This window comes from Oncorhynchus clarkii, chromosome 6 (assembly GCF_045791955.1).
Source record: "Oncorhynchus clarkii lewisi isolate Uvic-CL-2024 chromosome 6, UVic_Ocla_1.0, whole genome shotgun sequence".
NCBI classification, from domain to species: domain Eukaryota; kingdom Metazoa; phylum Chordata; class Actinopteri; order Salmoniformes; family Salmonidae; genus Oncorhynchus; species Oncorhynchus clarkii.
Window position 1 is genome coordinate 23891986 of NC_092152.1, and position 144179 is coordinate 24036164.

General features: G+C 42.2%; 9 protein-coding genes and 1 pseudogene across 14 annotated transcripts in view; 4 read left to right on the forward strand and 6 right to left on the reverse strand.

The window, feature by feature from the left end:
* LOC139411987 (leucine-rich repeat-containing protein 75B-like) overlaps positions 1-3403 on the reverse strand; it is an 18220-nt gene extending 14817 nt beyond the window's left edge. Inside the window, exon 1 of one of the 2 annotated variants that reach the window (XM_071158756.1) lies at positions 2789-3403. In XM_071158756.1, the coding sequence (XP_071014857.1) occupies positions 2789-3073 (285 nt within the window). In that variant the 5' untranslated portion in view covers positions 3074-3403. The remainder of the gene's footprint in view (positions 1-2788) is intronic. The other variant, XM_071158755.1, reaches the window with a different exon arrangement.
* Positions 3404-13522: 10119 nt separating this feature from the next.
* LOC139411988 (glutathione hydrolase 1 proenzyme-like) lies at positions 13523-18147 on the forward strand. The gene is made up of 12 exons (XM_071158757.1): positions 13523-13695; positions 13880-14010; positions 14097-14186; positions 14540-14732; positions 15093-15253; positions 15389-15538; positions 16554-16690; positions 16848-17035; positions 17253-17380; positions 17530-17642; positions 17775-17888; positions 18001-18147. The coding sequence occupies exons 1-12, from the start codon at positions 13523-13525 to the stop codon at positions 18145-18147; spliced, it is 1725 nt and encodes a 574-aa protein (XP_071014858.1).
* Positions 18148-21956: 3809 nt separating this feature from the next.
* Positions 21957-23055, reverse strand: LOC139411989 (anaphase-promoting complex subunit 5-like). The gene is made up of 3 exons (XM_071158758.1): positions 22925-23055; positions 22581-22733; positions 21957-22360 (listed from the first exon to the last, which is right to left on the reverse strand). The coding sequence occupies exons 2-3, from the start codon at positions 22663-22665 to the stop codon at positions 22155-22157; spliced, it is 291 nt and encodes a 96-aa protein (XP_071014859.1). The 5' UTR covers positions 22666-22733; positions 22925-23055; the 3' UTR covers positions 21957-22154.
* On the reverse strand, positions 22931-27485 carry LOC139412335 (anaphase-promoting complex subunit 5-like; annotated as a pseudogene).
* A 2848-nt stretch (positions 27486-30333) lies between these two features.
* Positions 30334-58711, forward strand: LOC139410841 (E3 ubiquitin-protein ligase RNF34-like). Of its 3 annotated transcripts, none has more exons than XM_071156410.1 (8): positions 30334-30515; positions 34708-34926; positions 41051-41440; positions 44721-44783; positions 47259-47460; positions 47610-47639; positions 47914-47976; positions 57516-58711. In XM_071156410.1, the coding sequence occupies exons 1-8, from the start codon at positions 30510-30512 to the stop codon at positions 57701-57703; spliced, it is 1161 nt and encodes a 386-aa protein (XP_071012511.1). In that variant the 5' UTR covers positions 30334-30509; the 3' UTR covers positions 57704-58711. The 3 variants fall into 3 exon arrangements, with proteins under 3 accessions (XP_071012511.1, XP_071012512.1, XP_071012513.1); XM_071156411.1 differs by having other exon boundaries at positions 30335-30515; positions 47914-47958; XM_071156412.1 differs by lacking the exon at positions 47914-47976 and having other exon boundaries at positions 30337-30515.
* Positions 58712-62565: 3854 nt separating this feature from the next.
* Positions 62566-84197, reverse strand: LOC139410840 (lysine-specific demethylase 2B-like). Of its 3 annotated transcripts, none has more exons than XM_071156407.1 (10): positions 84003-84197; positions 69658-69882; positions 69019-69159; positions 68104-68190; positions 67128-67418; positions 66132-66940; positions 65637-65800; positions 65340-65501; positions 64865-65083; positions 62566-64380 (listed from the first exon to the last, which is right to left on the reverse strand). In XM_071156407.1, the coding sequence occupies exons 1-10, from the start codon at positions 84054-84056 to the stop codon at positions 64199-64201; spliced, it is 2334 nt and encodes a 777-aa protein (XP_071012508.1). In that variant the 5' UTR covers positions 84057-84197; the 3' UTR covers positions 62566-64198. The 3 variants fall into 3 exon arrangements, with proteins under 3 accessions (XP_071012508.1, XP_071012507.1, XP_071012510.1); XM_071156406.1 differs by having other exon boundaries at positions 67128-67425; positions 68102-68190; XM_071156409.1 differs by lacking the exons at positions 69019-69159; positions 69658-69882; positions 84003-84197 and adding an exon at positions 68427-68652 and having other exon boundaries at positions 67128-67425; positions 68102-68190.
* Positions 84198-86107: 1910 nt separating this feature from the next.
* Positions 86108-90115, forward strand: LOC139410842 (calcium release-activated calcium channel protein 1-like). Its single transcript, XM_071156413.1, has 2 exons — positions 86108-86417; positions 88057-90115. Exons 1-2 carry the CDS (start codon positions 86304-86306, stop codon positions 88609-88611), a joined length of 669 nt encoding a protein of 222 aa, XP_071012514.1. The 5' UTR covers positions 86108-86303; the 3' UTR covers positions 88612-90115.
* A 5566-nt stretch (positions 90116-95681) lies between these two features.
* Positions 95682-109683, forward strand: LOC139411990 (histone-lysine N-methyltransferase SETD1B-A-like). Its single transcript, XM_071158759.1, has 17 exons — positions 95682-95819; positions 95983-96087; positions 96192-96456; positions 96602-96714; positions 101244-102410; positions 102560-103303; positions 103440-103556; positions 103671-103764; positions 103880-104076; positions 104191-104317; positions 104438-104905; positions 105058-106137; positions 106337-106503; positions 106597-106722; positions 106826-106945; positions 107126-107263; positions 109510-109683. Exons 1-17 carry the CDS (start codon positions 95682-95684, stop codon positions 109681-109683), a joined length of 5340 nt encoding a protein of 1779 aa, XP_071014860.1.
* A 539-nt stretch (positions 109684-110222) lies between these two features.
* LOC139410843 (4-hydroxyphenylpyruvate dioxygenase-like) lies at positions 110223-116096 on the reverse strand. The gene is made up of 15 exons (XM_071156414.1): positions 115987-116096; positions 115596-115698; positions 115430-115456; positions 115079-115141; positions 114611-114715; positions 114463-114505; positions 114255-114337; positions 113964-114053; positions 113770-113873; positions 113563-113640; positions 112988-113150; positions 112736-112807; positions 112507-112629; positions 112210-112326; positions 110223-112028 (listed from the first exon to the last, which is right to left on the reverse strand). Exons 2-15 carry the CDS (start codon positions 115596-115598, stop codon positions 111918-111920), a joined length of 1182 nt encoding a protein of 393 aa, XP_071012515.1. The 5' UTR covers positions 115599-115698; positions 115987-116096; the 3' UTR covers positions 110223-111917.
* A 22624-nt stretch (positions 116097-138720) lies between these two features.
* On the reverse strand, positions 138721-140870 carry LOC139411991 (apelin receptor A-like). The gene has a single exon (XM_071158761.1). The coding sequence runs from the start codon at positions 140724-140726 to the stop codon at positions 139629-139631; it is 1098 nt and encodes a 365-aa protein (XP_071014862.1). The 5' UTR covers positions 140727-140870; the 3' UTR covers positions 138721-139628.
* Between the last annotated feature and the right edge of the window lie 3309 nt (positions 140871-144179).

Below are 144179 nucleotides of genomic sequence, written 5' to 3' on the forward strand. Positions count from 1 at the left end.
ACATTTTTTTGTTTTTGTTAAAAAATATGAATTTAAGGGGGCGAAGGCTTTCATCTGAAGAGAGCTCTACCTGAATACTGTAATGTGCTTAATGTGCCTTGCTCCAGGCAGAAGCATTTCTTTTGGGATATCCACCCACACCTCAGTGATTTGGAGTTGCAAAGAGCTTTAGCGTACCACAGTATTGCACACCCTGTATCTCTAACTTTAGCACTAACTGGTGTCCTTATGATAAATCCTGCAGTATATGAGAGTTCAATAAACATTCAATGATGGATGAGCATTTGCTTCTTCTTTTGATGTTTAATGAAGCCTTTTGTTTAGGCCTGCCATTGGGCAATACATTCTAAACATTAGTCTAAAAACAACTTATCCATGAATGGTGCAGGCAATTTTTTTTTAGGGTAGACTGACACGAAAGAGTTGCTACATGACAGGTAAAGTTAAAGGCATATGAGTGAGAATGCTGGTTACGACAAGCTACAAATCAGAGCCAACTGGATTAAAAGATGTGCATACACCTTTTAAGACGTGAATTAAGAATTAAGTAAGGAGAGAAGAAATGGAACAGAAAAGAACAATTTTCACAGGCTGAATAAGATAGCTGTCATGAGCCTCAGTTCTACAAAGGCCTAATTAGCCTGCGTATGTGAGGGGTAGAGATGGACGTGCACATTCAGCGAGATATGAGAGACAGGGAGGATGGACACACACACACACACGCACACAACAAAAGGCCTTGATTGCAAAGGACAGTTTGAGTGTGAAGCCGGCAGACTTCCCTTTTAACAAGAGCAACAGTAAACACAATCGAGACACAAAACGAGCGAGATTCTCCTTCTCTTTATTCGAGAAGACAGGTCTAAAAATAATTCCCTTCTGTTTTGTTTGTCCTTGTGGCCCACATCTGATCATCTCAGAGGCATTAAAGCATGATCAATACAGAAGTAACCACACCAGGTCTGAAGCAACGAGGAGTCTTTTTAAATGGGATGTTGTGAAGAATAGACTTTACCACTTTACTGCACATGCAACATGATGAACTCAGTTGCCTATAGACGTACATGTTCATTCAGTTGTTACAGTACCTCTAACCTATCCATAGCACGCCCGTTAACTCTACAGTGGATGATGGATCACCTCTTTTAATTAAGTTACAAACCAGAATGTAATTTTTGAGACCTGTCTCCATTTGCAACAGCCTGAATGCTGATAATGTGAGGCGTATTCAATCAAAACAGGGTCCCCTGTGATGTGGCTGTCATTCCGTTTTGGCCCCCTGGGTTATCTCTGTGCCTTGATTAAGGATCTTCTACGCTCTCCTCTGTCAAGTCCTCAGCGTAATTAACTACAGATTGGACAACGTCTGATAGAGAGAGGGGCTTACGCTTGAGCTTAAAAAAACAGGTCTATCACAGATACTGTTACAGCGCATCAACAGTCTTATTGTCATGCCCTCGGTATTGTTATAGAAATGACTATTTTCAGCTGATAACATGTTTTGAAATCTTGATCATTCCTTAGAAACATGATGCGTAGATTGCGAATAAATAGAGCAAAATCCAAACTTGACACAATGGTTTCTGCTTGGGAATTTTCAAGCCATCATGCATTCCTGTATCTTAGTGTGCTACTAACCATGACTAAGCATGTTGTGTAGCAATCATTACCAATTCGATAGTCCAATTAAATGTATACAAATACTATGTCAATGCTACCTTCTATATTTGAGCTATGTGAATTTACATATAAATATATCCTGTATAGCTGAGGCAGAACTTGGATTGATCCATATGTAAATGATGTGATTTTCTGTATTTCTGGAACCATAGACTGTTCATTCTCCTGCTATAACTGCCGGGGTCCATTACAGAGAATGGTCTGGCAGCAAGATGCAGTGGCAAATGAACTAACCTTATTATCAGACATTTAAGGACAAAACACAAACAAAATAGGATTTAATTCAATTGGTAAAAATCAGGTTTTCCTACAAATGTCAATACTAAGCATATTACATTATCATTACATGTGTGGAATGGCATAAGATAATGTAGAGAAATAGGGACATTTTGTTAATAAAAAAATAATTCTACAGACAGTAGACACAGTCCCATGTGATACCACTGCTGTTGCACTTAGCATTGCATATTCATGAGAATATATGCCAGATTCACTCTATATATGGCAGAGTCACTCTAAACTGGTATGGCATCCTGTTTCTGCTATTATTAGAAAATCTGAAAAAGGGCATGCACTCAGACAAATCTGTGCAATATGCTATGTATATCATATTGTGAATAGTAACTGTGATAGTTATTTGAAATAGCAGCAGCACCTGCATACTATGGTTTATAGTTGTGCCAAGGACATTACCAGATGCCAGAGTTGACAGTGAGAGTGGTGGGCGGGCCTAATAGTTTACAAACACCTCCTTCCATAACGGGTCAATAGGAGGAACACCTGTGGCACTCTGTTGGCAGGTACTTAAAATGGAGGTGAAATAATGTAGCGCGCCTACAAAATGTGTAATATTCTGACTCATCCACGACAGTCTAAATTATGCTCGCTACATATGGGGCAATGTATCTGTTTGAAATATTAAAATCAAAATTGTTAGGATGGGATTGACCAAACACATGATGATGATCAGCAGCGCACACTAGTGATGACAGCTATTTGTCATGACAGCAGATCGATGCAGGCGACGTCAGCCTACTGTGCGCAATCATGCTTGATTCGTGTGCAATATTCCAATTAAATTTATGTAGATACTGTAGTGTGTCCTTACCTTCCTCAATAGTTTGAGCACGTCGGTTGCCTGATCTATCCTGCGATCACGGAGCAGCTTTTGTATGTCTCGGATCCATGCCACTCGCCTCACGTAGGGACTGTGGTTGGACCTTCGCAGCATCCCCGGCAGTTTGTCTGATTTCAGAATCATTGTAAAAAGAAAGTCGCCGCTGCCTCGACTTCCACCTCTGTCGCTTTCTCCTGTGCTGTCAAGATGCTTGCGACCCCTTTTCGTAAAATTCTCATTGTCCAGACTACTCTGTCTGCTTAATCTAGAACCCATATTTCAGTATTTATATCAACAGTAGCCTATTTTACAATTGCATAATTGCACTACATTAATATCTAGAAATATAAATATTACTCAGTTCAATAGCCCATATATTATCTGTAGTCTGTATTGTCGTTGTCAGACGACAACCTCCAATACAGAGAGCAACAGAACAATATTCCTGATTTACCGGATATTTAATGACTGTCTGTTGCGCGCATGACACATTTACGAGGACAGACGAATGCTCTGTTTATGTTTTGATCTCTGATGGTCTACGTGTGCCAGCTTGGTCAGGCGGTGGATGCTCTTCTTGTCATTCCCTGCCTGTCCCTTTACGCTGTTGTTTAGGTTTGTGCTGTGTTGCACAGTAGACACCAGACTCGTGGCGCGCATAACCAATCAGAGCCCTCTTGTGGCATTGCACGCTGCACGAAGTTACGACACACCCTTCTCAATTTCAATTTAGAAAGGTTTACATCTGCAGGGCAGCAGAGTACACAGCATTTATTATTGCACACCTATTGTAAATGTGTCTATAACTTTACAACCTTAATTTACTGTGACACTGAACCGTATTTCCATACAACCTTTTACAGCAATCACATGGATGGTTGTTTGCGTTGGCTATTTTAGCATGTAAATCTTGGTTGGACAAACAAACACAAATTGTGGGATGCATGCCAGCAAAGCCACTACACAACACAACACTAAACAATGCATTAATTGAACTATAACGGTCAAAACGGTGCCCACAAACTGTTAGGGCCTACACAAAGCTGTCCCAACCTTAGAGTCCCAACACCTTACCACTGCTACGCCTGGCTTTCAGCGGAGCCTTATCTGGCAGCAAAACAGTTTATTCAGCCTCATTTACTGCTTTAAAAAAACATAGATGATATGGCTGACTTGCTTAAACAAATGTGGTTTCTACTGAAAATTGAGATACATATTATGGCGTAAGGGGACAACAAGCAGATAAGAGGCAATCCGTAATTTTGATTTAGACGTTATTGAGCGAGCTAGGACGGACTTGGTCAATATAAATATTTGTTCAGCACTTTTGATATGTAGAGTGACAAAATTCAGAAGATGGTCCGTTCTTACATTATTCTCCCTGTACACCAAGTCAGAACTGTAGGTTAAATACAAGGGGCATATAAGCAGACAATGAAAGCTCTTACAATATTTTATGATTACATTTCTCTAAAACAGGCTATAGGCTACATGTCCACCACCAAGTCAGAACAGTAGGCTAAGTTATGAGGGGGAAAGGGACCAAATTATTAGGATGAGGCACATGGCCTACTAACAACTTACTACACAGCATACACTTAGTGTTACTTTCTTAGCTACAGTATACATATCTCCCTGGTATATTACATCATTTATGCAGCAGCATACAGTACATTTTTGGACTCACCTTGTTGTGTTGTGTTCACTTAAACAGGAATTTGCGTGGCGGTTCTTCTTGTGGGCAAATTATGTAATCAAACTTTGTCATCAAAGTTTGACATTCTCTGGATATATAGTGCTTTCAAGACAACTGGGAACTCTGAAAAAAAAAACACGCTGAATAATGATCTTCAGGTCGGAGCTCTAGAAAGAGGTCAGAGTTCCCGACTTGGAATTCCAAGTTGGATGACCGTTCAAAACATGTTTTCCCAGTCGGAGCTCGTTTTTTTTGCAGAGTTCCCAGTTGTCTTGAACTCACTGAAGTCTAAGATTTCCCAGTTCCGAATTTCCAGTTGTTTTGAACGCGGCAAAAGTCATGCTGGATTGACAGCATGGCCAATGTAGTCAACCTTTTCTGGATCATGGTGTTGCATGTGAATGTTTATCATTTTAAGCTTGGAAAAGAGACCCTTCAACCCAGACTTGGACCACACACCCTCTCTACTGAATAGCAGGCTAGTGATTGCTTTGCAACGCTTGCAGATAGCCACTGATTTTTCCAAACCACTCATTGTTGAATTTGTGATTTCCAACTTGTTGTGTAATGTTTATGTCCAATGGCCAATGAGCACTGATATGTTTTATCTATAATTTCTCTTCATATGACAAGGATTGAAAATGATTTGCCAGTAGATTGTTGACTTGATTCATGATGATGATTGTTTGTATGTATGGTGTTGACGTAATCAGTCTAATCAAAGCTACAGTATGTGATTTGACATGATTTTATCTGTGGCCAATGACCTTGAGCCTCCTTGGATGGGCACGTCTAATGTAACTCTATGTGAGCACCCAAGCAGTTTTGAATTTTCGAGCTCTCTCCGTAGATCGTGTAGTGACATAGAGTCCCCATGAGTAACAGAACACTGAGCCAATCATTAGGCACCTAGAGTACATTACCAACCCTTACAGTTTTCAACTGGCTGCCCCACCACCACAGAAAGCACTGAGCAAAGCTGAAACACCTGCATTTTAGAGCTGCCTTACTCAAGAAAACAAAAAAGAGACCATGTTTGTATTCGGTTTTATTAACTCAATGTTGTTGTGTTTTTTTTTTTACATTGTTTGCAAACTGATATGTGATGTATTCATGCAAAAATGGCATGCAAAACAGGTGGGGCTCAAGACAGGTGGGGCTCTGCCCTGAATGACGGGTCACCACCGCTGAGCTCATAGAGCTCTGTCTTACTATCCAGGTCTGTGCCCAAACAATTTCAGCTTCTACTTTAAAAAATCCACCTTTCCAGAAACAAGTCTCACTGTTGCCGCTTGCTGTTGCCGCTCGCTTGCAATCTAAGCTTGATGCCCTCAATCTCACACAAATTATCAATGAACCTACCAGGTACATCCCCAAATCCGTAAACACGGGCACCCTCATAGATATCATCCTGACCAACTTGCCCTCCGAATACACCTCTGCTGTTTTCAACCAAGATCTCAGCGATCACTGCCTCATTGCCTGCATCCGTAATGGGTGCAAGCATATCCAGATAGCTGATGTTCTGAAAGAGCTGCAAAATCTGGACAACTACAAATCAGCCGGGCCAGACAATCTGGACCCTCTCTTTGTAAAATGATCTGCCGAAATTGTTGCAACCCCTATTACCAGCCTGTTCAACCTCTCTTTCGTATCTTCTGAGATTCCCAAAGATTGGAAAGCTGCCGCGATCATCCCCCTCTTCAAAGGGGGTGACGCTCTAGACTCAAACTGCTACAGACCTATATCTATCCTACCCTGCCTTTCTAAGGTCTTCGAAAGCCAAGTTAACAAACAGATTACTGACCATTTCGAATACCACCGTTTCTGATTTATTTTATTTCACCTTTATTTAACCAGGAAGGCTAGTTGAGAACAAGTTCTAATTTACAACTGCGACCTGGCCAAGATAAAGCAAAGCAGTGCGACACAAACAACAACACAAAGTTACACATGGAATAAACAAGCGTACAGTCAATAACACAATAGAAAAAAATTAAGTCTATATACAGTGTGTGCAAATAACGTGAAGAGCTAGGCAATAAATAGGCCATAGTAGCGAGGTAATTACAATTTAGCAGATTAACACCGTACCTTCTCCGCTGTGCATTCTGGTTTCAGAGCTGGTCATGGGTACACCTCAGCCACGCTCAAGGTCCTAAACGATATCATAACCGCCATCGATAAGAGACATTACTGTGCAGCCGTATTCATCAACCTGGCCAAGGCTTTTGACTCTGTCAATCACCACATTCTTATCAGCAGAATAAACAGCCTTGGTTTCTCTAATGACTGCCTCGCCTGGTTCACCAACTACTTTTCTGAAATAGAGTTCAGTGTGTCAAATCGGAGGGCCTGTTGTCTGGACCTCTGGCAGTCTCTATGGGGGTGCCACAGTGTTCAATTCTCGGGCCGACTATCGTCTCTGTATATATTAATGATGTCACTCTCGCTGCTGGTGATTCTCTGATCCCCCTCTACGCAGACGACACCTTTCTGTATACTTCTGGCCCTTCTTTGGAAACGGTGCTAACAAACCTCCAAACGAGCTTCAATGCCATACAACTCTCCTTCTGTGGCCTCCAACCGCTCTTAAATGCAAGTAAAACTAAATGCATGCTCTTCAACCGATCGCTGCCTGCACCTGCCTGCCCGTCCAGCATCACTACTGTGGACGGTTCTGACTTAGAATATGTGGACAACTACAAATACCTAGGTGTCTGGTTAGACTGTAAACTCGCCTTCCAGACTCACATTAAGCATCTCCAATCCAAAATTACATCTAGAATCGGCTTCCTATTTCGCAACAAAGCCTCCTTCACTCATGCTGCCAAACATACCCTCGTAAACATACCCCCATCCTACCGATGCTCGACTTCGGCGATGTCATTTACAAATAGCCTCCAACACTCTACTCAACAAAGTGGATGCAGTCTATCACAGTGCCATCCGTTTTGTCACCAAAGCCCCATATACTACCCACCATTGCGACCTGCACGCTCTCGTTGGCTGGTCCTCGCTTCATACTCGTCGCCAAACCCACTGGCTCCAGGTCATATACAAGTCTCTGCTAGGTAAAGCCCCGCCTTATCTCAGCTCACTGGTCACCATAGCAGCACGCGCTCCAGCAGCACGCGCTCTCACTAGTCACTCCCAAAGCCAATTCCTCCTTTGGCCGCCTTTCCTTCCAGTTCTCTGCTGCCAATGACTGGAACGAACTGCAAAAATCACTGAAGCTGGAGACTCATATCTCCCTCACTAGCTTTAAGCACCAGCTGTCAGAGCAGCTTACAGATCAATACACCTGCACCAGCTCACAGATCACTGCACGCCCATCTGTAAATAGCCCATCCAACTACCTCATCCCCATACTGTATATATATATTTATCTTGCTCCTTTGCACCCCAGTATCTCTACTTGTACATTCATCTTCTGCACATCAATCACTCCAGTGTTTAATTGGTATATTGTAATTACTTGCCACCATGGCCTATTTATTGCCTTACCTCCCTTATCTTACCTAATTTGCACACACTGTATATATACTTTTTCTACTGTATTATTGACTGTATGTTTGTTTATTCCATGTGTAACTCTGTGTTGTTGTATGTGTCGAACTGCTTTGCTTTATTCTTGGCGAGGTCGCAGTTGTAAATGAAAACTTGTTCTCAACTAGCTTACCTGGTGAAATAAAGGTGAAATAAAAAAAATGAAATAGAAACGGAATCAATATGCTGTGCATTAACTACGCCTAGGTTCTTGAAACGGGTCTTCTTTTGAGCGCACTATGAAAGTAAGTTTATCAACTATAAACTGTGTGATTTATGCTATCAAATTGTTTGATATTGAGATCAATTTTTAGGAATTGGAATTGTGTCAAGTGTTATGACATGGTTTGCAATGATGAAATAAGGTGCAATTCGTTGTTTAATGGGCCACTGTGTGATTCAATTCTAATCATTGTGGACTCCTTCAGAAATTCTATTATACATTCAATAAATTATTAAAAGTAGCTTTACACATTTAAAATTCAATGTGAAAAATATTTTTGTCGCAAAAACCTTTTAAGTACTATTTGTTAACTGCTTGTTAAATCATTATCTGGGGTTTAACCCTCTGTTCTGTCTAGTATAGGATGGCTACACCCATTCCCAGCCAGTCCTATCCAACTACCTTTTATGTCATCCTCCAGTGTTTGTCTGGACAAGTATGGTATGTCTGGCCAAATCAACATTACTGAACACTGAACATGTCATTTGATTGAGGCAATGTGCTGTTGCTGTGTGCCAAATCTGGTTCTGGCAATTTAATGTGGTTATAAAAATGATTACACATGCTGATTATGTTGATTACCGGTCAATTACCGTGAACAGAACATGTGGTTGAGGTCGAAAGTAAGTAGATAATCATATTCTTTGGAGTTTGTTTTATAAATCAGTTGTGCTGCTGGACACAGGACTAAATGTTACTGAGTAAATAACTCGTTGAAGTGTCTTTTTGTCTCTTCTGAACCCTGGATATAGGCTCATTATTGTTATTTTATTGTTACTTTATTTTTTACTTTAGTTTATTTAGTAAATATTTTCTTAACTCTTATTTCAATTAAAACTGCAATGTTGGTTAAGGGCTTGTAAGTAAGCATTTCTCCGTAAGGTCTACAACTGTTGTATTCGGCCCATGTGACAAATATAATTTGATTCAATTTTTCTTAACACACTTAAACCTGTGCGCCTGGCAGCTACTACCATACCCCGATCAAAGGCACTTAATACATCTTTTGTCTTTCCCATTCACCCTCTGACTGGTACACATACACAATCCATGTCTCAATTGTCTCAAAGCTTAAAAATCCTTCTTTATCCTGTCTCTTCTCCTTCATCTACACTGATTGAAGTGGATTTAACAGGTGACATCAATAAGGGATCATAGCTTTCATCTGGATTCACCTGGTCAGTCTGTCATGGAAAGACCAGGTGTTCCTAATGTTTTGTACACTCAGTAAATCTAAGTTGTTTTATAATGGTTGACTTTAATGGAGCTTGTCAAATAAAAATCACCTCTTCAGTACCAAAAAACAGTGAGTGACATGCACTAGACTCAAGGGACAGCCTCTGAAATCCACACGAAAGGTAGGATGAAGCCTACTCTTGTTCAACAGTTTAGATTTGACTCAAATATATGTGATAAAAAATACACAGCGTGCTCCATGGGGGACCTCTGCATTGGGATGACAGTGATGAGATTAGACACAATAGCTGGGGTGCTCTACGGGTTCCTTTGACAGTGGTCCATCAGGCAGACACACCAGTAGGACTGACTGCATTCTGGAATAGCTACTGAGGTTGAATTTAGAGGTGGTGGTGGTGGTGGTGGGGGGGGGGGGGGGGGTGTTGAGATACTTCTTTCACTTCTGCTGCCAGTTTATATCTCTGTGCTTTGTGACTACTCAGGCATCTCAATGGCACTAAGGACACAGGCAGAATAATCAAAACAGACCACATCACAAGCTGGCTGCTACTGTGGATACTTCTGTTACCCCTTGGTGCAACTGTACTTTTCACAGGCCTGTGAGGTGCATGGCAGAATATGTCTAAACAGACAGCAGGATCATACAGAAAAATGTGCATTAGGAGAAGTGTAACTCTTCAATGGCTGTGCGAAGTGGAACTGGAACTGGAACATGCTGCCATGGAAATACTGGGACATTTTCAGCTTCCAGGAATTATGTACAGATTCTCGCGACATGGTGCCGTGCATTATGCCTGCCCATATCATAACCCCACCGCCACCATGGAGCACTCATGTCACAATGTTGACATCAGCAAAACCCTTGCCCACACAACGCCATGGCTGGTACAGTTGTACCTGGGATTCATCCTTGAAGAGGTCATCGAAGGTGAGCATTTGCCCACAGTCGGTTACTACACCGAACTGCAGCCAGGTCAAGACACTACCTGTATTAACTGCACCTCATTACCTGTATTAACTGCACCTGTTTGAACTCGTTACCTGTACAAAAGACACCTGTCCACACACTCAATCAAACAGACTCCAACCTCTCCACAATGGCCAAGTCCAGAGAGCTGTGTAAGGACATCAGGGATAACATTGTAGACCTGCACAAGGCTGGGATGGGCTACAGGACAATAGGCAAGCAGCTTGGTGAGAAGGCAACAACTGTTGGCGCAATTATTAGAAAATGGAAGAAGTTCAAGATGACGGTCAATCACCCTCAGTCTGGGGCTCCATGCAAGATCTCACCTCGTGGGGCATCAATGATCATGAGGAAGGTGAGGGACCAGCCCAGAACTACACGGCAGGACCTGTTCAATGACCTGAAGAGAGCTGCGACCACAGTCTCAAAGAAAACCATTAGTACACACTACGCCGTCATGGATTAAAATCCTGCATGGCACGCAAGTTCCCCTACTCAAGTCAGCGCATGTCCAGGCCCATCTGAAGTTTGCCAATGACCATCTGGATGATCCAGAGGAGGAATGGGAGAAGGTCATGTGGTCTGATGAGAGAAAAATAGAGCTTTTTGGTCTAAACTCCACTCGCCATGTTTGGAGAAAGAAGAAGGATGAGTACAACCCCAAGAACACCATCCCAACCGTGAAGCATGGAGGTGGAAACATCATTCTTTGGGGATGCTTTTCTGCAAAGGGGACAGGACGACTGCACCATATTGAGGGGAGGATGGATGGGGCCATGTATCGCGAGATCTTGGCCAACAACCTCCTTCCCTCAGTAAGAGCATTGAAGATGGGTCGTGGCTGGGTCGTCTGAACACACCATCCCCACTGTCAAACATGGTGGTGGCAGCACCATGGTTTGGGCCTGCTTTTCTTCAGCAGGGACAGGGAAGATGGTTCAAATTGATGGGAAGATGGATGGAGCCAAATACAGGACCATTCTGGAAGAAAACCTGATGGAGTCTGCAAAAGACCTGAGACTGGGACGGAGATTTGTCTTCCAACAAGACAATGATCCAAAACATAAAGCAACATCTACAATGGAATGGTTCAAAAATAAACATATCCAGGTGTTAGAATGGCCAAGTCAAAGTCCAGACCTGAATCCAATCGAGAATCTGTGGAAAGAACTGAAAACTGCTGTTCACAAATGCTCTCCATCCAACCTCACTGAGCTCGAGCTGTTTTGCAAGGAGGAATGGGAAAAAATTTCAGTCTCTCGATGTGCAAAACTGATAGAGACATACCCCAAGCGACTTACAGCTGTAATCGTAGCAAAAGATGGCGCTACAAAGTATTAACTTAAGGGGGCTGAATAATTTTGCACGCCCAATTTTTCAGTTTTTGATTTGTTAAAAAAGTTTGAAATATCCAATAAATGTTGTTCCACTTCATGATTGTGTCCCACTTGTTGTTGATTCTTCACAAAAAAATACAGTTTTATATCTTTATGTTTGAAGCCTGAAATGTGGCAAAAGGTCGCAAAGTTCAAGGGGGCCGAATACTTTCGCAAGGCACTGTATATGTGGCATAGGGTGGTCTAGCGGTCTAGGCCGCTGCCTCCGGTGCATACAAAGACTTAATGTTTTTTATATACACAGTGCCCGTCATAAGTTTTGACACACCTATGAAAAAACACAAATGGACTCATGCAGTAACCAAAAAAACTGTTAAACAAATCAAAATATATTTTGTATTTGAGATTCTTCAAAGTAGCCAACCTTTGCCTTGATGACAGCTTTGCAAATTATTTGCATTCTCTCAACCAGCTTCACCTGGAATGCTTTTCCAACAGTCTTGAAGGAGATCCCACATATATTGAGCACTTGTTGGCTGCTTATCCTTCACTCTGCAGTCCAACTCATCCCAAACCATCTCAATTGGGTTGAGGTCGTGTGATTGTGGAGGCCAGGTCATCTGATGTAGCACCATCACTCTCCTTCTTGATCAAATAGCCCTTACACAGCCTGGAGGTGTGTTGTGGGTCATTGTCCTGTTGAAAAACAAATGATACTCCAACTGAGCACAAACCAGATGGCATGGCGTATTGCTGCAGAAAGCTGTGGTAGCCATGCTGGTAAGTGTTCCTTGATTTCTAAATAAATCACTGACAGTGTTACCAGCAAAGCACCCCCACACCATCACACCTCCTCCTCCGTGCTTCACCATGGGAACCACACATGTGGAGATCATCCGTTCACCTACTCTGTGTCTCACAAAGACACAGCGGTTGGAACCCAAAATCTCAAATTTGGACTCATCAGACCATAGGACAGATTTCCATTGGTCTACTGTCTATTGCTCATGTTTCTTGGCCAAAGCAAGTCTCTTCTTCTTATTGGTGTCCTTTAGTGGTTTCTTTGCAGCAATTCGACCATGACGGCCTGATTCACATAGTCTCCTTATATCTTGTCACAACACAACTAATTAGCTGAAACACAAGAAGAAGGAAAGAAATTCCACAAATGAACTTTTAGGCACACCTGTTAATTGTAATGCATTCTAGGTGACTTCCTCATGAAGCTGGTTGAGAGAATACCAAGAGTGTGCAAAGCTGTCATCAAGGTAAAGGGTGGCTACTTTGAAGAATCTATTTATATTTTGATTTGTTTAACACTTTTTTGGTTACTACATGATTCCATATGTGTTATTTCATAGTTTTGATGTCTTCACTATTATTCTACAATGTAGAAAATAGTAAAAAATAAAGAAAAACCCTTGAATGAGTAGGTGTGTTCAAACTTTTGAATGGTACTGTATATATATTGTTTTGTATCTATTTTTATTTTTAAGTCTTTGTTTGTTTATTTGATAGAGAGATTATGGTGAAATATAGAGTGCTGAAATAGCAGTTGGCTGGATTGGAACCTATGCTGCAGCAGTACATGTGCACCGGAGACATGTGCATCTAGCGGCTAAACTGCTAGATCACCCACCCGCAGCTTACTACTTTTAATGATCTAATAAATTCAATCAATCAAGAATAAATATACCTGTAAGGTTCCTGTCTAACTGTAAGATGTGTTGGTGTGTTGGTTCCCCTGGGCAGGAAAATGGTCAGAAAATCCCTGGTGGCTGGGCTGGTAGTTTTGCTGGTGGCTGCAGTGGGAGTGTTCGTGGGGGTGTTCATGGGGATGGGAAACAAGAGCCCCATCTCCCCCTCAGACCATTTCTACTCCAAAGCTGCCGTGGCTGCAGATGCTGGAACGTGCTCTGAGGTGGGGAGGTAAGTAACGTAACACGAGCCAACTAATTCCCTTTGATACAATGATTCATGGTACGCAATCAAATGACAGGACATGATTAAGCTCTACAAGGAGAATTACGTGTGTGTGTGTGTGTGTGTGTGTGTGTGTGTGTGTGTGTGTGTGTGTGTGTGTGCGTGTGTGTGTGTGTGTGTGTGTACCTAGGGACATTCTGAAGAGGAATGGCTCAGCGGTGGATGCATCTATCGCTGCCCTTCTGTGTGTTGGCCTCCTGAACGCTCACAGCATGGGCATTGGAGGGGGGCTCTTCTTCACGATCTATAACGCTTCCACAGGTGAGTCAGTGTGTCCTCAAGCCTCCACAAATGACAAAATGCTAATAAACACATCCATGTCTCCATTTTATATCACTGCTCGACAGGGAAGGTTGAAACCATTGACGCGAGGGAGACAGCACCCATGAACGCGACAGAAGACATGTTTGGCAATAACACCCAGCTTTCTCGGAAAGGTACCAGTTCTACTGTTCTAGAATGTACGTCAGGTACAGGATAGGTTAGGCAGGTTCTGTGGTTCAAGATAACAGCTGAACAGTTATACGGTAGCTGAAGTGTATCACAGTGAGATGGGGATAGAGAGATGACACTGCGAGAATAGTATGAACCTTCAGGCATCCTCTTCCCTGGTTTTCCATCATTCTAAGGAACATTAGGTCTAACTGTCTGCATCATATGCATGGGTACAACAAGGGGGCAACTGTTTCACCTGTCAAAATGAGGAAATATGCTGATATGTATTTCAAATCCTTTGTGAGCAGGGTTTCAACTTTGTGCAAATGGTGGTAAAGTCTTCTCTGCATAACAGGTGGATTGTCTATTGCCATTCCTGGGGAGATCCGTGGTTACGAAATGGCACACAGGAGACATGGCAGGCTGCCATGGAAGGATCTGTTTGAGCCAAGCATTGCTTTGGCACGCATCGGTTTCCCTATAGGCAAAGCCCTGGCCAAAGCCATCTCCAAGAACAAGGACGCTATTCAAGGAGATGCCAATATGTGGTGAGGACAGGACAAACACTGAAATGTTGTTGATTTTATCTGTAAATTCTATATTACTACTACAACCACTTCTACAAATGTACCTTTTAATATCAGCGTGAATGTAATGCTCTATGAAGTGCTGTAATAGGATTAGTTGATTTTATCACAGAGTACCACATATTTCAACCAATAAAATGTGATTACTTTGATGTCATTCATGGCTTCCTCTGTGATTTATTATGACCACTGATGATTTATTTGATTGGCCACTGTAAAACCTATGATGACAAAGCCATGGGAATTCTGGTCCTTTTATTCTATGGGTTTGCTTGAATAACTCCTGATAATAAGTTCTCTGTTCTTGATTTTGTACTCCAGTGAAGTGTTCTGTGACTCCCAGAAAAACATCCTGAAGGAAAATGACATCGTTAAATTTCCCAAATTAGCAGACACCTATGAGAGGATAGCAGAGGAGGGACCGAATGTTTTTTACAATGGGACAATGGCACAGACAATTGTGGATGACATCCAGGCAGCAGGTCTTTACATTTGTGCATTATAAAATCCTATTACATCTCATCATTCTTGTTGTGCACTATGAGGATGATCAAGCGATACAGATCTTATAGGCAGTGTGTCGATGTGCTTCTTGAGCAGTTATTTCCTCTTCTCAGGAGGGATTATAACCCTGGAGGACCTGCTGGAGTACCGGCCTGTGTTGAATGAGAACCCACTGAAGCTGACCGTGGGAGAGTACACCATGCACGTCCCAGACGCCCCCTCCAGCGGCCCAGTCCTGGCACTCATACTCAACATAGTGGACGGTGAGCAGCAGCCTAGCTAACTCTGAGTCTGAACTCAGCCATGCAGACCAGAGTATTTCAGGTTTCCTTCCCCTGTACTCTGCTTGGACACTGTTTCCGCCCCCTCCGTAACCACCACCAACCCTCTACACTAATTCAGCCACAGTTAATTCACCAGGGGCCTCATTTATAAACGTTGCATATGCACAAAATATGTCCCAAAACGTGCGTGCGCCAGTTTTCACTCAAAAGTTGACGTTTATAAAAACTGAAGTTGACCGAGAATGTGCTTATCCTCCCGCAAACTTTAGACCATGCGAAGCCACAGTTTGCAGTGGTTGAAGTATTGCATTGCAAGAAGGCAACAGTAGCATAGTAGACTTGTCCAAATGGGGAATAAATTCTGACTTATTCATGACAAAAAACAGGTAGCTAAATATAATAAAAAGATGCAATAATTTGCTGTTAGTGAGAAGAGCAAAAACTAAGTTCTTGACATTTTCCGGATTGATTGACCTTCATGTCTTAAAGTAACGTAATGGAGTAATGGACTATCATTTCCCTTTGCTTATTTGAGCTGTTCTTGACATAAAATGGACTTGATATTTTACCAAATACAGCTATCTTCTGTATACCAACACTACCTTGTCACAACACTCACTCACAACACTTGGTTCAAATGCGTTAAGAAGGATGAAATTCCACAAATGAACTTTTAACAAGGCACACCTGTTAATTGAAATGCATTCCAGGTGACTACCTCATGAAGCTGGTTGAGGGAATGCCAAGAGTGTGCAAAGCTGTCATCAAGGCAAAGGGTGGCTACTTTGAAGGATTTCAAATATAAAATATATTTTGATTTGCTTAACACTTTTTGGGCTACTGCCATATGAATGATTTCATGGTTTTGATGTCTTCACTATTATTCTACAATGTAGAAATAGTAAAAAAATAAAGAAAAACCTTGGAATGAATAGGTGTGTCCAAACTTTTGGCTGGTACTGTACATCAATATTTTTTGTGTTTTTTTCTTCAGGGTATAATTTTACTGGCACGAGTGTCTCTACGGCCGAGAAAAAGACTTTGACATATCACCGCATCGTGGAAGCATTCCGATTTGCTTATGCCAAGAGGAGCAGACTAGGGGACCCACGCTATCTCAATATCACTGATGTGAGAACCCTGATTCCCATTTTTCAAGTACACAGTTTCACTCACAAATATATATTTGACTTTGAAATAAAGATGGTTTGTAGTTGTTTAAAGAATAGGCTGTTCACCAACTGAATTCCTTTTTTTTTTTTTACTGATGATTTAATATTCTCTCCAGCTCATCCACAACATGACCTCAGACTACTTTGCTGATGGGATCAGGAGTAAGATCACAGATGACACCACTCATCCCGACAGCTACTATGAGCCAGATTATTTTGTCCCTGACAATCACGGAACAGCACACCTGTCCGTCATAGCAGAGGATGGAAGTGCTGTGGCTGCCACCAGCACAATCAATCTATAGTAAGAGTCCCACAAGGCAAGACCTCCTGAGACAATAGGACTAATGAATACATAATGCTACAGGGTAGATTATAGATATCCAGAGACAGATCATTAATATAGCAGACACTCTAAACACCCTTTGCTTGCCGATGGTCTAACTGAGGATTCTCTGTTTTCATTTAACCGTTAAATAACATTCATAGGATATGTAACTCCTATCATTTCCCATCTTCAGTTTTGGCTCCAAAGTCATGTCCCGATCAACTGGCATCATTTTCAATGATGAGATGGATGACTTCAGCTCTCCACACATCACCAATGGCTTTGGAATCCCTCCATCTCCTAACAACTTCATCCAGCCCGGTGAGATAGTATAGGAACTAAAATCTATATCCTTATTGCCGGTAAGCTACTGAAAGTTCTCAATTTACACATGGCCCCAATTTGAGCCTTGGCTGGTTTGTTTTCTGAGAATAACTTTGTCTGAATATTTAGCTGTCTCTCTGTTTTAGGTAAAAGGCCTCTATCTTCTATGTGCCCAACTATTATCTTGGACAAAGACAATAGAGTTAAAATGGTGGTGGGAGCCTCTGGTGGAACAAAGATCACCACAGCGACTGCCCTAGTAAGTCTTGAGCCGTACAAATAAATTGATAATCTAAAACAGATAAAGCCTACACATGACAGCCATCTATCCTTGCATTGTGATATCGTGATGAATCAGAGTATAAGTAGCTTCCTTTTCTCATTTACATAGGTGATTCTGAATTCCTTGTTCTTTGACTACGACCTCAAAAAAGCTGTGACACAACCTCGAATTCACAATCAACTTAACCCAAATATGACAGTAGTGGAGCATGGCTTTGAAAAGGTGGGTAATTTTGAACAATATTGCATAGAATATTGTTTGATGAAAAAATACAAATTCATTTGAAAAAGCTTTTGGGTAACTGAAATGTAATCTGTGCGTGTGTGTGTAATAGAGCGTATTAGATGGTCTGGCACAGAAGAACCATGTAACAGAGCTGCTGATGACTCCTGGATCAGTAGTTCAGGCGGTGGTGCGACAGGGGGAGCGGCTCTGTGCTGAGTCCGACCCCAGAAAAGGGGGTTATCCAGCGGGCTACTGAGTCTCCATAAAGAAACAGGGCCATTAAGAGACAGGGCCATAGAGAGGCCATGTATCTGCAATGAAACAATGGCTCCTCAAGGAGGCACAGACACTTTTTCTTCAGCCTAAATTCCTTTCAAGACATGGAAAATGACTTTATTCCACATCAATACCTCCTCTCTTCACACCAAATAATCGGCAACTTTTATTTGCTTTTATTTCAGCATTATTTATTTTTGTGTTTTGAAAAAGAAGTGCGATTGCAACTCTGAGAGTGGCATTTTTTAAATCCTTGCTGTATCAAGAGATCCTTGTCAATTATCCTAAAGAAAGAAGTTTATTTATGCAATGCAGTGGGGTAGCAGAACGCTGGACTGTAACTGTCATTTCCTGCTGGTTGTAAATACCAATGGGCCAGAACTGAAATGGACACCATGGATCACCTGATGTACATTCTGAAATAGTTTGCTTATGAAATATTAGCCAACATATTAGTCAATTTACTCTGTGATGATGAGCAATCATTCTGTTTGACAGAAAAATAGCCATTTATCTGAGATTTAAGAAAGGTCATGTTTTAGGGGATAATGTGAACACCAATATGAAAGGTTGTCAAAGTGGTTTGTCTCTGTCCATTGAACAAATCAAATATAGAGAAATGACTGTTTTGTCTCTCCATCAAGGAAAAATGGTCTGTATGTTTTAACCATGTAAAATACCACAGTTGGTCACTGAAAACTCCTCGACTTCCACCTCAGGTCTTAACAGGTCAGGTTGTCAGATCTGTTGGTGCTTTATGGGTTGGCTAAAGCACAAACAGATCTGTCAACCAGGCTACAGGTCTACCATCTGCCTTATGAAGATGTTGGTCACAGGTAGCTACATTTTTATTTTCATGAGAATTCTGATCTGTAACAGTGATTTCTGTTTTACTGATTTCATCTCAACTCTGCCCATTGCCCATGGGGGCCTGCTGTTAATAAGGGCTCAAATATGGCTGCCATTGACCTATTCAAATGGTATGTTTATATTTTTTTGTGATGAGGATTGTTAAGAAAGACACATTTTTAATGTTTAATATCGAGTAAGTGAATTTAGTGTATTTAAAAAAATACATGTGCAGATATATTTTTTTAAACTTGCATTGTTCTCATGCCATGCTTGTTGCCATGCTTGTTATTAAACATTTTAAACAAATACATATTTCACATTACTCTGCCTGTTCCCCATATTCTGAGGAACATCCTTCTCTGCTTTGATAACTGTAACCTAACTGCTGAACGAATGTTACTGTAGTATGAAATCAAATTATTGAAGCAAGGATGTAGCAGAATGTTTTACAGTACACAATATGTTAATAACAGCTACATTATGTCTAACCAACTGACTGAAGTACCATTTCATACAAAAACATTTGGCTCAACTTCCTTTAACAGTTTGAAGAACAAAATACCCAGCAGTTTCCTTCTGACAAATCTTGGCAAGATGTGGCATTTGGCACCAGCTGTGGCTTTTACAAAAACCTCCAATTGGATTAATCACTGAAGCCATTGAACTGCCTGTGCTTCCATAGACCAGTGAAGTATAGGAAGCTAAATAGACAATAAATCACACATAGGATTCACCCTAAATACTTCCTCTCTATCAAACCGCTCTTCTCTTTTATGAGGTTCTCAATAACTGAAAAGACAAGCATGCTAATAGACCTCACCACTAGGACTATAGGTGGCAGAGTTGGTGACTTGGCAGTTGAATAAAGAGTCAAACATTTAACAACATAGATGTGAAAATCTCCATGAGAATGATATACACTAAATTTACAAAACATTAGAAACACCTGCTCTTTCCACGACATGGACTGACCAGGTGAATCCAAGTGAAAGCTATGATCCTTTATTGATGTCACTTGTTAAATTCACTTCAAAATCAGTGTAGATGAAGGGGAGGAGACAGGTTAAAAGAATGTGGCCTGAGACACTATCTGTGTATACTCTACTCTCTTCTTCCTTGTGAGAGTGAAATTATTCCAATTCATTCAGACAGCATTCAGCCTGTGGGCAGATGGGGAAGGATGGCTAATGAAGCTGTAGATTATATACATAAATAGTAAAGCAAGTGTTTTTCAATCCTTTGACACAACTCATCTTAACTGTGCTAATGGAACATATCCCATTCCCCAACTACTGTGATCCTTATGACAGCACAGGCCTGAACAGAGTCTAGTGTCAACGTTAAGGCTCAGTGCTCACATACAGGGGAGGCCACTGGTGCAGAGAACATCTAGCGTCAATGATCACATAGCCCATCTAGAGTTGTCTGATGAAAAGACCAGCCATCCCACGGCTGTAGCTCCCTCCATCTCCAGAGATATAAACACGCACACACACACAAGAGCAGAGTGAATTATGCAGCGTGTGTATATTTACTGTGTGTATTTACACAGGCTCTGTCCCGTTTCTGTTCCACGAGGCCCACCATCTGTGTGTTTATAGAGTGAGGTAGCTAAACACGCCTGGGGCCTTACAGAGTGCTTCTTGTGCAAACATTCAGAAACACACAACTTAAATTGTCGAACTTTCAACACCTGGACTAAACCTGCATGTTAATGGTAAGAGTGATTGTGCAATTGAACAGAACAACATTCTTCCTGTCTAATGTAAACTGTTGAAATCAACCAAAAAAGTTCAAGTAATGATGACAATGCATTTTTCCTTGCGAGAGGGACATGAGGAATTTCTCAAAAACTAACCCACTCAAACATTAGTCAATTGCCTTTTACCTAAGTTGGTTCGAGTTTGTACCTCTGAAATGATTAAAGAGCCAGAATGAAATATTTGAAGGCTCAGGGCTGTTTCAGCATGTCACTGCTTCCTTTCAGTAATAAGACTTCTGTGTTTGCAAACCAACGTTAGGTAATGTTTTAAATGCTATTAGACTAAGCTTCTTCTGTATACAAACCAAAGGGCAATTAAGGATATTCAAAAGATTCAAATTGTTTCACAAGACCTTTTCTTAGATCAGTGTCATTATGAAGAGATAATGTGAACATAGTGGCGCTCATGACTGGCACATTAAAAAATGACCACTCTTAGAGGTTGCATAAATCTACACCAGACTAACCAAAACAATATGCAGTGTCATTGCTTAGCTCAGTTTCCCACTGAATGTGTTACGTTATGGCACACACACAGAGATCTAATTTCAGTTCAATCTCAGAACTATCCCATTAAAATTAGGGAATATTTTCACTTAATTTCAATAGTTGAAATTACATTGTTCACTGGTATGCTCCAACTGAAGAAAAATCACCTTGCTCTCTAAAACGTATTCATCTTCTGCCAGGCTCTGATATTACGGTCATTCATCATATCGTGGTGGGTAAAACTGACTCTACCTGACAGCTCGGTTAAGCCTTCCTCATTCTCTAAGCATAGATGATTAGATGCTCTATGCTAGACATCTCTGTCTTGACCTCTGATGAGATCCCACCACTGGGACTTTGAAAAATATGTTGATGATATCTATTCTATTGACATCCTTCAACAGAGGCAATGACAACCTCGAAAGGATTCTTTCCTGAATAAAGGTAAAACTCATTGTGGACTACTGGTATGTACCCTATGCTGAAATTCAAATACTATGTGGGTGTTATGTATGCAAATTAAAATACACAAAGGTTGTGGGGAGGCCCAGCCAGGCTGCACTTTTTCTCCAATAGCTGTGATCGCCATCTAGTGGTAGTGTAGTCAGAAACATTTTCAGGTGGAACAAATTATAGTGATTTTCAGGTTCGCAGTTTCACAAGAAAAAAGGACAACAAACTTAAGATTTAGAGACTTGAAGTTTGATCTTTATATTGTATAAAAATGATACACGTTTGCAATGTAAAATTGGGAGTGCCTAAACCAGTTGTTTCTCTACTAATGCAGCAATTTGAAACAAAAGATAGCATGAAATGTGAAGTTCATGACAAAGATAGAGTACACCAGTATATGTACCGGTCTGTGTTAGGGTGGTGATGACTGTTCAGAGTCGCATGGCGACGGCTGCCCCCTGCGCCTGCAGCTCCAGCAGGTGGAACAGCTTGGCACATTTGTTGCATTGGGGGGTTTGGCCCAGGGTGTGGTGCAGTCGGGCCTGCAGGTAGTGGATGTCCCACAGACGCCCCTTACAGTCCAGCATGGAGAAGTAGGCTACAGCCTCAACCAGAGTCTGCATAGCCAGGCCCAGACCTGGAGGGAGACAACAGGGAATCAGACGTCTGGGTTGTGTAAATATCCAAAATTGTAGTGTAATTCTCATTGCTGATACTGCTCATGTGACTCAAAAGAAAATACAATGCGGAAAGACTCCTATGTGTACTCAAATGATAAAGTCCTCCTAACCACCAACAAACATGTACATTTCTTTGAGAAAGTGATATGAAGCTTTGCTGTTGGGGATGTGTGGTACCTGCATGCCTCTGACCACTGGGCTGGGACCCAGCAGTGGCCACCTGACAGCGGGCTGGCAGCAGCAGAGCTCTGCCCTTATCCATGACTGCTCATGGGCCAGGATGGGATAATAAAGGACACACAGAGTCTGTTCCAGCACTCCCAGTATCAACTGGACAGGGAGACAGAAAGCAACACTAACTATTGATGGAGTTTTTAAATATAACCCAGTATGAATTTCCTTGTTTTGCCTACACGTGGGAGTATGCTTTGCATACAGTATACAGTTCCGTCTAAGGACAAGAGATTAAAGATTTGTATATCTGAGAATATGTGTGTATACACCAAGCATACCATGCTTACATATTGCGTGTGTTGGCCTGAGTGAAGGCCAGGTGCAGGATAGTCAGAGACCAGGGCATGTAGATGGTGCTGTCTGGCCAGGGCCTGCAGCAAGAGAGCAAGGGCTGTGGCAACACCTGACGACTCTCAATGCAACTCTGCAATGGCCAGCATCACCCTGCACAAGGCACACACACAAATATAAAAACAAATACTGCAGCTTTGACAAATTGATAAACACATATTCAAACAACATTCTAGGACTCCATCGACAGATGAGGTCTGGTGTTTTTATTTAGTGTCCTGGCCCACCTGATGCTCATCTCTGAGTACTTGGTCTTCTCACAGTACAGCTGCAGCCTCTGCAGGATACTGTACGCTTTAGTGGTCCGGTTCAGCGCCTTCGGCACTTGAGCTTTCCTGTTAACACAACACATACACAGGTAAACTGCCAAAATAAAGGAAACACCAACATAAAGTGTCTTAACAGGGTGTTGGGCCACCCCGATCAGCCAGCAGCTTCAATGCACCGTGGCATAGATTCTACAAGAGTCTGGAACTCTATTGAAGGGATGCGACACCATTCTTTGAAAATAAATTCCATCATTTGGTGTTTGTTGATGGTCGTGGAGAACTCGGGTGCCGCTCCAGAATCTCCTATAAGTGTTCAATTAGGTTGTGATGACAGACAGCCATGCATATGGTTTACATAGTTTTCATGCTCATCAAACCATTAATTGACCACTCGTGCCCTGTGGATGGGGGCATTGTCATCCTGGAAGAGACCACTCCAATCAGTATAGAAATGATTCACCATAGGTTAAAAAGTGATCACTCAGAATGGCTGTGAATGTATTGCCGTTTAACTTGCCCACCAAGGGGTTGAGTAGACCAAAACCATTCAAGAAAAATGTACCCCACACCATAACAGAGCCACCAGAACCCTAATTTACTCAAGTGTTTCCCTTATTTTGGCAGTACCTGTACATACAGTTAACTAGAACAGTGGTTCCCGAACTGTGGGACCGAGTCAGTACCAGTGCACATCTCCTGAGATGTAATCTGGATCACATCAATGCTTGTGAAACAGCCCTGAGGGAGATGGGACAGAAGACAGATAAGAGGTGGAGCCAGAGACAGAAGTGGAGCCAGAGACAGAGGTGGGAAGAGGTGTACTAACTACAGTATCTGTTCAGCATGCAGCTCAGCCAGGTGGCAGAGGGAATTGTGGTTCACATTGCTGCCAACTATGTGAGTGACAACCAGGTTTTGTTATTTTATATTCAATTCATTGCAGTTTGAATCTTTTATTTTTAGTGTGGACTCTTTATGTCAGGGAATGTCAGAATGAGTGAAGGAGACCCACCTCTTGCCATACATCATCCATATGGATGAAGTCTGAGCCAGGCTGATGTCTATGAGCTCTGACAGGCTGTGCTTCCAGCACTTTGCAGGATGTCTGTGTCCTTCAGAGCATCCATGAGCTCATGGGCTGTCTTGCCCTGGATCGCCCCCTGCTGGACCAGGGAATGAATGCCCAGATATGCCAAATACTGAGGAGAGAAAATCAAATGAAAGGAAAGCCCCTCTGAAAACTAGTTTATTTGTCACATGCTTCATAAACAACAGGTGTAGACTTAACAGTGAAATACTTATTTACGGATCCTTTTCCAACAATACAGAGTTTAAAAAATATATATTTATATATTTACAGAAAAATTGTGTTAAGAGGAATTATTAACAACAAATAACAATAATGAGTAAAAATAACATGGCAGGGGTACAAAATAATTGCGGTAGCTATGTAGAAATAGGTAGGGATAAAATGACTAGGCAACAGGATAGACAATAGGAAGTAGTAGCAGCGTATGTGGTGAGTGTAAAAGTTTGTGTGAGTTTAAAAAATATATATTATAATTTTAACTTTATTTAACTAGGCAAGTCAGTTAAGAACAAATTCTTATTTTCAATGATGGCCTAGGAACAGTGGGTTAACTGCCTGTTCAGGGGCAGAACGACAGATTTGTACCTTATCAGCTCGGGATTTGAACTTGCAACCTTTCGGCTGCTAGTCCAACGCTCTAACCACTAGGCTACCCTGCCGCCCCAGGTATCAGTATGCATGTGTGTGCATGTTGGCGTATGTAGCGTGTATTTGTGTGTTGGGATGTCAGTATAAGCATGTGTGAGTAGAGTCCAGTGTGTGTGGGTGCATAGAGTCAGTGCAAAAAAAGGGTCAATGCTGGTAATCCGGGTAGACATTTTATTAGCTATTTAGCAGTCTTATGGCATGGGGGTAGAAGCTGTTCAGGGTCTTGTTGGTTCCAGATTTGGTGCACTGGTAAGGAGGATGGTGGTAATGTGAGGGTTAGTAATCACCTGGATCTACTGAACCGCCATAGTCAGGAAACTGAGAGGCTATTGCATAAAACGGTAAGTAAACCTGGAGTGCTCCAGTCTCATCTGCAGGCATATGAAATTCTTACTAGTAGACAGAAGTGGATGTCCATTTTCACAGTATTCAGTTAGCGCAGAGCTGTCAGGTCCTTTCATCTGTTCCAGCGTGTAAAGCCAACTCTGAAAGAGACAAATACATTAATGGATGATTACACAGGTACAGTATTGGTGCTGAGAATGTGAAATAGACACTGACCAACCTTGACTACACATTATGTAAATACTGTATGTTGGGCATATAACACAAACATTAAATCTCCTACCAGGCAGTGCTGCAGGCACACGTGATCATTGGACTCCTGGGCGATGCGGATTGCCTCATGTAGAGCCAGGTCAGCCTGTTGACTGAGTCAAGAGTTGGAGTTGATTTTCATTTTGACATGAATCAATACTGCATACATAAATTGCAACTGATATCACACTGCCCTAACCCATCTGGACAAGAGGAATACCTATGTGAGAATGCTGTTCATCGACTACAGCTCAGCATTTAACACCATAGTGCCCTCCAAGCTCGTCATCAAGCTCGAGACCCTGGGTCTCGACCCCGCCCTGTGCAACTGGGTACTGGACTTCCTGACGGGCCGCCCCCAGGTGGTGAGGGTAGGCAACAAGATCTCCACCCCGCTGATCCTCAACACTGGGGCCCCACAAGGGTGCGTTCTGAGCCCTCTCCTGTACTCCCTGTTCACCCACGACTGTGTGGCCACGCACGCCTCCAACTCAATCATCAAGTTTGCGGACGACACAACAGTGGTAGGCTTGATTACCAACAACGACGAGACGGCCTACAGGGAGGAGGTGAGGGCCCTCGAAGTGTGGTGTCAGGAAAATAACCTCACACTCAACGTCAACAAAACTAAGGAGATGATTGTGGACTTCAGGAATCGATGGAACAGTCGTGGAGAGGGTAGTAAGTTTTAAGTTCCTCGGCGTACACATCACAGACAAACTGAATTGGTCCACCCACACAGACAGCATCGTGAAGAAGGCGCAGCAGCGCCTCTTCAACCTCCGGAGGCTGAAGAAATTTGGCTTGTCACCAAAAGCACTCACAAACTTCTACAGATGCACAATCGAGAGCATCCTGTCGGGCTGTATCACCGCCTGGTACGGCAACTGCTCCGCCCACAACCGTAAGGCTCTCCAGAGGGTAGTGAGGTCTGCACAACGCATCACCGGGGGCAAACTACCTGCCCTCCAGGACACCTACACCACCCGATGTCACAGGAAGGCCATAAAGATCATCAAGGACAACAACCACCCGAGCCACTGCCTGTTCACCCTGCTATCATCCAGAAGGCGAGGTCAGTACAGGTGCATCAAAGCTGGGACCGAGAGACTGAAAAACAGCTTCTATCTCAAGGCCATCAGACTGTTAAACAGCCACCACTAACATTGAGTGGCTGCTGCCAACACACTGACTCAACTCCAGCCACTTTAATAATGGGAATTGATGGGAAATGATGTAAAATATATCACTAGCCACTTTAAACAATGGTACCTAATATAATGTTTACATACCCTACATTATTAATCTCATATGTATACGTATATACTGTACTCTATATCATCTACTGCATCTTTATGTAATACATGTATCACTAGCTACTTTAACTATGCCACTTTGTTTACATACTCATCTCATATGTATATACTGTACTTAATACCATCTACTGTATCTTGCCTATGCCGCTCTGTACCATCACTCATTCATTTATCTTTATGTACATATTCTTTATCCCCTTACACTTGTGTCTATAAGGTAGTAGTTTTGGAATTGTTAGCTAGATTACTTGTTGGTTATTACTGCATTGTCGGAACTAGAAGCACAAGCATTTCGCTACACTCGCATTAACATCTGCTAACCATGTGTATGTGACAAATACAATTTGATTTGAAAACCTTTGATAAAGAAAAGCAGTGGAAAGTAGAAGCTGTAAAGGTGAACAATAAGATATTCCAACCTGTTGTAGAGGCAGGATGAGTTTGTTCAAGCGCCTTCTTTCCTGAAGAGCAATTGTTTTTGACGTGGTCATCTCGTACAGTAGGCCAGAACGGAGATGTACGGAGTCACCCAATCTTTGATGCCAAACACATTGGCATGGACCACCCCATTGGTCATCATTGGGTTGAAATACAAACTTTCATGTACGCTTGACATTGTTTAAATTGAAAAGGTAACTAGCTAAGTTGGCTTCTAAATATTATAAAGTTACTTTTCAACAACGTTGTATGAAGCCAAATAATCAAGAAAAACATGCAACAGTTCGCAAACCATGTTATCAAGCTACTGTAGCTAACTAACGTTAGCTAGCTAGACCGATTTCTTTGCTTGTTAGTTAACTACTTGAGAGACTGGCTAACTATCTTATACTGTAGTGAGCAATTTTAAAGTCTGCAACATATGGTATTATTGACAGTAGTACTTGTATGAATTTGAACAACATCTAGATGTTAACTTCTACGATGAGTTTGAACGGCGGTTGGCATCCAATAAATGTTCCATTGCTGCCACCTACTATATTGGACTATAACTCCCTTATATTATGCATTATTGATTTTTTTTTCCAACAACAACTAAAAAGTAATAAACAAAAAAATAACCATACTGATCTATCTAACGCAACAAACACCCTGCCCTTTTTCTGTCCCTACCTAGTGACGTGCTATATGGCCACGCCCCTAAATGTCAGTACATACTGTAGAGTCGATTACAGATTATTCAAATTAAATTGTATTGGTCACATGCTTCGTAAACAACAAGTGTCAAATAATAGTGAAACGCTTACTTACGGGTCCTTCCCAACAATGCAGAGAGAGAGAAAATAGAGAAATAATAGAAAATAAATAAGTATTTTAAGTATTTCTCTGGTAGTGGTAGAAGTTTTTTTTTTTTTTTTTACTTTAAGCCAAGCAGTTAAATATAGTCAAAGTTACATTTAGTAAAATAATTGGTCTGATTCGTTTGATAGACTACACTATCAACCGTATTACTTTGGATTGTGGGGCACTTAGATCACATCACAAATAACTACACTCAGACTAGCCTACCACACTTTTATAAACTATCCTACTAGAATACCACAGTATATGCACCTGTAATAATAGAGTACAGAAGATAAGTAGGCATTGTTGAAGTTTAAAATAAATTAAAAAACGTTAGAAGGTTCGCAGGTTCAGCAACGGCTGAAGAATTGGAACATTTACTGTACCTGGATCAAAAATCTAATAATATGTTTAGTAGAAATGTTTATCTTTAATTTACAATCTGTAGAAACTATGAGAAAGGAAGGTTCGGAACTTTTGTAAAACATCACAATATATGGCAAATAGAAATTAAAACTGGATGGTGTTTTATTAATGTCACTTTAATAATGTCACTTTAATAATGTTTACATATCTTGCATTACTCATTGTATTATTTATTTATTATTAATAATTTTAACTTTATTTAACTAGGCAAGTCAGCTAAGAACAAATTCTTAGTTACAATTACAGCCTACCAGGGAACAGTGGGTTAACTGCCTTGTTCAGGAGCAGAACGACAGATTTTTCCCTTGTCGGCTCAGGGATTCGATACAGCAACCTTTTCGTTACTGGTCCGACGCTCTAATACTGTATTCTAAACTATCTTCTGTATCTTAGTCTATGCCGCTCTGGCATTGCTCATCCATATATGTATATATTCTTAAGTCCATTCATTTACTTAGATTTGTGTGTATTAGGTATTTGTTGTGAAATTGTTCGATATTACTTGTTAGATATTGCTGCACTGTAGGAACTAGAAGCACATGAATTTCGCTACACACGCAATAACATCTGCTAAACACGTATATGTGACCAATAACATTTGATTTGATTTGTTCAGCGATATATGAATGGGAGGGGTTGAGTGGAGCTGAAGGATAGGACTAAAAACAAACAAAAGATAACTACTGTAAAACATATTGTCTGTAAAATGTATATAGTATGTATAAGCTGGAAGTAGAAGCGTGTCGTTGTCCATTAGTTTAAGTGTCGTTGTCCATTAGTTTACTCCAATTAGGGTCAAGTTAGGTGAAATAATAAAGGAAAATACATACATACATTTTAAAAGTATATATTTTATATAGATATATATACAAAAAGTATATATATATCATATATATATGCGGGTTTGGAAATGATGCAGACATTACATTGATAGAAGCCACAATTTATATGCAATATTAAAGCTGATCAACCCCCTAAAAATACAATTTAAGCCAAGTATAAGTTAATAAAAACGTTATCCTTTACTTCGAAAATACATGAATTTCTTAGTCAAACGATAAAGCTGTTAAAACAAAGTTATGACTGGATAGATAAATAAAGTAAGGATACAGGGGTGGAAGACCTAATGGATGGAGGGATTAATGTATGGTTGGATGAAACGAAGTGAGGGCAGGTGTTCGGCAGTTGGGAGCGAAGGACACTGTTCATGCTCGATGCCCACATGCAGAAACGCCCCTAATTGCGGGCTGCAGTTGTACACTATTGGACATGACGGGATATTTTTGTTGTGGTACAATTAGTTATGCAAGAAATTACGGTGGAAATATTTTGATTTGGTACATGAAAATGTAACAGCAAAATTACATTTGATGTAAACAAATCTCTGATGAGAAAATGTGCATATTGTTTTTATGCGGATTTGAGAATATGCGCATGAAAATCTGTCGACAATTGGATGTGAAGAAGACATACCTACACAAATCAAGTTTAAGACGGCTCTCTACTAAACGAGCACAAATTTTAGGTAGCCTAGCGGTTATGGTTCGAATCCCCGAGCCGAGTAGCTATCGATGTGCCCTTGAGCAAGGCACTTAACCTTAATCGCTACTGTATGTCGTCTGCTAAATTATTAAAACGTACAATGGTGGATAGCAGTGAACAGCAGCAGTAAAGTTAACGCCCTTAAAATTGTGATTGGACATTATGGATACTGCTGCACGAGACTTCGATTCAATTGGTGGAATTTATGTCCATCAAATTACTCTCGCTGTCTAGTTTAATGCTCTAAATGCTGGTGGAAAGAAGGAAGATGTACATGAAGTGACGATTCCTGAGTTTTTGCAATGGTCAGACTATCCATCTATTGCCACACATTCCACAACTCGGAGTTGCTATGAAGGTACAATTATTTCACAATTATTTGTAGTTGAAATGATACTTTCCTCAATAATCAATATTTGATTGCTGCCAAGCTAGTTGATTGTCAGCAAATGTGTTAGCTAGCTAGCTAGCTCTAGCTATCTACCCAGATAGATATAGCTAGCTAGCTATGTTGAATGATCTGAGCTCAATCATCTCTAGCTCTTGGCTAGCTAATGCAGTTAACGTTATTGCCAGCTACTGTACTGTCAGTATGTACAGTGCCTAAATAAAGTATCACATCACTTGTCCTTTTTACACATTTTATGTTACAGTCTGAATTAAAAATGTATTAAATTGAAATTTGTGTCACTGGCCAACACACAAAACCCAATAATGTCGAAGTGGAATTATGTTTTTCGATTATTTTTAATCAAAAATTAAAAGCTGAAATGTCTTGAGTCAGTAAGTATTCAAACTATTTGTTATGGCAAGCATAAATAAGTTAAGGAGTGAACATAGGTTAAACAAGTCACATAATAAGTTTCATGAACTCACTCTGTGTGCAATAATAGTGTTCAGCATGGTTTTTGAATGGCTACCTCATCTCTGTACCCTACACATACAGTTATCTGTAAAAGGTCCCTCAGTCGAGCAGTGAATTTCAAACACAGATTCAACCACAAAGACCAGGGATGTTTTCCAAAGCCTCGCAAAGTAGGGCACCTATTCCTTTGAGTATGTTGAAGTTATTATTTGCACTTTAGATGGCGTATTAATACACCCAGTCACTGCAAATATACAGGCGTCCTTCCTAACTCAGTTTCCGGCTCAGGGTTTCACAATGAGCCCAATGGTGAATTTAAAACAGAGTTTAATGGCTGTGATAGGAGAAAACTGAGGATGTATCAACAACATTGTAGTTACTCCAGAATACTAACCAAATGACAGAGTGAAAAGAAGGAAGCCTGTACAAAATACAAATATTCCAAAACATGCATCCTGTTTGCAATAAGGCACAAATGTGGCAAATAAATATACTTTATGTCCTGAATACAAAGTGTTATGTTTGTGGCAAATCCAACACATCACTGAGTACCACATGGTGACTGCATCATGCTATGGGTATGCTTGTCATCGGCAAGGACTAGGGAGTTTTTTGGGATAAAAAGAAAGTAGAGTAGAGCTAAGCACAGGCAAAATCCCAGATTAAAACTTGGTAACCTTTCTAACAGACACTGGGAGACAAATGCACCTTTCAGCAGGACAATAACCTAAACACAAGGCCAGATATTACTTACCATAATGAGATTTGCTTACCATGATGACATTGAATGTTTCTGAGTGGCCTAGTTACAGTTTTTAACTTGAAAATCTATGACAAACATGAAAATAGTTATATAGCAATAATCAACAACACATTTAACAGAGATTAAAGAATTTTGAAAAGAATAATGGTCAAGTGTTGCACAATCCAGATGTGGAAAGCTCTTAGAGACTTACCCAGAAAGACTCTCAGCTGTAATTGCTGCCAAAGGTGTTTCTATAAAGTATTGACTCAGTGGTGTGAATACTTATATTAATGAGATATTTCTGTATTTCATTTTCAATACATTTGCAAAAACGTGTACATTTTTTTATATTGTGTGAGGATGGATGGGTGAGATTTAAAAAATTGTTTTAAATTAATTTTGAATTCAAGCTGCAACACAACAAAATGTGGAATAAGTCAAGGGGTATGAATACTTTCAGAAGGCACTGTAGCTAGCTAAGTTACAATGATGCCGAAATAATTTTATTATTAATATTATTAGCTAGATTTTATTTTCTAACTGTAAGAGCTAGCTAGATTACACTATCTACTCATCTAGGAAATTCTCATTAACCAGCTTTAATTTGCAATATCAGTACTATTGAAGATTGCCCCCAAGACCAAGGGTAGCTTGATGTTTTGCATCTGTACCTACTGCTAGTTGTAGCCAGCTTTGTGAAAGCACAGCAGATTGATTGAAATCTTTCCTTGCTTGTGACTGATATTTGTGATTTGAATGGATACTTATAGCATAGTTCAAATCCTCCCTCCTAGGAAGCACGCTTCCTGTCAATGAATGATTCTATTTGTTTAATGTATGTTACCATTGTCTGTAGGCTGTTTGGTTGCACATCTGTAGAAATCATGAAGTTCATTCATTGGGCATAATTTTGACTTGATTTATTAGGATCCCCATTAGCTGACGCCAATGGCGACAGCTAGTCTTACTGGGGTCCGACACATGATGAAACAAACATTACAGACAAAAGACTTCACAATTTACATACATTTAAAAATGTTTAGCCAAGTTTATAGCGGGAGTTATAATGTTCAAAAACAATCATCACATTGTTGCCCACCTAATGCAATTTTGTAATTGTTGTATTATCTCTCTTCAATCAATATGTATTAGTAAAGATTATTGAACAAGTACTGTATTTCATTTCATCATAATACAATCTCAAACTGAGAGACAACTGAGGCATTTTGCTGATATGAATGAATGATTATTGGTAGAACTAGATCAGCAGGGAACTCAATGCAGATACAGGTCAATGTACCAGGAGAAACTGCATCTTCAAGAGAAACACCCTGGCAACACATCCATTAAAAAATAAGTTAATACAGACTCCCATTTAGACTAACAACTTGAGAGCAGAAAATGCAAAGTTATTAAAACAGTAGTAACAATCATAATATAGCAATTGACCTGAGTAACTACACTAATATATACAAAATCAAATTAGTGGATTTGGTTATTTCAGCCACATCCATTGCTGACAGGAGTATACAATCAAGCACACAGCCATGCAATCTCCATAGATAAATATTGGCAGTAGAATGGCCTTACTGAAGAGCTCTGTAACTTTCAACTTGGCACTGTCATAGGATGCCACCTTTCCAACAAGTCAGTTTGTAAAAATTCTGCCCTGCTAGAGCTGCCTCGGACAACTGTATGTGCTGTTATTGTGAAGTAGAAATGTCTATGAGCAACAATGGCTCAACCGTGAGGTGGTAGGCAACACAAGCACACAGAATGGGACCGCCGAGTGCTGAAGCTTGTAGCGTGTAAAAATCTTCGGTCCTCAGTTGCAACACTCACTACCGAGTTCCAAACTGCCTCTGGAAGCAGCGTCAACACAATAACTGTTAGTCTGGAGCTTCATGAAATGGATTTCCATGACCGAGCAGCCGCACAAGCCTAAGATCTCCATGCACAATGCCAAGCGTCGGCTGCTGTGGTGTAAAGCTTGCCGCCATTGGACTCTGGAGCAGTGGATGCGTATTCTCTGGCGTGATGAATCACGCTTCACCATCTGGCAGTTTGACGGACGAATCTGGGTTTGGCGGTTGCCAGAAGAACGCTACCTGCCCCAAAGCATAGTGCCAACTGTAAAGTTTGGTGGAGGAGCAATAATGATCTGGCGCTGTTTTTCATGTTTCGGGCTAGGCCTCTTAGTTTCAGTGAAGGGAAATCTTAAAGCTACTGCATACAATGACATTCTAGACGATTCTATGCTTCCAACTTTGTGGCAACAGTTTGGGAAGGCCCTTTCCTGTTTCAGCATGACAATGCTCCCGTGCACAAAGCGAGGTCTGAAATTGAGTATGTGGAATTATCTTCCCATGGTAATACAGGGGAATGCATTCTCTCGTGTTATATTTCCAGGGGACAGATATGGAGTTCGAATTTGCAGCCACTCATCGAGGTTAGTTTATCTGATACATTAATCATTTCTCCACTACATGCCTTTGCTTTCTCACAAATTTTCCCCTGCAGACAAAGTATCCAATTTAGGGAAAGAATGATAGGATGTGCTAGATGTAGGTCTATTAGGGCTGGTCTGCATGCGGTCCCTGGGCATGTCTATTCTGTTGTGCCATTCTCAACTTATGCTTTTAATTTCCTCAGCCATAACAACGTGATGCCCCCAGTTTCTCATGTGGCTGCATAATAGTATAATAGTCAGTGTTTCCATGACCACTCTATTTTTAGGAGATGTTATCAGACTTGCAGTAACCGTTGCAATACATTGCAGAACCTAGCCAATCCGTTTGTAGGTATCACTGTGAAAATGACTATAGGCTGTGTGGTGTTGCACAGATAGGTCTCAGCTAAAGGAGAGGAAGGGGAGACCCCTTCACACATCTGTGGAGCTCTGCAGTCTGAAAACTGCTGTCTGTGTTTTGTGTTCTCCAGGCAGGGGCCTCGTCCATGTGGGCTTCATGCTGTGGTCTGCTGAATGAAGTCATGGGCACAGGGGCAGTGAGAGGCCAGCAGCCCGGGTTCGGAGCCAGTGCTGGACCCTTCCGGTTTGCCCCCAGCGCAGGATACTCCACATACCCGCCCACAACCTCAGGGAGCCCCAGCCTTGTATGTAAGGCCTGTGGCCAGGCATTCTCGGTCTTCAGGAGGAAGGTAGGTGTTTGGTTTGGGGACTATTGGGGTAGCTAGTAGACTGACTGTGAATGTCCTATATGATTGTAGGCCAGTCCCAGATGGTTAGGGGTTGTTTGATGGGCTTTGGGGTGATGGTTAGGGGTTGTTTGATAGGCTTGGGGTGATCAAGAAGGAACCTGATAGGGTTTTTGATCCAAGGAATAGTTTATGAATTGGTATGGACTGAGAGACTATAACATTCAATACAGCAATATTATTAGAGATTTTATTTGAGTAGGCTTTTGAGTAGCCATCATGTTTATTTTGCCACTCATCCTCAAACAGACACACTCTACTACAGTACTGTTGTAAAGTGAGGGCCAGTATTGATTAGTTACGTCCTAATACATTAACTGTCCTTGCAGAGAGCCAAGATAAGAGACGCCAAAAGCAGCCAGTTACGTCATGAGACTGCACTTACTACAGGCCTGGGGCACATCAGTTGTAATTGCTACACTCCACCACCATGGGTATTTTGTGAAAACCACATGTTTTAATTAAGTGGGCTAAAAATAGACAATGACTTAGGCTATGTATTTAGTGTAGATTTACAGTGCATTCGGAAAGTATTCAGACCCCTTGACTTTTTCCACATTTTGTTACCTTATAGCCTTATTCTAAAATTGATTAAATTGTTTTTTCCCCCCTCATCATTCTACACACACTACCCCATAATGACAAAGCAAAAAACGTTACATTTTTATTTTTTGCACAGATCTGGGGAAGGGTACCAAAACATTTATTCAGTATTGAAGGTCCCCAAGAACACAGTGGCCTCTATCATTCTTAAATGGAAGACATTTGGAACCACCAAGATTCTTCCTAGAGCTGGCCGCCGGGAGGTGACCAAGAACCCTATGGTCACTCTGACAGAGCTCCAGAGTTCCTTTCTGGAGATGGGAGAACCTTCCAGAAGGACAACCATCTCTGCAGCACTCCACCAATCAGGCCTTTATGGTAGAGTGGCCAGACGGAAGCCACTCCTCAGTAAAAGGCACATGACAGCCCGCTTGAAGTTTGCCAAAAGGCACCTAAAGACTGATGAAACCAAGATTGAACTCTTTGGGCTAAATGCCATGTGTCACTTCTTGAAGAAACCTTACACAATCCCTACGGTGAAGTATGGTGGTGGCAGCATCATGCTGTGGGGATGTTTTTCAGGGAATGGGAGACTAGTCAGGATCGAGGGAAAGATGAATGGAGAAAAGTACATAGAGATCCTTGATGTCAACCTGTTCCAGAGCGCTCAGGACCTCAGACTGGGGTGAAGGTTCAACTCCAACAGGACAATAACCCTAAGCACACAGCCAATACAACACAGGAGTGGCTTTGGGACAAGTCTCTGAATGTCCTTGAGTGGCCCAGCCAGAGCCCGGACTTGAACCCGATCTAACATCTCTGGAGAGACCTGAAATTAGCTGTCCAGCGATGCTCCCCATCCAACCTGTCAGAGCTTGAGAGGATCTGAAGAGTAGAATGGGAGAAACTCCCTAAATACAGGTGTGCCAAGCTTGTAGCGTCATACCCAAGAAGACTCGCGGCTGTAATTTATTTTGAATACATTTGCAAAAATGTCTAAAACCTGTTTTTGCTTTGTCATCATGGGGTGTTGTGTGTAGATTGATGATGTTAGCAGTTGATGTTACTCTTCAATAGCACAGACCCCAACGCAAATCGGGGGAGGAAAATAGGTTTATTCAAATAGGACAAATCATGTGGGGAGGTAGATGTTCTTTCTCCCCTGTTCTCAGTGATTTTCTCCTGTGATTCTCTCTTCAGAACAAAGGGACAGGATGTAGTTTTATAACCCAGCCCTAGCCTGTGGTTGACCAATTAGAATTCCTTGCAATAAAACTGGGCCAAGTATCCTATTTCAGGTTCAATGTATAAACAATTTGGACCAATGAGAACTTGCCATGTAGTTATGAGTCCCAGACTGAAATTCCTCCCATGTCTCTGACCCATTAATCATTAATCCCCTATGACAGAAAAAAAACACTATTTCCATGGATCGTTAGTACTCTATTTACTTTTCTTCCTCTTGACCTTTAGTACTCTATTGACCTGTATTTATCTTGGAAATATTCTTACAATGAGGGAAAAAAATATTTTAATCCATTTTAGAATTGGGCCGTAAAGTAAAAAAATGTGGATAAAGTCAATGGGTCTGAATACTTTTCGAATGCACTTTTTAAAATTTATTTCACCTTTATTTAACCAGGTAGGCAAGTTGAGAACAAGTTTATATACAATGTGAGCAAGTGAGGTGAGATAAGGGAGGTAAAGGCAAAAAAGGCCATGGTGGCAAAGTAAATAGAATATAGCAAGTAAAACACTGGAATGTTTGATTTGCAGTGGAAGAATGTGCAAAGTAGAGATAGAAATAATGGGGTGCAAAGAAGCAAAATAAATACAGTAGAGAAAGAGGTAGTTGTTTGGCTAAATTATAGATGGGCTATGTACAGGTGCAGTAATCTGTGAGCTGTTCTGACAGCTGGTGCTTAAAGCTAGTGAGGGAGACAAGTGTTTCCAGTTTCAGAGATTTTTGTAGTTCGTTCCAGTCATTGGCAGCAAAGAACTGGAAGGAGAGGTGGCCAAAGAAAGAGTTGGTTATGGGGGTGACCAGAGAGATATACCTGCTGGAGGGCATGCTCCAGGTGGGTGCTGCTATGGTGACCAGCAAGCTGAGATAACAGGGGACTTTACCTAGCAGGGTCTTGTAGATGACCTGGAGCCAGTGGGTTTGGAGACGAGTATGAAGCGAGGGCCAGCCAACGAGAGCGTACAGGTCGCAGTGGTGGGTAGTATATAGGGCTTTGGTGACAAAACGGATGGCACTGTGATAGACTGCATCCAATTTATTGAGTAGGGTATTCAAGGCTATTTTGTAAATGACATCGCCGAAGTCGAGGATTGGTAGAATGGTCAGTTTTACAAGGGTATGTTTGGCAGTATGAGTGAAGGAGGCTTTGTTGCGAAATAGGAAGCCAATTCTAGATTTGACTTTGGATTGGAGATGTTTGATGTGAGTCTGGAAGGAGAGTTTACAGTCTAACCAGACACCTAGGTATTTGTAGTTGTCCACATATTCTAAGTCAGAGCCGTCCAGAGTAGTGATGTTGGACAGGCGGGCAGGTGCAGGCAGCGATCGGTTGAAGAGCATGCATTTAGTTTTACTTGTATTTAAGAGCAATTGGAGGCCACGGAAGGAGAGTTGTATGGCATTGAAGTTCGCTTAGAGGGTTCTTAACACAGTGTCCAAAGAAGGGCCAGAAGTATACAGAATGGTATCGTCTGCGTAGAGGTGGATCAGAGACTCACCAGCAGCAAGAGCGACATCATTGATGTATACAGAGAAGAGAGTCGGTCCAAGAATTGAACCCTGTGGCACCCCCATAGAGATTGCCAGAGGCCCGGACAACAGACCCTCCGATTTGACACACTGAACTCTATCAGAGAAGTAGTTGGTGAACCAGGCGAGGCAATCATTTGAGAAACCAAGGCTGTCGAGTCTGCCGATGAGGATGTGGTGATTGACAGTCGAAAGCCTTGGCCAGGTCAATGAATACGGCTGCACAGTATTGATATTGTTTAGGACCTTGAGCGTGGCTGAGGTGCACCCATGACCAGCTCTGAAACCAGATTGCATAGTGGAGAAGGTATGGTGGGAATAGAAATGGTCGGTAATCTGTTTGTTGACTTGGTTTTCAAAGACCTTAGAAAGGCAGGGTAGGATAGATATAAGTCTGTAGCAGTTTGGGTCAAGAGTGTCCCCCCCCTTTGAAGAGAGGGGTGACCGCAGCTGCTTTCCAATCTTTGGGAATCTCAGACGAAACGAAAGAGGGGTGGCAACAATTTTGGCAGAAAATTTTAGAAAGAAAGGGTCCAGATTGTCTAGCCCGGCTGATTTGTAGGGGTCCAGATTTTGCAGCTCTTTCAGAACATCAGCTGACTGGATTTGGGAGAAGGAGAAATGTGGAAGGCTTGGGCGAGTTGCTGTGGGGGGGTGCAGTGCTGTTGACCGGGGTAGGGGTAGCCAGGAGGAAAGCATGGCCAGCCGTAGAAAAATGCTTATTGAAATTCTCAATTATAGTGGATTTATCGGTGGTGACATTGTTTCCTATCTTCAGTGCATTGGGCAGCTGGGAGGAGGTGTTCTTATTCTCCATGGACTTTACAGTGTCCCAGAACTTTTTTGAGTTTGTGTTGCAGGAAGCAAATTTCTGCTTGAAAAAGCTAGCCTTGGCTTTTCTAACTGCCTGTGTATATTGGTTTCTAGCTTCCCTGAAAAGTTGCATATCACAGGGGCTGTTCGATGCTAATGCAGAACGCCATAGGATGTTTTTTTTTTTTTTTGGTTAAGGGCAGTAAGGTCTGGAGAGAACCAAGGGCTATGTCTGTTCCTGGTTCTACATTTCTTGAATGGGGCATGCTTATTTAAGATGGTGAGGAAGGCATTTAAAAAAAATAACCAGGCATCCTCTACTGACGGGATGAGATCAATATCCTTCCAGGATACCCCGGCCTGTTCGATTAGAAAGGCCTGCTCGCAGAAGTGTTTTAGGGAGCGTTTGACAGTGATGAGTGGAGGTCGTTTGACCGCTGACCCATTACGGATGCAGGCAATGAGGCAGTGATGCAACAATTTTTGAAAGAGAGGGTCCAGATTGTCTGGCCCGGCTGATTTGTAGGGGTCCAGGTTTTGCAGCTCTTTCAGAACATCAGCTATCTGGATTTGCCTGCACCCATTACGGATGCAGGCAATGATCGCTGAGATCTTGGTTGACAACAGCAGAGGTGTATTTAGAGGGCAAGTTGGTTAGGATGATGTCTATGAGGGTGCCCGTGTTTACCGCTTTGGGGTGGTACCTGGTAGGTTCATTGATAATTTGTGTGAGATTGAGGGCATCAAGCTTAGATTGTAGGATGGCTGGGGTGTTAAGCATGTTCCAGTTTAGGTCACCTAGCAGCACGAGCTCTGAAGATAGATGGGGGGGCAATCAGTTCACATATGGTGTCCAGAGCACAGCTGGGGGCAGAGGGTGGTTTATAGCAGGCGGCAACGGTGAGAGACTTGTTTTTAGGGAGGTGGATTTTTAAAAGTAGAAGTTCAAATTGTTTGGGTACAGACCTGGATAGTAGGACAGAACTCTGCAGGCTATCTTTGCAGTAGATTGCAACACCGCCCCCGTTCTATCTTGTCTGAAAATGTAGTTAGGGATGAACATTTTAGAACTTTTGGTGGGCTTCCATACCAGGATTCAGACACGGCTAGAACATCTGGAGAACATCCATCCATGCACTGTAGATCAGTCTGGGGTTTTGTTGAGGAGACACCCTAATGCTATGGTTTGATAAAGTTTGTTACAACAAAATGTAAAATTAAAAAGTAAGAATTGGCAGGTAATGAGTGTGAGACTGTGCCTCATCAAATTTCTAGCCAGAATGTAATAAAATGTGTGGTGGTCCCCTCCCACTGGTGAGACACACCTGTCTGTGATTTGGGGGGGGGGGTTGTTCTATTGTTATGACAGAGGGAGAGATTGGGTTGAATTCCATTACTTGTCTGGTTTGGTCCCTCTGATGCTCTGAGTCACCATGCCAATACAGCGTCTAATCCCGAGGCTTGCATGTTATTACTGTTTGATGTTTGTGACATGAAAGAAATTAACTGCCTGCCCGACTGTCCGACTGTCTAGAGAGGGAGTGGGAACAGATGCACAAGATTGAAAAAGATTGAAAGATTGAAAAATACAGTAACAGTATCAAGACATTGATATTCTGCTTCCTCATGCCTTGTTTGAGCTCCAATACCCCACATTCCTCTCATCTGTCCACTACAGCCGGTGAAGGTTCTATTGAATATTAAACATGAGTGTAGCTTTGTTAAGAACAAAGGACCGTTCAAGGTACTGTATATAGAGCCAGATGAGGGAGGTGATTGCTTATCTGAGATTTAATCATTTTGAATGAATATTGGGCAGGCTTTGCAGATCCTATTAAGGCACAGTGTGCCCTGGAGCCTACATTACTGTCAATGTCACTTCTCCTGTATCTTCTACTTGGTTAATGCCTACACGCTCTCTATCACTCTCTCCCCCAGTATATCTGCTGCGACTGTAAGAAGAGCTTCTGCACGCTGTGCTCCATGCTTCAGGAGAACTTGCGTATATGTGCCACATGTCACCTGCTGAAGGGGACAGCCTTCCAGAGACCACAGCTGATGCGGCTGAGGGTCAGAGACCTGCGGCAGTACCTGCTACTACGCAACGTCCCCACAGACACATGCAGGGAGAAGGAGGACCTGGTGGAACTGGTGCTGTGTCACCAGGGGACCGAAAGGGAGGGGGACCCCGACATGGCTAGCTTCAACTCCCGCTCCCTCTATACCCCGCCCCCTTCCACCACACGCTCCGCCTCCGAGCTGTCTACTCTCTCCGCCTCTCAGGGGGAAGCGCTCAGCAGGAGCGACAGCTCAGGGACTACCAACCAGGTACACATACTTCTTCTACACCCTCCCCAACTACCAACCAGGTACGTCATGCAGATAATGTGTAAAAAGTATTAGGTCTGCTCTGGAAGTGACTGAGGCAAAGACAGTACAGTATGAAGATAGGCAGAAACTGCTTCTCCAATAGAAATCCTGATCACACTTGTAGGCGATGTCTTGGCGACGTCCGCTTTCAAAGCTTATGTACAGAAACACGTAATCGTGTCTAACGGTCGTCTCACGCCGAACTGCGCATGTGCAGGCTGTCAGATCAAAGGCATTCCTTCAATATCTATATATATTTTTTTTTTACAAAAATGAGAACGGGTCAGTTTGACACGTTCAAGAGGTTTGAGTAATAACATGTTAAACTACTTAAGAAATTGGCTCGAATTGAATTGTGCCTTTAGAGTTCAAGAAAATTAACAACTAAGGAAGATCTTTTCACTTTTCTCATTGACTTCTCAAACGCTGACTGAGGTATACATTTCAGGGTTGTGATTCTTATGGATTAATCTGGAATGTCTGGTACTCAGACTAGCAAAGAGCATGTGAACACTGACTGTTGATGTTCTGTGTGTGAAAGTACATTCAAGACGTCTGAAATATGGAGCTTCACAGTTCGTTTCTACTTATGTCAGCTTTAGAAAGCATTTATTTTGCTTGTCCTTATCAGACTGTCAACCCCTGGTGACTAAAATCGATGGGAGTGATTTGGTAAATTCTGTTGATTTAATAGACCCATCATCTTCATTGTTGGACTCTTAGAAAGATGAGGCCTCCTGTTGGACTCTTCCCCTCCATAGAGAGATGAGGCCTCCTGTTGGAATCTTCCCCTCCATAGAGAGATGAGGCCTCCTGTTGGACTCTTCCCCTCCATAGAGAGATGAGGCCTCCTGTTGGACTCTTCCCCTCCATAGAGAGATGAGGACTCCTGTTGGACTCTTCCCCTCCATAGAGAGATGAGGACTCCTGTTGGACTCTTCCCCTCCATAGAGAGATGAGGCCTCCTGTTGGACTCTTCCCCTCCATAGAGAGATGAGGCCTCCTGTTGGACTCTTCCCCTCCATAGAGAGATGAGGCCTCCTGTTGGACTCTTCCCCTCCATAGAGAGATGAGGCCTCCTGTTGGACTCTTCCCCTCCATAGAGAGATGAGGCCTCCTGTTGGACTCTTCCCCTCCATAGAGAGATGAGGCCTCCTGTTGGACTCTTCCCCTCCATAGAGAGATGAGGCCTCCTGTTGGACTCTTCCCCTCCATAGAGAGATGAGGCCTCCTGTTGGACTCTTCCCCTCCATAGAGAGATGAGGCTTCCTGTTGGACTCCCCCCACCCCCAATAGAGATTTTATTTTATTATTATTTTATTTTTTTAAACCAGGTAGGCCAATTGAGAACAAGTTCTCATTTACAACTGCGACCTGGCCAAGATAAAGCAAAGCTGAGTGACAAAAATAAACACAGAGTTACACATGGGATAAACAAACATACAGTCAATAACACAATAGAAAAATCTGTATACAGTGTGCAAAGGAAGTAAGGAGGTAAGGCAATAAATAGGCCATAGTGGCGAAGTCATTACAATTTAGAAATTAACACTGGAGTGATAGATGTGCAGATGAGGATGTGCAAATAGAAGTACTGGTGTGCAAAAGAGCAGAAAAACAAATATGGGGATGAGGTAGGTAGTTGATTGGATGGGCTATTTACAGATGGGCTATGTACAGCTGCAGCGATTGGTAAGCTGCTCTGACAGCTGACGCTTAAAGTTAGTGAGGGAGATAGAAGTCTCCAACTTCAGTGATTTTTGCAATTCGTTCCAGTCATTGGCAGCAGAGAACTGGAAGGAAAGGAGGCCAAAGGTGATGTTGGCTTTGGGGATGACCAGTGAAATATACCTGCTGGAGCACCTGCTACGCGTGGGTGTTGCTATGGAGACCAGTGAGCTGAGATAAGGCGGGGCTTTACCTAGCAAAGACTTATAGATGACCTGGAGCCAGTGGTTTTGGCGACGAATATGTAGCGAGGACCAGCGAACAAGAGCATACTGGTCGCAGTGGTGGGTAGTATATGGGGCTTTGGTGACAAAACGGATGGCACTGTGATAGACTACATCCAGTTTGCTGAGTAGAGTGTTGGAGGCTGTTTTGTAAATGACATCGCCAAAGTCAAGGATCGGTAGGATAGTCCGTGTTACGATGGTATTTTTGGCAGCGAGAGTGAAGGAGGCTTTGTTGCGAAATAGGAAGCCGATTCTAGATACTCATTTTGGATTGGAGGTGCTTAATATAAGTCTGGAAGGAGAGTTTACAGTCTAGCCAGACACCTAGGTATTTATAGTTGTCCACATAAGTCAGAACCGTCCAGAGTAGTGATGCTGGACAGGCGGGCGGGTAGCGATCAGTTGAAGAGTGTGCATTTCGTTTTACTAGCATTTAAGACCAGTTGGAGGCCACGGAACCAGTGATGTATGGCATTGAAGCTCGTTTGGAGGTTTGTTAACACAGTGTCCAAAGAAGGGCCAGAAGTATACAGAATGGGGTCGTCTGCGTAGCGGTGGATCAAAGAATCACCCGCAGCAAGAGCGACATCATTGATATATACAGAGAAGAGAGTCGGCCTGAGAATTGAACACTGTGGCACCCTCATAGAGATGGCCAGAGGTCTGGACTATCTGAGAAGTAGTTAGTGAACCAGGCGAGGCAGTCATTAGAGAAACCAAGGCTGTTGAGTCTGCGGATAAGAATATGGTGATTGACAGAGTCAAAAGCCTTGGCCAGGTCGATGAAGACGGCTGCACAGTACGGTCTTTTTTCGATGGGTGTTATGATATCGTTTAGGTACATGGAATCCAGATTGCATAGCGCAGAAGGTATGGTGGGATTCGAAATGGTTGGTGATCTGTTTTTTCACTTGGCTTTCAAAGACTTTAGAAAGGCAGGGCAGGATGAATATAGGTCTGTAACAGTTTGGGCCTAGAGTGTCTCCCCCTTTGAAGAGATGAGGCATCTTGTTGGACTCTCCCCTAGCCTCCTCTCTCAAAGATGTAGGAAGTAGCCCTGCCCTGTTTTTCTATTCCTGTAAACAAAAAGCTCAGCTGGTGCAGACAGCAGTAGAAGCTTTACTATGAATGGAAGGTAAACATAGTAGTCCCCGAGGTATCTATGGACTAAGCAGCAGGTGACTAATCCTAATCCCTGCCTGGACTGTACAGTAAGTATTTATAGTTCTCTGTGGAGGTTTCCGTCTGAGTCATGTGTTTTTGTGTTTGTTTTGGCTGTATAGGATATAGGAGACGCTACATCTCTCTCCACCCTGAACCTGGAACCCAGTGAACACACACCAGAGGTAAATAAACATAATCCAGTAGGCTCTACCTCTCACAGCATCTGGAGCTTATTCAGAGGGGTGCAACTTTCTCTCCAATGCAGTATGTGTCATGTACAGTTGAAGTCGGAAGTTTACATACACTTAGGTTGGTGTCATTAAAACTTGTTTTTCAACCACTCCACACATTATATGTTCACAATCTATAGTTTTGGCAAGTTGGTTAGGAAGTAATTTTTCCACAATTGTTTACAGACAAATTATTTCACTTATAATTCATTTGTATCACAATTCCAGTGGCTCAGAAGTTTACATACACTAAGTTGACTGTGCCTTTAAACAGCTTGGAAAATTCCAGAAAATGATGACATGGCTTTAGCAGCTTCTGATAGGCTAATTGACATCATTTAAGTCAATTGGAGGTGTACCTGTGGATGTATTTCAAGGCCTACCTTCAAACTCAGTGCCTCTTTGCTTGACATCATGGGAAAATCAAAATAAATCAGCCAAGACCTCAGAAAAAAATTGTAGAACTCCATAAGTATAGTTCATCCTTGGGAGCAATTTCCAAATTCCTAAAGTTGTAACGACCGTTGGTGGAAGAAGGTGAGGACCAAGATGCAGGTTGGTAAGTGATCATCATTATTTCAATGAACTCAACACTAAATACAACAAGGAACAACCGAAACAGCTCGGTCAGGTGCAAAACACACTAAACAGAAAATAACTACCCACAACCCATACTGGGAAAACAGGCTGCCTAAGTATGGTTCTCAATCAGAGACAACAATTGACAGCTGCCTCTGATTGGGAATCATACCAGGCCAAAACCAGAAATACAATACATAGAACAAAAACATAGAATGCCCACCCCAACTCACGCCCTGACCAAACTAAAATAGAGACATAAAAAAGGAACTAAGGTCAGGACGTGACAAACGTTACCAAGTTCATTTGTATAAACAATAGTACGCAAGTATAAACACCATGAGACCACGTAGCCGTCATACCGCTCAGGAAGGAGACACGTTCTGTCTCCTAGAGATGAGTGTACTGTAATGAAACAGGCAGGGAGCAGGTCTCGTACCCTCGACCTTTTAGCCCGAAGTCCCGAGCACTATCGACTGTGCCCCAAAAGCATGCTCGAGTCGATATCCGCGCTTTTAAACCCAGGGTCGTTACACTACACCCTCCTTTCAAAGAGCGCGTCCTCGCACTAGCTTGCGACTCTACGTCTTACAGGAACACGCTCACAGGCCATGCACACGCACTGTCGTGGATGCAAGGTCCGATCCCACTTCTGACACCAATGTAGTGAAACAGGCAGGGAGCAGGTCTCGAACCCTCAACCTTCTAGCCTGAAGTCCAGCGCGCTATCGACTGTGCCCCAAAGGCATGCTTGAGCGGCAGAGTCGATATCCGCGCTTATAAACCCAGGGTCGTTACAGTACTTTGGTGCGAAAAGTGCAAATCAATCCCAGAACAACAGCAACGGACCTTGTGAAGATGCTGGAGGAAATGGGTACAAAAGTATCTATATCCACACTAAAACGAGTCCTAAAGCGACATAACCTGAAAGGCCACTTAGCATGGAAGAAGCCACTGCTTCAAAACCGCCATAAAAAAGCCAGACTACGGTTTGCAACTGCACATGGGGAAAAAGATCATACTTTTTGGAGAAATGTCCTCGGTTCTAAAGAAACAAAAATAGAACTGTTTGGCCATAATGACCATCGTTATGTTAGGAGGAAAAAGGGGGAGGCTTGCAAGCTGAAGAACACCATCCCAACCCATGAAGCACGGGGGTGGCGGCATCATGTTGTTTGGGTGCTTTGCTGCAGGAGGGACTGGTGCACTTCACAAAATAGATGGCTAAATGAGGAAGGAATATTATGTGGATATTTTGAAGCAACATCTCAAGACATCAGTCAGGAAGTTAAGGCTTGGTCGCAAATGTGTCTTCCAAATGGACAATGACCCCAAGCATACTTCCAAAGTTGTGGCAAAATGGCTTAAGGACAACAAAGTCAAGGTATTGGAGTGGCAATCACAAAGCCCTGACCCCAATCCCATAGAAAATGTGTGGACCTACAAACCTGACTCAGTTACACCAGTTCTGTCAGGAGGAATCGGACAATATTCACCCAACTTATTGTGGGAAGCTTGTGGAAGGCTACCCGACACGTTTGACCCAAGTTAAACAATTTAAAGGCAATGCTACCAAATACTAATTGAGTGTATGTAAACTTCTGACCCACTGGGGAATGTGATGAAATAAATAAAAGCTGAAATAAATCATTCTCTGCTATTATTCTGACATTATACATTCTTAAAATAAAGTGGTGATCCTAACTGACCCAAGACAGGGAATTTTTACTTGGATTAAATGTCAGGAATTGTGAAAAACTGAGTTTAAATGTATTTGGCTAAGGTGTATGTAAACTTCCGACTTCAACTGTATGTAATGGCTAATGGCTCCCCTCTCTCATCCTGTAGGTGATCCCTCAGACGTGGCAGCGAGCACGGGCCTCTCTCTCAGACATCTCTTGCCTGAGGGACATCGAGGGTCTGTCCGTCAGACAACTGAAGGAGATCCTGGCCAGGAATTTTGTCAACTATTCAGGCTGCTGCGAGAAGTGGGAGCTGGTAGAGCGCGTCAGCCGCTTGTACAGAGAGACAGAGGAGAACAGGAAGTCATGTGAGTAGCAGTGAGCCTGGTCCCAGATCTGTTTGAGCTGTCCCATCAACTCCTATGGTCATTACCACGCCATGTTTGCCAATTAAAATGGTGGACGATAGTTTTATTAGCTTGAGTACCTAAATGTTTTTTTTCTTACTTTCCTCTAGTGGAAAACGTGAACACAGCTGTAACTTCAGGTAAGAAATCACTGCTCTGTCTGTCTTTTGTGATGGTACATGATGATATGTAAAGTTTAGAACAGGAATTGAAAGTACAGCTACTTAACATGTAACCCTTCAGTCTCTGTCTCGTCAGTGATATTCTAGCTCAGGACGTGCAGTATGTTCATTACTGTAGCTGCCTTTAATATTGTACCTTCAGAGTTCCTTCAGAGTTGATTTCTGTAGTGTTTAAAAAAAACAAATTCAGAATCAGTATTTACTGACAGTTGCTTTACTCCTTCCTTTCAAGTGGTGGCCTTGCCCCTTCCTCCCATCTGCATTGGAGGGATTGGAGGTAAGGTATCTGAAAAAGGCAAGTGTTCCCCTGGTCACTCCTACTGTTGACCTGGTCACTCTTACCATCTCATGGCCCGGCCCCTCCGCATGCAACACAGGCATCCATCCTCATATACAGCCCTTAGTGATGCATGCAGGAGTTTCACCTTACTTACTGCATCTGGTTCCACCACCACCACTACTACTCCTGCTACACATCAACCATGGTGTTTTTGTATCTCATCCATACCAAGGGTACCTCCATGCATTCTGAGCATGTTTAGCTATTGGACGCCATCTTTGCCCCTTTCCATTGGTGTATAAGAACCGGTCACCCAAGTGCAATCCTTAAGTATATTACCTCTTGGAAAGCCCAATATAGTATTTAATAACTTCACACACATACAGTGCCTTCAGAAAGTATTAGGGCCCTATGATTTCCACGATGTGGAAAAGACGGATGGAATCCCTGAATTTGGTATTAAAAATGGAATCAACTGTAAAATGTGAAATATTGCAGAATTGTCCATAATTTTCCTGAAATGTATTTTAAAAAATAAAGTAGGCCTAATTATTGTAGTGACCTAAATTATTGAATAATTGTAAAATTACAGGTGAGTAGGCCTAGACAAATAATTTCATTTTCGATTGGGGTGTTTTGAGAGGGCGGTCGGTCGTGCGTGAGACCCTTACGTCACAACTTGGCTGTCATTTTGAGAAACATTTAGAAGAGGTCGTCTAAGACGTCCAAGTCGTAAAAAAAAAATGAAAGATTTGACCCTAACCCCTAAATTCAGAGCAGAGCAATGCCCAAAGGACTATTATGAGTCAGGTGATAAGCTGTTTTGCAAATTCTGTCAACATAGTATTGATTGGACCTGTAAAAATATGTGTGATGACCACTTAAAGTGTAAAGCTCATGTGAACAAGAACAAGGAAAAGCACCGTGTTAGCCAGAGCATGCCTCTTCAAACGACCTATTACTTGTGCAAGCGCATCAGCAGATTCAAGATGAGAATTTATTCAGGACTTTGTGGCTGTGTGCACTGAATCTGACATCCCCTTACACCGTACCCAAACTGGACGCGCGCGTGCCATCGTGTGCAAATTGATTTTGTCCCCCCACACCAAACGTGATCACGACACGCAGGTTGAAGTATCAAAACAAATTATATTAATTTGGGAACAGGTCGAAAAGCATTAAACATTTATGGCAATTTAGTTAGCTATCTAATTTTCCCTGGTATATAAATATTGAGTTGATATTTTACCTGAAATGCACAAGGTCCTCTACTCCGACAGTTAATCTACACATAAAACGGTCAACCGAATCGTTTCTAGTCATCTCCCCTTCCAGGCTTTTTCTTCTTTGGACTTTATATGGCGATTGGCATCTAATCTCATAGTATTACCACGACCGACCGACCTCAGTTCATCTTTTAATCACCCACTTGGGTATAACCAATGAGGAGATGGCACATGGGGATCTGCTTCTATAAACCAACGAGGAGATGTGAGAGGCAGGACTTGCACCGTGTTCAGCGTCACAAATAGAACTGACTTCTATTTTAGCACTTGGCAACCCAGACGCTCGTTGGCTTGCGCGACCAGTGTGGGTGCAATGATTGCATAACATGTAAACTCAGCAAAAAAAGAAACGTCCTCTCACTGTCAACTGCGTTTATTTTCCGCAAACTTAACATGTGTAAATATTTGTATGAACATAACAAGATTCATCAACTGATACATAAACTGAACAAGTTCCATAGACATGTGACTAACAGAAATGGAATGATGTGTCCCTGAACAAAGGGGGGTCAAAATCAAAAGTAACAGTCAATATCTGGTGTGGCCACCAGCTGCATTAAGTACTGCAGTGCATCTCCTCATGGACTGTACCAGATTTGCCAGTTCTTGCTGTGAGATGTTACCCCACTCTTCCACCAAGGAACCTGCAAATTCAAGGACATTTCTGGGGGGAATGGCCCTAGCCCTCACCGCTCCGATCCAACAGGTCCCAGGCGTGCTCAATGGGATTGAGATCCGCGCTCTTTGCTGGCCATGGCAGAACACTGGCATTCCTGTCTTGCAGGAAATCACGCACAGAACGAGCAGTATAGCTGGTAGCATTGTCATGCTGGAGGGTCATGTCAAGATGAGCCTGCTGGAAGGGTACCACATGAGAGAGGAGGATGTCTTCCCTGTAACGCACAGCATTGAGATTCCCTGCAATGACAACAATCTCAGTCCAATGATGCTGTGACACACCGCCCCAGACCATGATGGACCCTCCACCTCCAAACCCTCCACCTCCGATCCTGCTCCAGAGTACAGGCCTTGGTGTAACGCTCATTCCTTCGATGATAAACGCAAATCCGACCATCACCCCTTGGTGATACAAAACCGTGACTCGTCAAAGAAGAGCACTTTTTGCCAGTCCTGTCTGGTCCTGTGACGGTGGGTTTGTGCCCATAGGCGACGTTGTTGCTGGTGATGTCTGGTGAGGACTTGCCTTACACCAGGCCTACAAGCCCTCAGTCCAGCCTCTCTCAACCTATTGCGGACAGTCTTTACAACTGCGACCTGGCCAAGATAAAGCAAAGCAGTGCGACAAAAAACAGAGTTACACATGGGATAAACAAAAGTACAGTCAATGACACAATAGAGAAATGTATATACAGTGTGTGCAAATGGAGTAAGGAGGTAAGGTAATAAATAGGCCATAGTGGCAACGTAATTACAAATAAGCTAATTAACACTGGGAGAGATTGATGTGCAAGTAGAAATACTGGTGTGCAAAAAAGTAAAAAACAATATGGCGATGAGGTAGGTAGTTGGATGGGCTATTTCCGGATGGGCTATGTACAGCTGCAGTGATCGGTAAGCTGCTCAGATAACTGTTGCTTAAAGTTAGTGAGGGAGATAGAAGTCTCCAACTTCAGTGATTTGTGCAATTCGTTCCAGTCATTGGCAGCAGAGAACTTGAAGGAAAGGCGGCCAAAGAGGTGTTGGCTTTGGGGATGACCAGTGAGATATACCTGCTGGAGCGCGTGCTACGGGTGGGTGTTGTTATGGTGACCAGTGAGCTGAGATAAGGAGGAGCTTTACCTAGCAAAGACTTATAGATGACCTGGAGCCAGTGGGTCTGGCGACGAATATGTAGCAAGGGCCAGCCGACGAGAGCATACAGGTCGCAGTGGTGGGTAGTATATGGGGCTTTGGTGGCAAAACGGATGGCACTGTGATGGACTGCATCCAGTTGGCTGAGTAGAGTGTTGGAGGCTATTTTGTAAATGACATCGCCAAAGTCAAGGATCGGTAGGATAGTCAGTGTTACGATGGTATTTTTGGCAGCGTGAGTGAAGGAGGCTTTGTTGCGAAATAGGAAGCCAATTCTAGATTCAATTTTGGATTGGAGATGCTTAATATGAGTCTGGAAGGAGAGTTTACAGTCTAGCCAGACACCTAGGTATTTATATATTCTAAGTCAGAACCGTCCAGAGTAGTGATGCTAGTCGGGCGGGCGGGTGTGGGCAGCGATCGGTTGAAGAGCATGCATTTAGTTTTACTAGCATTTAAGAGCAGTTGGAGGCCACAGAAGGAGTGTTGTATGGCATTTAAGCTAATTTGGAGGTTTGTTAACACAGTGTCCAAAGAAGGGCCAGATGTATACAGAAGAGGTGCGTAGAGGTGGATCAAGGAATCACCCACAGCAAGAGCGACATCATTGATATATACAGAGAAGAGAGTCGGCCCGAGAATTGAATCCTGTTGTACCCTCATAGACTGCCAGAGGTCCGGACAACAAGCTCTCTGATTTGACACACGGAACTCTATCTGAGAAGTAGTTGGTGAATCAGGCGAGGCAGTCATTAGAGAAATTTGAAATGGTAGGTGATCTGTTTGTTAACTTGGCTTTCAAAGACTTTAGAAAGGCAGGGCAGGATGGATATAGGTCTATAACAGTTTGGGTCTAGAGTGTCACCCCCTTTGAAGAGGGGGATGACCACGGCAGCTTTCCAATCTTTAGGGATCTCGGACGATACGAAAGAGAGGTTGAACAGACTGGTAATAGAAGTTGCAACAATGGCTGCGGATAATGTTAGAGAGAGAGGGTCCAGATTGTCTAGCCCAGCTGATTTGTACGGGTCCATGTTTTGCAGCTCTTTCAGAACATCTGCTATCTGGATTTGGGAAGGAGAAGCTGAGGAAGTTTGGGCAAGTAGCTGAGGGGGGTGTGGAGCTGTTGGCCGTGGGAGAGAAATGCTTCTTGAAATTCTCGATTATCGTGGATTTATCGGGGGTGACAGTGTTTCCTAGCCTCAGTGCAGTGGGCAGCTGGTATGAGGTGCTCTTATTCTCCATGGACTTTAGTGTCCCAGTACTTTTTGGAGTTAGAGCTACAGGATGCAAATTTCTGTTTGAAAAACCTAGCCTTAGCTTTCCTAACTGACTGTGTGTATTGGTTCCTGACTTCCCTGAAAAGTTTCATTTCGCGGGTACTATTCGATGCTAGTGCAGTCCGTCACAGGATGTTTTTGTGCTGGTTCACTCCAGACCCGACTGCCCTCGACCAAGGGCTATATCTGTTCTTAGTTCTACATTTTATGAAAGGGTCATGCTTATTTAAGATGGTGAGGAAATGACCTGTCAAGAACAACCAGGCATCCTCTACTGACGGGATGAGGTCAATATCATTCCAGGATACCCAGGCCAGGTTGATTAGAAAGGCCTGCTCGCAGAAGTGTTTTAGGGAGCATTTCTGGTCGTTTGACCGCGGACCCATAACGGATACAGGCAATGAGGCAGTGATCGCTGAGATCCTGGTTGAAAACAGAGGTGTATTTAGTGAGCAAGTTGGTCAGGATAATATCTATGAGGGTGTCCATGTTTACGGATTTAGGGTTGTTCCTGGTGGGTTCCTTGATGATTTGTTTGAGATTGAGGGCATCTAGCTTAGATTGTAGGACGGCCGGGGTGTTAAGCATATCCCAGTTTAGGTCACCTAACAGAACGAACTCTGAAGATAGATAGGGGGCAATCAATTCATATACAGTGGGGAGAACAAGTATTTGATACACTGCCGATTTTGCAGGTTTTCCTACTTACAAAGCATGTAGAGGTCTGTAATTTTTATCATAAGTACACTTCAACTGTGAGACTGAATCTAAAACAAAAATCCAGAACATCACATTTTATCATTTTTAAGTAATTAATTAGCATTTTATTGCATGACATAAGTATTTGATACATGTGAAAAGCAGAACTTAATATTTGGTACAGAAACCTTTATTTGCAATTACAGAGATCATACGTTTCCTGTAGTTCTTGACCAGGTTTGCACACACTGCAGCAGGGATTTTGGCCCACTCCTCCATACAGACCTACTCCAGATCCTTCAGGTTTCGGACCGGTCGCTGGGCAATACGGACTTTCAGCTCCCTCCAAAGACTTTCTATTGGGTTCAGGTCTGGAGACTGGCTAGGCCACTCCAGGACCTTGAGATGCTTCTTACGGAGCCACTCCTTAGTTGCCTGTGTGTTTCAGGTCATTGTCATGCTGGAAGACCCAGCCACGACCCATCTTCAATGCTCTTACTTAGGGAAGGAGGTTGTTGGCCAAGATCTAGCGATACATGGCCCCGTCCATCCTCCCCTCAATACGGTGCAGTCGTCCTGTCCCCTTTGCAGAAAAGCATCCCCAAAGAATGATGTTTCCACCTCCATGCTTCACGGTTGGGATGGTGTTCTTGGGGTTGTACTCATCCTTCCTCCAAACACGGCAAGTGGAGTTTAGACCAAAAAGCTATTTTTGTCTCATCAGACCACATGACCTTCTCCCATTCCTTCTCTGGGTCATCCAGGTGATCATTGGCAAACTTCAGACAGGCCTGGACATGCGCTGGCTTGAGCAGGGGGACCTTGCGTGCGCTGCAGGATTTTAATCCATGACAGCGTAGTGTGTTACTAATGGTTTTCTTTGAGACTGTGGTCCCAGCTCTCTTCAAGTCATTGACCAGGTCCTGCCGTGTAGTTCTGGGCTGATCCCTCACCTTCCTCATGATTATGATCATTGATGTCTACAATTTTATCCCTGATGTCCTTACACAGCTCTCTGGTCTTGGCCATTGTGGAGAGGTTGGAGTCTGTTTGAGTGTGTGGACAGGTGTCTTTTATACAGGTAACGAGTTCAAACAGGTGCAGATAATACAGGTAATGAGTGGAGAACAGGAGGGCTTCTTAAAGAAAAACTAACAGGTCTGTGAGAGACGGAATTCTTACTGGTTGGTAGGTGATCAAATACTTATGTCATGCAATAAAATGCTAATTAATTACTTAAAAATCATACAATGTGATGTTCTGGATTTTTGTTTTAGATTCTGTCTCTCACAGTTGAAGTGAGTCTATGATGGAATCTATGATAAAAATGACAGACCTCTCTCTACATGTTTTGTAAGTAGGATAACCTGCAAAATTGGCAGTGTATCAAATACTTGTTCTCGCCACTGTATGTCCCGCAGGTTTGATGTTTGGATGTACCGATCCTGTGCAGGTGTTGTTACACATGGTCTGCCACTGCAAGGACGATCAGCTCTCCGTCCTGTCTCCCTGTAGCTCTGTCTCTGGCGTCTCACATTACTGACATTGCAATTTATTGCCCTGGCCACATCTGCAGTCCTCATGTCCCCTTGCAGCATGCCTAAGGCACGTTCACGTAGATGAGCAGGGACCCTGGGCATCTTTCTTTTGGTGTTTTTCAGAGTCAGTAGAAAGGCCTCTTTAGTGTCCTAAGTTTTCATAACTGTGACCTTAATTGCCTACTGTCTGTAAGCTGTCTTAACGACCATTTCACAGGTGCATGTTCATTAATTGTTTATGGGTCATTGAACATGCATGGGAAACAGTGTTTAAACGCTTTACAATAAAGATCTGTGAAGTTATTTGGATTTTTACGAATTATCTTTGAAAGACAGTGTCCTGAAAAAGGGACTTTTCTTTCTTTGCTAAGTTTGTGTAAATGTATTTTGCAACGCGAGCTGTGTGGTCCGCATGTTAGAAAAGCTAAGAAAGCTACAGCCCTTTCTAGTGAAGCATTTTAAACAGGGAGGAGCGTTGCCCGAAAATGAGAGCAGCCCCTGTCAAACTCACCTGCCTGTGTGTTCGACCAACATATGACTGCCGTTCTACAGAAGATCCGTGGCATGAAGTTTGCGGTGGTTGTTGACGAGACAACAGATGCAAGGGATTACAGCGTTCTAAACATCGTCATTGGTGAGTTAACTTAACAGCCTATTAATATACCATTGTAATACCCTACATTTACATTCTGCAATGTGAATTGTCCGCATGCAAATTGTGATATTCCAAACGACGAGCTATCGTGTTGAAATATAGTGATGCATAATGTCAGCAGCTGTCTGCCTCTCCATCTAGCTAACTATCGCTGTATCTATATTGTGTTTACACTTGGAATTTAAATAAGACCTTTATTTTGTCACAATATTATTTTAGGTTCAATCAAAGTTTTTTCTTATCTTTAATTACAGGTGTTGAAAACCAGTACTTTCTGATGGATGTCATTTTCATGGACAAATGCAACTACTCAACGTTTTCCCAATCATTACTAGCCTCCCTCCACAGCAACCATCTGAACCTGAATGATGCCTGGGCAGTGGTTACAGATAATGCCTCCTACTGACTGAAGGCATACAAGGAGGTTCTGAAAGGAGTGATGCCCAACAGTGTTCATGTAGCCTGTCTCTGTCATGTCATCAATCTGGTGGGTGAGACCTGGCAGCACAACAAATACTTCTCTGAAGTTACATCACTTGTGACATGGATGAGATCTGTCTTCTTCGAGAAGTCTGCCAGAAAGAGAAGATGGGTGAGCTTCCTCATTATGAAGTAGTTTGTGCAGGACAAGGCTCCTCCTGAAGCAGTGAGCTCCAGATGGAATAGCTGGTTTGAGGCAGTGAAGTACCATGCAGAGAATGTTCATCTGTACAGAGATTTATTAAATAAAATAAATAAAAAAATAGATAATGGAACATGGGACCAACACTTAACATGTTGCGTTTACATTTTTGCTCAGTGTATTTTGGAGCAGATTCAAAAGTGTAACTAGTTCACTCAAGAACATTTAATGTCGTCTTGGTAAGCAACTCCAGTGTATATTTGGCCTTGTGTTTTAGGGTATTGACCTGCTGAAAGGTGTATTTGTCTCCGTGTCTGCTAGGAAGCAGACTGAACCAGGTTTTCCTTTAGGATTTTGCCTGTGCTTAGCTCTATTCTGTTTCTGTTTATCCTAATAAAAAGAACTCCTTAGTCCTTGCCGATGATAAGCATACCCATAACATGATTCAGTCACCACCATGCTTGAAAATATGAAAAGTGGTACTCAGTGATGTGTTGGATTTGCCCCAAACATAATTATTTGTATTCAGGACATGAAGTTTATTTCTTTGCCACATTTTTGCCAGTTTTACTTTAGTGCCTTATTGCAAAAAGGATGCATGTTTTCTAATATTTGTATTTAGTTCTTTTCACTCTATCATTTAGGTTAGTATTGTGGAGTAACTACAATGTTGATACATCTTGAGTTTTCTCCTATCACAGCCGTTAAACTCTGTAACTGTTTTAAAGTCACCATTGGCCTCATGGTGAAATCTCTGAGCGGTATTCTTCCTCTGTGGTAACTGAGTTAGGAAGGACGCCTGTATCTTTGTAGTTACTGGGTGTATTGATACACCATCCAAAGTGTAGTTAATAACTTCACCATGCTCAAAGGGATATTCAATGTCTGCTTCTTTTTTTTTTTACCCATCTACAATAGGTGCCCTTCTTTGCAAGGCTTTGGAAAACCTCCCTGGTCTTTGCGGTTGAATCTTTGTTTGAAATTCACTGCTCGACTGAGGGACCTTACAGATAATTGTATGTGTGGGGTACAGAGATGAGGTAGTCATTTAAAAAATCATGTTATAACACTTGCCCACAGTGAATCCGCACAATTTATGTGACTTAGGTAATGCTTTATTCCTTAACTTATTTAGGCTCTCCATAACAAAGGGGTTGAATACTTACTGACTGAAGGCATTTCAGCTTTTCATTTTTAATAATAAAAAATAAAAAATCTATTAACATTCCGCTTTGATATTATGGGGCATTGTGTTTAGGCCAGTGACACAAAGTCTGAATTTATTTTCTGAAGGCACTGTTTCTATAAAGCTAAATATGTCCAGCTGCATGATGTCTGAATTCTAACATCCACTGATACACCGTCAGGATGAGGAAGAGGTCTCGTTGTCATGGAAACTCCTCGTATGGAAGCCTTTTTATCCAGCGCTGCTATTTCCAGGAGCCTGTATGGAGCTTGCCCTCTGCTTTGTACCAGCCAGGACCTTCCTATGATAAGGCACCCTAGATAAGAGAGAGGAGATATTGGGATCTCTCTTCAAGGCAGTGTCACTCTCTTCTACCACTTCAGGGCATGACATCATCATTGCTCTCCTCCACTCTCATCTGTATGTCATGTTGTTCTTTTACTTTTTTCTGATTCCTCCCCTCTGTCTTCCTCCAGATCGGGAGAAGGCCCAGCTGACCAACCTGGATGACAGCCTGTGTAGGATCTGCATGGATGCTGCGATTGACTGCGTCCTTCTGGAGTGTGGTCACATGGTCACCTGCACCAAGTGTGGTAAGCGGATGAGCGAGTGTCCCATCTGCAGGCAGTACGTTGTGAGAGCTGTGCACGTCTTCAAGTCCTAATGTCTCAACCCATCACCACCGTCTCAGAACATCTTCAACAAAACATTAACCTCCAGAGAAACGGAGATCTGTTCCGTCACAGTCCATACTGGGAGACTGCCTCCATGCTCTTACCACCAGTACTTCTTGTTGTGGGTGTTCATGTTTTCATCCCCTGAAACGCTTACATTATTTGCACACTTAAACGTGACTATTAAAAATGCAGTGTTCTCTTTTTACCTTGTATTATTTAGTCTGACTAATCAGTATTTGAAGGAAAAAAGGGCAGCAGTCTACCCTCGTATTATTTAGTCTGACTAATCAGTATTTGAAGGAAAAAAGGGCAGCAGTCTACCCTCGTATTATTTAGTCTGACTAATCAGTATTTGAAGGAAAAAAGGGCAGCAGTCTACCCTCGTATTATTTAGTCTGACTAATCAGTATTTGAAGGAAAAAAGGGCAGCAGTCTACCCTTGTATTATTTAGTCTGACTAATCAGTATTTGAAGGAAAAAAGGGCAGCAGTCTACCCTCGTATTATTCCATTACTAAACACATCCTTGACTTGTTCCTATCAAGAATGTGAGCTATTCAATCACATGTGCATTGTTGTCTAACATGACGAATCACTTTCGAATCTGCCTGCTATGAACTGTAGCATTTGCTGCAAATAACTGCATATCTTAGTAATTCTGAAGAAAATACTGTACTGTGCAACAGGATGGGGGATGAGCAAATTAGAGGTCTATTTGGATTCAAAACAGAAATACCTAATGTCATTTGCTCTTTTGTCATGTCTTAGCACTGAGTGTTAAGATGGAAAAGAAAAACAGGTGCTAAATACATTCAAATGTTTTTCCAACTTAAAAATTGTGGATTTTCTTTCATTCATATTTTCCATTTTCTTTTGAAAGTGGAAGGAATAGTTTGTTTTTAATTGATAAATGATTGTAGTTAACACAGAACTAACTAATCAAAGAGAGCTGCAACTTAATTGACACTGGAATATAAAGTGTGTCTATATATATATATATATATATATATATATATATATATATTAGTACCATTGTAGAATAATAGGGAAGACATCAACACTAGGAAATAACACATGGAATCATGTAAAAATAAATAATGTTAAATCAATATATTTTACATGTGATATTCTTCAAAGTAGCCACACTTTGCCTTGCACACTCTTGGAACCTTTTTTACTATTTTCTACATTGTAGAATAATAATGAAGACATCAAAACTATGAAATAACACATACCAAGAGTGTGCAAAGGTTGGCTGCTTTGAAGAATCTCAAATCTATTTTGATTTAACACTTTTTTTTGTTACTACACTATATGTGTTATTTCATAGTTTTGATGTCTTCACTTATTCTACAATGTAGAAAATAGTAAAAAAAATAAAGAAACCCTTGAATGAGTAGGTGTGTCCAAACAGAGTGCAAGTGAGAGAGAGGTGACTTGCAGTACATTTGCATATGTTTCATATCACTATGAGATGTTCATATCTATATTTTTTTCCATTTGATTTGAACGTGTAATATTGAATTATTTAAGATGTCCCTCAGATTAGGCTAGTTTATAATGAAAGAGTTGTTTCACTGTCAGGTGGATTGAAATGTGTTGTTACTGCATTGGTTTGCTTGAGTTGTGTTCCCAAATGAGAAGCAGAGTATAAAGACATGCACAGGTGCGTCTGAAATGGCACCCTATTCCTTATCAAGTGCACTACTTTTGACAAGAACCTATGGGGCTTTGGTCAAAAGTAGTGCACTTATAGGCCAGGGAATAGGGTGCCATTTCTTACATAGGGTTAGATATGTTATTTGCATACTGATCTGTTTGTTTTCTACCCTTTTAAAATACTAAGCACTGTACTGTATCACACAAAGTCAACGTTGCTGCTATTTCAGAAAATGTCACATGCAAGCACCTAGAGTAGCTGAGCAGGTTGTACTTCACTTTGGAAGGGTATGCTTAAACAGTGTGTAAGGTCTGGTCTTTGGGAATGTTGAACTTTTTATTTTGGTAATTAAATATTTTTATTAAAATACATGACTGTTTACTTGTCTAGTATGCTGTGATGCGCATTTTGGCACCCTTTGAAAAATGTAATGAACATAATTTGATTAATGGGGAAATGCTTTAAGAAAATTAAAGCAATCCTGTAGGGCAGTGGTTCCCAAACATTTTATAGTCCCGTACCCCTTCAAACATTCAACCTCCAGCTGTGGTACGCTGACCCCTAGCACCAGGGTCAGCACAATCTCAAATGTTGTTTTTGCCATCATTGTAAGCCTGCCACACACACACACTATAAGATACATTTATTAAACATAAGAATGAGTGTGAGTTTGTCACTTCCCCCTAGCCGGGTTGTGACAAATAACTCTTATAGGATCAGGGTACAAAATATAATACATTTTTCTCTTTACATAGCCATCTTACATATAAAACCTTATTTGTGCATCAACAATTGTGAATAACTCACCACAGGTTAATGAGAAAGGTGTGCTTGAAAGGATACACATAACTCTGGGCTGTATTGGAGAGAGTGTCTTTTTCGACACAGTCTGTGCCTGTATTTCGTTGTCATGCTAGTGAGGGCCGAGAATCCACTCTCACATAGGTACGTGGTTGCAAAGGGCATCAGTGTCTTAACAGTGTGATTTGCAAAGGCAGGATACTCTGAGCGCAGCCCAATCCAGAAATCTGCCAGTGGCTTCTGATTAAATAAAATTTTCACAGAACCACTTGTTGCAATTTTGATGAGGCTCTCTTGTTGAGATATCGGTAAGTGGACTGGAGGCAGGCTGACGAATCCAGTTGTTTGTGTCATCCGTTTCGGGAAAGTACCTGTGTAATTGCACACCCAACTCACTCAGGTGCTTCGTTATATCACATTTGACATTGTCCGGTAAGCTTGAGTTCATTTGCACACAAAAAATTATACACTGATGGAAAGACCTGTGTGTTGTCCTTTAAGCTTGTCTCTCAATTTAAAAAAACGTGTCACTACTTTGCACCAAGATAACCAGCGTTCTTCTTCTGTATGTTGTAAAAGCGTTAAATTGTCGCTGCCCATATCATTGCATAGTGCAGAAAATACATGAGAGTTCAGGGGCCTTGCTTTAACAAAGTTAACCATTTTCACTGTAGTGTCCAAAACATCTTTCAAGTTGTCAGGCATTCCCTTGGCAGTGAGAGCCTCTTGGTGGATGCTGCAGTGTACCCAAGTGGCGTCGGGAGCAACTGCTTGCATGCGCATTACCACTCCACTATGTCTCACTGTCATGGCTTTTGCACCATCAGTACAGATACCAACACATCTTGACCATCAAAGTCCATTTGATGTCACAAAGTTGTCCAGTACTTTAAAAATATCCTCTCCTGTTGTCCTGGTTTCCAGTGGTTTGCAGAAGATGATGTCTTCCTTAATCGACCCCCCATAAACGCAACGGACATATACCAGGAGCTGTGCCAGGCCCGCCATGTCTGTTGACTCCAGCTGTAGGGCACAGAATTCACTGGCTTGTATGTGAAGCAGTGATTGTTTCAAAACATGTCACTGATGCGTCGTGAAACAGTGTTGTTTGATGGCATTGTCTGTATAGATTTTTGGGAATTTTCCCCCAGCAGTGTCACTGCCATAGCCATGGCATCAGGAAGAATTAAGTCCTCCACAATAGTATGGCGCTTGCCTGTCCTAGCCACTCAGTAGCTCACCATATAAGACGCTTCTAGCCCCTTCTTATTAATGGTATCTGTTGCTTTTATACACTTCTTACTACTCGAAAGTAGTCTTAATTCTCACTCAAATTGGCATGTTTTGTTTCTAAATGTCTGCGCAAGAGTGAAGGTTTCATCGAGTTGTGAGTTATGTGCAAAAGTACTATAACACACAGTGGCTAAGGAAAGGCACTACTTCCAATACAAGTGAACCCCAAATCAATGTAGTTCTCATCATATTTGAGCCTCTTCGATGGTCCAACGTCTCTGTCTGTTGTTTGGTGCTTTCCCGGGTAAGGGGGCTACTGTCAGTGTCCATGCTAGCTGGGCTAACAACAAATGTAAAACAAAACTGGTGCTAGCATTGGATGTGCTCGTGGAAGCAGAACAACTTGTGTCGTCGACAGATGCAGTACTGCTACTACCAGCAGTACTACCAGTAGAGCTGGTATGTGTCTCTATGGATGAGGGCCTTACTTTTTTTTTTTTACCATTTATCAATTTTTCGAGCAAACTGAATGAGCAGCAGCTACATTTGGCTACATATGGACCTTTAGCGGAATTCCCGCGAGAAAGTAACGGTTAATGTGATTGGATTTTAATTATTTGACTAGGCTACCTGTATTTGACATTGTTGTTATTTCGCTGAACACTAGATGGTTTAATTTTATTTTTGGCAGTGAAACGAGGCTACTCAGTTGAGAAAAAAACCAAAATGTATAGCCCCGTTGGAATATATAAATGGACTGTTTGAAAATGTGAAGATTTTTTTTTTTTTAACAACATTTTTATGTGAATCACATTTTTATTTGGCGTACTCCCGACGGCATTGCGCCTACCCCAGTTTGGGAATACCTGCTGTAGGTTGAACTAGTGTTTAGAGTGCCAGATTAGGCCTTTGTCTAGGAGAGGACAGCTGCAGACAGCAGCTTCCATGTGACAGACGTTTGAATGTAAAACTAAAAAACATGGTTAATACATGACCCGAGTTGAGTGAGAAGGTTCCATATACCAATGTCCTTTCCTGCTCATTGAAAGCTAAGCCACCCGAGGTCACCAGTTAGGAAATTCTCTGCTGTGCCCTATCAAAAGGCCACACAACGGAGGGTAAAAAAAAATGTTATAGTATATGAAAATACATTTCATACATAGAAATATACTTTTAATGACAATCATAGCACTAGATTTTAGATTTACAAATATAAACAACTACATCATGTGCATCTGTATTCAAGGTGGCCAATATCATTCACTTGTGACATTGTAGGTCACGGTCAACAGAAAATGGCAAATTATAATTACATCACAATTATGGATGATAACTAATATAAATAAATACAAAATGAATAGATAGTCGATCTTGAATTAAAAATAGGATGATCAAATGCTCTTTCAAAGAAACTCATTACATGCCAAGTCTGTGGAGGCCACTGTGACTGTATGCACCTGTGGAAACAGTGAAGGGGCAGTCTGCAGTTGCTACACTCATTTTTGGATTAGAAATTAATGATATATACTCATTGATTCTTGAATATACCTTACAAATGCCTCATGAGATTAGTTCAACTATCGTATCCCATCAGAACTCAAAATATAAGCTTGTATTCCTCCAATGTTTGTAAACAAACTGTATTGCCTCAAAACATGGTTAAAACTATAATTATGATATCATGGATGGTCAGTCTTTGCATTCTTGTAAGTCTTCGATTAGAGAGGGATTACATTTCTCCAGGCCCAGCCCTCAGCCTTTTACCAAAACAGAGGCGGGGAATGCTTTGTTATTGTTTTAAATGTGGATTGGCCCTTTAAAGCAGATGATTCGATTACTTGACAGAATCTCACATTATGGGCTCTTGAGTGCTAAAACATGTGAAACAACAGATTGGCATATGTACGAAACATAGGAAAATGCAGAAGGTACTGAGATTGAAAAAATACATTTGACTAACATTCCTTATGTCAATATTTATTGACTGATTAATTTCAAGATATATTCATTAACCTAACCATATTTGCAACATTTATTTAATTCTTATTTACTTAAACATTTAAAACATGTATTATTTTATAATAATAGTCTTATGTTCATTTTTGAAAGTAAAGTATTAAATTAATTCCAGTCCAAGTCAGTAACTACCATTAACTTGTAATGTCACCTTCAGAATTTGGCACATGATATCAGGTAAAAAAAAATAACATCCAAAAATATATATTACCATCGGTGTCAAGGCAAGCTGATTTAAAGTACTGTAGGTCAATATTCAGATGTAAGAGTTGAAATCTGGGGTGTGTATGGTACTGCATACTTAAAACTTCACTATAGCCTCAAATGTTAGCCCAATGCGTGAATTATTGTTGTACAAAAAAATGTCTTAAACATTTAACATGTATAAGTAATAGAAAACAAACCCCCAACAAACGCCAGCCTTTGAAAAAGGTACAATCTTAACACCAAAATGAACGCATGCATGCTTTGTTTTCCCTCCCCATCTCCTGTCCAGGACATCTTTGCCTTTCAGTACAAGGATGGGTTTGTAACATCCAGAAAGACATTGATGCAAACATTTTGACCATCCCCCTTGTTCATTTACACACTTCTGCTCCTCTCATCAACTCGTGTGACATTGTTCGTTCACAAATCTAACACAGTAGATTCTCCAATGAAGAAGAAACAAACATACAAAACCAACCAGTGCAGGCTTGATGGGGGAAACCTTGTCTTGCTCCATTTAGTGCAAAGGGTAGTTATTTTTTGCTGTTTGGCCTTGATGTCAATGTCTAACTGAGTTTCTGCAGTAATTTGTCCTCTTTGAGTCCAAACTGTACACTCACAGACATCTCTGCTATGAACTGTTCACAGGCCATCTTGGTCACCTGTTTGCAATAGCGCAGGTCAATGTGACAGATGCTTCCACAGCGCTTGAAGAAGGTAAGCGAATGGTCTGTCACCCTATTACAAACTTGAGGCGGAGACAAAAACAGAGCCAGGCATGAGGAAACTGAAGAGCCGGATTGAATATTATGAAGCCTAAATGCAACATAAAGACTTGCAAACTATTATAGAAATGACTGAAATCAAGATAAGATAGAAAATAAATACATCTTCGATATTCTTTAATATTAAGAGAAAAATAAGTGAAATAGCTTGTTCTATAATAGTTATGACTGATAACACAATGTATAATGTAAAATTGTATAATGTAACTACTGTAAAAAAAAAAAAGTTTAAATAAGTGGTATGTATCTAAAATGTGTTTAGAATGTACATGTAACAACAAAAGAAAAAGCTGTAAAAAGTTACATTTTGTCCTCCGAAGGTAGCCAAAAAAAATAAACAAGTGACAGCAGAGTAAATAAAAACAGCCTCTGTGCTGTTGTATTACTCTAGCCCCTAGTGCTAATACTGAGGTTGTGAGAGTGGTGTGATTGACTGAGGGTTCCTACCTGACAGGTTGATCTCTGTGAGTGAATCTCTGGTTGTGGTCCCTGCGGCCGTCAGCAGGTTGACCGAATGGTCGTTGATGTGGTTGCAGTAGCTCAGGTCCAGTCGGGAAAGTAACGGCATATGTCTGATAATCAGACGCAGAGAGGCATCTGTGATATCCAGCCCGGCCAGACGCAAGTCCAGGATGTTCCTCAGTTTACAGCGGTTGTCCAACTGACCTGAGGGTGGAGAGCAGGAACAAAACAGGAGTGATTTCTCATCTCGCAGTCAAACATGGCGAGTAATCTCATACATTTTCGTTAACATCCTTTAATTAAATGTGAACTATCTTAAGATACACTCATTTTTCTTCTTAATGGGTTTTTAGAAAGAAAAGCCTCCCAGTCCTGTCACACCCAGGAGAACCACCAGAGGTTGCTATAATACACTCATGTCAATTTCACCTAACTCTCCCCTCTTGTTGCAGGTGGTTACCTGGTCTGTTATCGGTCGGGGGCGAGAGCAGGTCCCTCATCTGGGCATCTTTGAGCCCTTCCACCCACTGCACATCCAGGGTGCGCAGCAGAGGGCAGCTAGAGGTGCAGAGGGCAGACACAGCCACCCACGAGCACCCTGAGAGCAGCAACACCCGCAGACCTGCAGGACACAGAGCGAAGTACTGTCAGACGGGTTTCAACGCTGAGACACAATCACATATGGACAGTCTCTGGTGTCTGGCCGAAACATTTTCCTCTCCCATAGATCACAGGTTCACGTGGTCCTGGTATGTACCTGGTAAGCGGTTTATTAGCCAGCTCAGCTGCTTCTTGGAGATGTTGGTCCAGCTGAGGTCCAGTGAGAGGGGCTGTCTGCGGATGATGCCACTCAGCATGAGGGGAGTGATAGATTTACAGCGGTTCAGATCGATGTTGGTCCACAGTCTTTTATCACAGCACCTGTCAGAGATAGACAATATAAATACACACTCACTATCTGGCTTGGACTAAAATTCACAATGTTCTAGATAATTAGTATATTTGAATGTGAGTGTTAAAGAGATTGAACGGGATCTTAAGCACTTACAAATTAATAACATATTTTACGAATTGGAATTCCTAACAATTTTTTGTTACGTTTTTATGACGTAACACATCATACGAAATGGATGACGTGCACAATGGTGCACAATTATCAGGGACCCAACTTTTATAACACATCTTTATTTTATGTTTTATAGGCCCTTAAATGTAAAGTAAAAATATGAGTGGGAATAGTAAGAGCTCTCACCATCTATTCCATGTCTTGCAGACACGCATGCAGACACACAGCTCCTTGTGTGTGAAGTGCCCAAAGAGCTTCATCCAGACCTCTCGCTGAACTGCATGGGTCTTCCCGTCCACCAGGGGCAGTCTGTCCGGCGGGGGGCTGATGGGGGGTGGCCGGATTACGTGCCGCTCCATTTGGACACACTTGGGTGGGGAGCGTGGGGGCAGGGGCCGGGTGCCAGGGGAGCTCCTGTTGAAGCCCAGAGGGGTGATCTGGCTGGGGTAGAAGTGGCGCAGCTCCCAGGGGGTGCCGTTCATTTCCTTGGTCCGGAGGTGGGGGCGCTCCCCTCCCAGGTCACTGCCGATGCGGAAGCCCCTCTTGGGCTCCTCATTCTCACTCTCTGGCTCCACCTTGAGGGGCTGGCGGTTCTCATTGGCTAGGCAGTCCTCAGTCTTTTGGATCTCCTGGTTCAGTGCTTTGCTCAGCTCCTTGTTGGGTAAACGGCGTTTGCGGCGCGCTTTGGGGCGTGGGCCCTTCTCCTGGGGTTCACTGCCACCCTCGCTGCTGGGGCCAGCCTGTGGAGAGCTGCAGTGAGACTGGTCACTGTCTAGAACAGGAGTTTTGAGAGGAGGCCTTGGAAAGTTTGTCTTTGTGTCTTTGCCATCCCCGTCCTCTGCCCAGTCCTCGGTATCTTCTAAACGATCTCTCCTCTCCAGGCCTCGCCAGAACAGAGAGTCTGTCTCCTCCTCATCCACTTCCTCCTCCTGGTCTTCCTCCTCAGTCTTGATCTGATGAAGGAGTTTGGGGAACAGAGGTTCATCTGCCTTTCCCTGTGGAGGAGAGGGAGGTTTAGTTAGAGAGCATGTTCAACTATGGATACCAGAGCACATATCAACATCCAAACATTTTACAAAAGGAGTTGCTTGGCACAGCATGAAAATTGCCATGCATAGTCAATGAGTAACATTATACTAACAGACACTGAAACATAAACCACATTATGAAATCGGAGTCTACCTTCTTCCTCACACTGAAGTCCTCTTCCTCGTCATCGTCGAAGAGCTTCCTCTTCTTCCTCAGTTTATCCTCAGGTCTGGGCCGAGGCAGGGTGCTGGGGGTCAGGACAGGGGGGTGTCTGTGGAGGGGCTCCCGTTCCTCAGGTCTGTGTCTTGAGATTTCATCCCCCTCAGGCTTCCTCTTGGCTGTAGACGTAGATGTGGCCTCACCCTCCTCCTTGACTGCCTTCTGCTCCTTCAGCAGGGAGCCAGGGAGGTTAGACGCATACTTGAACCCTGGTCCCCTTTTTTGCTTGCAGACCAAAAGGTGGAAAAACAGGGAAGACAACTTTATATATTTCGCCTATCACGACAGGGTCACCAAGCTGAGATACTGTACTTGTTTCAATGGTGAAACAAGTCAGACATTGTAAACTACTTAGACTGTGACTGTGCCACTACTAGAGAATTAGATGTTTGTTTCCTTCCCGTGTAACAGACACAGGGCATTGAACCATGTGATATAGTAAGTAGATGAACAGGAAGTAAGAAACCACAAAGTAAAGACATTATGAAATGCCTCTGACGTTAAAGAATAATTATTTGGAGAGTGTTTTCCAAAGATGGATTAGGAAACAGTGCTGTGAACCAACATAAGATGACAAAATTGGTGTGTGCTTTATCTTTGGAGAAAGGGGAAATTAAAACATAAATTTCAAATTAATGCTTTTGAACTTGAGACAGTAAGTCCTTAAAATGATGCATTCATATACAGATGTATGATCATCCTGTTGCAGGAGAACTGTCCTGCAAAGCAGGACATTTAAAACTTGTAGTGAATTTGAGGTTTAAAAGGTCTTCTGAAGTTTATAATTTCAAATGTATCAACCGCTACAAAGTATCAATTAACTATAATCTACATATCCTTTAGCTGCAGAATTAAGTTCCTGCTGTAGCAAACAGGCTCAAATTACGATCATACATTTGTAGGTACTCACTTTTCCGGTTTTCCCAGCATAGTTGCATTTGGGACATTCCCAACAGTTAGGAAGTTCATCGTTCACCACGCCAGAAGCCTCTTTTACCTGAAAAGCATGAAGTAAAAGAGAGAGTTAAGACGAAAAGGGCAGAAGGGGAGTCAGTCTAATGTACAATGTGTTCAGCACAGAGAGAAATTAACAGGGAACTGAAAGTGACTGTTGTCACCTCTTTGTGTGAGGCAGTTTAACACTTTATTTTCTGACACATTTAAAAAGTGAGAAACTCTAGCAAACAACCTCATCTAACAATGAAAAATCAATATTCTCCGGAAATACCTTACCATAAGTGTGTTATGTGCCTGGAATACAACAAACACAAAGGCTGTGTTCCTAATATCTGATGTAGTTCACAACTTCACTTCATTAGAACAGGTTCGAGCAAGGACATGCTATGACATGTTATGCTTTGGCTGAATGGCTCCTAAGAGTGCATGGGCAGCTTTGCATTTTATTTGCATCCGGCTCCACCCAGCAATGTCGACAACACTGCAAAGTCGTATTCAAGCATCATGTGATTTCAACTGGACACAGCCTACTGCAAGTCTGGCTGGAGGAGGGAAAGTGATGAGGTGATTCAGTGTCAAACAACAACAGGAAGTCCCCACCACACCAATGACTCATCAAGTTGCCTTGTAAAACTGTTTGACAGTCAAAACACAGTGAATCACCTGCCGTTAGTACAAAGGCAAACATTCCAGGATTTTGCCTTCATTTGTGTGTCAAAGCACATAAATCCCTCAACCGTATCATAAACATTCAGGTGAATCTCACTCACACAAATAAGGAATCATCAAACTCATCAGGTGGAGGCTTGGCCTCGTGTTCAGTCATGGTTGTGTTCAACCACGACTCGACATGCTCATCTTGTCTCACCTTTAAGCAGTTGGGGTGGACAATCTCATTGCAGATGGAGCACTCCATGAGCATGACGTTGAACTTGTCCTCCTCCTCCAATGTGTCCTCCTTCCCTGCTTCTCCGCACACCACACACACAGCTGTGTGGGGCAGGACAGGCTGCAAAGGACAAATACAAAAACACATTCACTGACAACTGTCAAACTCATTGACAGTAACACACACAGTGTCTCCATTATGCCGGTGTGCAATAATATTTGCAAATAGTGTTGATAAGCTTCTACTGGTCATTCTGTTTCCTGTTTTAGGAAAATCATTAACAGACATTGGCGACTATGCCAAGCCGTAGACAAATATCCACTGAATGGACTCAACAGAATCGAGAGACCTTTGACACATGAATGAGTCATACTGTTGCAAAAATAAAAATGTTAGCACTCACTTCCTGAGGTCTCGCTCTGTATCATTGTACTTCTGGTTGGTTCTTTCTTACACTGACCATTCTTTCAGACCCTGAACTGTGAACCTGTCTTATGGTTTTCATTGCATTTGTGACACAGCACTGTAGCACTGGATAAGACAATATAGGCTAACTGAACGATCTGCTAAATAGTATGAATGATGAAAAGCCTGTGTGGTTACTATGGCTTTACTCACTGCAATGCACTGCCTCATGATACAGGACTGCTTCATGCGCCCAGGTCCTCCAAACTTCTTCATGTCTTTACAGAAGTGACATTCTCCACACTCAGTTCGGAGGCACGCCTCACACTTTCGGCAGCGTGTTCTCCTGCGTCTGGCACCAGACGCACTGCGATTGGACGGAAGCTTGACCGCTGCTGAAGTCCCCATCTTGGGCTTTGGCCGGTTGGCTTCTCGTTGCTGCAGAGAGAAAAATAATACAATTTATGTTAAAACATCCATTAGCTCTTGTCCCTGGAAGTAGACTTTTTGAGTCCGGTCATTGGCTCCCTGGTCCTCTCCAACCAATATTCAAACCTGAGTATTTGGAAACTACTTTAGAAAGGAAATTCAAATGGGCACTATTGCCTAAGACAGTAACCTACATTCTGCTTCATTATGGAACACAAAACATCTAGTATGGTCTACTCATGACAGTCATAAAGCTAGTGAAACAGTACTGCACTGAAGCCACCGGCTGCAAGCCACATACAGTACCTTTCTAAACCTCTCTAAATGCCAAATCTGTAAATCAGCCTCTGTCCAAGAAAATAAAAAGATTCTCTCCCACCCCACCCCGTGACACCACAAATAGTTAGAGGTTCACAGGTAAAAATTTATTTCAATGCTCTTTACCCGAGCCTAGAGCCACCAGAACAATAAACATTAGATATTCCCTACGCCATTACTGAGAAATGTATTTTTTGCTGCAGAGGCGAGTGTTTCCTTGGCAACACAGTTCCCCTGCTTTTCCTAACCATTTGAATAGAATAATGAAAGGAGATGAGAACTAGCAGAGACATATTGTACTTTAGCTTTAAATGGGAGGGCTGTGGAGAGGTTAGGATTGTTTTGAAATTGAACATTTTCATGGCTCCTCTGGCAGTACTAAAACTGTTACTTTATTTTCTCATAAAGTACAAATATCGCTTCAGGCCCTAGGAGACACACTGGAAAAACAGAGTTGAATATGCTACTGTAGATTGGGTCTTTCATTCCTCTGGAAGCTGTTCTTACTGGCACTAAAAACACTGTTTATGGGGTGAGATCGATTAGTGTAGTGTAGAATCTGCTGCTTGTCACTCAGTCCCAGTCGAGCATTATGTCCTGCCTCTGATCTCCTGCAAAGGACATCTATAAGGCTGATACGCTGTTTACACAACCTACTCCACAAAATAAAAGGTATAACCAATTGCATGGTGTAACATATGAATGTTTTCATCTGGAGGTTTGCGTGTGTATTTCTGGCAAAATGATCTACCACTGTGTGAGCCAGTAGGTCCATCCATTAAAGAAACTAAATCACAAGACAGCAACACACACAGGTCCACAAAATATGTCTTACCACCTGGCAATGCTCCTCAGTTAAGGATTAATACACAACAGTGAACACCTTCCACTCCCAAACAAATACTGAGAAACATTGCCACGTCACAGCCCTTACATAACCATCCTCCTGGAACAGATATAGCTAATAGGGACCAAACCGCCATCATATAAAAGCAGATGGATTTCTTGCAGAAGGCTTAAAGAGAGAGAAGAAAACCCCTAGACCAGGGTCATTGAGAACAAAGTGTTCCTTCATGAATCCTAGAATAAGATGTCCCTGGAGAGATACCACAAGACGATCCTTCACCAGAAAGCGTTTCTTCAGGTCTGGAAAGAGAGTTGTTATAATAACCTTTCACCTTCGTCTCATCTTTGGCCATCCTCAAGCATCACTCCAGATCCTAAACAGATTCTCAAGCATACACGGTTGTTGTTGACGCAACATCCAACTGGAAATGGGAAACAGACTACAATTTGATGGTTTTCCGAAGAAATCTGTTCAACCAAGGAGTGTATGGAAAGGTGTACAAGGAAGACATCAGAAGGAGGGCTGAGGCTGCAAATGCTATGACTATCAGCATTGCGCAACATTCAAGTGTGATTGGCACATTCCTGGCCTTTTCCTAGCCGATTTTTTAGAGAGCTTTAAACAGAAATCTCTACAACATTATATCCAACACAACAGATCACCAAAGCAATCAATGTGGGACTATTAGAAACCCACGTGTGCTATATGACCTATTTTCCTCTCAAACAAACTCCTGTTCACCCTGAAGGAGTCCTTGAATAAAGTAGCCGATACCCTCTTGTTCCAAATATTCAAGTTAATTGTGCAACAGCGTTAGCATGACAAAATGCTTAACAAAGTGTTCTGTGTATGTGAGTTATGAAAAGAGTGATGTTCTTCAAATATCTGTTCTGCCAAGGGGGCATGAGTTTGTTTATATTTTATTTAGTTTAATCAACAAGTGTATGGTCCATCCAGGCCATGTTATGTGAAACCTCTGAATTACAGGAGAAAGTATTAAATATGGTGGCTAAAATGAGGAGTGATCCTCCTCCTATGCCTCTCTTCCAAGAAATCATAACTCCAATCTTTAAGACATGTGTATCGTCTTTAAAAAAAAACTAAAGTCGTCTGAGTCAAAAGTTGGCCTATGAAACACTAATGTGTTGATTGTTTACAAAAGCATCTTGACCTATAATAGACCCAGACTGATTACCAACACTTACTGTAACTTGGCTAGGAATGTTAGGTTTGTTTGATGAGGCCCTAAAACACTAGGCCGAGATGGGGGCCTTATCTGATCAGTTTCACTGTGGATCCCAGTGCTGTGGGAGGAAGTCACTGGGTTCACCATCTGCCTGGCTTCAGTGGACCACAGCACACCACAACAATGCACACAAAAGGGAGGGAAGTCCATGACATCTCCACTACTGCGCCAAAAGAACAACATTAAAATAACCCACTTCATAAACAATGACTGAGTGGGTGTGTGGGTTTCATTTTGTATTTCACCTTTATTTAACCAGGTAGGCTAGTTGAGAACAAGTTCAACTGCAACCTGGCCAAGAATAAACCAAAGCAGTTCAACACATACAACAACAGAGTTACACATGGAATAAGCAAACATACAGTCAATAACACCGTAGAAAAAAATGTATATACAGTGAGTGCAAATGAGGTAAGATAAGATAAGGCAATAAATAGGCCATGGTGGCGAAGTAATTACAATATAGCAATTAAACACTGGAGTGATTGATGTGCAGAAGATGAATGTGCAAGTAGAGATACTGGGGTGCAAAGGAGCAAGATGAATAAATAAATACAGTATGGGGATGAGGTAGTTCGATGGGCTATATTACAGATGGGCTATGTACAGGTGCAGTGATCTGTGAGCTGCTCTGACAGCTGATGCTTAAAGCTAGTGAGGGAGATATGAGTCTCCAGCTTCAGTGATTTTTGCAGTTCGTTCCAGTCATTGGCAGCAGAGAACTGGAAGGATAGGCGGCCAAAGGAGGAATTGGCTTTGGGGGGTGACTAGTGAGATAGATCTGCTGGAGCGTGTGCTACGGGTGGGTGTTGCTATGGTGACCAGTGAGCTGAGATAAGGCGGGGCTTTACCAAGAAGAGACTTGTAGATGACCTGGAGCCAGTGGGTTTGGCGATGAGTATGAAGCGAGGGCCAGCCAACGAGAGCGTACAGGTCGCAGTGGTGGGTAGTATATGGGGCTATGGTGACAAAACGGATGGCACTGTGATAGACTGCATCCAATTTGTTGAGTAGAGTGTTGGGGGCTATTTTGTAAATGACATCGCCGAATTCGAGGATCGGTAGGATGGTCAGTTTTACGAGGGTATGTGTGGCAGCATGAGTGAAGGAGGCTTTGTTGCGAAATAGGAAGCCGATTCTAGATGTAATTTTGGATTGGAGATGCTTAATGTGAGACTGAAAGGAGAGTTTAAAGTCTAACCAGACACCTAGGTATTTATAGTTGTCCACATATTCTAAGTCAGAACCGTCCAGAGTAGTGATGCTGGACGGGCGGGCAGGTGCGGGCAGCGATCGGTTGAAGAGCATGAATTTAGTTTTACTTGCATTTAAGAGCAGTTGGAGACCACGGAAGGAGTGTTGTACGGCATTGAAGCGCGTCTGAAGGTTAGTTAACACAGTGTCCAAAGAAGGGCCAGAAGTACACAGAATGGTGTCGTCTGCGTAGAGTTGGATCAGAGAATCACTAGCAGCAAGAACGACATCATTGATGTATACAGAGAAGAGAGTCTGCCCGAGAATTTAACCCTGTGGCACCTCCATAGAGACTGCCAGAGGTCCGGACAACAGGCCCTCTGATTTGACATACTGAACTCTATCAGATAAGTAGTTGGTGAACCTGGAGAGGCAGTCATTTGAGTAACCAAGGCTGTTGAGTCTGCCGATAAGAATGTGGTGATTGACAGAATCGAAAGCCTTGGCCAGGTCGATGAATACGGCTGCACAGTAATGTCTCTAATCTATGGCGGTTATGATATCGTTTAGGACCTTGAAGTCGGAAGTTTACATACACTTAGGTTGGAGTCATTAAAACTTGTTTTTCAACCACTCCACAAATTTCTTGTTAACAAACTATAGTTTTGACAAGTCGGTTAGGGCATCTACTTTGTGCATGGCACAAGTAATTTTTCCAACAATTGTTTACAGACCGATTATTTCACAACTCCAGTGGGTCAGAAGTTTACATACAGTAAGTTGACTGTGCCTTTAAACAGCTTGAAAAATTCCAGAAAATGGTGTCATGGCTTTAGAAGGTTCTGACAGGCTATTTAACATCATTTGAGTCAATTGGATGTGCCTCTTTGCTTGACATCATGTAAAAATCAAAAGAAATCAGCCAAGACCTCAGAAAAAATTAGTCCTCCACAAGTCTGGTTCATCCTTGGGAGGAATTTCCAAACGCCTGAAGGTACCACATTCATCTGTACAAACAATAGTAAGCAAGTATAAATACCATGGGACCACGCAGCCGTCATACCGCTCAGGAAGGAGACGCGTTCTGTCTCCTAGAGATGAACGTACTCTGGTGCGAAAAGTGCAAATTAATCTCAAAACAACAGCAAAGGACCTTGTGAAGATGCAGGAGGAAACAGGTACAAAGGTATCTATATCCACAGTAAAACGAGTCCTATATCGACATAACCTGAAAGGCCGCTTAGCAAGGAAGCCACTGCTCCAAAACCGACATAAAAAAGCCAGACTATGGTTTGCAACTGCACATGGGGACAAAGATCGTACTTTTTGAATGTCCTTTGGTCTGATGAAACAAAAATAGAACTGTTTGGCCATAATGACCATCGTTATGTTTGGAGGAAAAAGGGGGAGGCTTGCAAGCCGAAGAACACCATCCCAACCGTGAAGCACGGGGGTGGCAGCATAATGTTGTGGGGGTGCAGGAGGGACTGGTGCACTTCACAAAATAGAGATCATGAGATAGGAAAATGATGTGGATATATTGAAGCAACATCTCAAGACATTAGTGTCTTTGCTATCCTAGGATATATTGAAGCAACATCTCAAGACATCAGTGTCTTTGCTATCCTTTGCTGCTGTTGTGGGATTGATTGAGTTAATGCTTGGTCGCAAATGGGTCTTCCAAATGGACAATGACCCCAAGCATACTTCCAAAGTTGTGGCAAAATGGCTTAAGGACAACAAAGTCAAGGTATTGGAGTGGCCATCACAAAGCCCTGACCTCAATCCTATAGAACATATGTTGGCAGAACTGAAAGAGCATGTGCGAGCAAGGAGGCCTACAAACCTAACAAGTTCTGTCAGCAGGAATGGGCCAAAATTCACCCAAGTTATTGTGGAAAGCTTGTGGAAGGCTACCCGAAAAGTTTGACCCAAGTTGAACCATTTAAAGGCAATGCTATCAAATACTAACTGAGTGTATGTAAACTTCTGACCCACTGGGAATGTGATGAAATAAAGAAAAGCTGAAATAGATCACTCTATTATTATTCTGGCATTTCACATTCTTAAAATAAAGTGGTGATCCTAACTAACCTAAGACAGGGAATTTTTACTAGGAATAAATGTCAGGAATTGTGAAAAACTGAGTTTAAATGTATTTGGCTAAGGTGTATGTAAAGTTCCGACTTCAACTATATATACACATACAAGACCAGTTCTTTATGTCCATTACATGCAAGACATATTTTATCTAGTCCTCATTATATCCTGTTTTATTCCGACAAAAAAAGGAACATAGATTCTAAACGGACGCTAATGACTGACAGTAAAAATGTGTCTTAGGTATTCCTTCATGGGTAGTGTGATGCCTAAGTTTAACTTACAATCGACTGACACAGCCAGGCTTCTTCTTCTTCTGACTTTATATGGCGGTTGGCAAGGTGCATTACCATCACCAACTGGACTGGAGTGTGAACCGCAGTTCATCTTTCAATCACCCACGTGGGTATAATGTATAATAAAAACCAATGAGGAGATGGGAGAGGTGTGACTTGCAACACGTCAAGCATCACAAATAGAACCAAGTTCAATTTAAGTGCCTGGCTACGCAGACGCTTATTGAAACGCGCGAGCAGTGTGGGTGCAATGATTGATTAACATGTATGTGTACATTTATTTTGCAATGCACGAGACGCAGGCAGTGTGGTCAGCATGGTATCTGAATAACTGGGCCTGTCGGAAGCATAACGTGCACTCTGCCTCCTCCAATAAGAGCACCTATTCCTAGCACACCTAAACCTAATGCTTCAAAATAAGCTAAATATTTGTAATTTACCTTTTAAATGTATTACCTTTTGTGTGTGGCATAAACACACAACCAGTCAATGTTTTAACTTATTGGTGACAGGGGGGCAGTATTGAGTAGCTTGGATGAATAAGGTGCCCAGAGTAAACTGCCTGCTACTCTGTCCCAGGTGCTAATATATGCATATTATTAGTATTATTGGATAGAAAACACTCTGAAGTTTCTAAAACTGTTTGAATGATGTCTGTGAGTATAACAGAACTCATATGGCAGGCGAAAACCTAAGAAAAATCCAACCAGGAAGTGGGAAATCTGCGGCTTGTAGTTTTTTAACTCAGCCCCTATTGTAGATACAGTGGGATATTGGTTGTTGCACTTCCTAAGGCTTCCACTAGATGTCAACAGTCTTTAGAACGTTGTTTCAGGCTTCTACTGTGAAGTGCGACCGAATGAGAGAGGAATGAGTCAGGTGTCTGGCAGATTGCCACAGGCTCTGAGGCGCGGTCACGAGAGAGTTAGCTCTCGTTCCATTGCTTTTCTACAGACATAGGAATTCTCCGGTTGGAACATTATTGAAGATTTATGATAAAAACATCCTAAAGATTGATTCTATACTTAGTTTGACAAGTTTCTACGGGCTGTAACGGAACTTTTTGAACTTTTCGTCCAATGTTCGGCTGGACCAGAACGCACTTTTGGATTTGTTTACCAAACGCCCTAACAAAAGAAGCTATTTGGACATAAATGATGGGCATTATTGAACAAAACAAACATTTATTGTGGAACTGCGATTCCTGGGAGTGCATTCTGATGAAGATCATCAAATGTAAGTGAATATTTATAATGCTATTTTTGACTAATGTTGACTGCGCAACATGGCAGATATTTATTTTGGCTGGTTTGGGCTCTGAGCGCCGTACTCAGATTATGCTTTGTCTTTAAATAAAAAAATAAATCTGACACAACAGTTGCATTAAGGAGAAGTGTATCTCTAATTCCATGTATTACACTTCAATTTTCATCAACATTTATAATGAGTATTTCTGTGAATTCATGTGGCTCTCTGCATAATCACTGCATGTTTTAGAACTACTGAACGTAACGTGCCAATGTAAAATGAGATTTTTTTATATAAATATGCACTTTATCGAACAAAACATACATGTATTGTGTAACATGAAGTCCTATGAGTGTCATCTGATGAAGATCATCAAAGGTTAGTGATTAATTTATCTCTATTTGTGCTTTTTGTGACTCCTCCCTTTGGCTGGAAAAATGGCTGTGTTTTTCTGTGAGTTGGTGGTGACCTAACAATCGTTTGTGGTGCTTTCGCTGTAAAGCATTTTTTAAATCAGACACTGTGGCTGGATTAACGAGAATGTTATCTTTAAAATTGTGTAAAATACTTGTATGCTTGAGGAATTTTAATTATGAGATTTATTGTTTTGAATTTGGCGCTCTGCACTTTCACTGGCTGTTGGCGAGGTGGGACGCTACCGTCCCACATATCCCAGAGAGGTTAATCTGATTAGGCTGCTTCAAAAGTCTAATGTAGGCATGCGGTTTGCAACACCCTTGCCAATATATCCTCCAAACATGTCTTTTTGGGAATTATCACTTAAATAACCACTATTTTGCACATAACACATTTTATTGACACAAAAAGATCCCACCTTATCTAGCATATTTTGTTTTGTCAACAAAATACTGACATTTGCTGCTTCCATCAGGACTGTCGTGCCATTTTATATCCGGCATGTACTTGACTCGCATAAAAATATTGGATGGAAACCTGGTTAATCTGAAGCCATTTTGAGGATGCTAGAATTACATTTTGTCAAGCCATTTTGCTAACTGTGGATACATCCATAACAATGAGCTAATGAGGCACAATTTTGCCTTGCATAGAAAATGTGCTCACTCGTCAGGACACTGTTGTTCAGAGGAGCTAGCCAACAACAGCTAACCAACAACACAGATAACAAAATCACTCCAAACTGAAGCTGGAAAGACTGCAAACTAGCTACACTTCATTTTGTTTGACTTTTTTACAATTTACATTTCTTTGTATATATCCATAAAAATTATGCCAGCTGATTCATGAATTTGACTAGCTGAGAAACGCTGCCTGCCTGCCTTGTCTAGTCCCGACTCCTGAGTTCATTACTTTTGGACAGCTGGAGATCGAATTTGAATATTGAAACAATGTTACAAATTGTTGGAGAGACAGACAGCAAGGTTTATACATATCTCTGCGGTTGAAAACAAAATGTTAGTTTAAAAGAAATGTGAGAATGTCTAGATACTTTTTATAGTGAAGATCAAGTTTATCAATTGCTTGGCTGGGCTGATGAGACAGTGGATTGCGCAGTCAGATGGAACAGAGTAAACAGGCATTTTAGCATCATAGATTTAGCCGGTGGTAATATGTTTTAACCAATCAGGATTAGACATGATTATTTTATCATATTATACAAGTAAACTTGGAGTCACGTGATGGTATGTTGTGTGGTCCTCCCACTATGATTTGGGAATGGTTGTAATTTATTAGGCTACAGATTAAATAAATGATGAACTTCACAGGGTGGTGAAAGTGCACGGGATGAGCATGATGCTCAATAAATATCTAGGGTCTTATTCTGGTGACATGATGATCAATGGTTGGCAAATACAAAGTGCCAATACCAGGCTGGGCACATTTGCTATACCGACACATTTTTTTGTGACAAATGCGATGGAAACCTATTTAACTTTAACCGTACATGGGAATTTAACCGCAAAAGTAATTTTCATGTGCACTATGTATTTACGCACAGACTTTCATCTGCAACAAGTCAATTTGATGGAAACAACTCTGAAAATGTGCATATTGTTTTTATGCAGATTTTTGAATATTCGCATGAAAATCTGCTGCCAATTGGATGGAGCCCTAGCTATAGACACGCTAAAGACTCTGCCAAGTGCGCTAGTCCAGTGTCGCATTGATAATGCCTGCAACATCATGGTTCACCAGCAGCCCCAAACATCTAAAGAATAAGATACAGACCAGCCAAAACAAGCATGTAAGAATTGTACTTAAACTCCCCCTCCCCCCATCTGGAGGTTGAGCATTTCAAGCAGCTAGGCTGGCTATCTGTAGAAAGAAATAGTAGAATTAATTCAACTTGGTCTGGTCCACAGAATTATCAGACTCAGCCCCCTGGTACTAACCAAAAATGTTTAAATTTGTCAGAGATGTCCATCAGCATAATACTAGAGCCAGAGACACTAATATTCACTGTTTTAAATTTAAGAGTCTAACTGGTAAGAACACATTTGTATATACTGGCACTGTTGAGTGGAACAAACTACCACAGGAACTCAAAGTCATAGCAACCATAACCACTTTTTAAAAGAATGTCAAAAGCTGGCTTATGTGTGAACAGTAGAATGTCTGTAATGTGTCTATGTGAAAACAAATAGGGACCACAATGGAAATAAGCCCCGACTTTATGGTGTAATCCCAGTCACTTTAAAAAATAGTTGTACTCTGTATTGTGCATTTTTATTTTTTACTGGCAAATAAAAATCTAATCAATCCAAATTGTGCATCACGGTCATTTGATGAATGGAAATAAACATCTGTTAAAAAACACCAAAACGTTTAATGATATTCAGAGATTGTCAAGCCAAACCTTCGATACTGGGTAGGCCTTCAAGGTAGGGTGGGATAAATGTTCTGTTTGTCGAGATTGACAGTCTTTTTATTTGCATTAATTAGGGATCCCCATTAGCTGCTGCCTATTCTTCCTGGGGTCCAAACACATTTAGGCACTTACATTACATATAAAACATAAGATAAACTGTACATTATAACACCACTACATATCTACAATACAAAATGTATAATACCACCATACAACAACATTACAATGTACGTGTGTGTAGAGGGCGTGTGCTAGCGCTTGTGTGCATATGCGTGTCTGTACCTTTTTGTCTCTCTTCACAGTCCCCGCTGTTCCACAAGGTGTATTTTTACCCGTTTTTTTTTTTATTTTTACATCTGATTATACTGCTTGCATCAGTTACCTGATGTGGAATAGAGTTCCATGTAATCGTGGCTCTATGTAGTACTGTGCACCTCCCATAGTCTGTTCTTGACTTGGGGATTGTGAAGAGACCTTTGGTGTCTTGTGGGGTATGCATGGGTGTCCGAACTGTGTGTTAGTAGTTTAAACAGACAGCTCGGTACATTCAGCTTGTCAACACCTCTTACAAAAACAAGTAGTGATGAAGTCAATCTCTCCTCCACTTCGAGCCATGAGAGACTGATATGCATATCATTGATATTAGCTCCCCGTGTACATTTAAGGGGAAGCCGTGCTGCCCTGTTCTGAGCCAATTGTAATTTTCCTAATTCCCTCTTTGCAGCACCTGACCACACTACTGAACAATAATCAGGTGTGACAAAACTAAGGCCTGTAGGACCTGCCTTGTTGATAGTGTTGTTAAGAAGGCAGAGCTGTGCTTTATTATGGACAGACTTCTCCCCAGTTTAGCCACTGTTTTATCAATAGGTTTTGACCATGCAGGTTTACAATCCAGGGTTACTCCAAGCAGTTTATTGACCTCAACTTGCTCATTTTCCACATTATTCATTACAAGATTTAGTTCAGGTTTGGTGAATGATTTGTCCCAAATACAATTGATTTTATCTTTTGAAATATTTAGGACTAAATTATTCCTTGCCATCCATTCTGAAACTAACTGCTGCTCTTTGTTAAGTGTTGCAGTCATATCACTCAATGTAGTAGCTGACGTATATAGTGTTGAGTCATCCGCATACATAGACACACTTGCATGTTGTTAGTAAAGACTGAAAAAAGTAAAGGGGCCAAATCATCTGCCCTGGGGAATACCTGATTCTTCCTGGATTATGTTAAAGGCGCTTCCATTAAAGAACACCATCTGTGTTCTGTTAAACAGGTAACCCTTTATCGACAATAGAGCAGGGGGTGTAAAGCCATAACATACTTTTTTCCATCAGCATACTATGATCAATAATTTATTTTGGTGCTGACAACGCAAACCATGATATTGAAGCACACAAGGTCAGTATACTCAGTTTATTGGTTGTTTGGTGCATTGGCCCATAACCCTGTGTGTCATCAACTGTGAGCATGCTGAAGTGGCATAGTCGATATCCACGTTTATAAACACAGGATCGATATTGTTATTTGTGGTCATAAATATTATTTTGAGTTCATTCTGAGGGAGGGGGGAGATACAATTTGAACTAACCCTTAGCTAGGTTGCATGCCTAACTATGCTGCAGAGCTGTCTGACAAAATAATTTGACTAGTTCATCAAATAGATGAGGCATATGTAATGGATGTGAAACAGCTAGCTAGTTAGCAGTGGTGCGCGCTAAATAGCGTTTCAATCGGTGACTTCACTTGCTCTTGCTCTGCAAGGGCCGCTGATTTTGTGGAGCGATGGGTAACGATGCTTCGTGGGTGACTGTTGTTGATGTGTGCAGAGGGTCCCTGGTTCGCGCCCGGGTATGGGCGTGGGGACGGACTAAAGTTATACTGTTACACATACTTTCACGAAATCGCATTGTGTACTTTCCTCTCTCAAAGTCTATGCGGTCTGTGTGTATCTAACCTGTAGCAGGCGTTAAAGTTGGTGGAAACGCCTTTATGCGCAAATATTGATATAACAACCATCACATGGAAATAAACTTGGAGTCACGTGATGATATGTTGTGTGGTCCTCCCACTCGGGAAAGGATGCAGTTTATTAGGCTATAGCTGGAATAATATACACTTTTCCAGTACACAGATGCACGCAGTAAGAAACCATCTCAATCTGCACCCATTCAACATAGCCGTTATTACGTTATTACTTCTGAACAAAATATTTTTTGGGGGTTTCTCATACCCTTCCAATTAAGTTTTGGTTCTTGATTGTATTATGAAATGCACTCAAACAAGATGTAAATAAAGGCTTTTTTTTTGCGGCGGACACATAATGAACTTCACAGTGTAGTAAATGTGCAAGGTGATGAGCTTGATGCTTCTTTACAATAAATATCGAGGGTCTTATTCTGGTGACATGATGACCGATGCTTGGCTGCCGTTTGACAAATACAAATAATAGCGCTCATCCATAATAATCTCAATGTAGGTCGCCTACACGCACTGTATCTGCGAGCTGTTAGCTAGAGCGCATATGCCAAGACAAGAGTGGTCACATTTGCTATATAATAACAGTTGTGAAAAAGCCCTCAGAGTTGAAAATGCGATGGAAACCCATTTAACTTTTCCATTCGGTACATAGGACTGATGGTAAATTATTTGTATGTGCGCTACGTCATGACCCCCAGCCTCTTATCCGCAAAAAAAGTCAGTTTGATATAAACATCTCTGGTGGGAAAATGTGCATACTGAATATTTGAATATTGGCATTTAAATCTGTCGCAAATTGGATGGAAACCTAGCTACTGTGTGTAGTTAAATACCATGTTTATGCGCTAAACTATGTTGATTATTTGCTTCATGAAAACTACAACTCCCTTCAACCCAGCGTCCCGCATAGTTCTTGACTTGAATTCTCTCGTAAATTATTTTATTTCCCTTGAGAAGACACCATGGGCTCACAATAAACATAACTAAATGGAATTCAAGTAACTGAACCAATGTCGCTCAATTTGTTGTTTAATAACCGAAAAAAACGACATATCGGTTAATCGTTCAGCACTATTGTCGCGTAATGTACAACTAAAAGTCTCCAAACAGGCAAGAGCGGTCAACCGCTGTAAGAGCAGCTCATTGTTCCCTCTCCCCATCCCCCTCCCCAGTTCGGTTCCTGCAAAATAACATTGCCTCCAGCCCTCTTAAAGGCACAGAGCATGGTTAGGTGTGAGTATGAGCAGTTAAACACGGAAGGAATAAGTATGTCTGTCCAGAGAGCTAGACCTGAATGTGACAATGGTGCTACATCAGGCATGGTCTGATTTAGCGTAATCTATTTACTTTAGTTTTAGAAAAAGTCAACACTGAGCCTCAGGTGAAGTGTAGTGAAAGGCCTCACAAGTATAGTCATGCTACACTACTCTCCCACACCCTGACTGTTCACACAAAAATACAGTCACAATGACCGAACCTCTTCCATGATCACAGTAACTTGACCAAGAACACAATCTGACAGGTCAGTGTGTGAAAAATAGCTGGTAGACAACAGAGGGGGACAATGTATATTCATTGTGTCCTCTTCAGGGTTTTTGTTGAGAAAGGTTTGTTCCAAAGGTGAGAGGATTCTGGATCACATTTAAAACCAAGCAATTATTGGGATCAACTAACTACTTTGGTGAGCAGCTCATTCTTTTCTTGCTAGGGTCTGAGATAGGTCATCTGGATACAACAACATGAGCCAGGGACAGGAGAAGGTGTCTGTATGACCTCTTAAATAGCTATCTCTTGCCCAATGGATTAGTTCTCTTACCAAAACAACAAACCATGTTTCCCTTTTCCATCCATTCCCTAGTCAAATTATTACCCTATTCCTGCTTATGTTACTGAGTGAGTGGGGATAGAGAAAAGAGATAGAAGGCAGGGAGAGAAAATACATTCTACTCACAGGATTACTGGTCTAAAGCCCCCCCCCCCCCCCCCCCGAGAAAGACAAAACAGAATGCAGATTAGAAACCCAACGTGGCTAATGTTCTGTTCTCTGACCTGTTCAGATTCTGAATCATAATCCTCTTCGTCTGCACTCAGTGACAAGGCCATGGTTCCTCTCTTCTCATCGTCTGTCCAGCGTTGTAGAGAAAACTGACATGGCTGAAGCCTCCAGCCCTGCTGCTGTTCCCTGCTCACTCGTCCCCCTTTCTCCGTCTCTCTCCCTCCCCTCTCCACACACAGTTCAGAACCAAGCAGCTGTACAGGCACACACACGGCGACAGGAAACCTCATGAATATGCACAGGAAAGGTCAGGAGAGACAGGGGGCAGGCAAAGCCAATGGAGAGGCAGATTGCATTTGCTTACAGGGTTGGTTACAAAGGGCACCCAGAGTCAGAGTGGGACTGGAGGGTGGTAGGGAGGGAATGGTCAAGAATAGTACAGATGGGCAATGTGAAGACATCTGGCTCCTTGGGAATAAAGGGAGTGGCATGTTATCACACAAAAAAAATCATAATGATTGAGGACATGTTTCACTTTACTACAGTGACAGATATACAGGTTGACGTTTATTGTTATGAGTCTTGTCCTGGAGGCAGAATTTAGTGATTTCCCTTTAGATAGGCCTACTGCAAAGTCAAAATTGGCTCTATTATAAAAATGAATGAAAACAAAACATATGCTTCTTGGTCTTAATTTAAGGTTAGGCGTTAGGGTTAGCAGTGTGGTTAAGAGTAGGTTTAGAAAAACTCTAAACTGCGACAGACACAGGAAGCAATCAGCTGCTCTGGGTTTGATTGCTCTGCCCTTAATGTCTAGAGATAGAGGACAAAGTACCCAACTCATGATTTCTTGGTAGTTCAAAGCAGAAATAATTAATTGCCAGTAACTAAAGTACTCATGTAGGACATTATTGAGTACTTTCATTGGAAGATTTACATCTCATTTCTGCACAAGTATTGCCAATTTAACAAGAGTGTCATCATGACCATCATTATACTGTTTAAGTCTGATCTAATAATGTCCAGAACCCTATTTGCTCTTGTTGACATTTTGTGAAATTCTTGCATCTATTCATATGAACAGATTGCACAGTAGGAGATTCTAATACAATTGTTAGATTAAAATATAATGGACAAAGAGTCAGCTGCACACTCCTTCCCCCCACCACCACCACCCTCCATTTGTTGGGGCATGGACTCTACAAGCTGTTGAAAGCATTCCACAGGGATGCTGGCCCATGTTGATTCCAATGCTTCCCGCAGTTGTGTCAAGTTGGCTGGATGTTTTATAGGTGGTGTACCGTTCTTGATGCTCACGGGAAACTGTTGAGCATGGAAAAACCCAGTGGCGTGTCCTCACCTACCTTGTCTTTAATACCTGGTCAGTGCATTCAGTGCAGAAACCTGCTCCCAAGACCAATGAGAAGTTTCACAGTGCAGATACTCAAAGCCAGCAGCACCTGTTTGTGAGGGAGAGACAAGTATTGAGATCCAGCGCACATAAAATCAGAGCAATAAAAAGGGCAAAACATATTATACTAGTAGAAAATGTTCATCAAATAGATTAAAAGGGATACCAATAAAGAAGTTAAACACATGAAAATAATTGATAACAAGCACTCGACTACAAAACTATTTCTAGGCCTTTATTCTCAGGGCTTCATCGAGTTGTCATAATAGCCTATGGCATCCACTAGGTGTCAGTCAAAGATGGCTGCTCAATAGCACGTCTTCCATCATATCCATTAATTGTATAATTAATCCATAAAAACGTGCTAGTTTGCCTTAAAGAATGCGACCATCCAACAGCACATATTGCACATATAGTTTACCAACACGTTCAATGTCACAGATGCATCGAATTATTACAGATGGAATTCTGGTACTAGAATATTGTCAATATTATATGGTTGAAATGCAAGTGAAAAAGTATGGTAGCATTTATGCAATACTATAGGCTATGGACACACACATTTAAATATAATCATCCCACGGTATTCAACACGTTGTTTGCATTCTTTAGGCGAAGTTGATGTGACCTATTCAAAAGTGCACCCACAGATCTAGACATACAACCCCACCGAGGAAATCTACAGGAATGTTCATAGGCGCACTACAACTACCGCAAGCAGTAAACTGCGCCGCACACAGAAACAGCATTGGATTGTGGGTAAAATAATATCTTGTGTTTCCTGAATTAGTTATGGCAACAGTAGCAGAAGGTTAACGTTTATAGAAATAACGTTTTTTTTCTTCTTTAGTTTAGAAGTTCAATTATATGTCAATTCGCATGAGACCGCATCTTGTGTAGAACTACAGGTTGACTGCTTGAAAAGTTATAACGGTAGCCAGCAATGAGTTTGAACGAACACTCTTTGCAAGCTCTGTCATGGAGAAAACTTTACTTGAGTCGAGCAAAGCTGAAGGCTACGAGCAGAACTTCAGCTCTCCTGTCGGGTTTCGCGATGGTGAGTACTGGACTCAGAGAGTTTGGAGAGGATTCTGGCAACTTTGCCAAAATTGAGTTATATGACGCACAATTTCATGACACATGACACCTACCGGCCTATTTGACTATCTAATAATGTAGCGTTCGTAACCGAGTGGGAAGGTAGTAATTACCAGTTGTAAATACCAATTCAAGTGCTTTGAACTTGTTGAGAAACGCCGATTGGCTAATGTAATGGCCAACAAGCCGTGTCAACCATAAACTGAAAGTGGGCTCACAGCTATCATGTCTATAAACAAATTATAGTGTTAAAAAATCATCATTAATAGATTCGTTTTTATAAATAATATTTTGTTGTTAAATATATCTGCTGAAAATGTTATCGAGGTCATTCCCTTAGTACGTGAAGTCAGAGGTCAGCATGTGGGAGAAGTCGGAGCTCAGGGATGATGTCTCATTCAAATCAACTGGGAACTTGGAATTCTCAGACTACAGTGCATTCAAGAAAAAGCAATTTGATGGATCATACAAGTCGGAAACTCAGGCATCTTTCTAGACCTGAATGATTTGATCTTGTTTTTAGCATTCAGGGCTTTAACCACCCGATTTGTCATGGCCATTATAAACTGGGTGGTTCGAGTGCTGAATGCTGATTGGCTAACAGCCGTGGTATATCAGACCGTATACAACGGGTATGACAACATTTATTTTTACTGCTCTAATTACATTAGTAACCAGTTTATAATAGTAATAAGGCACCTCGGGGGTTTGTGATATGTGGCCAATATACCACGACTAAGGGTTGTATACTCCGCGTTGCATCATGCTTAAGAACAGACATGGTATATTTAAGCAATAAGGCACAAGGGTTGTGGTATATGGCCAATATACCACGGTTAAGGGCTGTTCTTAAGTACGACGGGAAGCAGAGTGCCTGGATACAACCCTTAACAGTGGCGTATTGGCCATAAATCACAAACCCCAGAGGTGCCTGTTGCTATTATAAACAGGATACCAACATACATATAATAGTAAACAACTAGTTTTGCTTCATACCTGTGGTATATTTTCTGATTTACACATGGCTGGAATGTTGTTTCAGGATCCAGGACCCAAGCTACCTGGTTTATAATGCTGGATAAACCACAACTTTTTGATTGAAAATAACTGGTGGACAGATTTAACGATACAATTAAACATTTAAAATAAATCTGTATGAAACCGGATACATTGCAATTTGTGACGCATAGATTTGGGGCATAGTTGAATGCATTGAAATGTCTCTGCAAGTTTAAACCTCTGTGCAAGGCCAGATACAAAGTAAGGATGCCATTAGTGAGTCAGAGTTCTATCTAAACCTTAACCTACCACAAATTAACTACAGAATATCCTACCGTACCATACAAGCCAATAACATTTAATCTGACAGTCACTCACCCAACAGACAGTTAGACCCAGTACAATTGTCACCTGGCCACAGGGGTTAGGCTACATCTTTCTGTACAGCCGGCACCCAACAGAGAAAAACATGGAATTGTCACTTGCAGTGGTTGAGCTATAAAATAGATAATTGTCTCTGTTCAAATTGTTCTGAATCAGATCCTGGTCGTTGCTCTCTCGGTCAGTGTTTCGTGTTAAAATGCCTCTCTGTATTTCAGGTGGCTATGGTGGAGGTGCAGCTGGAGCCAGATCATGTGTATCCCCCAGGGCTGCTGATAGCCTTCAGCGCCTGCACCACTGTCCTAGTGGCAGTGCACCTCTTCGCCCTGATGATCAGCACCTGTATCCTGCCAAACCTGGAGGCCGTCAGCAACGTTCACAACTTGAACTCGGTCAACGAGTCACCCCATGAGCGCATGCACCGCCACATTGAGCTGGCCTGGGCCTTCTCCACTGTTATTGGTACCCTGCTCTTCCTGACCGAGGTGGTTCTGCTGTGCTGGGTCAAGTTCCTGCCCCTCAGGCGCCCAACTGATAATGGCACCATCAGTTCTGGTGAGGCGGCAGCCATTGCCTCCACCTCCATCATGGTGCCATTTGGATTGGTGTTTATCGTCTTCGCTGTGCACTTCTACCGCTCTCTGGTCAGTCACAAAACTGATCGTCAGTTTCAGGAGCTGGAGGAGCTGTCCAATATCACCCGGCTGCAGAACCAGCTGGACCACAGGGCAGAGACGACCAGTCTGCAGCCCTCCTCTGTCCACTTCCCCTAACGGGAATTAGACAGCTGTAAGAAATCTATAATGAAGCTTTTTTTTTTTTTTATCTATTTGCATGAGCACCATGAGAAAGGATACTTTATATAGTAATATATCATTTATACAGATGTTTTGTATTGGGATTTGGACTGCTCTAGGCCTTTTCTATTTGCTAAAATGGTTGTGGAAAGGTCAGGAGAATTTGCTTTGTATTGTTCATTCGATTGGACTCAAGCAACTTTTTTTATTTTATTACTTTGCTGCATGTCTATTGTCTTCCTTATGTGTTCAGAAACAGATCTGAATGTGAAATTTGTAGTTGAATATTTTTGGATATCTTCATTAAATAGATGATATTTGTATTTATATCACAAAGTTTTGTCTATGGCGGCTGGGGAACACTAAAAGTGTGGGATGAACATTTTGTGAAGTAGCTAGAATAATTAATTTACAAATGATAACCGGCCAATTTCCATGAAAGTGAAACTCCCCAGGAGAGTATAACATGTAATAACTGCTATAATAGTTATGGTGCAAGCGAAGTGCAGAATTTCAGATATTTTTTAGTCAGGTGACCTTAATCTGTCCATCAGGGTTGGAATATTTATATTTAAACTTTTTAAACTCAACATTATTGATAATTAAAGATATGCTCTGATGGTTTTTTGATAAGTTAATGCATTTTAAGCACACTCCTCATACTGTTGTTACATGATAGGTGAACTCTTATACTGTGGTTGTGAAAATATTAGGCTGAAATATTGTCCTCAACATAATGTACTTCCTTTTAACAATACTGTAAAGCACTGATTGTTTTGCATGTATGTGAAGTCACAAGTAGCTACTTCTAAATTCATTTAAATGGAGGCAAAACTTCAGATCTTTATCGTCAACCTTTGAATGTGATCCAAGTGCACATATTACTTTAATAAAATAATGGCATGATTATTTGTGTTTTTTTTTTTAATTATTTTATGCGTCAGTATATTGGATGATGGTTGACGCCTTTTTTAAAACATCCCCTTTAAATGCCATTTGATGTTTTTAAGATGTTCTGTTTGAGGGCTTATTAAGCCCCACTTAATTATGTTTACTCTGACTATACTGCCTTGTGTCTGTTGCCAAATCCAAGGGGTTGAATAGTTTTATAGTCGTATACTGTAAATCCGTTACAATGTGCTTTGTCTCCCCAAAGGTAAGTGAATTGGATTGAGAAAACCTCTTTATTAGGCAATCATTAACATTTCTGAAATACATTATACATATTTTGTATGTCATATCTGATTACATTCATTGTCATTAGAAGGACTGGAGTCAAAGTGCAATTGTTATTATGCATAACAACCCTAGGCTTATGGAAGAATGAATTCTACAAGCTAATCCAGATTTATGTTGGTTCATTTAATCATGTTTTTTAAAAGTTTTCATTACATCAATGAGATGTACTATGTGAATTACTGTTTGAGTCAACCTTCTCTTTTGTATAAATTAAAAGATTTGGATACATCCAAATGAAAAATACAATGGAACTTTCAATTATTATACAATGGTACCTTCAACTTCTTCCTCATGCATCCTTAACTTTCTAAGACCAACTGTCCCCATTTGTGGTTCTATAACTTGAGGGCGTTGTTCATTTCTATTAAAGAAACACATTTTGACAATATGTCAAGAATTAGCAGGAAGGAACAACAAAGGAAGTCAGTTAGCAGAAGGGTAAAATGCAGAAACAATATTATAAGAGGACTCGTAGGGAGAAGTAGTCTCATCATCTGTGTTTTCCCTGAGTAGGGCTAGAGTATTGTCTGTATCAGGAGCTCACGGTGGTGGATAGCATTATCTCTTGGGTCACAGAAGGGCACAGAATCCGTTCCTCTTTGCCTTTCTGGATTTCCTTGTTTGCTGCAAGGGCTTGTTTGGTAGCCTCTCTGAATATGTCCTCCACGTTCTCCTTGTATTTGGCTGAACACTCCAAGTAGAGCTCAGCTTTGATCTTCCTTTTGGTCTATTCACCCTGCTCAGATTATGAAAAAAGTTGTGATATTCCTAATTGAGAGGCCAAAAAAACATAAACCTTGTCCTACTACTCTGAGGTAACTCTTCCTGTTGGGTGTTTTTAGAAAAAAAAAACCTGAAGGCACAGTGATGCAGAAACATTGGTGTTTTTTGAACCAGTAAATAACAGGGAGGTTATATATATGGAGTCTGCAACTCTCTGTTTTTATAGTTTATTCTCTGTTAGTCAGCACCTCTACACTAAATAATGTTCTCTGGGTGTGCGCCAGCTCATGCTGTTTATAAGAAAAATATTGTAAGACTCTCTGACATGAACTAGTTCTGTTGTCAAAAAGCAATTGGCAGATATATAAATTAAGTCCATTAGAAATTGAATTACCACTCACAAATGTGGGGATTCGCCTTGTAATTACTCTCACAAACATAACATAACAATGCTCTTGATGTTTTTGTTCAAACACTTCTAATCAGTCTCCCATTCCAATCACACAACCCTAATTCAACCACTTGTATTGCATTTTCAATAAACCCAATACTAATTACTTATTATTATGTAAGTGGCATGGCAAATTCAATGCATTCAATGCATCAATACATTCAACATATGTATGAAATCTACCCATGTGATGGGGTTTTGGCCTGAGGACCACAGTTTCCTACTCCTCTTGGTTGAGTACCACGAGCCCACCAATGCCTTATCCAGGAATAGGGTTGGGTTACTTTCTTTTTTTTTATTCTTTTTTTTTATATATATATATATATTTTTTTTTGAATTTTACCCCTTTTTCTCCCCAATTTCGTAGTATCCAATTGTTGTAGTAGCTACTATCTTGTCTCATCGCTACAACTCCCGTACGGGCTCGGGAGAAGTCAAACAAGAAATAAGACAAAAAAAACAGAATACTTGAGCATGCATATCTATTCAAATTTTAGTCTCATCTGACCAGAATACTTTCTTCCATATGTCTGAGGAGTCTCCCACATGCCTTTTGGCGAACACCAAACATGTTTGATTATTTTTTTCTGGCCACTCTTCCGTAAAGCCCAGCTGTGTGGAGTGTACGGCTTAAAGTGGTCCCATGGACAGATACTCCAATCTCCGCCGTGGAGCTTTGCAGCTCATTCAGGGTTATCTTTGGTCTCTTTGTTGCCTCTCTGATTAATGCCCTCCTTGCCTAGTCTGTGAGTTTTGGTGGGCGGTCCTCTCGTGGCAGGTTTGTTGTGGTGCCATATTCGTTCAGTTTTTTAATAATAGATTTAATGGAAAAAGTACTCTGATCTGTACTTTTCCACAACTTTGTCCCTGACCTGTTTGGAGAGCTCCTTGGTCTTCATGGTGCCGCTTGCTTGGTGCTGCCCCTTGCTTCGTGGTGTTGCAGACTCTGGGGACTTTCAGAACAGGTGTATATATACTGAGATCATGCACGGTTTGTGCGCAGAACATGACTCCTCGGCAAGCTCGTCTTCTTCAACCATTGCCTGTTCCTCACCATCCCTGGTCTCACATATCACTGGACTTTGTCACGAGTCTTCCCCCGTCTGATGGCAACACCCCCATCGTGACAGTGGTCAACCTGTTTTCCAAGGCCGCCAACTTCATCCCTCTCCTCAAGCTACCCTCGGCCAAAGAGACGGCCCAGTCGTGCAGCACGTCTTCCGGATCCATGGACTCCCGGTGGACATGGTCTCTGATTGGGGTCCTCAGTTCTTGTCCCGGGTTTGGAAGGCGTTCTGCATGCTCATTGGTTCGTCGCCCAGGCTGTTCTCCAGATTCCACCCCCAGTCCAATGGCCAGTCACAGCGAGCCAACCAAGACTTGGAGACGACCCTTTGCAGCCTGGTCTCTGCCAACCCCACCACCTGGAGTCAGCAACTGGTGTGGGTCGAATATGCCTGCAACACCCTTCCTTGCTCTGCCAAATAGCAACCTAGCACTTAGAATGTGTCCATGTGTTAATCAGAGGTCATCTAAATCTCTCGCCCTTTGAGTGTTCCCTGGGCTATCAGCCTCCGCTCTTCCCTGAGTAAGAGGAAGATGTTGGCGGTCCTTCGGCCCAGATGTTTGTCCTCCGCTGAAGAACACCTCCAGGTATCAACGACAAGCAGACCGCCACCGGACCCCGGCTCCCCGGTATCGTCTTGGGCAGATGGTGTGGCTGTCAACCTGGGATCTGCCCCTCCAGGTGTAGTCTTGCAAACTGTCCCCGATGTTTATCGCCCCTTCCCCATCTCCAAGGACATTAGCCCCTCTGCTGTTTACCTTCTGTTGCCCCATACCCTCAATATACAGCTCACTTTTCATGTGTATAAAATCAAACCCATGTCTCACAGCCCTTTGTCTCCTGTTTCCAGACCCACCTCTCTTCCCCGGCTCATCGATGGGCAACCGGCGTATACGGTGAGGCGTCTCCTGAAGGTTCGACCTCTGGGCAGGGCATTCCAGTACCTGGTTGACTGGGATTGGTTATGGCCCGGAGGAGAGGTGCTGGGTCCCCGCTAGGGACAACCTGGACCCAGACCTCATCTCTGAGTTCCAATGCCGGCACCCTGGTCAGCCAGGTGTGCGCCCAGGTAGGATGCCAGGTGGTGTACCTAGAGGGGAGGGTACTGTCACACCCTGATCTGTTTCACCTGTCTTTGCGATTGTCTCCACCTCCCTCCAGGTGCCGCTCATCTTCCCCATTATCCCCAGTGTTTTTATACCTGTGTTCTCTGTTTGTCTGTTGCCAATTCATTTTGTTTTGTCAAGCCTACCAGCATTTTTCCCTCTGCTCCTGTCTCTCAATTGTTCCAGTTTCCTTGTTTTCCCGGTGTTGACCATTCTGCCTGCTCTGAACCTGAACCTGAGCCTGCCTGCCGTCCTGTACCTTGTTCCACCTATCTGGATTACTGCCATCTGCCTGCCCTTGACCTGTCTGTTGCCTGCCTCTGTTCGATTAATAAACTGTTGTTCCTTCGATGTTGTCTGCATCCAGGTCTTACCTGACGCGTGATACTCAGATTAATAGACAGAGTTATGGATGCAAGGACTGACCATCCATGATATCAAAATTATTGTTTTAACCATGTTATGAGGATATACAGTGTTTGTTTACATTGACAATGTTTACAAACATTGGAGAAAAATAAGCTTGTCTTCGATGGGGTCTCATGGAGTGTGACAGTTGAACTAAGCTCATGAGGCATTTATATACTTCAAGAATCAATGGATATATGGATGTCGCAACTACAGACTTAAGTATATCAAAAGTGTGTGAGTTTTTCCATTAGACCTTGGATTTTTTTTATAAGCATGAATTAGATTGAACAATAAAAGCCCCACTTTTATTCCACAGGCTGGGATCCGCACGACGTGGCTGTTGCAAGAATGCATTTTCTCTGGCTGTCTACTGGTTTCAAAAACAATGATTGATAAGCAGTAGTGTGTTCAAATACACTTTTAGATTTGTGAACAGCTATCCACAACAACCACAGAGAGCAACAGATCACATCAATGCGCTATGTAGATATCAATAACACGTGATATCCATTTCACAGTAGACTACACTATTGCTGTCATCCTGATACCCCCAAGCTAAATTTTTAGTCAAATTGGATACATTTGGATGCCGACAGCAGTCGCACCATTGGAAGACATAGCTTGGACTGTAGCCTACAAAAGCCTATTCCTGCTCTTTTCCCTCGATCCATAAAACACATTTGGTGTGTCATCATAGTGGTCTCTGACTTGTGGTCAGACTCGCTCAGGTGGAACAAACTTACATTTGCGCCTTTTTCAATGTTGATTTGAATGTCATTGAGAAAACAGAAGTGTCCAAGATTTTGTTTTCACAAACATCCTTTCTGAATTTAAAAATAATCCTCAAGTAATCATCTAGTTTTTCAAAAGTATCTGTAATCTGATTACAATACTTTTGCTGGTAACGTAACGGATTACAGTTATCGGTTTTTGTAATCCCTTACTTGTAACAGATTACATGTAATCCGTTACTCACCAACCCTGTCAAGGAACACATGAAAGCCAGAAGAGATACAATCAAAAGAACCTGGAAAGCTCTTGTTCATTAGCTCCAGAACAAAATCAACCTTTTGCAGGAGAGTGAACAAATGGAAATGCTTTAATATGGGTCATGGAAACAGACCCTTTAGTATTATGGCTGTCTGTTGCAATTGGCGCTGTTCCACCCTTTCAAAACAGATTAAATATATATGCCACCTAGTGGATCAAATGCTAAAGTATGTACATCAATCAGATAGTAGATCATTTATGTACGAATACTCTGCTTGTTTGTAGAATCCATATACCGTAGGTAGAATCCAATAATAAAAATGATTTAATAAAACACAGTGATCAGTAACTGAGGTGGGTGACCTGTACTGTGTTTGTTTTCCTTTCTTTTTTGGGGAACACCTGATGAATGATTGTAGATTTAGGTACTTTCTCCAACAATTCGTCGTCTAGATCCCACACTCTCCATATTTCTATAACTTTACATATAGTAAACCTTTTATATTTTAATGTAGGCCTATTTTATTGACAGAAGCTTGACATTATTTTCTTCCGTTCAAAGTATCGAATGTGCGGAGTGATTCATAAATAGACTCCCGTCCCCAGTCCCCAATACTGTAAACTGGAAGGAAAAAAGTGCTATGACAACAGGTGCACAATGTAGGTCCGTGGGAGGCAGCTTTCGGTGCAGGTAAGAGAAAATTAGAAATAAACATTGCAACATATTCTCGATTAAAAGAAAAGCGCGATAAAAATGTGCTCAAGACCAGCAAAACATGCCACGAATAACAATAACATTGTATTGGTAGCTACAGGTGAATCGCCATCTCTCCATCACCTGTCAGGGCGTGTTTCAATGGCTTGGACCAGATGATAAAATCTCTAACGAGTAGTCAGTCTACCATCACATTTGTGCATTTTATCGTGTCGCATAGAACAATGTTTTTTTGTTTTACATGTTGTTAAATAAATATTTTAAACATGGCGTGTAATATAGGCTATTGCGTATGCCGTATGTTCAATAGACCTACTGTTTACGTTTTCAGGTGTGGTGAATGTAATGGAAATCAACCATCAGGTAAATCACGGAGAAAAACATCCTCAGCACTGGAGGAGCTGCAAGTTGATCGTAGACCCTGCGTTGAAGAATGGGTTTTATAAAGTGTATCGTTACGATGGGCATCATTTCAACATGCCAGTGAGTAAATTTAATTTTGGATTTTTACATCTAGTTGTGTTAGGCTACTTGTTGAATGTTATTACAGATACTGTTGCCCCTGACCTAAACTTTCTTTTGACAACACACTTTTTTTTCTGTTCCCACATGAGTGTTCTTATGTCCTTGATGTATGCTTTATCAGGTTCAGGACTTAGGGGCATTTCCTGTGGATTCTGTCCGGGATCCCAGAATCTGTCGTCTTTGGACCAAATTCAGAGACACTGACCTGCTGGTCCCCAAATTTAAGGTAACACCTCATTTTCTGTGATGACATCATGTGAAATGCAATCTTAGATGGATAATAATAATTGTTTACCAACTGACAATCTGTTATCTGATTAATGTTTATAGATTGATGAATGCTATGTCGGCCCACCCAAGGAAGTGACATTTGCCAGGTTAAATGACAACGTAAGGGAGGGTTTCTTGACTGACATGTGCATAAAGTACGGACAGATTGAGGAAGTGGAAATCTTGTATAATCCTAAAAACAAGAAGCATTTAGGAATTGCTAAAGTCATCTTCGACACAGTCAAGGCTGCAAAGAACACTGTGGAACACCTTCATGACACCTCTGTCATGGGGAACATTATCCACGTGGAACTTGATCCAAAGGGTAGGTTAATATAATTGATTGATCATTGAAAATAGGCTTAATTACACATACATAACTAATGTCAATAAATGTGGTAATAGATTATGATTTATGATTTTCAATTGGCTTTTGGGTAGTGATCCATCTGACTCTAATCCTTTTATAGGTAAAAACAGAATGCGGTACTTCCATCTTCTTGTTAGTGGACTCTACACCCCTTCGACATTGCCACTGGGCAGTGATGAGCACACCCTCCAACGCCTAACTGAGAGATTGCAGGTAATAGAGTTTTACTGCTCTACTGTTCTAATGTGTTCCATTGTTCTTTGACAGACAGAATTCAATCTTATGTTTATTACTGCTCATTAAAATCAAATCAAATTGTATTAGTCACATGCGCCAAATACAACAGGTGTAGTCCTTACAGTGAAATGCTTACTTATGAGTCCCTAACCAACAATGCAGTTAAAAAAAATACAGACAAGAATAAGAAATAAAGTTAACAACAGCAGCAAAATAACAATAGTGAGACTATATACAGAGGGGTACCGGTACAGAGCCAATGTGCGGGGGCACTGGTTAGTTGAGGTAATATGCACATGTAGCCAGAGTTATTGAAGTGATTATGCATAGATGATAACAACAGAGAGTAGCAGCAGTGTGAAGGGGGGGGGGGGGGGGCAATGCAAATAGTCTGGGTAGCCATTTGATTAGATGTTCTGGAGTCTTATGGCTTGGGAGTAGAAGCTGTTTAGAAGCCTCTTGGACCTAGACTTGGCACTCCGGTACCGCTTGCCGTGCAGTAGCAGAGAGAACAGTCTATGAATAGGGTGGCTGGAGTCTTTGACAATTTTTAAGGCCTTCCTCTGACACTGCTTGGTATAGAGGTCCTGGATGGCAGGAAGCTTTGCCCCAGTGATGTACTGGGCCGTTCGTACTACCCTCTGCCTTGCAGTTGCCATACCAGGCAGTGATGCAACCAGTCAGGATGCTCTCGATGGTGCAGCTGTAGAACCTTTTGAGGGTTCTACAGGACCCATGATCTGAGGACCCATGCCAAATCTTTTCAGTCTCCTGGGGGGATTAGGTTTGGTGTTGGTGTGCTTTGACCATGTTAGTTTTCAAATAAAATCAAATTGTATTTGTCACATACACATGGTTAGCAGATGTTAATGCGAGTGTAGCGAAATGCTTGTGCTTCTAGTTCCGAAAATGCAGTAATAACCAACGAGTAATCTAACCTAACAATTTCACAACAACTACTTTATACACACAAGTGTAAAGGGATGAAGAATATGTACATTAAGATATATGAATGAGTGATGGTACAGAACGGCATAGGCAAGATGCAGTAGATGGTATTGAGTACAGTATATACATATGAGATGAGGAATGTAGGGTATGTAAACATATAAAAGTGGCATTGTTTAAAGTGGCTAGTGATACATGTATTAGATAAAGATGGCAAGACGCAGTAGATGGTATAGAGTACAGTATATACATATGAGATGAGTAATGTAGGGTATGTAAACATTATATTAAGTGGCATTGTTTAAAGTGGCTATTGATACATTTTTTACATTTTTCCAATATTAAAGTGGCTGGAGTTGAGTCAGTATGTTGGCAGCAGCCACTCAATGAGAGTGGTGGCTGTTTAACAGTCTGATGGCCTTGAGATAGAAGCTGTTTTTCAGTCTCTCGGTCCCTGCTTTGACGCACCTGTACTGACCTCGCCTTCTGGATGATAGCGGGGTGAACAGGCAGTGGCTCAGGTGGTTGTTGTCCTTGATGATCTTTATGGCCTTCCTGTGACATCGGGTGGTGTAGGTGTCCTGGAGGGCAGGTAGTTTGCCCCCGGTGATGCGTTGTGCAGACCTCGCTACCCTCTGGAGAGCCTTACGGTTGTGGGCGGAGCAGTTAACGTACCAGGCGGTGATACAGCCTGACAGGATGCTCTCGATTGTGCATCTGTAAAAGTTTGTGAGTGGTTTTGGTGACAAGCCAAATTTGCGCTGCTGCGCCTTCTTCACCACGCTGTCTGTGTGGGTGGACCAATTCAGTTTGTCCGTGATGTGTACACCGAGGAACTTAAAACTTACTACCCTCTCCACTACTGTCCCGTCGATGTGGGTAGGGGGGTGCTCCCTCTGCTTTTTCCTGAAGTCCACGATCATCTCCTTTGTTTTGTTGACGTTGAGTGAGAGGTTATTTTCCTGACACAACACTCCGAGGGTCCTCACCTCCTCCCTGTAGGCTGTCTCGTCGTTGTGGTAATCAAGCATCTACATCTGTAGTGTCGTCTGAAAACTTGATGATTGAGTTGGAGGCGTGCATGGCCATGCAGTCGTGGGTGAACAGGGAGTACAGGAGAGGGCTCAGAATGCACCCTTGTGGGGCCCCAGTGTTGAGGATCAGCGGGGTGGAGATGTTGTTACCTACCCTCATCACCTGAGGGTGGCCCGTCAGGAAGTCCAGTATCCAGTTGCACAGGGTGGGGTCGAGACCCAGGATCTCGAGCTTGATGACGAGTTTGGAGGGTAATATGGTGTTAAATGCTGAGCTGTAGTCGATGAACAGCATTCTCACATAGGTATTCCTCTTGTCCAGATGGGTTAGTGCAGTGTGGTTGCGATTGCGTCGTCTGTGGACCTATTGGGGCGGTAAGCAAATTGGAGTGGGTCTAGGGTGTCAGGTAGGGTGGACGTGATATGGTCCTTGACTAGCCTCTCATAGCACTTCATGATGACAGAAGTGAGTGCTACGGGGTGGTATTCGTTTAGCTCAGTTACCTTAGCTTTCTTGGGAACAGGAACAATGGTTTGTTAGTGTGATGTGGACACCAAGGAACTTGAAGCTCTCAACCTGCTCCACTGCAGCCCCATCGCTGAGAATGGGGCTGTGCTCAGGCTTGTTTTTCCTGTAGTCCACAATGATCTCCTTTGTCTTGATCACGTTGAGGGAGAGGTTGTTGCCCTGGCACCACACGGCCAGGTCTCTGACCTCCTCCCTATAGGCTGTCTCCTCGGTGTCGGTGATCAGGCCTACCACTGTTGTGTCATCTGCAAACTTAATGATGGTGTTGGAGTTGTGCCTGGCCGTGCAGTCATGAATGAACAGGGAGTACAGGAGGGGACTGAGCACGCACCTCTGGGGGGCCATTGTGTTGAGGATCAGCGTGGAAGGTATGTTGTTACCTACCCTTACCACCTGGGGGTGGCCCGTCAGGAAGTCCAGGATCCAGTTGCAGAGGGATGTGTTTTGTTCCAGGGTCCTTAGCTTATCGATGAGCTTTGAGGGCACTATGGTGTTGAGCGCTGAGCTTTTGTCCAGGTGGGAAAGGGCAGTGTGGAGTGCAATAGAGATTGCATCATCTGTGGATCTGTTGGGGCGGTATGCAAATTGGGTGGGTCTAGGGTTTCTGGGATAATGGTGTTGATGTGAGCCATGACCAGCCTTTCAAAGCACTTCATGGCTACAGATGTGAGTGCAACGGGTCGGTAGTCATTTAGGCAGGTTACCTTACTGTTCTTGGGCACAAGCACTATGGTGGTCTGCTTAAAACATGTTGGTATTACAGACTTGAATAGGGAGAGGTTGAAAATGTCAGTGAAGACACTTGACAGTTGGTCAGCGCATGCTTGCAGTACATGTCCTGGTAATCCGTCTGGCCCTGCAGCCTTGTGAATGTTGACCTGTTCAAAGGTCTTACTCACATCGGCTGCGGAGAGCACGATCACACAGTCTTCTAGAACAGCTGGTGCTCTCATGCATGTTTCAGTGTTATTTGCCTCGAAGCGAGCATAGAAGTAGTTTAGCTCATCTGGTAGGCTCGTGTCACTGGGCAGTTCTCAGCTGTGTTTCCCTTTGTTGTCTGTAGTGGTTTGCAAGCCCTGCCACATCCGACAAGCGTCAGTGCCGGTGTAGTACGATTCGATCTTAGTCCTGTTTTGACACTTTGCCTGTTTGATGGTTCGTCGGAGGTCTTAGCGGGATTTCTTATAAGCTTCCGGGTTAGAGTCCCGCTCCTTGAAAGCGGCAGCTCTAGCCTTTAGCTCAGTGCGGATGTTGCCTGTAATCCATGGCTTCTGGTTGGGGTATGTACGTACGTACGGTCACTGTGGGGACGATGTCATCGATGCACTTATTGATGAAGCCAATGACTGATCTGGTGTACTCCTCAATGCCATCGGAGGAATCCCGGAACATTTTCCAGTCTGTGCTAGCAAAACAGTCCTGTAGCTTAGCATCTGCTTCATCTGACCGCTTTTTTATTGATCTAGTCACTGGTGCTTCCTGCTTTAATTTTTGTTTGTAAGCAGGAATCAGGAGGATAGAATTATGGTCAGATTTGCCAAATGGGGGGCGAGGAAGAGCTTTGTATGTCTCTTTGTGTGCGGAGTAAAGGTGGTCCAAAGTTTTTTTTCTCCCTCTGGTTGCACATTTAACATGCTGATAAAAATGAGGTAAAACGGATTTAAGTTTCCCAGCATTAAAGTCCCCAGCTACTAGAAGCGCCGCCTCTGGGTGAGCGTTTTCTTGTTTGCTCATGGCTGAATACAGCTCATTCAATGCTGTCTTAGTCTGTGGTGTTATGTAAACAGCTACGAACAATACAGATGAAAACTCTCTAGGTAGATAGTGTGGTCTACAGCTTATCATGAGATACTCTACCTCAGGCGAGCAATAGCTCAAAAACAACTTCTCTAAGTTGTTTTTGGTTATGGTGATGTGAGTAGACTCGGCTGAGGCGATGTGAGATGCTTCGTTGCTTCATTTTAGCCACTCTGTTTTGTTTCCTCCATCTTCAGGACAGCAAACCTTTGCAGAAACTGACTGATGGGAGTTCATCATTGACAAGGTCTATTTCCAGTCCCACCAGCGTGGCTACACCTCTCTCCCTAGACACAGCCTACTCCAGTATCTGGCAGGACACACCGGGCAGCTTTGGGCAGACACCCCTCTCTCAGGGCACCCCTCATACCCCCTGCCTGTCTGGGACCCCCCTCTCTCAGGACTCTTGCTACTCTAGCCAGCACACCACCCCAGTCCACCAAGTCACTCAGGGTGAACACTCCTCATACGGTGCTCACAGACGCTTGAGGCGCGATGTCTGCTATCGTCAACCAGGGAGACCTTATATGAGATCCCACCATCAGAGCTCAGAGCTGAGCTCTCTCCTCAAACACCTCCACCCTCACCGTCCTCTCCAGCCCCAAACCCAGGTTGCTAGCGGCAGCTACAAATCTTCCGTCTTCTGGTATCAGAACCGCCTGCCCTCGGCTGATGATAACCCTGCCACAGAGCCTCCCCTCCACCTCTCCCTTCCTGAACAGGAGTCCTGGAGGGTGCCCTCTCTACCTCCTGCCTCTGAGGCTTTCCCTCTGAGCAACAGCTCTGCCAGTGCCACAAGTATGAACGTGGTACCTCTGAGGGAGAGACCCCAGTCTCCCCCTTCTGGACCCGATGCGGGCCTTATAGAACCGCCCCCTTCCCCTCCCAATAACTCTCCTGGAAGCCTCATCCCAGAGGCAGAGAGCCACAGCCTGGACTCACGCATTGAGATGCTTCTCAGCAAGACTCAGAGTTCCTGCCTCCCTCTACATGGTGAAAGGGGTTTGGATGCTGAAGTGCACTCTCAGGACAGCCCTGTTTCCCCATTCTCCCCTGTCTCAATGTACTCTCCTGAGTCTGACCACACCCCAGCCCGTAGTGGATCTCCTGTGAACTGTACCCACCCCACCACCAGTGATGGTCTGGAGGATGTCAGTCCCACTTCCCTCCCTGAGTGGGAAGGAGACGAGTCCCTTCCAGGGATGCCTTCTCTAATATGGACCTCACAGCCCCCCTGGCCTCCTGGGACGCTCTCTCTCACTCAAAGGGAGAGAAGTAAAGGAACAGAGATGGACCATGCAGATCAGTCAACCTCTAGTGAAAAGTATATGGGACGGGCACTCCATTCCTTATCATTTTCTCAGGTATTGGAGAAAATAGAGAGTATGAACACATTGATATGTTTAATGAGATTTAACAAACAACATCACAGATAAAGAATTAGGGACAGATTTCTTGCATTGCACATTGGGGAGAGGGGTTACAATCTATTCATTTATCATTTATTTCACAGGGTCTCCATTTGCCAGGGGAAGACAAGGACATCTCAAATGCGGGGCAATCTGGAATGTCGAATCTCAAAAGCCATCGTTCCAGGAGCATCACAGTCAACTCCTTCATTCCCTCCTTGCGACAGCCTCTTCCAATCTCTTCTCTCAATCACCCTGCTCCAATCCCTCCCTACAATCCTCACTCTTCAGTTCCCTCTTCCAATCCTCCCCCATCAATCACCCACTCCAACCTCCCCATTCAATTCTCTCCCTCCAACCCTCACCCTCAAATCCACCCTTCCATCCATCCCATTTCTGCTCCTCTTTCTATTCCAATCCCACCTCCAGGATTCCATCTGCTTCCTCCACACATTCCTCCCCCCCTCACTATCCTTGGGCCTCCTCCAACTATGGCAGCCCCTCCCTCTATCCTACATCCAGTTTACCCATATCCCTTGAATACACTGCACACTGTGCATATGGACAAGGTGAATGGTCTGCCTGGGTGTGGCAGTGTGCCAGTGTCTTTTACTGGGCAACCCTGGCCCCTGCCTCCCTTCATGCCCACCTTCAACCCCTCTGTGCCCCCGCCAGGCTACCTGCCTCTGCAGGAGGACCCTCATAAGGCCACAGTGGAAAAGGTGCTGGCTGTCATTACGGAGGAGCTTAAGTCCATCGTGAAGAGAGACATCAACCGTAAAATGGTTGAGGGGGTAGCCTTCAGGGCGTTTGATGAGTGGTGGGATGGCCAGGAGCAGAAAGCTAAGGTGAGCTACTACCTAGTTGAAGTTCAGTATAGTTGAAGATACAGAACTCTTCTACACCACAGCAAATAATCTGTTTTGATACTTGTGTTTTTTTGCTATAATGTTCATAATGCTTCTTCATTTCGTCATTTTTCAGATTGCTGTAAGTCTTGTGAATGCCAGAGAGGGTAGAGTGGAGGTGAGGGCCAAACCAAGAGACTCCCTAAGACAGAACATTGGCCCGCGTGGTGCCACCAACCTGCCTTCCTTCAAGGTAGGCTTCTGCTGCTACAACTAAACGTATCATGAAGGAGCTCAAACAAGGTACAGTGTGACTGTGTCTGTGGAGGTGATAATCATGATGATCGTGACTTGTGTTCATGTGTAGGTAAAGAAGAAAGAGTCCGACGAATCGACTACCTCAGAGGACCCCAAAAGAAAGTGTCTCTACACACCTGTTAATGATGCACATCAGAGTGCTGGTTAGTGCAGTGCATTCGGACAAGGCAACATATTTACTCCCCAGTATGATTTCAATTGGTTTTACAATGAGAATATTGTGAATGCTTAGAACGCTTTCTTTCTCTTTCCCCTTAGAGCTGGAGAGTAATATAACGAATCACACATTGGACAGGTCCCCAAAAACTGGAACTATTCCAGCTGTGAGGCGAAGACATGCAAGGCCACTGGAGCTGGACAGTGAGGGGGAAGAGGAGAGCAGAGAGAAAGAGGGGGAACCAACAAGAGACAAAGAGGAGGATACTGTGGAAGCAGACAAGGTTCCCCAACGCCAGGTACACAGAGGTTTCCAGCTGTCAATCAACAGCAATACCGAAATGCCAAATGTATTTAATCAAATTAAATGTTTAAGTTGCATTAACTAGTTTTTTTTGTTTTTTTTTCAGCAGAGGGATGAGAATGATGACAGTGAACAAAAAGAGGAAGAAGTGGACGAGGATGAAGATGATGATGAAGATGATGATGAAGATGTGGTCTTCTCTAAAGTTACAAGAGGATTACAGTCTCCAAATGAGGGTAATGTTTAAGAAGCTTTGAGTTTTTGTCTTAAGGGGTTTTAATAGTTGCTTAATAAATCTACTTCAATAAATCTGTTACACATACTGAAATGCACATTATTGTTTTCTCATTTACCAGAAGTTGCCAGGGTAAGCCTCTCAGAGGTAGAGTCTTACTCCTCAGAAGACAGTGAATACCTCTCAGAGTCTGACTCCTCTGACTCCTCCTTTGAGGAAAGTGAAGACTTCTCAGACTATGACTCCAGTTCTGACCAGGAGACAGAGGAAGAGGAGGAGACAGATGGAGATGCTGATGAGGTCAACAGGGAGGTAGAGTGTGTGGTGTTGTCATCAGATGAGGAGGAGATGGATCTGGAGCCCCCGGCCACACCCTCAGCCCCTCTTACCCCAGGCACAGAGCTGGACCTACTGGATGGGTCAGAGCCGGTCCTGAGGGATCAGCCTTGGGAGGAGAAGCACTCAGTCTGTCTGACTCGAGATGTCTTTGGGCGCACCAGCTGCACAAGCCGACCTGACCCAGGGATGGAGCTCCTGTCCAGTGAGCACCACCATGATCTCCAGGCCCCCTCACCCATAGGACTGCCAGGTAGATTTTAAATACATGCATGTATTGGTAAATAATAATAAAAGGGCTCTTCAATAACATTCAAACAACTCTTATGTATGCATTTAAAGCCTGACAGCAATTACAGGGATTAGATTCAACAAAACAGAGTGTTTATTTTCCTCTACCAGCAGTGGTGGAGCCTGATTTTGCAGTGGAGATAGATAGCCCTGAATGGAGCGTTGAGTCACCAGATAACGTGGAGAACCTCCGGCCTCTCACCCCCACTGGCTCTCTGGGGGACAGCGACTCAGACCTACTGTTCAAGAGCAAACCAACCCCCCCTGCTGTGGAGGAGGTGGAACTGCCACACACTCCTGGTCGGGGAGCAGAGGCCCTCCTTGAGAGTGAGGAGGACTCTATGGACCACCTCCTCTCCTTTTCCCGCACAGACAGTGAGCCTTTGTCCCAGAGCCGCCCCACTCATCCCCCTGCCTTAGCCTCGTACCCAACATACGAGGACATGCCCAAAACACCAGGGAGAGATGAGAGGGGTCTATGGAATCCCCTTACCCCCTGGAGGGTGCCAGTGACACCGGGCAGAGATTCAGGCCTCACAGAGGGAGGCCCGGGGTTTAGTCCCACTCCCTGTAACCCTTTCCCCCTTCCCTCCCTGTGCACCGGCCTTTACATCAGGACCCCACAAACTCCTGGGAGGGACTTCATCCCAACCAAGAGAACACACAGGAATACCTCTTCACAGAGGACTAATGGTGCTCCTTTATCCCGTGATGAAATGCTTACAGACTCACCTGTTTTAGCTTCTTCTCCTAGCAGCCTGTCTGAGTCATCAGCAGAGACTTCTGGCCATGGGTATGTGTGGCTTAATCCTAATCCTGGGTCCCAGAGGAAGTTACCCCTGCAGGGCCTGGAGAACTGGTCAGGGCTGGCGGATGTGGAGAACCAGAGAGAGATGGAGAAGTGTTCCTGGAGGAGGGTACAACCAAGAATGAGGCGGAAGATGAGGCGGAAGATGAGGCGGAGGATGAGGCGATGGCAAAGGATGAGGTCAGTGCAGAGAGCCATGCCCTCTGTCTTCTCGGCCAGTCCCTGTCGTCGGTCACGAAGTGAGGAGATGACTGTCCTCCACAGTGTCTGGAAGGAGGGCCTGGATGAAGAGGATTCCAAGCTGCTGCAGGTCACCTATGACAAGCTGCTACAGCAGGACAATGGCTTCAGCTGGCTCAGTGACACTCTCTGGGTCCCCCACCCTCATATCCTTTACTACAGAGCTGTTATTACCATACTGTCACTGGACACTGATACACTAATGGGATCTCAACTGTTATTGTGTATGTTTTAGAAATAATTTCTTATAGACTAAGTGTTGCAAATTGAAATTAATTAAGAATTGCATACATATTCCTCTATACATCAGTGAATTATTGTCTAGTTCCCTTGACCCCTTTGCACTCACCAGAGTCTTGACGGAGAAGAGGAAGGAGCTCAATGATTGGATGTGGGACCATGTGACAGGATCTGCCCGCAGCGAGGGCTTTTACAAAATCAGCAAGAATGACAAAATAAAATACCTCAACAGCACGTGTTTGAATACAGACCAGCCCTCTGCAGACACGCAGGTATTCAGAGAGGAACAGCTCTTACCCCATGTTAATGTATGCCATACCTGATAATTGACTGCTTTGATAATGGACAATATTTAATTTCTGCAGGGGGTAGGTCTTTCAGGCCAGCCGCACCCTTCCCTGCGGTCTGGGTCTGAGTTCAGGTCTGAACAACGCCGTCTGCTCTCCTCCTTCAGCTGTGACAGTGACCTGCTCAGGTTTAACCAGCTTAAGGTCAGTCAACCACTCATCTGTGCCCAGACAGACAGTACAGTTCAGTGTATCTCTCTGCAGACGACATGAGGCTTTAGTCACAGACGATATTCCTGTGTTTCAGTTCCGCAAGAAGAGGATTCGTTTCTGCCGCAGTCACATCCATGACTGGGGCCTGTTTGCCCTGGAGCCCATAGCAGCAGATGAGATGGTGATTGAGTATGTGGGCCAGTGCATCAGACAGGTGAGACACAGACTGGGCCACAGTACCCAGTAAATAGGTAGGACAATAAGGGACATGAAGTAAGAGTCACAGCAGACTGGTGTAACATTTTGATACATATTCATTTACATGTACATTTAATCTAGAGCTAATTCTTAACTGAGTGACTTGTGTGAATGGACACGCCACCCCTCTCCTCAGGTGATTGCAGATATGCGGGAGAAGCGCTATGAAGATGAGGGGATTGGGAGCAGCTACCTGTTCCGGGTCGATCAGGATACCATCATCGACGCCACTAAATATGGGAACTTGGCCAGATTTATCAACCACAGCTGCAATGTGAGTGGTTTATGGTCTATGGAAATGTTTTGCATTTCAGAACTATTATGTGTTGTAAATGGTTTGATTTATAGTACTGATCATTTATGAAACATTTTGTAAACAGATACAATGGTCAGACTATCACACATAGGGGTTGCAAATGGCGGGTATATTACTGGAAACGTTCAAAGTTTACCAGTAAAATACCAGATTTTTGTGGGCATCTTTCAATCTAGCACAAGACACCTAGTGGCCCTTTTTGGGTACTTCAGATTATTACAGGTGTCTAATTCAAATCAAATCAAATTGTATTAGTCATATGCACCGAATCGAACAGGTGTAGACCTTACAGTGAAATGCTGCTTACTTACGAGCCCCCAAATAACAATGCAGTTTCCCAGAATACGGATAAGAATAAGAAATAAAAGTAGCAAGTAATTAAAGAGCAGCGGTAAAACAACAATAGCGAGACTATATACAGGGGGGTACCGGTACAGAGTCAATGTGGAGACTATATACAGGGGGGTACCGGTACAGAGTCAATGTGGAGACTATATAAAGGGGGGTACCGGTACAGAGTCAATGTGGAGACTATATAAAGGGGGGTACCGGTACAGAGTCAATGTGAAGACTATATACAGGGGGGTACCGGTACAGAGTCAATGTGGAGACTATATAAAGGGGGGTACCGGTACAGAGTCAATGTGGAGACTATATAAAGGGGGGTACCGGTACAGAGTCAATGTGGAGACTATATAAAGGGGGGTACCGGTACAGAGTCAATGTGGAGACTATATACAGGGGGGTACCGGTACAGAGTCAATGTGGAGACTATATAAAGGGGGGTACCGGTACAGAGTCAATGTGGAGACTATATACAGGGGGGTACCGGTACAGAGTCAATGTGGAGACTATATAAAGGGGGGTACCGGTACAGAGTCAATGTGGAGACTATATAAAGGGGGGTACCGGTACAGAGTCAATGTGGAGACTATATACAGGGGGGTACCGGTACAGAGTCAATGTGGAGACTATATAAAGGGGGGTACCGGTACAGAGTCAATGTGGAGACTATATAAAGGGGGGTACCGGTACAGAGTCAATGTGGAGACTATATAAAGGGGGGTACCGGTACAGAGTCAATGTGGAGACTATATAAAGGGGGGTACCGGTACAGAGTCAATGTGTGGGGGCACCAGTTAGTTGAGGTAATATGTACATGTAGGTAGAGTTATTGAAGTGACTATGCATAGATGACAACAACAACAGAGAGTAGCAGCGGTGTAAGGGGGGGGGGGGGTGGGCAATGCAAATAGTCTGGGTAGCCATTTGATTAGATGTTCTGGAGTCTTATGGCTTGGGGGTAGAAGCTGTTTAGAAGCCTCTTGGACCTAGACTTAGCGCTCCGGGTACCGCTTGCCGTGCGGTAGCAGAGAGAACAGTCTATGACTAGGGTGGCTGCAGTCTTTGACCATTTTTAGAGCCTTCCTCTGACACCGCCTGGTATTGAGGACCTGGATGGCAGGAAGCTTGGCCCCAATGATGTACTGGGCCATTCACACTACCCTCTGTAGTGCCTTGCGGTCAGAGGCCGAGCAGTTGCCATACCAGGCAGTGAACAACCATGCTCTCGATGGTGCAGCTGTAGAACCTTCTGAGGATCTGAGGACCCATGCCAAATCTTTTCAGTGCATTTTAATTATCTCTGGTCCTCTGTGTGTTCAATTAATTAAATAATTGATTAAATAAGATGAGTGCTGTAAAACATTATCCTAAATATTTACCATCAACTTAGTTAATACCATTGGTGTTTAATATAAAGTTTTCAGCATGAAATATCCTTTATATTTTTTACAGACTCATTTATTTTACTATATCAATATGTGTTTGTTGTAAATGTTTTGGCGTCAAACTGCTGGCAGTTGTGAAAAAGTCAATAGTTGGAAGAGTTTCAGAGTTCATTGATAATAATGCCATTGTTGATTAGATGCTTTTATCATTAATTAGGATATTTTCTCTTTAGCCATATGTTAGATCTACTACATACTCATTTACAATATGGACATAGATATAAAAAATGAATACTACACATTATTACATTTTTCAAAAGTTATCAAGTATAAATTACCAAAGTTATAATAGATTGCCATATATTTTCTGTTAATTACCAAAATGATTGAATATTACTTTAACTATGGTAAATTACCGGTAGCTTTGCAACTCTAATCACACTGATGACTTAGTAATACATTTTCTCTCTTCAGCCTAATTGCTATGCAAAAATAATCACAGTGAAATCCCAGAAGAAGATAGTGATCTACTCCCGGCAGTCCATCAGTGTCAATGAGGAGATCACGTATGATTACAAGTTCCCCATCGAGGATGAGAAGATTCCCTGTCTGTGTGGAGCAGAGAACTGCCAGGGCTCCCTCAACTGAACTCTGAACCCTTGTCTCCAGCCCACCTCTCAAGCACTGTCCTGCTGCCTTACAGTTCCTGACATAGGAATAATAAGACCTCCCTTTCCAACCAAGGTTCATGAAGAGTGGAGCAAGCTGAAGATTCAAAGATGTTCAGCAACTCTTGGGCAGACAATTGAAGTTCCTTTAAAAAAAGTTATTTATTGTTAAAACAGTTTGTGGAAAAACACACATCCCCTGCACCAGGGGTGGGCGCTGTTCTCCTCTCCCTTAAAATTACTACACAGGATGGGGTATGATATTGCCTTGCCCTGTAGAGGTGATTTCTTGTGCAAATGTGTACATGATGAGTTAAATGTTTTCATTCATGAGAGCTAATGAAGATGTATTCAGCTTGTGTCAAGCATTTTATTAAGTTATTTTGGTAATTGTTCTCTCAGGTTGGTTGTTTTAGGCAGAGTGGTCACTATATTTAAAAATCATTTGGCTCATTATTTCTTTTTTCACAAGTTCTCTCTCGCACACACAAACACTGTGAATGAGGAAGGAGTCACAAAGCAGTTGTATTTTTATTACATGCACTAAAAAAGTTTACGAAAGCAATTGGGGGAATCAAAATGAACAAGTAAAGTGTAAAAAAGACTTTTAGTTCATGGAAAGGATACAATAAACTGACATGTTGTCATTGTGCATCTTATTGAGTCATATGTTGTGGTTTATTCCTTCCACTTAAATATGATTTTTTTTTCAGGAGTAAGACAAATAAGACAATGTGAAGCTAAGACAACAGAGTTAATGTCATACTTAAAAATTGCTTGTTAATACCAGATTTGATAACATAGCTGGCTCAAATCTAATGATGATGTCTGCTCTTTTTCTGTTGCTTTGGATTGTACATCAACATATTTGATCATACTTTGATTGTCACAAACATGTGTTTTCTAAGCCAAAAACAAATACACAGCCTTCGGAAAGTTGTCACACTCCTTGACTTTTTCCATATTATTTTGCATTACAGCCTGAATTTATTACATTGAGATTGTGTGTCACCGGCCACACACAATACCCCATAATGTCAAAGTGGAATTATGTTTTTAGAAATGTTTACAAATGTATTAAAAATGTAAAGCTGAAATGTCTTGAGTCGATAAGTATTTAACCCATTTGTCATGGCAAGCCTAAATATGTCCAGGAGTAGAAATTTGCTTAAGAAGTCGCATAGTAAGTTGTATGGCCTCAGTCTTTGTGCAATAATAGTGTTTAACTTTCTAATGACTATCTCATCTCTCACATACAGATAATTGTAAGGTTCCTCAGTCGAGCAGTGAATTTCAAACACAGATTCAACCACAAAGACCAGGGAGGTTTTCCAATGTGTCGCAAAGAAGGGCAACTATTGGTAGATGGGTAAAAACAAAACAAAAAAAAGCAGACATTGAATATCCCTTTGAGCATGGTGAAGTTATTAATTACACTTTGGATGGTGTATCAATACACCCAGTCACTACAAAGATACAGGCGTCTTTCCTAACTTAGTTGCTGGAGAGGAAGGAAACCGCTCAGGGATTTCACCATGAGGCCAATAGCGACTTAAAACAGTTACAGAGTTTAATGGCTGTGATAGGACTGAGGATGGATCAACAACATTGTAGTTACTCCACAATACTAACCTAAATGACAGAGTGAAAAGAAGGAAGCCTGTACAGAATAAAAATATTACAAAACATGCATCCTGTTTGCAATGAAGCACTAAAGTAAAACTGTAAAAAATATAGCAAAGAAATGTACTTTATGCCCTGAATACAAAGTGTTATGTTTGGGGCAAATCCAAAATATCACTGAGTACCACTCTTCATATGACGGGTGACAAAAACATTTTTTTAATCCATTTTGAATTCAGGCTGTAACACAACAAAATGTGGAATAAGTCAAGGGGTATGAATACTTGCTGAAATCACTGTATTTAAAATTGGCATCAAGTCAAATATATTTTTATGTTATTTTAGCGTCACTATATTATTTGAATAATTAGCAATCATTCCTACGTTTGACTCCAGAAGGTATGTCAATCATAATTTAAATTTGAATAGTGTGTGCATAGAGCAGCAATTTATCCATCAAAGTAATTTAACTAGATTCTGGTTCACTTCAGATATAAATTGTTGAACAAATTATTTTCAATAGTTCTAAATTAAATGTAAGCTTCAGAGATGATGGACATTATATAAATTGTGTAAATTTAGAGCGGTACTTCAAATTTGGTTAGACACTCCATTAGGTTTTAGGATAGTCAAGTTCCCTCTAGCGTTCTGGTCTGCCTCGATGGCCTCGAAAAGAGCCTTGAAGTTGCCTGCACCAAAGCCCTAGGAAGAGTACAAAGACATGTTTTCACATAGTTTTCAGTCTAAATGTAGATCGGGACATCAATCCTTATCAACATGACATACTTTAAATTGTTTTCAATACACTAACAAAGTCCTAAAATCAAACTGGTTATATATTGTTTCATTGGTAAGGCTCTCTGAAATCTCATGCTCCTCTCACCTGATGGTTGTGTCTCTGAATGACCTCCAGGAACACTGTGGGACGGTCCTGAACAGGCTTGGTGAAGATCTGGAGCAGGTAGCCATTGTCATCAAAATCCACTAAGATCTTCAGCTCCTGTCAGAGCAACAGGACATAAGAGTGCTTGTCAGGCTGCGTAGCTAAGAACCTACCATAGAAGTTCAAATGAACTGAATTATCATTATAATGCAAATAACTATCAGGTATTTTGATCATTGAAATATAACAAATCATTGAAACATTTATTAAAACATCAGAGAAAGTTGTGTCTCTGACCTCCAGAATGTCCAGGTCCTCAGTGACCCTGACTTGCGATTGTTGGAGATTCTTTCTCAGCAGCTGGTAGTAGGTGTCTGGCACACACATGAACTCCATGCCACGCTCCTTCAGGTTACGGATCTACAACAAAGAGAATATAATAACCACACCAATCTTTCAATCTTCTATTAATGTGTATGTAAAAGTAACCGGGTTGAGCTTAGCCTTTATGTGTGAAAAGACTTACTGCGGTGATGATGTCTGATGTGTTCATGGCGATGTGCTGGACACCTGGGCCACCATAGTACTCCACATACTCCTAAGTCCAGTGAGTTTAGCGAGGTACAAGTTCTACTCATTACTTTTTGTAATGCTGTGTTTTTTAAAGGTACGGTACTGAATACGTGTATGGATGACAATGGCATGACTTTGTTACGTTGGTAAACACCTCTTTACATAGTTTATATATTTTATATTGAATAACATGGCGATGACTTGCCTGGATCTGGGACTTGCGTTTACCCATGGCTGGCTCATTAATGGGCATCTTCACTGTCTCTTCATAATTGGCCACAACAATGGAGCGCAGTGCACTGAAGTCTGTCTGCAGCTGCTTGTCGTCTACTGACCAGAACCGGTGGAAGAGCAGGTTTTTCTGGTACCTATGGAAACAAAACCTACTCCTCAGGAACCCCTGTGTGTTGGATGGACAGGTGAAAGACCACAATATATCTATCCCACAGCCCTCTTCCCTGGCCCTTCCCTTCAGAGATCAAACCCATCCCTGTTTTTTATCTCAGAGCTGCATGGTGGAGCTCTAACTGACTCCAGATGTGCGGAACCCCAGTGACCCAGCTCAAAAACTGTTAAGTCATAGTAGCATCTGGCCTATGCCAAACAGCCTGGGTTACATGATACTGACACCTCCCCCATCCACCCATTGCGGGTTTATTTATACTGCATTTAGTGTGTGGTAGAAGAACTCTGATGTTCATGGATGTTTTTGTCTGGAATAAAATGTACAGGCCAGTGTGTGTGTTAATACATCCCTATGCCCTTACCACAATGCCTTACCATTCCACTACAGGCACCATCTCATCATCCGGCTGGTTCCCCACAACATGGTCAATGAAGTTCAGTAATCCACTGGGTCTGTAACGTTAGATAAGGCTTCACAGTGATGTCAACTGTTTAACTGAAACACTCAAATTCTGTCTTGTTTACAATGGTCTGTAAAGAGCGCTCTAATCTCTAACACCAGATAAAATAGTTCATACTCACAGCTTGGCCAACAAGGGGTCCCGGTGGAGAGGAGTATGGAACCCTGGGAGGAACAGCCCATTGTAGGCAGTCCTCTCCACAAATGTGTGTGTGGTGTCCCCATACTATAGAGATATAAGAGAACATCCCAAATCTTGAGCATACTGTAAATCTCCTTTTTGGCACTCAGATTCACCAGATATTGATCGTCTTACCGTCTGGAGAACAGCTAGTTTTACCCTGCCATATTTGTCCTCCAGTACATAGGGCTCTTTCACTATGATGGCACCACGCTCTCTGGCTTTCTGAAGAGTATAATAGACAGATAAACATATGCATGTGATGAAGATCCAGGAAGATTAAAAAATTATAATATTTTCAATAAATCAAAGAAAACGATTGCAATCCAACAGAATATTTTTAACCCATCTCATTAGGAAAGAGGCATTCTCCTCATTCCAGAAAGAGCAGTGACATTGGTTTAAATGGTAAGACTGCTATGGTACCTGCACAAGGTAATCACAGTTCTCCACAGTGAATGCAATGTCCTTGGCTCCATCCCCATGTTTGACCAAATGCTCCCCCATTTCTGAATAAAAGAGGTGGACAAAAGTATACTCAAATCGGAGTGAGTGAAGTAGCACACTAGTCAGTGACAGCCAATCTCATCATATCTAACCACATGAAGGATGACATTTTTGTGTCATACTGTACCTTTGTTTCCAGGATTGAGAGCGGATGCGAATACATAAATAATCTGGGAAAGAAAAAGAGCCAAAAAGTTACAAGTTACATGTATCAAGTTACCTCACTATTATAAACATGTGCCATAACGAATTCAGAATGCCGCAACTCTGCTCACCTTGTCTTGTTTGACCACATGGGACACCACATCCCGGCAGCCTGTCTCTAAACCCCGATAGGCCAACGGTTCAAATCCAAGCTTGTTACAATAGTAAGATGCTGCCTGTTGAAACAGAAGAAAAAACTATATTGCCACTCACAATCAATCCCCAAGCAATACAATATTTGTACATTTACTATCAGGAAAAAAAACGTAATAATAGTGTGTTGTGAACTGTAAAGGACTGTGGTGGGGGCGCCACCTCCTGGTGATGGTGTGGAAAACCTACAGTTTCTGGATCAAATTAAGAGCAGGAAGAATGGTGGGGTCTACTCTGAGGTTGCATGCCTATTTCCCCCCACCCCTTTAAGAGAGCCAATAGCCACCACTCAGTGAATACTCCTTTAACTTGGAGAAAGTTCAGGAAAATATTTACCACATGCAAAAAAAGTGAAAAACAACCATAATGGCACATGATTCTCATACCTGTTTGGCATTTCCAACCCAGAATGTGATGTGGTCGAAACAGACGAACTTGCCGTGGTCGTGCTATGAACAAATCCAGGACAATTTAATACTGGTATGTAGGAGGGGGGGGGACACTTAGCATCAGCCCATTCATTCATTTATGACATAGCAATTAGAAATTCTTAGGTGTAAGATAAATATTATTGTACATTTAAACATCTTGGTAGGCTATTTACACATTTTAAATAAATGTTTAAGTTTCTCAACTACTGAATCATACGTTGAACTTGTTGAAAGTCCTAATAATAATTATGTGTTCATTTAAATGTCTATGGGCAATTCAAAAATATTAGTAATTAAAAAACTAACCTTTTCACCTCTGTCCATGTAGGTAGTCTAAATAGATAGATACCAAACATTACACATCAGCATTAACGTTAAAGACCATTATTTCAATAGCTCAAAAATCTTGTAATGCGAAATTGAAATAAGACATTGAATAAGACAATTTGAGTAAATATATATTTTATCTTACCATCCTGTACCCTTAGCCTTTCAACTGCTTGAAAAGAAAATCGGTACAATAAAGTCGAGTGTTTAAACGTTCAGAATCAAGTTCGAACTTCCACGCCCCCGGTCTTCGAGGAGGAGGAGAGTGGGAGCGAGGGAGAAAGACAGAGAGAAAGATAGAGAGAATAACAGTGATGCTCACTTTAGGTTACACAATCATGTCGCATCGTAATTTCCATAAACAAATCATAGTTATCGAACGCTTGACTCTGCATAGAGCTTTGAAGACATTTTATACCAAACGTTTATATTGGGTGAATCACATAACTTATAGGTGTGTACATCACATATAATATCAGAAAAGCACGCACTTACCTTCTCTACTCAAACACACTTCTCTACTCAAACACACTTACCTTCTCTACTTATGTTATATTTCAAACTGAAATGCAAAGACACAGACATAATGCACTCCCAGTCATTTCAACAGTCAGGCCGGCCATGTGTTTGTATTTAGTCTCGAGAGGAGGTTCACTCATTGAGGTTTCCTATTGGCTGTTCGTTGGGAAGTATGTTGGAGTCAGTTATCCACAATTTTGACATGAAACAAGTTTATGCTTATTGTGGACCATTGCAGTAATTACTATTGGTAGGCTACAATAGCCCCCCTCCCCTTTTCACAATCAGTGCCCTAATCTGTTAATTAATTAGTATGTATGAGAAATTGTTTTATACCTCTTGCATCATTCTTTATAAATCCTTTATCATCCACATGTGTATGAAAATGGTTCTTCCATAAATGTTCATTGATCTATTTGTGTGTGTGAATACAATGTACAATGCCCAATGTGCCAATATTGACAGCCCGCACAACTGATTTACTTAGTAGTGAATATGATACACTACAACACTACAGTTCTTCTCCTCAAGTGACCTATTAGTCTCAAAATGTGATGGGAATGAATTGTTTCAATTCCTGCATAAATGGGGACACCATGTAACCCTAGTGTGGCCATGTAATGGGATGGCTGCTGAAAAAGGTATTATTCCTACAGAAGATGACATTTGACAGATTGTCAAATTTCACTACAGCAGAAATAGACACCGATTGAGCTATTCATTGTTTCCTCAATAGTGAGCAGCTTAAGTTTCATAGAGTCAACCAGATCGACACAACAAGAGGTTGCACCTTGTCAAAGCCATGTGGCTTTATGTCCCAATGGGGGTGAAAAGGATTAAATACATCAATGAAACAATGCATTTCATAACTCTGTAATTCCATTCAAGCATAGGGTCATTACACTGACTGACCCCTTGTATTCATAGGACTCAGTTTTCGAGAAATAAGTGACACTATCCGACAGGTGGTCAGAATGTTGGGCCAGTTACCAAAAGGTTGCTAGTTCGAATCCCGAGCCGACTAGGTGAAATCTGTCAATCTGCCCTTGAGCAAGGCACTTAACCCTGATTGCCCCAGGGTTGCCATCAATAATGGTTGATCTCTGGCCGTGACCCCAGTCCCAGGGCGAGTGGTATATGCAAAAAAACGAATGACCATTTCCCCCCAACACACTTACACAGGTTATACACATGTACATGTGTGAAACAAGACAAATATAGGGAAAGGGGGGATACCTAGCCAGTTGTACAACTGAATGTCTTCAACTGAAATGTGTCTTCCGCATTTAACCCAACCCCTCTGAATCAGAGAGGTGAGGAATATAAGCAACCCCTATTTGACATTTGACCGTGCAAGCTCTCTGGTGTAACAATATGTAAGGTTAACATTCACAAGGCCGCAGGGCCAGATGGATTACCAGGACGCATACTCAAGAGCATGCACTGAACAACTGGCAAGTGTCTTCACTGACATTTTCAACCTATCCCTGATCCAGTCTGTAATATCTACATGTTTCAAGCATGTTCCTGTGCTCAAGAATGCCAAGGTAACCTGTCTAAATGACTATCGCCCCATGCACTCACATTTGTAGCCATGAAATGCATTGAAAGGCTGGTCACGACTGGTCTCAACTTTGTGTTGACCCTCTTTTTATTTGCACTTACTCTCTTGCACTGGCTCTATGCACACTCACTGGAATCTACCCACACACTCACACATACTACACTGACACCCAACACACACACACTTTCACACTCTTTCACACTCTTCATATACGCTGCTGCTCCTCTGTTTATGATCTATTCTGATTGCCTAGTTACTTTTAGCCCAACCTACATGTAAATATTACCTCAATTACCTCAACTACCTCATACATTGACTCGGTACAGATCCTCCTTGTATATAGTCTCTTTACTGTTCTTTTATTCTGTAACTATTGTGTAACCTTTTTTATGTGTAGCAAATGTTTCTTACTTTTTACTTTTTAACTTTGCATTGCTGGGAAAGGGCTAGTAAGTAAGCATTTCACAGTAAAGTCTACACCTGTTGTGTTCAGCGCATGTGATAAATACAATTTGATTTGATTTGATTAATGAAAGTCTAATGTCACACTAATTAGCATTTGACACCCTCCCTCTGCAACTGTCCCTGATGTGGTTGGTTTTTCTTACTAATACCAGGAGGCCTTTTGCTGTCAAGAGATGCAATTAGAGACAGTAAATGATGATGGTGCTGCTTACACAACAGTGTGATGTTGGAGTGGTAGATGGTTACTCTTCATATTCTGTACATTAAAGAGATTCTCTGGTACTTTTTTTTAGCTAGAAATTCTAAAACTAGTGCTCACGAGCAAAAGGTGGTCCCCGAAATGTGCGTACTACGTCACATATTTGCAGATATGTGCACCACATCATTGCTCTCTCTCTCTCGCACTGCTGTGTGTGCATTTTGCTAGCTGTCACTCAAATGGTGAATGGCTGGAACTTGAATTGCTGGGGGGGTGGCCCACTTAGGGAAAAATGTAGGGAAAATGGCACTGCACAGCTAGGGATTTCATGGCTAATTGAAGTCAGACAGTAATTCTGCTCATAGATAATGCATGTATTAACTACAAATTGGCACACCTAGCCCAAAGCGGGAGGTTTAAAAAACACTTTCTAGTCACTAAAGTTACATAGCATGCCTTTAAAATAAAGAAGGATTGTTCATGGTTTAGACACAATGCCTACTGATTTCAGCTTATTCTATGTTTTAAGTCAACTGATCGAGAAAAGGCACAAATATTACATTATTGTCTAATTCACATACGATATATAACAACATAATCCAAATACATAATCCAAATATGTTCAATACAGGCAGTTTAGGAAAAACAAAAACAGTAGAAGTCGGAAGTTAACATACACCTTAGCCAAATACATTTAAACTCAGTTTTTCACAATTCCTGACATTTAATCGGAGTAAAAATTCCCTGTCTTAGGTCAGTTAGGATCACCACTTTATTTTAAGAATGTGAAATGTCAGAACAATATGATTTAGTTCAGCTTTTTATTTCTTTCATCACATTCCCAGTGGGTCAGAAGTTTACATACACTCAATTAGTATTTGGTAGCATTGCCTTTAAATTGTTTAACTTGGGTCAAACGTTTCGGGTAGCCTTCCACTAGCTTCCCACAATAAGTTGGGTGAATTTTGGCCATTCCTCCTGACAGAGCTGGTTCGTAGGCCTCTTTGCTCGCACACGCTTTTTCAGTTCTGCCCACATATTTTCTATAGGATTGAGGTCAGGGCTTTGTGATGGTCACTCCAATACCTTGACTTTTTTGCCACAACTTTGGAAGTATGCTTGGGGTCATTGTCCATTTGGAAGACCCATTTGCGACCAAGCTTTAACTTCCTGACTGATGTCTCAATATATCCACATAATTTTCCTGCCTCATGATACCATCTATTTTGTGAAGTGCACCAGTCCCTCCTGCAGCAAAGTACCCCCCCACAGCATGATGCTGCCACCACGTGCTTCACAGTTGGGATGGTATTCTTCGGCTTGCAAGCCTCCCCCTTTTTCCTCCAAACATAACGATGGTCATTATGGCCAAACAGTTCTATTTTAGTTTCATCAGACCAGAGGACATTTCTCCAAAAAGCACACTCTTTGTCCCCATGTGCAGTTGCAAACCGTGATCTGGCGGTTTTATGGCGGTTTTGGAGCAGTGGCTTCTTCCTTGTTGGGCAGCCTTTCAGGTTATGTCGATATAGGACTCGTTTTACTGTGGATATAGATACTTTGTACCTGTTTGTACCAAAGTACGTTCATCTCTAGGAGACAGAACGCATCTCCTTCCTGAGCGGTGTGACGGCTACGTGGTCCCATGGTACTTATACTTGCGTGGTACCTTCAGGCGTTTGGAAATTGCTCCCAGGGACGAACCAGACTTGTGGAGGTCTACAATTTATTTTCTGAGGTCTTGGCTGATATTTTTTGATTTTGCCATGATGTCAAGCAAAGATGCACTAAGTTTGAAGGTAGGCCTTCAGGTACACCTCCAATTGACTCAAATGATGTCAATTAGCCTATCAGAAGCTTCTAAAGCCATGACATCATTTTCTGGAATTTTCCAAGCTGTTTAAAGGCACAGTCAACTTAGTGTATGTAAACTTCTGACCCACTGGAATTGTGATACAATTAATTATAAGTGAAATAATCTGCCTGTAAACAATTGTTGGAAAAATTACTTGCATTATGCACAAAGTAGATGTCCTAACCAACTTGCCAAAACTCTAGTTTGTTAACAAGAAATTGGTGGAGTGGTTGAAAATGACTACAACCTAAGTGTATGTAAACTTCCGACTTCAACTGTATTAACATTAGTTTGATAGCTTGGGTCATTTGCAAAAACCCAAGTCAGAATGAGACAATTGGGCGTGAAATGCTCACATTTTATTTAATTTTATTTAATCTTTATTTAATTAGGCTAGTCAGTTAAGAACAAATTCTTATTCACAATGACGGCCTACCAAAAGGCAAAAGGCCAACTGCGGGGATGAGTCTGGGATTTAAAAAATAAAGAAATAGAAAATATAGGACAAACACACATCACGACAAGAGAGACACCACAACACTACATGAAGAGAGACCTAAGACAACAACATACAGTGGCTTGCGAAAGTATTCACCCCCTTTGGCATTTTTCCTATTTTATTGCCTTATAACATGGAATAAAATACATTTTTGTGGGGTTTGTATCATTTGATTTACAGAACATGCCTACCACTTTGAAGATGCAAAATATTTTATACACCTTTTGCAGCAATTATAGCTGCAAGTCTCTTGGGTATGTCTCTATAAGCTTGGCACATCTAGCCACTCTGATGTTTGCCCATTTTTCAATGCAAAACTTCTCCAGCTCCTTCAAGTTGGATGTGTTCCTCTGGTGTGCAGCAATCTTTAGGTCATACCACAGATTCTCAATTGGATTGTGGTCTTCGCTTTGACTAGGCCATTCCAAGACATTTAAATGTTTCCCCTTAAACCACTCAAGTGTTGCTTTAGCAGTATGCTTAGGGTCATTGTCCTGCTGGAAGATGAACCCCTGTCCCAGTCTCAAATCTCTGAAAGACTGAAACAGGTTTCCCTCAAGAATTTCTCTGTATTTAGCGCCATCCATCATTTCTTCAATTCTGACCAGTTTCCCAGTCCCTGCCGATGAAAAACCTCCCCACAGCATGATGCATGATGCTCCCGGGGTGATGAGAGGTGTTGGGTTTGCGCCAGACATAGAGTTTTCCTTGATGGCCAAAAAGCTCAATTTTAGTCTCATCGGGTTTGTTGTGGTGCCATATTATTTTGTTTTTTTAATAATGTATTTAATGGTGCTATGTGGGATGTTCAAAGTTTCTGATATTTTTTTATAACCCAACCCTTATCTGTAGTTCTCCACAACTTTGTCCCTGACCTGTTTGGAGAGCTCCTTGGTCTTCATGGCGCCGCTTGCTTGTTGGTGCCCCTTGCTTAGTGCTGTTGCAGACTCTGGGGCCTTTTAGAACAGGTGTATATATACTGAGATCATGTGACAGATCATGTGGCACTTAGATTGCACACAGGTGGACTTTATTTAACTAATTATGTGACTTCTGAAGGTTGCACCAGATCTTATTTAGGGGCTTCATAGCAAAGGGGGTGAATACATATACCACTTTTCCGTTTTTTTAATTTCACTTCACCAATTTGGACTATTTTGTGTATGTCCATTACATGATATCCAAATAAAAATCCATTTCAATTACAGGTTGTAATGCAACAAAATAGGAAAAATGCCAAGGGGGTGAATACTTTTGCAAGGCACTGTTGCATGGCAGCAACACATGACAACACAGCTTGGTAGTCTTTGAATGAAGAGATGGAGACAAAACTGTCCAGTTTGAGTGTTTTTTTGCAGCTCGTTGCAGTCGCTAGCTGCAGCAAACTGAAAACAGGAGCAACCCAGGGATGTGTGTGCTTTGGGGACCTTTAACAGAATGTGACTGGCAGAAAGGGTGTTGTATGTGGAGGATGAGGGCTGCAGTAGGCATCTCAGATATGGGGGAGTGAGGCCTAAGAGGGTTTTATAAATAAGCATCCACCAGTGGGTCTTGGAACGGGTATACAGAGATGACCAGTTTACAGAGGAGCATAGAGTGCAGTGATTTGTCCTATAAGGAGCATTGGTGGCAAATCTGATGGCTGAATGATAATGAACATCTAGCTGCTCAAGAGCACACTTACCTGCCGATCTATAAAGTACGTCTCCGTAATCTAGCATGGGTAGGATGGTCATCTGAATCAGTGTTAGTTTGGCAGCTGGGGTGAAAGAGGAGCAATTACGATAGAGGAAACCAAGTCTAGATTTAATCTTAGCCTGCAGCTTTGATATGTGCTGAAACAAGGACAGTGTACAGTCTAGCCATACTCCCAAGTCATTGTATGAGGTGACTACCTCAAGCTTTAAACCCTCAGAGGTAGTAATCACACCTGTGGGGAGAGGGGCATTCTTCTTACCAAACCACATTACCTTGGTTTTGGAGGTGTTCAGAACAAGGTTAAGGGCAGAGAAAGCTTGTTGGACACTAAGAAAGCTTTGTTGTAGAGAGTTTAACACAAACTCCGGGGAGAGGCCAGCTTATTACAAGACTGTATCATCTGCATATAAATGGATGAGAGAGCTTCCTACTGCCTGAGCTATATTGTTGATGTAAATTGAGAAGAGCTTGAGGCCTTAGGATCAAGCCTTGGGGTACTCCCTTGGCGACAGGCAGTGGCTGAGACAGCAGATGTTCTGACTTTATACACTGCACTCTTTGACAGAGGTAGTTAGCAAACCAGGCCAAAGACCCCTTAGAGACACCAATACACCTTAGCCGGCCCACAAGAATGGAATGGTCTAGTATCAAAAGCTTTGGCCAAGTCAATAAAAATAGCAGCACAACATTGCTTAGAATCAAGGGCAATAGTGACATCATTGACAACATTTAAGATTGCAGTGACACATCCATAACCTGAGCAGGAACCAGATTTCTTACCAGAGAGAATACTATAGACATCAAGAAAGCTAGTCAGTTGATTAACACTTTTGATAAACAAGGCAAAATAGAAATTGGCCTATAAGAGTAGTGTTCTTCCTCCTGTTCCCTCATGTCTAAGTCAATGGATCACTTGGATCCCCCATGGCTCCTGAAAGTATCAAATCAAATTGTATTGGTCACATACACGTGTTTAGCAGGTGTTATTGCGGGTGTAGCAAAATGCTTGTGTTTCTAGATCCAGCATTGCAGTAATATCTAACAAGTAATATCTAACAATTTCACAACAATACACACAATGTTCACAAATCTAAGAAAAGGGATGAAATTAAAAATATATAAATATATGGACGAGCAATGTCAGAGCGGCATAGACTAAGATACAGTAGTATAGAATACAGTATATACATATGAGATGAGTAATGCAAAATACATGTACAGTGCCTTGCGAAAGTATTCGCCCCCCTTGAACTTTGCGACCTTTTGCCACATTTCAGGCTTCAAAAATAAAGATATAAAACTGTATTTTTTTGTGAAGAATCAACAACAAGTGGGACACAATCATGAAGTGGAACGACATTTATTGGATATTTCAAACTTTTTTAACAAATCAAAAACTGAAAAATTGGGCGTGCAAAATGATTCAGCCCCTTTACTTTCAGTGCAGCAAACTCTCTCCAGAAGTTCAGTGAGGATCTCTGAATGATCCAATGTTGACCTAAAAGACAAATGATGATAAATACAATCCACCTGTGTGTAATCAAGTCTCCGTATGAATGCACCTGCACTGTGATAGTCTCAGAGGTCCGTCAAAAGCGCAGAGAGCATCATGAAGAACAAGGAACACACCAGGCAGGTCCGAGATACTGTTGTGAAGAAGTCTAAAGCCGGATTTGGATACAAAAATATTTCCCAAGCTTTAAACATCCCAAGGAGCACTGTGCAAGCGATAATATTGAAATGGAAGGAGTATCAGACCACTGCAAATCTACCAAGACCTGGCCGTCCCTCTAAACTTTCAGCTCATACAAGGAGAAGACTGATCAGAGATGCAGCCAAGAGGCCCATGATCACTCTGGATGAACTGCAGAGATCTACAGCTGAGGTGGGAGACTCTGTCCATAGGACAACAATCAGTCGTATATTGCACAAATCTGGCCTTTATGGAAGAGTGGCAAGAAGAAAGCCATTTCTTAAAGATATCCATAAAAAGTGTCGTTTAAAGTTTACCACAAGCCACCTGGGAGACACACCAAACATGTGGAAGAAGGTGCTCTGGTCAGATGAAACCAAAATTGAACTTTTTGGCAACAATGCAAAACGTTATGTTTGGCGTAAAAGCAACACAGCTCATCACCCTGAACACACCATCCCCACTGTCAAACATGGTGGTGGCAGCATCATGGTTTGGGCCTGCTTTTCTTCAGCAGGGACAGGGAAGATGGTTAAAATTGATGGGAAGATGGATGGAGCCAAATACAGGACCATTCTGGAAGAAAACCTGATGGAGTCTGCAAAAGACCTCAGACTGGGACGGAGATTTGTCTTCCAACAAGACAATGATCCAAAACATAAAGCAAAATCTACAATGGAATGGTTCAAAAATAAACATATCCAGGTGTTAGAATGGCCAAGTCAAAGTCCAGACCTGAATCCAATCGAGAATCTGTGGAAAGAACTGAAAACTGCTGTTCACAAATGCTCTCCATCCAACCTCACTGAGCTCGAGCTGTTTTGCAAGGAGGAATGTGAAAAAATGTCAGTCTCTCGATGTGCAAAACTGATAGAGACATACCCCAAGCGACTTACAGCTGTAATCGCAGCAAAAGGTGGCGCTACAAAGTATTAACTTAAGGGGGCTGAATAATTTTGCACGCCCAATTGTTCAGTTTTTGATTTGTTAAAAAAGTTTGAAATATCCAATAAATGTCGTTCCACTTCATGATTGTGTCCCACTTGTTGTTGATTCTTCACAAAAAAATACAGTTTTATATCTTTATGTTTGAAGCCTGAAATGTGGCAAAAGGTCGCAAAGTTCAAGGGGGCCGAATACTTTCGCAAGGCACTGTATGTAAACATTATTAAAGTGATTAGTGTTCCATTATTAAAGTGGCCAGTGATTTCAAGTCTATATATATAGGCAGCAGCCTCTAATGTGCTAGTGATGGCTATTTAACAGTCTGATGGCCTTTAGATAGAAGCTGTTTTTCAGTCTCTCGGTCCCTGCTTTGATGCACCTGTACTGACCTCGCCTTCTGGATGATAGCGGGGTGAACAGGCAGTGGCTCGGGTGATTGTTGTCCTTGATGATCTTTTCGGCCTTCCTGTGACATCGGGTGAGGTAAAGTATCTGTATGACGGTCCAGTGACTTGGTGAATTGGGACTTAGCCTAGTTATTCAGTTAGACTGTGTTACAAATGCTGTTATTATTTCTAAGTCTAAAGTATCCAAACTATAAAAAAAATACAAATGTGATTGTTCCCTTTAAACACAAAGACCTGTGACAAATTCCAGGTTTGTGAGAACTATTCATATAACTGAATATAAGGCAGATTGCAGTGTATTCCTATGACATCTTGACCCCTTGGGGGAAATAAGCAACACCTCAGGCAATTAAGACCCTTGTAGTCACAGGGCTTAGAGAACAGTGTATAGTCACAGAGTTTACAGATCAGTGTATATATTTAGTGCAGGAGAACAAGACAGCAGCACAGACCAAGCACAGAGTTGAGGTATAACAATGAGTGAGTTATCTTCAGATAAACCACCACAGCAACTGGATGCAGGGACACCAGGAGAACAGGATGGAGCGGAGTCTCTTGACAAAGCAGTGGACGTTTCTCGACCCATCTCTCTCCTAGTTAATTCTGTCAAACTCAGTGATGAAGGCTTGGAGGACTGCATCCCTGCAGAGAGGACTACTCAAGCAAAGATGCAGTCTGTTTTCCAGCAGGTGCGCAAGCAGGTCAAATCCCAGCTGAGCATGAACGTCCCAAGGGATGGCATTCGGGAACTAGTTCAGAAGGTCAAAAGCAGAGAGCTGTAGATGGCATAGGTGAACGGCACCAATGACACTGAGAAGGCAGGTGCAGAATTTTGGAAGACGAGTGTACAGGTGAGATGCATGTCAAAAGGGAGGAGCTTATAGCGTTTTTTCAACAGGAGCTGGAGGCCAGTAAAGAGGTAATGAGGGGTGAGTTTAAAGAGCTTACTGGGCCCTGGTAAGACCAGAGTTCTGAGCAGAACCATGACAAATCTCACTCCCAAGACATGTCCCCCGATTGTCCTCTTGCCATGCTCTAAATCAGAGACCTTGATCTCCTCCATGGAGAACAGTACTCTGCTTCTCCTCAAGGATCCAGACTTCTTTGTTCTCCTATCTCTGAACACCTGTCACGACTTCCGCCGAAATTCGGTCCCTCTCCTTGTTCGGGCTGCGTTCGGCGGTCGACGTCACCTGCCACCGCCGATCCACTTTTCATTTTCCATTTGTTTTGTCTTAGTCTTACACCCAATTACCTGTTCATTATTTAACCCTCTGTTCCCTATGTTTGTTTGTGAGTGATTGTTCTTTGTAAATCGGTCCGTTATTGTGGGCTCGTATATTTGCCTTGTATTTTTGAATTTTGAGTAAAGTACGTTGATTACTCATGTCAGCTGTCCTGTGCCTGACTCTCTTCACCAGCTACACACAGGACCCCATTACAACACATCAGTCCTGTGGACCTCTACCCCTACCTGCCCTTCTCATAAGCTGCCTTATTTGATGTCAGTGCAGCCAGCCACACAGACCTATTGAGTTGGTGGGCTCAACATCAGGTGGGATGCAGTTGTTAACATTATATATTCACTATAAGTGAAATAGTACTTTCACTTATGTTGCAAATAAATGTTGCATATTAGGTTGCATATAAACGTCTACAGAAAATAAAGAAATGCCAATGGCGGAGGTGTTGCTGTTTATATTCAGAACCACAGTCCTGTGAAGCTTAGAGAGGATCTCATGTTAAATACTGTTGAAGTAATATGGCTACAGGTTCATCTGCCTTACCTAAAGCTAATTTTTGTGGGACATTGCTATAGACCACCACGTGTTAACAGTCAGTGTCTGGATAACATGTGTGAAATGCTTGATAATGTATGTGATATCAACATAGAGTTATATTTTCTGGGTGATTTAACTATTGACTGGCTTTCATCAGGCTGCCCACTCAAGAAAAAGCTTCAAACTGTAACCAGTGTCTGCAGCCTGGTTCAGGTTATCAGTCAACCTAAAAGGGTAGTTACAAACAGCACAGGAATTAAATTATCAACATGTACTGATTACTGATTTACTAATGCTGCAGAAATGTGCTTTAAAGCAGTATCCAAATCCATTAGATGTAGTGATCACAATATAATAGCCGTATCTAGGAAAACCTGGGCCTGATTTAGTGTCTCTCACAGTTGAAGTGTACCTATGATAAACATTACAGACCTCTACATGCTTTGTAAGTAGGAAAACCTGCCAAATCAGCAGTGTATCAAATATTTGTTCTCCCCACTGTAACTGCCTTAATGTTGCTGGACCCCAGGAAGAGTAGCTGCTGCTAACAGTTTAATATCATTAGCACAAAACACTTCACAAGGTGAACAATAAACACGGATATATTGTTCAAAACAGCCATTAAAAACAACCCATTGCTCACTCTGCGTTACATCCTTGTTTTCATGTGCAATTTCACGTGTCACAACTCAACCATATTAGCTAAACTGACTGGTCTCCATCATAGAAGGCCCTTTACCATAGACAGCTGTTGTCAGTTGTCTTGACTAATGGTTTTCAGGAATTTCCTTTGTTTACTATATTTTTCTTGTCAAATCTTTTACTTGAAACAGTCAATAAAACTTAGAAGGCAAATATATGTTGTCTTTTATTTCATACAAATTCTGAATTGATGCCAATTGTTAAAATAGCTTAAAATTGGGTATCAGTGACAATGCAAGTTAGCATACACATTCAGTGGTTAGGTTACTAAAATGACAAATACATATATTTTACCCATCAATAACCGATTTCCAAAAGTACATAGGCTGCACCTTTAAAATCCTGTTGATGTGGCATGTGAAAACTGTTGCTGAGTCATCCTCTCATTTCAGGATTATGGGTGGGCTATATATTTAAATAATTTCAGTCAATTGCATTTTAGCTCACCCTTTTCCTAACCAATACCTAATTTTCATAACGGAAAGTAAATTAACATATTTCGTACTGTAGTACCAAAGTTTTCTATAACTGAACCAAGATAGAACAACGCCTGTCGTTTCCAATGGGAACAAACGAGCCATAGTGGTAGAACAAGCAAGGAGGGGGGTAGAGCCAAGCACGAGCTAGTGAGATCCTATTGGTGCTATATTTCCGTTAGGGAACGCCAACTCTGTGAAGTTTGCGTGTGCGACGACTCAATTCACCTTTGCACTCCTTCTAAACAATAAGAATATAGGGTAGGGTATAGTCTTCAAACCTTAGTCAACTCTGTTCATAACAGATTTTAGTTTGGGAACAGAAAACTGTATTGAGATCAAATGTTTCATCGATGAGAAAATGTGCATAATGGCCAAAATTAATCTCGTTCCAGGTTCTCCCTCTGCCCACCAGTGGGCTTCCTTTTCACTACCATATTTGGTAGTGAGTGGAAACACCAAGCGGATGTTTCACATTTATACATCCAGTGAAATTTCTGTCTCATCGTTCTGTCTCATCGTCTCATCTGTGGTACTACGGTGTGTAACCGCAGTCTGAATCTGGAAATTGACGTTGATTGGTTCAAATGGTTTCGCGGCTCGCGCTGAGGGTGCAGGAGGATTTATTTATTCAACTTCTGCTGCCATCTGCTGACTAAAGTTGGGATTTGCAAACTGCTCTGCTACCTCTTTTTGGTCAGCAGATGGCAGCTTCATAAAATACATGTATTTTCATCAACAGAAAAGTTTCTGCTGGAAATGTAATTGGAGTAGGTGTTTGCAATTTGTAGTTTGTATTTGCAACATGAAGTAAAGACTTTATACTACTTTATACTTTATATCGAATCCCCGATGTCGTTCTGCCCCGGAGCAAGGCAGTTAACCCACTGTTCCTCAGGCGCCGAAGACGTGGATATCGATTTACACCATGCCCAAACCGGACGCTATTTAGGCAGCCCCCGCACCTCTCTGATTCAGAGAGGGTTGTGTTAAATGCGGAAGACACATTTCAGTTGAAGGCATTCAGTTGTACAACTGACTAGGTATCCCCCCTTTCCCCATCTGTCCCAAGCTCCCTGCTTGCCTTAGCTCGCACATGAAGCTAACTTACATTGGGGCACCTGTCAGGAAGAAAGGATGGGGGAAGGGGCTATATGGCGGTGGTTTGTTGTCTCTACAGGCCCTAGGATTCACGATGCAGGAGAATGGAAGGGTGCATGTGAGAGGAAGGAGGTGTAGACAGAGCATAGCATCACACCAAGTAATAACTGAGGCAGCTTTGTTCTGTTATATTTGTGTAGCAATGGCCCCTATTGATATCTGCTCAAATCGAGGAAACTGTCAAGGGTACCTGGCAAGGGTTAGAGACAATAATGTTAATGGTGTCGCTTGAGGTCTACAGGGTGAGACATGGTGAGAAATATGGAAGAACACCGATATATATTATAATGATATATCTAAGTCATAGCCTCGGAAGCCCAGGCTTTTCACTTCAACGAGACGAGATATGGAAGGCTGGCCATGTGAGACTATCTAAATCTCCTGAATGAGTCCAATTTGTATATATCAGAACTTATCATTTGAGTTTGGGGACAATTGGTTTAAAGTTTAAAAAATTCAAGAGTTCTCCTTTTTTGAATGTTTTTGCATGATCCGAGCACCTGAATGCATCCAGCTGAACTGGCACTGGGTATGGGCAATGACAGGAGATGCATTTAAGTCTGTAACGGGCATGGGGGGCCGTGTGCCCAGAGGCACCCCTCTCTCACAATGGATGGGATAGAAGATGTTGTGAAGAGAAGCTTTGTACCCCAGGGAGGATGAGCTCTGAGCGCCCAAATCCGGGGGACCATGAGCCGAGCACATTCAGTTCTGGCCAAGGCGCGCTGTCATCGGAAGCATCGCATCTCTGCTAACGATGTCCACCCAAAGCAATGCTAATTAACATCTGTATGCCTTGGTTATTTGACATTTCTTAATATTATAAGGAATCTAGTCATCACTCAGTCATCACTCAGTATAGTTCAGTAATAATAGAAGTCAGCAGGGCTTCAAACATTAAAAAAATATTTTTATGACCAGGTTGATTTTTCATCCATCCCTGCCCAATGATTTTGAAAACCAAGGTGTAAAAACAGGAAAGGTCGCTGAAGACCACATGGTCATTAACTGACAGGATGAGGGATCCAGGCGGCACCGTGTCTGTCCATCCGTATTACCCCGCTTCCCCATTGTTCATTTCCCTCAAACCACATATGCACTTCCTCTTTTTTGAACCTTTTTAACTGCTTATTGATGTTTATTGCAAAGTTAAAACTGATGACAAAGTTATTGGTGTTGTGTTGGTGTTGACGTGTTGTATTGACATGGGAGAAGAGTGATTTTACTGCTCCCTTCCTTCATACAAGAGTTGCTTTCTTTAAAAAAAAAAGCTTTTTTTAATGGGGCATGATTTTTACCTTCTCAATCATATTTGAAAAGTGACAAATATATCAAATTATCAGCAAAGAACACAGATCATCAATGAGTCAAGCTTTATTCTATGCATATCTAATTTGGGCTTTACTAATTATCATACACCCACACCACCAATGGATGATCAGGTCCTATTAAAAGCTCACCCATTAGAAGGACAATGAGGAAGGAAGTCCCCCATTTTGAGGTCAATCAGTGTCACGCCCTCTGTGTTTATATCAGTCTCTTCTACAACACAGCTGTCTCTCAGGAATACACATGTTGTACTCTCTGTTGTGTAGAAAAAGCATGTTATATTTGACTGAGATAGGTAGTTTTATTGCTGAGTTTATGACGCTGCTTAAAATGTAGAGTATTCTACTTTCCTGTAAAATGTCCATCATCAGAATTCTTCTAGAGGTGAACACTATTTACATGTAGTGTTTTATGCTTCACTTATTGTACTACAACATGAAAGGTTCTTAGTCTTCATGGTTTATATCCTCTTATGCACTCGTCGAACTGACTGAAATCCTTCTCACCCAAACAGACCTGTATGATACTGGGTGGAATAAGGTGTGGTCCTGGGCCTGAACAAAACAAGAAGTCAAAACAATGTCGGTCCATTCAGAGAATCGGCTTTAATTAGATACCTGTTTGTGAATTTTCAGCTCTCCCACCCAGTGAAGGCCCAAACGGCCAAACTACCATTATCATTCCAATGCTACGGCCTTACTGTAAACAGTACACATGTCTTGACCATCTGACCTGTATTGTAAAATGTGTTGGTGTAACAGGTTAGTGAGGGCAGGGCACTTCCTGGTCGAGCAGGACAGGTGATTCTGTAATGGATCACTACTCAACACACAGCCTTGGGGCACAGAGACTATCTGGAAAAACAACTTCTTTACATTACACTTCTAGAAAGAAACACAGTACAGTGTACTACAGAGAAAAACAAACAAATAGAGAGAGAGAGTGAGAGATCGAGAGAGGGAGGGAGGAGAAGGGAAGAGAATGGTTCTAGACTGCAACATCATGTGTGTGTATTGGCCATCCAGTGGCCCTCCTTTCCATTGTAATGCAGAAAGACCTGCATTTTTCAATTAGCTCAGAGTACAGGATCTTTAATTGCCATCTTTGTTTGGGTTTAAATCCCAATCATTGAGTGATAGTTGACAATTTGCTGGACATGTTGTGATTTTTTAAGTTCTCCCCCATCCTCTAATAAATTACACTATCTTCATTTTTCAACATCCATTGTCCATTATGGTTTTTATTTTATTCACCATTCATCAAAGCACGAGTGTCTCACAGAGAAGACAGACAGTACCATGACAGTATTATTTAAGAATGGTTATTCCTATCGATCATTATCAATGGAGTTTTGTGTTAATGTTTTGCTCTGCAAACCGATTTCAAAACTATAGTGACATCTATAAATGAAACATTGGGTCATATGAAAAACCTCATCTTCAAATAAGCGACAGGAGTGTTGAGATAAACTTGCGGTATTGATCAACAGTGATAATCTATGCCTGGGGTTCCTTTTGTCCTCTCTGACCTTTCAGAGTGTAGAGAATCGAGTCCAAACTGAGGATAGAGGAGATCTGCCCTGATAGCTCTGTGGATGGATCTGCTCTCGTGAAATGAGTTAAGGTTTGTGCTGCAGTCATAAAATGATTATGAGGGGGTCCTGACAGAGTGGACGTGGACTGTCAGACTGTATAGGGGTTCTGCCCTTTGATCCCAACAGATTGGAACCAGCCAGGTGGATTAACGGGCTCCCACCTGCCTGCCCTTTTGCTGAGGGTTGAAAAATACCAAATGAAATACGAATTTTCTCTATCTGTGTTTTGCTCATCTATGTTTCTCCTCTTTTCATACACTCACAACCAGCATTTTTTTGGGATATGCCACACACAGGTGAGCATGCTGGTTGTGTATCAGAGTCAGGGCTCTGGTGGGAGCATGTGTGCAGAGTGAGTGCTTCATGTACGTTAAGAACGGGGGAGAGTGATCAGAATGCATGCAACAGAGACTGATGTTTCCACACAACACAAGGCAGCTGGTAAGGCTGAAGTGCGTCGGACATAGCTGAACAATTGTTCAAGCACTGCAATGGAGGCTTGCCTTGGAAAATGCCAAATGAAGTTTCCAGAATGTGTAAAGGTATATGTCATGAAATTAGAGGAAAATTATGAAATGTAATCATGAAGACTCAAGCAGAGGATTAAATCTTAGAGGAGATATTAGGATGTTGAACTTTGAGGTTCCAAAATATGAACTGTTCTCAGTGTCAGTTATTTACTTTATCTTTGTAAGCTCTTTGAATATTTATTACACTGTGACACTGTCTGCTCTCGTTTACAGAAGGATAGACGGCTCCTTTGATCTGGGGTAAAGTTGGAGATTGTTGACATTGGTTGAGTAGGTTCCTGTGTTGTTAAAGTGTTTAACCTCAGCTAATGTACTTTTCTCTATTCTATTCAATTTAATTTAAGGGGCTTTCTGCTCGTTACAGTAGAGAAGCAGGGTTGGGTGGGGGGGGGGGGGGTATCTAAAATATCAAAGGATCTCACTTTGGGGGCACCTCTGTGAGAGAAGAGAGAGACAACCCACAGAGTGGAGGGGTGTGTTTAAAGGTTTGGTCAACTGCAAATAACTTGAAATATAGGCTGTACAAGCACTTCTAATGAATTACCAATATGTCCTCATAGAGGATAAAGCTAACTCAATCTTCTAGAGAGGAAATCAGACAGTTTAACCCACCCAGACAGGAAAGGTGTACCTGCTACTTTCTGGGGTCCTCTTCCAGAGCTCAGACTTGGTCATGGCGAGCCCACTTGTTTTGATGGATCAGAGGCTCTATTGTCTAGACTAGCGTGGAGCCCATACACAGACACATTAAGTTATTAACAGTGATGTGTGAGTCCTAATCCTCCAGCCAGATAGGGTTTCCCCTCAAGGACAAGCAGACATCAGGTCCCCCACAAGCCCACAGTCTCCACTCAGCCTGTTTTTATCATTAGCTAGCATACATTTATATAATCACCAATAACACACTACTTGTGCTAGAGATCACAGTCAATATACTGTACTTCCAATTACATCACGCTTCACATCAAACCTGTGGCTTATCTGATGTTAGTTCTATTTTTGAAATGGCCACTCAAATCTTGTTGAATCTGTTGAATCTGACACACTCTGTCATTCTACACTTAGCTTATGTTAACTTTCCATTAGATAGATATCCTGTCCTTTCATTCTTTCTATCTATCCCTCTTTTTCTTTCCCTCCCAAGTGGGACCAAATTGTGTTCCATTAAAGTCCCCCTAACCTGATCCCCTGATCGTGGGCTACAGTAGATCCAGGGTGTTCCAGCTCACAGGTACTCCTCACCCTGTGCTAAGCATGATGACACCCCAGGCCTCTTTGATCTGTGGATGGAGTGGGGGAGGTGGGGGAGGTGAGGGGTCCCTAAACCTCACAGCTGTCCTCACAGCTCACTTTAAATCAAATCAAATCAAATTTTATTTGTCACATACACATAGTTAGCATATGTTAATGCGAGTGTAGCGAAATGCTTGTGCTTCTAGTTCCGACAATGCAGTAATAACCAACGAGTAATCTAACCTAACAATTCCACAACTACTACCTTATACACACAAGTGTAAAGGGATAAAGAATATGTACATAAAGATATATGAATGAGTGATGGTACAGAACGGCATAGGCAAGATGCAGTAGATGGTATCGAGTACAGTATATACATATGAGATGAGTAATATAGGGTATGTAAACATAAAAGTGGTATAGTTTAAAGTGTCTAGTGATACATGTATTACATAAAGATGGCAAGATGCAGTAGATGATAGAGTACAGTATATACATATACATATGAGATGAGTAATGTAGGGTATGTAAACATTATATTAAGTGGCATTGTTTATAGTGGCTAGTGATAAAAAATGTTTTACATCAATTTCCATTATTAAAGTGAGCTGGAGTTGAGTCAGTATGTTGGCAGCAGCCACTCAATGTTAGTGGTGGCTGTTTAACAGTCTGATGGCCTTGAGATAGAAGCTTTTCAGTCTCTCGGTCCCTGCTTTGATGCACCTGTACTGACCTCGCCTTCTGGATGATAGCGGGGTGAACAGGCAGTGGCTCGGGTGGTTGTTGTCCTTGATGATCTTTATGGCCTCCTGTGACATCGGGTGGTGTAGGTGTCCTGGAGGTCAGGTAGTTTGCCCCCGGTGAGGCGTTGTGCAGACCTCACTACCCTCTGGAGAGCCTTATGGTTGTGGGCGGAGCTTGTTCCATTCTCTATGGTAACTTCACCAATGGGTTTTGTGATGTAAGTCTTAGTGTGTACAGACATGCCTTTGGGAAGTGCTTTTTTTAAATGAAAATTAGAGTATTTGAGGAACTGTTTGCATTTTGATATGCCTATGTATGTGTGTAAATGTGTTATGGGCTACATTCTCTGATCTCAGTGTATTTTTTAGAACTTTATTTTGACATATGATACTGTGTGTGCATGTATGTATGTATGTATGTATGTTGAGACGGGTGGACGGATGCTGGGGGGGAAGTAGGCACAGTGTTGACAGGCTGTCGAACGTGTCACATCTCTGTTTACACGCACACATTAATTACTTTGTGTTTCTGTGCACTTGGGTGTGCTCGAAATGTGTATGTGCATTTGTCACAGTGTGGGTGGGATAGGAAAGCAGGGAGATCTGAGGGGAGGTCCAGAGTAGCGGCCTGTCTGTGTTGTGTTTAGTTGTGGGGTGCTCAGATGCTCCATTTGGGTGTGGCAGCTCACACTGATGACACCACTCGAAGACAGACAACTGTTGGACTGGTGGTGAACATCGATTAAGCAGGGTATATGCTGCAGGGTTTTCTCCATTTTGGCAAGGTGACAGGTGACAGCTGTGTGACCGTTGAAGATAAACACAACCGTCCTCCCAAGCAAGCCCCCACCCTGATGAGGCGTTTCTGTTATTCATTGGGTTGGCGTCTTGAACACTGAAAAAAAGGTTGAACAACAACAAAACATGAAGGATTTCATTTAGAACACAGACAAATCTGTCGTTCTGCCCCTGAACAGGCAGTTAACCCACTGTTCCTAGGCCGTCATTGAAAATAAGAATTTGTTCTTAACTGACTTGCCTAGTTAAATAAAGGTAAAAAATAAAATAAATAAATGTAAACATGTATAATGCACCTAAACACACACACACTCACTCAGGCACACGAGCACGTGCTCACGCACACGCAATCACAGCAAGCATGTCTGTGCTTTTAAAGAGCTAACATTTGTGTTTTTGTCACTGGCTTTAGCGTTCATATGCCCACGCTGCCTTGGTCAGCTTGTATTCTGGGTGAGTTATTCCAAAGGGGCCTTACTGGCTAACACCATCAGACAAGCTGTCAGTCCAATTCGTCTCAATAACAACAACAGGTCTGGCCAGTCTTCCATGTGCAAGATTCACTACACCCTATCTTTTTTTCCATTATCCCTTACCAGTCATTTCTTTATAGTCAGCTAATCAGGTGTAAGGATCAATATGCTTAGTCTGTCAAACTTAAATGCTTGAATTTACTTGTGTCCTTTAAGGGATGAGGTTATGGCATAAGGACAGAATAACAATCATACGTGATTTATTTCATGCTTTATCATTGTCAAATATTTTCCATTTCCCCAGATGGTAAACGGGTAATATGATCTCTCACACACACAAAAAGATGAATTACTTCTCTCTCTCACTATTTCACATATGTAGTTTGTTTTGGCTGTGTTAAAGGATAAAATATGACAAAACTGTAAATATATGATCCTTTCCAATAACTCTCTATCTCTCTGTCTGTCTCCCCCTCTGATCACCCCAGGAAGAGTCCTCCGCTCTTATCACCGGCGTCTGTTGGTTTGAGCATCTGCAGACACCCCACTCCTCCTCCCACCTCCTCCCCACTCAGTGCTTCTAACTGCAATCTCTTGTCAACCGGGACAAACATTGACTTGTCCTGCAGCCCAACTTCTGCCAGGATTAGGAACCTAGACCCCCTCTTCCATCCAATCTAAACTCAGTGATTATGTCCAACAGAGCTCATTACTGTCAAATCAAAGGGCCCCTTAGAGGAGTCACTCATTGGTAATTACCCCATTATTCAGCCAACATGTGGGGGCTTGGCCTGCAAACAGTGCTGCTCAGTGAATACAGCCCAGTCCAGTAGAACTGGAACTAGAGGTTCCCCTACTGGTGCTATGGGGTAGACGGTGATTCACGATGTGACAATATTTGTTTTTATTTGTATGGCATGATACATGTGGTCCCTGTATTTTTTTGTTATTCGTTATTCACTGTGTATTTATTCCTTATGTCACTATATATACAGTACCAGTCAAATGTTTGGACACACCTACTCATTCCAGGGTTGTTCTTTATTTATTTTTAAATTTTCTACATTGTAGAATAATAGTGAAGTTGTCAAAACTATGAAATAACACGTTAAATAAATCAAAAAGATTTTATATTTGAGATTCATAAAAGTAGTCACCCTTTGCCTTGATGACAGCTTTGCACGATCTTGGCATTCTCTCAACCAGCTTCATGAGGTAGTCACCTGGAATGCAATGTATTTTCTTCTTAATGTGTTTGAGCCATCAGTTGTGTTGTGAAAAGGTAGGGGTGGTATACAGAAGATATCCCTATTGGTAAAAGACCATGTCCATATTATGGTAAGAACAGCTCAAATAAGCAAAGAGAAACAACAGTCTATCATTACTTTAAGACATGAAGGTCAGTCAATCCAGAAAATGTCAAGAACTTTTAAAGTTTCTTCAAGTGCAGTCGCAAAAACCATCAAGCGCTATGATGAAACTGGCTCTCATGAGGACCGCCACTGGAATTAGATTTTTTAATTGAACCTTTAATTGAACCTTTATTTAACTAGGCAAGCCAGTTAAGAATAAATTGTTATTTAAAATGACGGCCTACCCCGGCCAAACCCTAAACCGGACACTGGCCAATTATGCACCGCCCTACAGGACTCCCAATCACAGCCTGTTGTGATATAGCCTGGAATTGAACCAGGGTCTGTAGTGACACCCCTAGCACTGAGTGCCTTAGACCGCTGTGCCACTCGGGAGCTCAGAGTTACCTCTGCTGCTGCAAAGGATAACTTATTTAGAGTTAACTTTACCTCAGATTGCAGCCCAAATAAAGTTCAAGAGTTCAAGTAGCAGATGCATCTCGAAATCAAATGTTGAGAGGGGACTGCGCAAATCAGGCCTTATTCTACAATGTAGAAAATAGTAAAAATAAAGAAAAACCCTTGAATGAGTAGGTGTGTCCAAACTTTTGACTGGTACTGTATATGTATGATTAAAAAATTGTTTTTACTCTGCATTGTTGGAAAAGGACAAGTAATTAAGCATTTCACTGTTAGTCTACACCTGTTGTTTACGAAGCATGTGACAAACAAAATATTTGATGTAATAATCTCTAGACATTGTTAAGTACTACCCTTTTTTTCAAACCTCTGCATGGAATATACGTTCGCAGGAGAAATGTTTTTTCCTTATCTTTCAGATCTGTATATTGGTTTTGATTGAATAGGGTCTAGTGTTTGGTGCAGGGCTGTAAACCAAGAGGAAGACATTCATGGCAGATCTGTATATTGGTTTTGATTGAATAGGGTCTAGTGTTTGGTGCAGGGCTGTAAACCAAGAGGAAGACATTCATAGCAGAGCTGCAGCCCTCTGGGCATCCTTATCACTGAAAAAACAGGATGATGTTGAAATCCTATACTCTCTGATGAAACTAATGTGAAAGTTCACATGTGCAGAATGAATGAAGCATTAACACACCATAACGATTAATCATGAATTTCCTCAAAGACTGAACTTTGTGTGTTACTTCAAACAGAACCAAAGTTAAAGAGAATACACATACCCCTATTCCTTGAGATAACATTCTACATAAAGATCAACAAGGAGATCCATTTCATAGATCATATTTCTTTAATACAGTAGTTAGTTACACAGATGCCAAAAACATATATGCATTACAATAAAAAATTCATGAAGTCCCCTTTCCTCCCCGGCACCAGAGGGCACTGTAAAGCCCCCACCCACTTCCCTGACAACATTTGTCAGCTGCCATCTGCCTGTCTGCCCCTGTCTCCTCATCAAACTCTGTAATTAAGCTGCAACACCTTTCCTCCTCTTACACCCCCCCCCCCCCCCTCTGCCCAGTCTCCTACCTTCACAAACAACAACCTGAAGAAGATATGGTCTCTTTGCAAACACATTTTCCCCTCTTTTACATTTCATTCATTTAACAAGTGCTTGTAATAAAACAAAATATCAACACATCTGAAACAGCAAAAGTATGAAAATACTGTACATTTGTGATTTACCCAGTGTAAACAGGTTTGCATGTGATATACATAACAACAACAGAAAAAACCCTCTGGTCCCTTATACAGTAAAGAATAACAGGGAGAAGAGGAAAAATAGAGTCCGTCTGAAAAGTATATTTACCTTTCTGAGACGTTGTGGGGGGAAAAAGCAGCTATATGGAGCTCAGCCAACTCTCCCCAGCTTCAGAGTCCAGTCCAGGGGTTAGAGGGAACCTTTGTAGGGCTGAGGACTCCCTGGGCTTCTCCCCTACCCACTGAAGCACCCGTTGGGTTGAAATGGGTGAGAAATGTACATATACACAAGAATGAAAACATACTGTATATGCAAACCCATGTTTCGGAAAACAAAGTCATTGTTCATTGTCTGTTACACCTTAAAAGCATTTGAATAACGGACACCAAAAAACTGTGTGTTTACCAGTCAGTGTTCCTGTGGTGGCAGCAGGGAACCAGCCAGCAGTCCCACTCCACCTATCCCTCCCCTCTCTTTACACTTTGGTGGCCAGAGACTGTATCTCTGACTTCTGTGTCTGGGCGCTGAGCGTGGAGGACATGGAGCTCATCTGTCCATGCATGGCCTTCTTCAGGTTGAGCAGGCACAGGCACTGGGAGCGGAAGCGCAGGTCGAAGAAGGCGTACAGGAAGGGGTTGAGGCAGCTGTTAACATAAGCCAGGCAGGTAGCATAAGGATGGGCCACCAGGAGGAAGCGCTCAAACCCACAGGAGCTGGGAGACAGGTTCAGGTAGGAGAGGGCGTCCATGCTCTTCAGCAAGTGGAATGGGGTCCAGCAGATGGCAAATACAACCACCAGGGTGGTGATGATCTTCAGCAGACGACGCTTCTTCTGGTCCTCCTTGCGCAGGTTGTTAAAGTGACGCGTGACGGTGCAGCCGATGAAGCAGTAGAAGATGGTCATGGCCAGGAACGGCAGGAGGAAGCCCAGGGCAGAGGACGACAGGCTGAGTCCTGCGATCCACAGGGACTCATGCCTCTCGTTTAGGGTGACCAGGCTGAAGTCCATGGCACAGGTGGTGCGGTTGCTGTTGATGTCGTCCACGGTGGTGCGGAAGAGCAAAGTGGGCACAGCCAGCAGGCCTGAGAGGAGCCAGATGGCCCCCAGGGAGGCCAGCATTGTGCCCCGCGACCGCAGCCGGCTGCTGGACAGAGAGTGGACGATAGCCAGGTAACGGTCAAAGCTCAGGCAGGTGAGGCAGAAGACACTGGCGTACATGTTGACCAGCACCACGTAGCTGCTGATCTTACACAGGGCCACACCAAAGGGCCAGTGGTAGCCCAGTGCTGTGTACACAGCCCAGAGGGGCAGAGTGATCACAAAGGTGAGGTCAGCCAGGGCCAGGTTGCCTATGTAGACATCGGCTGCTCGGCGCTTGGACTTGGACCTCCAGACGGTGAAGATGACCACTCCATTCCCAGACAGGCCCAGGATGAAGATGAGCATGTAGAGGACAGGGATAAGGGAGTAGGATGGCTCCCACTCAGAGTAGTCACACATAGTTTCGTTGTCACCATAATCATAATCATAGGTATCTCTATACTCCACAGTGGGATCCATGTTCCAAGTCATGAGTATGAAATGGAAAATAATTTCAAACTTTTAAAATCCTTTCTGTACAGTCCAGAGCTGGTTCAGTAAAATTCAAACAAACCAAATGTCAACACTGAAAACTAGAAAAAAAGTCACGTTTAAGGAATGGTCCCCATCAGTCACTGGAGGAGAGCACAGGCAGTATGAGTGAGTGGTGCAACGCTGCCTGGCTTTTTAAACTCGGTGCTCCACACCCCTAGTTCCCTCCCTCCCAGGACGAATCCCCCTCCCCCATGAAACACTTAGCCCTGCACCCCCTCCTCTCACCTCTCTCTAGAGCAGCACACACCAGCCTTTATCCAGTTGCGATGAATCATGAAGCACGTCTGGCTTTATTCATAGCATTTGAAAATGGAATGGGAAAATATAAACTTCAATTGTCTCCCTAAAAAGTGATCTATTTTGAAATATTCTTGAAAACATTATTGTAAAGAATTTTCATCACTTTCAGTTACGATCATTGATGCTGAATAACCTTTCATTTTCAAAATAGTGCAGAAAACCCCCACATGTAAAATAATGCAACTAGACAAGCTTGTGAGACACTAGACAATTAGCTCATAGAGAAAAGTGTTACATTCAATGCAAATGTTTTTTTAAATAAAAACATAAAAAAACATGTGTTTGGTGCACCAAGCTGCCTCTGCTTTAAATTCAACAATAAATCAAACACACCTTTTCAATGCTTTTCAATTGATTTTGAGAACTATTGCTCAATCTTAAGGGTTCATGGCATGTCTGGACAGGCAAGTTTTGTAATTCACAGATTAACTACTAAATTACAATGTCAATGCCTCAATGCTAAAAGTAAATGCCTGGAGATTTCCTAACCTGATGGTCTTGTCACTTACATTTGGTTCTCAACGTGTTCTATTTAAAATGTAATAAAGTGTAACAATTTAGAAATAGGGTAATTAAAATATGACAATAATAAGGAATACTATTCAGCTGCCAATGCAACATGCAGAGCATCGGTGTGTTTTGATAAAAACATCAAATGGTAATTAGATTGATAGGCGGGCACTTTAGAATTGGTTAAACGGGTTTAATGATTAAATTAAATGTAAACAGACAGCTCAAGGGGTGTGTGAATTAAATTCTCACTCGGGATTAATTTCCATGATAAAAAGAAGAAAGGAAATGTCACATTCGGTTTAACTTGCTTTACTTTGATCGTGGTTGGCCTATAGGTTTAACTTGCTTTACTTTGATCGTGGTTGGCCTATAGGTTTAACTTGCTTTACTTTGATCGTGGTTGTCCTATAGGTTTAACTTGCTTTACTTTGATCGTGGTTGGCCTATAGGTTTAACTTGCTTTACTTTGATCGTGGTTGGCCTATAGGTTTAACTTGCTTTACTTTGATCGTGGTTGTCCTATAGGTTTAACTTGCTTTAGTTTTATCGTGGTTGGCCTATAGGTTTAACTTGCTTTACTTTTATCGTGGTTGGCCTATAGGTTTAACTTGCTTTACTTTGATCGTGGTTGGCCTATATGTTTAACTTGCTTTACTTTGATCGTGGTTGGCCTATAGGTTTAATTTGCTTTACTTTTATCGTGGTTGGCCTATAGGTTTAACTTGCTTTACTTTGATCGTGGTTGTCCTATAGGTTTAACTTGCTTTACTTTGATCGTGGTTGGCCTATAGGTTTAACTTGCTTTACTTTGATCGTGGTTGACCTATAGGTTTAACTTGCTTTACTTTGATCGTGGTTGGCCTATAGGTTTAATTTGCTTTACTTTCACCATGGTTGGCCTATAGGTTTAACTTGCTTTACTTTGATTGTGGTTGGCCTATAGGTTTAACTTGCTAATGCAAAAATTAAAACATATAGGCCTAAACTACCGGATTTTTAAAAAAAAAGACAAGTGGCTCTCCCCCCACCACCCAAGCTCTGCCCAGTGCCTATGCGCTTGAGAAAACCAGTGCAGTGATTTTTCAATAACAGGCTACAGCTACTGAGCTCTTCAAAAAACATTGTAGGAAAGAATGCATAGCCTAATCAAGGTCATTTGGCAATTGATTATAAGATTTAAACTCATCCCCTATCCTATCGGTTAGAGCGAAAGGTTGCCAGTTTGAATCCCTGAGCCAACTAAGTGAAGCATCTGCCAGTGTGCCCTTGAGCAAGGCACACAACTCAATACATTGTTTTGAAATAATGTTATTTCAGCTGCTCAAAGTCCGACAGGCTAATGCTTATGAACCACACAAAGCTACCCTATAGGCTACTAGAGCGGTTGGACACTTGTTGGGCTCCAGAAGGAACTGCTCCTCCCAGTGGAGACCGTGGTGTTGTGCAGGGGCTCTGACACATAATGCAGGCAATTTTGTAATACTCCTCCCAAAAGAGAAGACTATTTATATTCTGAACATTGTCATGGAGGACAACATCAGAGTGATGAAATCCCTCCAGCACTGATGCCCATTGGACATTGGCACCATCCCATCCTTCATGGCAAAATCTCTGGCTGCAGGTCAATCTAACAGACAACCAGTGTAACCTAATGTTTTGGACAGTAGTAGTTGCTTAACCCTTAAGAGGGAGAGGAAGTGAGGGAGGGAGAGAGAGACACAGACAGACAGACAGACAGACAGACAGACAGGCAGGCAGGCAGGCAGGCAGGCAGGCAGGCAGGCAGGCAGGCAGGCAGGCAGGCAGGCAGGCAGGCAGGCAGGCAGGCAGACAGACAGACAGACAGACAGACAGACAGACAGACAGACAGACAGACAGACAGACAGACAGACAGACAGACAGACAGACAGACAGACAGACAGACAGACAGACAGGCAGGGTAGCATGGGGAGATCTGGGCGGATCCAGGGAACACAGAGGATTGGACTCACTCTACACTTCTGATCCATCGCTCATCGGCAGGGAGAAGCTGGCGCCCAGTCGCTGCTCAGCAGAGACACAACCACCCCTCAGCTCAGTAGCAGTAACTACTGTCTAATGTCCTCCTGAAAGTTAACAACAGCTCTCAGCTATTCTGTGTGTGTATGTGTGTGTTCGAGAGAGTACATTACAATCTTGGCACACACACACACACACACACACACACACACACACACACACACACACACACACACACACACACACACCTACAGCTGAAGTCGGAAGATTACATACATTTAGGTTGGAGTCATTAAAACTCGTTTTTCAACCACTCCACAAATATCCACAATATCCACAATTACCGCAAGTCGGTTAGGACATCTACTTTGTGCATAACAGAAGTACTTTTTCCAACAATTGTTTACAGACAGATTATTTCACTTATAATTTACTCTATTACAATTTCAGTGGGTCAGATGTTTACATACACTAAGTTGACTGTGCCTTTAAACAGCTTGGAAAATTCCAGAAAACAACGTCATGGCTTTAGAAGGTTCTGATAGGCTAATTTACATAATTTGAGTCAATTGGAGGTGT

Bases quoted from the DNA above. Each gene is read 5' to 3' on its own strand.
- LOC139410842 (XM_071156413.1), top strand. From the start codon at position 86,304: ATGAGTTTGAACGAACACTCTTTGCAAGCTCTGTCATGGAGAAAACTT. The intron at 86,418-88,056 runs GTGAGTACTGGA...TCTGTATTTCAG, and splicing joins TCCTGTCGGGTTTCGCGATG to GTGGCTATGGTGGAGGTGCA.
- LOC139411991 (XM_071158761.1), bottom strand. From the start codon at position 140,726: ATGACTTGGAACATGGATCCCACTGTGGAGTATAGAGATACCTATGAT.
- LOC139411990 (XM_071158759.1), top strand. From the start codon at position 95,682: ATGGAAATCAACCATCAGGTAAATCACGGAGAAAAACATCCTCAGCAC. The intron at 103,304-103,439 runs GTGAGCTACTAC...GTCATTTTTCAG, and splicing joins GCCAGGAGCAGAAAGCTAAG to ATTGCTGTAAGTCTTGTGAA. The intron at 106,138-106,336 runs ATATCCTTTACT...ACCCCTTTGCAC, and splicing joins TCTCTGGGTCCCCCACCCTC to TCACCAGAGTCTTGACGGAG.
- LOC139411988 (XM_071158757.1), top strand. From the start codon at position 13,523: ATGGTCAGAAAATCCCTGGTGGCTGGGCTGGTAGTTTTGCTGGTGGCT. The intron at 14,733-15,092 runs GTGAGGACAGGA...TTTGTACTCCAG, and splicing joins CAAGGAGATGCCAATATGTG to TGAAGTGTTCTGTGACTCCC. The intron at 17,889-18,000 runs GTGGGTAATTTT...TGTGTGTAATAG, and splicing joins TGGAGCATGGCTTTGAAAAG to AGCGTATTAGATGGTCTGGC.
- LOC139411989 (XM_071158758.1), bottom strand. From the start codon at position 22,665: ATGGATAAGGGCAGAGCTCTGCTGCTGCCAGCCCGCTGTCAGGTGGCC. The intron at 22,361-22,580 runs GTACCACACATC...GTCTCCCTCCAG, and splicing joins CAGTGGTCAGAGGCATGCAG to GTCTGGGCCTGGCTATGCAG.
- LOC139410840 (XM_071156406.1), bottom strand. From the start codon at position 84,056: ATGGCCTTGTCACTGAGTGCAGACGAAGAGGATTATGATTCAGAATCT. The intron at 66,941-67,127 runs GTAGACTCCGAT...TCTCCTCCACAG, and splicing joins ACTTCAGTGTGAGGAAGAAG to GGAAAGGCAGATGAACCTCT. The intron at 64,381-64,864 runs GTAGGAACCCTC...CTCCGCCTCAAG, and splicing joins CACAGAGATCAACCTGTCAG to TTTGTAATAGGGTGACAGAC.
- LOC139410841 (XM_071156410.1), top strand. The intron at 34,927-41,050 runs GTAGGTGTTTGG...TCTCTCCCCCAG, and splicing joins TCTCGGTCTTCAGGAGGAAG to TATATCTGCTGCGACTGTAA. The intron at 44,784-47,258 runs GTAAATAAACAT...CTCATCCTGTAG, and splicing joins CCAGTGAACACACACCAGAG to GTGATCCCTCAGACGTGGCA.
- LOC139410843 (XM_071156414.1), bottom strand. The intron at 115,142-115,429 runs GTTAGTTTTTTA...ATTTGTTCATAG, and splicing joins ACATGGACAGAGGTGAAAAG to CACGACCACGGCAAGTTCGT. The intron at 114,338-114,462 runs GTACAGTATGAC...TCTTTTATTCAG, and splicing joins TCTCAATCCTGGAAACAAAG to AAATGGGGGAGCATTTGGTC.